Consider the following 101,360-nt stretch of genomic DNA (forward strand, 5'->3'; position numbering starts at 1 on the left):
TTCATCCTTAGATAGTGAGAGGTCAGTTCAAGAGTCTGGTAACTTTGGGCACCAAAGTTATGGTGGTCTTCTTGTAGTAGGTGAGAATCTCAGAATGGAGGAGGGAGAGGTTAATAATGTCCACAAATACACCTGCCAGCCGGTTGCATAGGTTCTGAGGACATGGCGGTAGACTCCAACTAGGCCAGTTGCTTTCAGTGGGTTCACTCTCAGGAAGGTCTCTGACAATGATGTGGGTACAGGTGCTCCTGAGGCTGTTGGAGCAGGTGATGTCATTCCATCAACCCTCTGTTTAATGTGTGCATTGAGCTTATCGGGGAAGGATGCTTTATGTCAGAGATACTGCTCAGCTTCATCTTGTAGCCTGTTATAGCATGCAAGCCTTGCCACAATCAACGGATGTCCATGTGATTATCCTGGGATTCTAGCTTTGTTCAGAATTCTCTCTTAGGATCCTTGATGGTTTTGCCAAGATCATACATCAATGTCTTGTACAAGTCAGGATCATTCTACTTGAACGTCACAGACGGAGTTCACCCGGGAGAGGACGTCATGGTTCATGCATGACTACCGGTTGGAGAATGCTTGCTTTTTCCTCTACACACTTAGTGATGAAATCTATGGCAGTATTGGCACTCATTCAAACATGGCTCAGTCCACTGATACAAAGCAGTAATGTATGGCTGCCTGCTCCATTTCTGGGGTTACGTCCGCGCCTGGGTGATACTAGAGAGGGACTCCGCGCTGTCCACAGGCACCCTGGGCGATTTCCAGAACTGCCGGGCATCTCAGGGGGTGGAATATATCCTCGACAAGGATTGTAACATAGTTGTTTAATATTTGACATTTAAGAATATTTGTTTTACTTTGTACTATGGTGGTGGGTTTGTTGGTATTGTTTTCTATTGCACATATTATCCTTGTAATGATTGATTACATTTATTTTTGGTTTAAAAAAAGCAGTAATGTGAGATCTTAATTGTTTCTTTAGACCAGTAGCAGACAGTTTTCTGTACCGGATTCTCCCATTTCAGTTTCTGCTTGTAAGCTGGGAGTAGATACGTAGACAGGTGGTCAGATTTACCACAAAGCGGTGAGGTGTGGAGCAGTAGGCGTCTTTGATGGATATGCAACAGGGTTTAAGTGTTGGGTTTTTGGTGGGACAGGAGACATGTGGTCAATATACACTTGCATGCTTAGTTTTGGATTGGGGTTTATTAATGATCACCTTGTGGCGGCGCCCGGGGGCTAGGCCACTCCCTTGGTCATTCCACTCGGCACTCAGTGGACGGGAGGGATTAGGTCACTTCCTGGGTCAGTTCCCTTGGGTCAGGTGGTCTGGGACTATAAAAGGTTTTGGGTGTTTCGACTCACGAGTTCTTGAGTGCGGTGTTTGTGTGCCTTAGGAAATAAAGTTACCTACTACTCACCTGGTGTCTGGCCTGATTTCCGCGGTGACCGCACCCACTACAACCTAATCTATATCTCATTGCATACCTTGCCATGTTTATCAGCACCTTCACTGTGTCAGAAGCACTATGTTCTGAACTCTGTTTGCTTTTGCTCTTTGCATAACCTGTTATACTTGTACATGGTTTGATTGTAAGTGTGTTTGGCATGATTTGCCTGGGTTGCAAGTAAATCACTGTATTTTAGGAAATGTGGAGACATTTTGGCAGATGCTCAACATACACTTGCATGCTTAGCTTTACATTTGGGTTTATTATTGTCACGTCCATGATGGCGTAGAAACATTTTTGTTTTGTATGCCATCCATTCAAATCAGATAATACTATACATAAATAGAATTAAGCTAAACTCAAGCACAGTAAGTAGAACAGATGGGAAGATACAGAGTGCAGAATATAGTTCTCAGCATTGTTGTGCACCAGCTCGATAGACAAAGTCCAACGTCCACAATGGGGTAAAGATGAATTGACAGTTGCAGAGCTTATGGAAGGAGCGTTCAGAAACCTGATAACAGAAGGGAAGAGTCTGTTCCTGAGTCGGGTGGTGGGGGCTATCGCATAATATGCCTGCAATTCACAGCTTGCATGATTAACCCAGCCAATGAAACATGCCACGCTACTCGAACGGATTGCACAACATTAATTGACAAACCTCCCTATCTTGTACAGAATATGGTCTTCTACCCTTCTCATTTCAGACAATAAGAATTGCATACAATCCAGGTGGTGCAGGCAGAAGGAAATGGTTAGGTGAAAGATGCAATGTCATTCCATTTCACAATTTCAATCATGCCTACCAATCTCTTTACAGATAGTGCTTGCTTTATATTTATTTAATGGGTGCGGTTTACTTATTACCTACCCCTCATTCTGATTGAAATGAATGGCTTGCTGGAGTTAAGCTTGCTGGAGTCTGGCAGTGAGATGTGTCATGCAATCTGTTTGGGTAATATAGCAGGAGTGGTTGATTAGAGACGCAAGAAACTGCAGATGCTGGAATCCTGAGCATAAAACAGTGCTGGGTGAATTTAGAGGGTCAGGCAGTATCTTTGGAGAGAATGGACAGTGTAGCTGGCAGGATGTATAAGCCATGTGAGGTTGGATAGATGTTAAGTGTGCGAAGGTTTATTGAGCAAATGAATCATATAAATGAGTCCTGATTGATAGCATTTGTCAGTGGCTGTTGTTCACAAGTTTACGTTATAGGAGTAGAATAAGGCCATTCGGCCCATCGAGCCTATTCCATCATTCAATCATGGCTGATCTCTGCCACCTAATCCCATTTTCCTGCCTTATCCCCATTACCCTTGACACCCGTTCTAATCAAGAGCTTGTCTATCTTTGCCTTAAAAATATCCGTTGACGGCCTCCACAGCCCACGTGGCATTGAGATCCACAGATTAACTACACTCTGACTAAAGAAGTTCCTCCTCACCTCCTTTTTAAAAGAGCACCCTTTAATTCTGAGACTATGACCTCTGGTCCTAAACTAACCCACCAGTGGAAACATCCTCTCCACATCCACTCTATCTATGCCTTTCACTATTCTGTAATTTTGAATGAGGTCCTCCTTCAACCTTCTAAACTCCAGTGAGTACAGGCCCAGTGCTGTCAAACGCTCATCATATGCTAACCCACTCATTCCTGGAATCATTCTTGTAAACTTCCTCTGGAACCTCTCCAGAGCCAGCTCATCCTTCCTTGTGTTATGTGATTAATTGAACTAGAATAATGGTTGTAGAGTGACATAGACCAGACCAAATGAAGACAACAATGTAACAGCCTCCCAATTCAACTGTTGGAATGTTTAAGAAAAAAAGTGATACCACATTGATATCGTGTAAATCTTGTACATAAATGTGATGATTTGTTCGGAAGTGAATTGCGATGTATAAATGTCTCTGTATAATATTTGCAAATTATATAAATTAAGTGTATTTGGGGGTAAATAGTCACCATACTTATTTATTTTGATATTTATTTAATTTTTTGAATTTAAGTACCCCAACTGCCTTGATGGGATTTGAACTCATCTATCCAGATTAAGTGTAGACCAGTGATCTGAAAAAATAATAGATTTGTAAAGCATGATTTCCCTTTTATAAATTCATGTTGCTTCTGCCCAAGATTATTACTGTTTTCCAAGCGGCCTGTTATCATTTCCTGAATAACAGATTCTAGCATTTTACTTACCACAAATGTCAGGCTAACTGATTTACAGTTTTCTGTTTTCTCTCTCCCTCCTTTTCTCAATAATATGGGCTGATAATATTAGTTGTCATTCAATATGTGGGATTCCTTGTAGAATGCTTGAAAAATCAGAAATGTGACCTACAACTCCATGGTCAACTCCTTTAGAACCTTTGACGTGCCATATTTCAGTTCCATCTTGTAGAATATCAAAAACCATGTACACCATTTTCAATTTTGCTAAGTGGACTATTCTGGAACTGGGGTAACTGAATAAGCTGGAGTAAGAGAACTAAACAAAAATTTGCTTGGGTCATAGGGAATGCCAAAGGAGTTTCCTCACAAAAGGATCGAGGAATGATGCATTATGTCTGACTGTGCAATATATTGGAGCGTTTGACAGCATTGGGCCTGTACTTGTTGGCGTTTAGAAGGATAAAGGGGGACCTCATTTAAACTTTTCGAATGTTAAAGGCCTGGATGGAGTGGATGTGGAGAGGATGTTTCCACTAGTGGGAGAGTCTAGGACCAGAGGGCACAGCCTCAGATGAAAAGAACGCACTTTTAGAAAGGAGATGAGGAAGAATTTCTTTATTCAGAGGATGGTGAATTTGTGGAATTCATTGCCACAGATGACTGTAGAGGCCGTCAATTAATATTTCTAAGGCAGAGATTGACAGAATCTTGATTAGTAACAATGTCAGGGGTTATGGTGAGAAGTCAGGAGAACGGGGTTGAGAGGGAAAGAAAGATCAGCCATAATTGCATGGCAGAGTAGCCCTGATGGGTCGAATGGCCTAATTCTGCTCCTATAGCTTATGAAATTATATTTATGTTATATTGCAACGAACTGTTTGCACTATAAATATTTTATTGAAAGACATCTCTTTAAACATCTCCATTTTTGTCCTGTTCTTGAATTCCCAAATACTTTGGTCTTTTTTTCAGCATGACGGATCTGTTCCTTTCCGTGTTGTTCTCTGTGAAACATCTCTCAAGCATTTGGCCACCTTATTCAATCTGTGACACCTGGCTTGAGCAATGTGTAACTTTTGATATGTATCATGTACAATGAGCGTCTCTGTTTTCAGAAGCACTGATAAACGATCATGAACTGACAACGATTTCACTTCATCCGTCACTGGTGAGGAACGTCACAAAAAAATCTGAAAACAATACAAGGTATTTGATTAGGCCAAGTAAATGAAAAAGAATCAAACATGAATTGCCGAGGATGAACAAGGGATGAATAACTTTCTGATCATGCTTCGGGGATTTTGCAGACTTGATCGAATGCCAATTATTTTGGGACAGAGAGAGAATCTGGAATGTAAATTATGTTGGATTCTGCTCTACTGTGTCTGCAATACAACCAAATCTGCAATTATATAAGAAAAGGATGCTGCTCATTCTCTTTAAGGTGGGAGGTGTGTAGATTGAGAAAATAATAAATAAATTAAAAAGAACAAGATAGAATACTATTTTTGATCTGGAGTTCCATGTACAATCAGAAAATCTATCCTGGTGAGATATCACCAAGTCCATTGGTGCCTCTTTAACACATTGGGATGCAGGTCATCAGGCTCAGGGATTTATTGCTTTTCGGTCTTGCTAATTTCTCCAGTACTTTTTAAAAATGAATAATAATATCATTGACTCAAAATGCCTTCAACCTTTGATTTTACAAAAAAAAGCCAATGCAATTTTTCCAATCTCTCCTTATAGCTAAGGACCTCTAATCAAGGTAGCATTCCAGGGAACCGTTTCTGCACCCTCTCCAAAGCCTGCACATCCGTATGGCACATAATATTCCAATTGCAGCCCAAGCAAAGTTTTATATTGCTGCAACATGATTTTCTGACATTTAATGCCGACCAATGCAGGCAAGCAGACCTGCATATGCCTTCTTTATCAGTCTATCTACGTGTTGCAACTTTCAGAGAGCTATGGACTTGGACTTCAAGATCCTTCTGTACATCATTGCTGTTAAAGGTTTTGCCATTAACTGTATACTTTCCCCCTTACATTTGACCTTGCATCCACATCTGTTTGGATTAAACTCCATCTGTCATTTTTCCATCTATAACTATAAGACTTAAATTCCTCTGTATATTTTGAATGTCTCCTCACTGTCCATAACTCTACCAATTTTTGTGTCTTCTGCAAATTTACTTATCAACCCACCAATATTTATGTCCAAGTCAAATCAAGTCTATTTCATTTGTCACATTTGTCACATACACATACAAGATGTCCAGGTTGCTTATATATATCATGAAGCATAGAGGTCCTGGCATAGTTCCCTACAGAACACTACTAGTCACATACTTCCAGCCAGAATAACTGTCTTCCAACACTGCCCACAGTTTTCTATAGGTGCCGGTTCTGAATCCAAATTACCAAGTTACCATGGATCCCATGCATTTTAATCTTCTGGATCAGCCGACCATGAGGGACTTTATCAAATGCCTCACAAAAGTCGTATAAGAAGATAACTGCAGGAGATGACGGAGATGAGGAAAAACAAATCGAAGATATTTATTCACAAAATGCTGGAGTAACTCAGCAGGTCAGGCAGCATCTCGGGAGAGGAATGGGTGATGTTTCGGGTCGAGACGTCACCCATTCCTTCTCCCGAGATGCTGCCTGACCTGCTGAGTTACTCCAGCATTTTGTGAATAAAAGCCTCACAAAAGTCCATGTAAACAGCATTCCGCTCTATCCTCATCAATTACTTTTTTCACCTCCTCAAAAAATGTAATCATTAGTAAGACATGACCTCCTGCAGACAAAGCCTTACTGAATGTTGCTAATTATCTTTCAAATGTGACTAAGTCATAACCTGAAGGAGGATCCTCTCCTATTGCTTAGGCTTGGTCTTTGCCTTCTTCACACAGAGGGTGGTAGGTATATGGAATGAGCTGCCAGAGGAGGTAGTTGAGGCAGGTACTATAACAACATTTAAAAGACATTTAGACAGGTCTAGAAAAGATTTAGGAAACTAGACCAAGTGAACCCATTGGGCCCAAACCTCTACTGCATTGGTGCAGCACCCTCTCCTCTCCTCTCCCCCTCCCCCCTTCCCCCTCCCTCTCCCCTCCCCATCCCCCCACTCCATCCCCCTCAACCCCTCTTATCCTCCCTCCTCCCCCCTCCCTCCCCCCCTTCCTCCACCCCCTCCCTCCCTCTCTCTCTCCCTCCCTAGGAGATAGATTTAAACTTTAAAATGTGAATAACTTAAAAAATATAACACTGATTTCAATGAAACTTCTTCCATTAGCACCAAAGGGACGATGGTGAGTAAGGTGGGCCTAAAATTGTCGTGCTATCGTGTACCACTTTGGCTGTAGTTCAGGAACAAACAAACAAACAAACGAGAGTTTTAGTATATAGATGGGTCACATGCAGGCAGGTGGCTTCAATGTAGATGTGACATCTTGGTCAGCATGTGCATGTTGGCCTGTTTCCGTGCTGTATGACTCTATGACTGTGAAAACGGTTGAGGAGAAATCTCACAATGACTCTTCATGTGGCAGGGAACAGGGAGAGTCAGACTAACTGCCTCTTTGGGGGACGGTTACAGTTGTAGCCGATCTGACATCCCCAGATGTCCTTTTCCTTAATGAGACAGGACTGTCTGATACAAGACTCCTAAATGGAGACCATGGTTTTCTGTGTCAGACAGAAATCCATATTTTCAATATCCAGATTTTACAAAATTCTCTGAATGCATTCAAGAGAGAGCTAGATAGAGCTCTTAAGGATAGCAGAGTCAGGGGGTATGGGGAGAAGGCAGGAACGGGGTACTGATTGAGAATGATCAGCCATGATCACATTGAATGGCGGTGCTGGCTCGAAGGGCTGAATGGCCTCCTCCTGCACCTATTGTCTATTGTCTAAAAGCAATCACACTCCGAACCAACTTGGTTGGCGATCATACTCTGTGGCAATGCATAAAACAAGAAAGAGTGCGTTTTTAATTACTTTAGTAATAACTGCTGGCATAAATACAGCACATTCATTACAGTTCAGATTTATACTAAACACAAAGTGGATATTGCAGATCATATGTCAAAAGTGTTAGGAATAAATTTCAAAGGAAAGCTAATAACAAAATGGCATATCTTGAAAAATGTTTAAAAAACAGGTGTTTTCTGCAGTATCTTTCTGACTTGCGCAACCCAAGGTAAGGTGTCAATTATTTTCATGCTGGCTTTAGTTAAATTACTGTGGACAAAAACAATCAATGTTCAAACAATCTTGGGTGGATCTAATTATGGCATTTCTCTCTAGACAGTGGGTGGGGTAGGTTGTCTGCATTTTTTTTTTCAGTTCTCATCAATTTAAAAGGCAGGCACCATCAAACACAGCTTCACTGTTCATAGGATACTTTGCTCAATGAAAATGTCTTCCCCCTATCAAAACACACACTGTACATTGAGTGTTTGAACAGAGCCACTGTTATTTAAAATTTATCCAGAACTGTTTCAGGAAATCAATTAATATATAAGAAAATCAATTATTTTACATTGAAAGGATAAATTATAAATGGTCTTGTGCCCATTACTTACGTAAGGCAGCAGAGAAACATAATAAGGACAACCACAGCAGGAATAGAGTATAGGACCGACCGAGGTACTTTAAATTTGGAATTACCAGAAAACATATTCATTCTGAATTTTCCGACTTTAAAACCTATTTCTCGCTTTGTTCTGTGAAATGCTACAATTGAAGAAATTACAGGGATACACAGCTATTATATCAAGTAAAAATGCCTGTCGCCATATTCAAACCAAACATTTTCTATGTAACAACTGCAGAAATACTTAAACGTCTAGAATTTGAAGATATGCTGATGAGCTTTTCACATACAAGATCTTCTTGATAGATTGTCCTTTTAAAAGTTGGATGGCACGGAAGTTGGTGAATCAGAAAACTGTCTGTGACATCACACATTTTACGTGTAAAATGGAAGTACTTTGAATTGGGCCATCAACAGGAAAGATTTTTTTATCAGTATATTAATGCTTATCTGTCCTTCGTTCAGCAGGTACCAGGTCATGGGTACGACAATAGAACTGTTAAAAGGGATAAAACTCAAAGCCTTGTTGTGACAAGAAAAGAACAGAGGGAAGAAGACGTGTCTGAACCATCGTCACTTTAGGTACCTACTATCAGTGGCTTAATATTCCAATAGCATTGTCAATAACAAGTTAGAAAAGGGGATGTACAACGAGATCTGGGTGTCCTAGTGCATCAGTCACTGAAAGGAAGCATGCAGGTACAGCAGGCAGTGAAGAAAGCCAATGGAATGTTGTCCTTCATAATAAGAGGAGTTGAGTATAGGAGCAAAGAGGTCCTTCTGCAGTTGTATAGGGCCCTAGTGAGCGCACCTGGAGTACTGTGTGCAGTTTTGAGGAAGGATATTCTTGCTATTGAGGGCGTGCAGCGTAGGTTTACTAAGTTAATTCCCGGAATGGCGGGACTGCCATATGTTGAAAGACTGGAGCGGCTAGGTTTGTATACACTGGAATTTAGAAGGATGAGAGGGGATCTTATCGAAACATATAAGATTATTAAGGGGTTGGACATGTTAGAGGTAGGAAACATGTTCCCAATGTTGGGGGAGTCCAGAACAAGGGGCCACAGTTTAGGAATAAGGCGTCGGTCATTTAGAAAGGAGAGGAGGAAAAACTTTTTCAGTCAGAGTGTTGTAAATCTGTGGAATTCACTGCCTCAGAAGGCAGTGGAGGTCAATTCTCTGAATGCATTCAAGAGAGAGCTAGATAGAGCTCTTAAGGATAGTGGAGTCAGGGGGTATGGGGAGAAGGCAGGAATGGGGTACTGATTGAGAATGATCAGCCATGATCACATTGAATGGTGGTGCTGGCTCGAAGGGCCAAATGGCCTACTCCTGCACCTATTGTCTATTGTCTATAATAACCTTCACTGTGTCTTTTAGTTGTTCGGGAAAACGGTTCAAGAGAAGTGAGGGATGGGTAATATGCGCAGAACCATAAATGCATAAGAAAAAAAGATGCAAAATATCTCAGAAATCCTCTGAGTGCTCTGAATACTGCAGCTGGCCTTATTTCCATCCAAGGACCCAAACAGTCTTTCCAGGTGAGGCAGAGGTTCACCTGCACCTCTTCCAACCTCATCTATCGTATCCGCTGTTCCAGATGTCAACCTCTACATCGGCGAGACCAAACGCAGGCTCGGCGATCGTTTCGCTCAACACCTTTGCTTAGTCCGCCTTAACCAACCTGATGTCCCGGTGGCTCAGCATTTTAACTCCCCTTCCTACTCCCAGTCTGACCTTTCTGTCATGGGCCTCCTCCATTGTCATAGTGAGGCCCACTGCAAATTGGAGGAACATCTCATATTTCGCTTGTGCAGCTTACACCCCAGTGGTATGAACATTGATTTCTCTAACTTTAGATCGCTCCTCTGTCCCTCTCTTTCCCCTCTCCCATCCCAGTTCTCCCACTGTCTTCCTGTCTCCAACTACATCCTTTCTTTTTTCCGCCCCCTCCCCTGACATCAGTCTGAAGAAAGGTCTCGACCCAAAACGTCACCCATTCCTTCTCTCCTGAGATGCTGCCTGACCCGCTGAGTTACTCCAGCATTTTGTGACACATTAAGATAGAAAAGGTTAGTTGGGAAATATATCTCTATTGACTATGAAGGAGAAATGAATCAGGATTGAGTATGATAAACTCCAAGGGTCTTAACTCTTTTTCTTTCCTCAGATACTGCTTGTCTTCCAGCATATTCAGATTTTATTGCAAGTCTGGGCTGGAATCAATATTAGGCAGAGTGCTAAAAACCCACTTACCACAGACTTGCAGCCTTAATAAGGATGAACAATGGTGAAACAAAGTGCATTTTAATCAACACTGAAGAGATGAAACTCTGCAAACTCTCCAAATATTCAGATTATACTAGACTGGTGTTCACATGTTTATTTAAAATTGAGTGCAAAAGCTACACCTCATCCAATATTGATTCCGGATCACACTGAAATAAAAATAGAACATGCTGGGGACACTCGGCAGGTCAAGTGATATCAAAGGAAAGAATAGAATAAATGCTTCAGGTCAAAAACTTTTAGGGATTTTCATAGATAGTCACAAAATGCTGGAGTAACTCAGCAGGTCAGGCAGCATCTCTGGGGAAAATTAATGAGACATTTGGGGTCAGGATCCTTCTTCAGATTGAACCTGATTTGTTTCTCCATCATTGCTCTTGGATGTGTATTTCCCAAAAGATCTTTTCTTCCTTAAATCATGGACAGTGAGCGTAGAGTTCAATGCAATCATGAGGTTGCTGAGATAGACCATCCCATCAGAGAACTGGATTAAAAAAAGAATGTTCCCACACAGTTAAATTATTTGTTAAATAACCAAATGAGTGACAAAGTAGATTATCCTCTGCAACAGAAGGTAAGTGGGACAGGCCTGCTTTTTACTTTCCTCATCTAAAGGTTATTCAGTGCATCTCCTTTATAACTTCCCCAAACCAGGAAACCTGTGCTGCAACAAAATAAAAGCACATCTGATCAATCTAGGATAACCTTCAATATCATTCCACAGGGACAATGGGTAATAGAAAACACAATGAATGAACTGAGGTGACATCGGTTATATTCATCAGTTAAACATTCCGATAATAAAGTGAGAGGTGATAGGATTGTTTAAATTGTTTATCTTTCATGGTAGTGTGTCCCTTTGAAAAATGTTCTTTAGAGATGGACAAACTACATCCCTGCAAGAACAAAAAAACTGGCTTTAGGAAATGGCTGTTTTCATCAATCTTGGCGGCTCAATATTCCTCACAAGGACCTTTCAAATATTCGCAGGATTTGTGCTGAATATTACAAATCAAAGTTGCAAAGATAATTATTGTTACTGACTGTATCTTTTAAAACTCCAACATCATATTCAGTTCTGAATAGATGGCAAGTGAGGGTTGGTCTGGTTCTGTTTTGGTTCAAGGAAGAAAGGTTTTGGTTAGGTGTGCATCACTGAAGGGAGATTAGAAGAAAATATGTTACTGATTTGATTATAAATCCCTTACTTCCAAAGCATTCTTTGTAAATGAGAAAGCAAAAATTAAGATGTTACAGATAGTTTGGAATAGGTTAGTTGATTAGAGTAGTTCTGGTTATAATCTAGAGGATTACAGTTTAAAATATTAAGATTAGAGACGATTCCAGGTCAGCTTGCAACGTTTGATTCTAATTACTTCATTTTACAGGGCTTAGTTTGAGTTCAATTTAGGTTTGGGTAAAGCAGACATATTCGGTTTGGCTGCCCGAGTTGAAGTGAATATACCATGCTTCCTTTCTATTATTGGCACGGTTACATAGCTGACTTAAAATATGAAAATATGGTGAAGGACTGTTGGAAGCTTTAGCATTATTTTCATCTCTTTAGCACATACTCTATCACACTTCCAAGGAAAGGATATTTTAATAACTATTTGGATTTGTTCTTTCCAAATATTTTCTTCTTTTCCCTCTTCTACGCTTTAATCATCTACATCCCTGCACTGAGAGAATACATAGCAATCTTCAGAGCCTCTCTCTCTATCTCAAATTACCCGATAATGTTCTCTCAGTTTTTTCTGGGGTTCCTTTCAATACTTCCTGAAATAAATTTAGAAAATGCCTCAGCAGGCCAGGCAACCTTGGTGGCAAGACTATAACAGCTAATATTTCAAATCAAACCCTTGATTAAAACTATTCCACACTAAGTAATAGACCCTAAATACAAGGAACACCAAACACCCTTCTCCCAAGAAGCTGCCTGGGCTCCTGACTATTTGCAGCATTTCTGATTTGCAAGTTATCCTTCACCCTGACGGTGGATTCTGGTTTGATTGAGAAAGTATTAATACCTGGCTAGGTTAGGTTGGAAGAATGTTTTGATTAGCTTAGGATGGGTTAAAATAAGTTTTATTTAAAACAAGTGAGTAGACTTGAATTGAGATATTTAATTATGTGATTATCCGAGACCCAAAGTCATTTAAAACAAATATCTGAGTTTTTGTATATTTTCTTTGCCATTTTGTGGTTGGTGCCTGACCTGTCTGTTTTCAAAAGAGCAATACCAATGTGGATGCCAATGTCAGTCAACAGAAAGCAATTATTCTCCCTACCAACATGCCTTCCTGTTTAGTACAAGGAAGAACTCCAAGTTAATTAAACACTTTGCTTTCATTCCCTGGCTTTGAATATTAGTTTGTTACCTCCCATTGTCACTGCACTGTCAAACCATTTTACTGCTGCAGCTACTCCCTAAACAACCACATCAAATGAATAGGAGCTAACCTGTTATTAGTGGATTCTTTGCAACCTGTGCATATAGTCTCGCTACACCCGAAAAGGTGGTCCTTTCTGCAGGCATTATTTATCAAGGTGACAATAAGCAGCTAATTAGAAGTATTACCATTCTCACATTTGAAAATAGAGAAATAAGAATGTCTTAACTTACTTTTATTTTTTAAATTTATTCCCAAAAGGTTTTGCACTTTTTTTCTCAAGGAAGTTAGGTAATTTGCGGCTGGAAATAAAACATTGAAGAGTTAATTGATGCATAGGTGTAAATAATAGCAATTACATTGGCATTTCTCGGTGGGCAGATCTGCATAATATACTCCTTAATAAATGATCATTTTAAAAGTTGCCATAATTGAGGGTCAGATTTGCCATTACTTCCTACAAACCATGGTGGTTAGAATCAATGGCCGAGTTAGTTAATCTTAGGCATTAGGTGCTAAGAATACCCAGCAATAAAGCTGAGGAAAGGTCCATTGGTGGATGTTGACAAATTTTGGTTCAAAATCAACTGATGGAATTCTCTGTGAGCTTTCACTTGGAAATAAAGCATCGCTATTGATGCCACAGTGTTCTTTAGTTTTTGACAATGTTGCCTTCCTGATGATAAAATCCTTCTATTATGTATAGGATAAGATATTTGGAAACTCAGGGGTTGATTGGAGATATTCAACATAGTTTTGTGCAAGCACTACATAGTTTTGTGCAAGCACTACAATTGGCTAGCCTGCAATAGCCCATCTACAGGAGGGTTGTGTCCCATGAATTTGATTAAGCTTATGAAGAAGTAACCATCCTGATGAAGATAGCATCCTCGATATAATCTATATAGACCAGCAAGGCCTTTGATAAGATTCCATATGGTAGACCTTTCTGGAAGTTTAGGTTGCATGGGATCCAGGGAGAGGTAGCTAACTGGATACCAAATTGGCTTCATGATAGGAAGCAGAGGTGGTGGTGGAAGGTTGCTTTTCAGAATGGAGACTTATTACTCGTGGTGTATTTCAGGAATCAGTGCTGGGCCCATTGCAGTTGTAATCTATATCAATGATTTGGCTAAGAATGTAAAACATGCTTGCAAATGACACTAAAGTAGGTTGTATCTTTTTAGGCAGTGAAGACTGTTATCACGAATTACAGCATGACATTGATCAGCTGGGCAAATTGCTGAGGATTGGCTAATGGAGTTTAATTCAGATAAGTGTGAGGTGTTGCATTTTCGAAAGTCAAACCAGGGCAGGACCATCACAGTGAATGACAGCGACATTTACAGTGAATGGCAGGGACCTGGGGAATATTGTAGAGCAGAGTGAACTAGGAGTACAAGTAGAAAAATAACCGTAGATGCTGGTTCAAATTGAAGGTAGACAAAAAATGCTGGAGTAACTCAGCGGGTTAGGTAGTATCTCTGGAGAGAAGGAATGGGTAACGTTTCCGGTCGAGACCCTTCTTCAGTCTGAAGAAAGGTCGCGACCCGAAACGTCACCCATTCCTTCTCTCCTGAGATGCTGCCTGACCCGCTGAGTTACTCCAGCATTTTGTGTCTACCTTCTAGGAGTACAAGCACATAATTTTCTGAAAGTGGTGTCACAGGTAGATAGGGTATGAAGAAACCTTTTGGTATGTTAGCCTTCATCAGTTAGGGAATTTAGTACAGGTTGGAATGTTATGGTACAGTTGTACAAGACACTGGTGAAGCACACTTGTTCAATTTTGGTTACCATGCTGTAGGAAAGACGCCATTAAGCTGGAAAGAGTGCAGAGAAGATTTATGAGGATGTTGACAGGACTCGAGGGCCTAAGCTACAGGGAGAGGCTGAGCAGGCTAGGACTTTATCCCTCAGAGCGCTGGAGGCTGAGGGGGTGATATTCTAGAGGTGTATTAAATCATGATGGGAATAGAAAGCGTGAATTCACAATCTTTTTCCCAGGGTAAGGGAATCAAGAACTAGAGGGCATAGTTTGAAGGTCAGAGGGAATAAATTTAATAGGAACCTGGGGAACATCTTTTTCTCACAGACTGTGGTAGTTATAAGGAACAAGCTGCCAAAGGTAATAGTTGATGTCAGGGGGGCGGGACAAAGGAAGGATATAGGTGGAGACAGGAAGATACAGGGAGATCTGGGAAGGGGGAGGGGAAGAGAGGGACAGAGGGACTATCTAAAGTATCACCTATATCCTTCCTTTGTCCCGCCCCCCTGACATCAGTCTGAAGAAGGGTCTCGACCCGAAACGTCACCCATTCCTTCTCTCCCCAGATGCTGCCTAACCTGCTGAGTTACTCCAGCATTTTGTGAATAAATCGATTTGTACCAGCATCTGCAGTTATTTTCTTATACTAAAGGTAATAGTTGATGCAGGTGCAAAAGCATTAAAAATATTTGGACAGATACATGGATAGGAAAGATTTAGAGGGATTATGGGCCTAACGCAGGTAAATAGGACTAGTTTAGATGGGGCATCTTGGTCAGCATAGACAAGTTGGGCCAAAGGGCCTTTTTCTGTGTTGTACGACTCTTACTGTAAAGCAAAAGTACCATTAAAATACCATGTGATTTGCACATGAGAAAGAACTTAATGGACCCCTTGATTCTCCTCCATCTCTCAATAAGATCGAGGCTGATCCAATCCTACTTTCTGCCCACTTTGGAAATGTAACAATGTTAAATGATTATCATCAAAACAAAATGTTTGTTAGTTGGTGAAAATAACCGTGGATGATTCATGCACAAATGACTTTTTATAATTACAAGCTTTAGTTCTACAATTTACTTACACCTTACATTTATATTCATTTGCGGGCAAATGTACAACTTGATTTCCAGACAAATTCTTCCTAAAAACACTTGGTGATGAAGGGGAATATTACAAGTCTTGTAATGAGCTGTTTCTGGCTTCTGGTCCACTGCCTGTTTGCACTGTTGCGGCATCTTGAGCACACTCTCTCCCTCAATGGTATCTTGGGTTTATTCACATACTCTGCATTCTTAACAGTGCTTAATGTTTAAATAAGCATAGAAGATAGACACAAAAAGCTGGAGTAACTCAGTGGGACAGGCAACATCTCTGGATAAAAGGAATGGGTGATGTTTCAGGTCGAGACCCTTCTTCAGACTGAGTCAGGGGAGAGGAGGTTACAGAGATAAGGAATTGTAAGAGATCAAAAGAGATGCAGATCAAGGAAAATGTAGAATAAGACCATTGTGTTTTGTGGAACCTCACCAATATGCATTTTACTATAAGCTGGCTACAATTGCATGAAAATAGCTGCCAAACACGTATATTTACTAATATTGTTAACAGTATTTTGCAGATCATGCTAATATAAATATAAATATCTGCAGTCCACTGCAGATTGAAAATGTATGTCATTGTCCACATAAGAGACTACAGATGGTGGTATCTGTAGCCACAAAAAATCTGCTGGAGCAACTCCACAGGTGAGGCAACATCTGTGGATCGAAAGGAATGGTGGCATTTCAGTTGGACCCGCATCAGGACCAAGGTTGGGTTTTGATCTGAAATATCAACCAAGGTTGGGTTTTGATCTGAAATATCAACCATTCCTTTCCATCCTTCGTTTTCTATGTTTCTATCCTCAGCTGCTGCTCATCCCACTGAGTTCCTCCAACAGATAGTTTATTGCTCAATATGTAACTGTTCTTTGCTTCCGTACTTTTTCTTCACTAATATTGACTCATTTGCTTTTATTCCTGCAGGATTTATTGAAACACACTATTTACTCAAAATTATTAACATGTGAATTATCAGCTGGAATGGGTGGAACAAGGTGAATGCTCTGTGATGATGTTATATTTCCAAAATTATTACAACATGTCTTTTCAAAATGAGTACTGTACTGCATGGGATTTATCTGAGGTAGTCAGACCTGGATTATACTCAACCTGATTAATGTCATGTGCATTTCTGCTGTAATTCTGCACTATTATATGAACAAAGAACATTTGTTGTATCAAGAACAGTCAGGAATGGTTAATTGTCATGTGCACTGACAACTGAACAATGAAATTCTTACTTGCAGCAGCGTGGCAGGTCTGTAAAGGCAATACACATAGATAATAAGACATTAACAACTACTATACGTGCAAGAAGCAGCTGGGAAGACATCTGGCCAGCTGGCAGGAGAAGGGGAAATGCGGCCGGGAAGGGAGGCAGGAGAGCAAGGCTGAGAAGCAGAGGGGTGCCGACTGGCTGGCGGGGAGAGAAGAAAAGGAGGAGGAGGGGGAGGAAATAATGGGGTTGAGAGAGCTGGGAGAGGAGCAGCATGGAAGAACCCGAGCCGAGGGGCCTGGAGGTCTGCAAGGGCAGAAGCAGCAAGCGCTGGAGGTCGGCGACCTGCCCGAGGCCGAAGGGCCCAGGCCGTGCTCGACGGCCTTGGAGGAGGAGGCGGGACACTCGGAGCGTCGGGAGGGAGCCGGAGATGCGTTGATGGGAGAGGACGGGTGAAGCCGAGCTGCAGCAAAGTGCAGCCGCAACATTCAACTGCAACACCCTCTCAAATTAGGACTGACAAATTGTTCCACAACAGAAGTCGTTCCAAACATAAAATAGAAGAAAAAGACTAAGCAAAGCACTGAAAGCCAGAGTAAGTGATAGCCTGCAGTACACGGCTTGCCCCCCCCAGAAGGCGTTGCGTGGCAACAGTGCAGGTCAGGGGTCGTGACATCGCCTACCGTGCAATCCCCCTAGAATTTAACCAGTCAATCTGTTCATGTTGACCTGTCAGTATGAACATTTGGATAAAATGGACAAATGGGGCTATGTCCCTGCACTAAACTTAGGGACATGAAATAAAATAAATGCATAGATCCATCTTACTGTATTTAGTGATAATTGAGCATCTGAAATCTAAAATATATTTGGTTTCCATTTATTCAATAATCTTAAGAAACGGAAACAGTGACGTAACATTGCTACAATTTCAAAGTTTCATGTGTACTTATCCTGAATCGGTCAAATTTCAGAGAATCTCTCAGTGTTAATACAGCACATTTCTGTTACATCGGTTGATTTCTTATCAATGTTACCTATGATCCACAGACCCTGTGCGTCAGGAGACATTTCCTTCCCTTGCTGGAGAGTACCAATGTTATTGGCGTTTGGAGGTGCCTGCACCTGACGGTCAACGAGCTGCAAGGTCAGAAGAACCTTCTCACATTTTAAACAGGGTGCGCTTACTGTTGACACTGAAGAAAGTCCAATGATAAAGACCCACATCAAAGGTAGCCGAGCAAATCCGTCAGCTACAATTACTACATGCTGGTGGGTTTGGACAAATGGGCACAGCCACATCAGTTCGCGCAGTTTTTAAACACGCGAAAGAAATGTTTTCCTGTCCCTTTTCAGTTTCAATCGACGGCGGTAATAAAAAAAACGATGTTGTTTTGCCTTATTTAGTGGCGAAGGGTCTGGTCTTTGCTCGCTTCCTTGAAGGAGGTGCTGCTGTGGGTGATACCTCGTTATCGCTACATGGTTACTGTTGCGACCAACTCCAGGCGCGTCACAAAGGGGGCGAAGTGTCCAATCGGGCGGGGACTCCCCACGGAAAGTGTCCAATCGGGCGGAGACCCCCCACGGAAAGTGTCCAATCGGGCGGAGACTCCCCACGAGGGACATTAGTTTAGCTTAGTTTACTTTAGTTTAAAGATACAAGCGCGGAACCCATCGGCCCATCCCACGGTGCTCATCAGGAATATTAAATTATGCATCTGGATGCAGTATGAATCAACACCTATGAGGTTTGAGAAGGAGGAGGGGGATATACGTGGAATGTATGGCTCATCGAGGCTGAAGAAGGCATGATATCATCAGACAGGTTACCCTTGAGAAATAATACTAATAATAATAATAATAATAATTTTATTTGTCATATGTAGGTTGGCACAGGGTCAACGATACAATGAAATGTATTTGACAAGACAACGGGTCACCTCAGCAGTAATATTCCAAGGATAAATAAAATAAAAATGACATTAGTAAGGTAAAAAGACAATATTAAAATAATCAATATATATGATGTGAAATGTGTTTATGAGTTCAGAAGCCTGATGACCTGATGGTAGAAACTGTTCTTAAGCCTGGTGGTACGCGCAGCCATACTCCTGTATCGTCTGCCTGACAGTAACAAGAACAGCCTGCGTGCTGGGTTGCTGTGGTCCTTGATGATGCTGCGTGCCTTCCGCAGGCACTGCCGGTAAAAAAAATCCTGAATGGCCGGGAGACAGTTGCCAGTGATGTGCTGTGCCGTTTTCACCACTCTCTGTAGTGATTTGTGGCTGTGGGCAGAACAGTTCCCGTGCCAGACTGTAATGCAGCCCGTCAGCAGGCTCTCGATGGAGCATCTGTAGAAGTTTGTGAGGATGCTGGCGTTCATGCCAAACTTCCTCAGTCTTCTCAGGAAAAAGAGCCGCTGGTGGGCCTTCTTTGTTATTGTGTCCATGTGCAGTGTCCAGGAAAGGTCCTCAGTGATGTGCACACCGAGGAACTTAAAGCTGCTGACCCTTTCAACCTCAGCATCACCAATGTGGATTGGGAGGTGTCCACTCCCCCGCTGTCTCCTGTAGTCCACGATCATCTCTAGTTTTGCTGACATTGAGAGAGAGGTTATTTTCCTAGCACCAGCTGTTTAGTGTCTTTACCTGCCTGTTTCATTGTTGTCTGATCAGGCCCAAGATGGTCGTGTCGTCAGCAAACTTTAGGATGATGTTTGAGCTGTATGTAGGAGCAGCAACAGTCTCAAATCTCTGGCATACTTTGCTTCTTTGAATAACACACATTTTTATGAAGGAGGGATTTTGCAAAGTCTGTGTATGTGTAGGATTGTTTTATCTCTGCAATTGTTACTTAAGGTTTAACCAGTGCTCCGAATACTCTTTTATATTTACTCTATGGCCAACAATATTCCATAATTATTGGCATCAAAGCGATAGATGAACCTGATCAATACCCAATGGACAAAGTACCACATATAATGATGTGAAGCACAAGAAGCGAGGCAGAATTCAGATGCTTAGTTATTTATTATATTTTATTCAAATCTTTTTAATACATTTATTTTTGTCTTTAAAATCTCTGCTCAGTGTCACATCCCAATATCTCAATACGTAGGGCGATGTTTTTTTGCCAAGCTTGTGGAATAACTCTTAAAAACTGAGCAAATATGGGAGGATCAAAGGTGTTCTGAACTTGGGTATTACTGTCCACGTTTCCTATAAATACCTGAAAATAAACAATTGAGATATAGATCAGCATTTGGCCAAAACAAATATGATCAACATTCAGGAGACATATACAGAAGAATCTTGTCTCACTTTAAAAAGTGCCTCTTTATAGCACCTTCACTTATTTTGCTGTCCTGACTTCTTTCCCTCACTGAAGATAGACACAAAATGCTGGAGTAACTCAGCGGGGCAGGCAGCATCTTTGGATAGAAGTGACGTTTCGGGTCAAGATACAAAATGTCATCCATTCCTTCCATCTAGAGATGCTGCCTGTCCTGATGAGTTACTCCACCATTTTGTGTCTATCTTCGGTGTAAACCAGCATCTGTAGTTCCTTCCTACACATTCTCTTCCTCTCTATTCTGTTCATGTGGTGAAAGGCATATGATTGATATCCAACTTAGTACTACCTTGCACAAGGCTGATTTGTTACAGCAATGCTTTTAAGACAACACAGTTATCCTAGGCTCAGAGAATTCTCTTTGGTAACAAGCAATATTACAGCATCAAGGTTTAGATTGGGATGCTCAGAAAATAGTTTTGTCGAATAGTCAGAAACAGGAACCCATGAGATTAATTTGAGACACTAGACACTACATTTGCTGGAATCTTGAGAAAACAAAACAAAGTGCTTGAGAAATTCAGCAGGCCAGGCCTGCTGAGGGGAAATGGACCGATAACCCTTCTTCAGACTGGTGGATAGTCTATTGAACGGAGTACTTCAAGAGATTGAAGAAATATCCCGACCAGAAACATCATCTGTTTATTGATGTCCATAGATGCTGCCAGGCCTGTTGAGATCCCCCAGCAAAAGATTACATGTCAGAAAAAGAGAGAACAAAAGTAGATGCCACGATGATAACATTGGGATATGCAGTCAGATTAGAGGAGCTGATTCAGATTGAATACTGCCATTTTGTCTCACTCTGTACTCAGTCGCATTCCAAAGTCTCTCAATGAAACATACAGCAGTAAAAGTAATTATGGAAATTTATTTATATTTACCGAAGAAGTGATTAAATGAACAGCAAACAGAGAAATGGCAAAGTGGTTGCAATTTATCTTTGGGATAGCGGTTTATTTCCATGTATTAAGTTGGGCTAATTTCTACCTTTACTGTGTGATGGAGGAGGGGGAATAAATGGAAAAATAACTGATTCAGTTCATAAATTCCTAAGTTTTTGAGAGGAGCAGAATTAGCCCATTCGGCCCATCAAGTCTACTCTGTTATTCAATCATGGCTGATCTAACCCTCCCCCTCAACCCCATTCTCCTGCCTACTCCCCATAATCCCTGACACCTGTACTAATCAAGAATCTGTCTCTGCCTTAAAAATATCCATTGAATTGGGCCTCCACAGCCTTCTGTGGCAATGAATTCACAGATTCACCACCTTCTGACAATACAAATTCCTCCTCATCTCCTTCCCAAAGGAACATCCCTTTATTCTGAGGCTATGACCTGTGGACCTAGACTCTCCCACTAGTGGAAAAACCCTCTCCACATCTACTCAATCCAAGCCTTTCACTATTCATTTGGGTTTGTCAGTGTGCTGATGTAATAAGGCACAATTTTTAATAATAATGGCGATTGTCAATTATACTTGCATTACAGAACCTTTTAATTGCTTGCTTTGAAGTATCTCATTGCAATTTCAAAATATACCTTTTTCTTCAGGCCTTGGCTATCTTTAATTTCAGTCCAGCTGTTACGATTATCACTGTATGTGATGATATACTCCTTCACAAACATTGGTTGTTTCATGTGGCTGGCACCCTGGGTTATAATTCCCGTAATCTTTTTTCTGCGTAGAAAGTTAATCTGGAACCATTCATGTGGATTGTTTCCCTGTGTAGAATATATAGAACTTTAATTTCACAATTTGTCTTATTATTGAAATTCTGAAACTTAACAAAATTAATCAAAACTACATATTAGAAACAGAAATATTATCTTTCTGTGGCGGTTCCCAAGGGTCAAGTCATACCACTACCGACTCCTCGGCACGGGAATGGACCTGTCCAGTGGGGCGGCCCTTAGCTACAGGTATAAAGGATGGGGCTTTAGGCGCAATCGTTCTCTGGCAGACTCGACTGGTCTAGAAAACGTAATAAACACACCCCTCCCGAAATACCCGGCTCCTCGCCTTTATTTCGGGCTTTTACGACGCGCCACACTTCTATACTATACTGGAATCATATGATTCCAGCTTCTTACTATTTTATGAATGAGTAATTCACTTGAGCCAATGCATTTTCATACCTTTGGGACCCATGCATTAGTGAACCCTTTCTGGTTGAGACGAGCCAGTGATGAGGTCCAGGCACCCCAGCTGGCCCAGAATGTGGAGGCACTGAGTTGATGATCTTCGATTATCCTATTCTCCATTCCAAGTGGCAAAGAGCAGCCTGAGGAACATAAATAAAGACTGAAATACAATATTGTGTTGAGGAGAAAACTGGGTAAAATCTGTTGAAACCTGCTACTCAAATGCTCCATTTTAGAAATCCAGGCGCAAAACTAGTCAACTAAATCAAGAAAAAAAGATTATCTGAACATTTTTTTCTATGTTTTTAATTGATTTGAGTTGTCTTTTATGAACTTATCTAAACGAAACAACATAATCATGTGGATAGTCACAAAATGCTGGAGTAACTCAGCGGGTCAGGCAGCATCTCTGGAGACAAGGAGAGGGCGATGCTTTGGGTCTGCACCCTTCTTCAGACCAGAAGTATCACCTATTCCTTTTCTCCAGAGATTCTGCCTGACCCGCTGAGTTACTCCAGCATTTTGTGTCTATTATCGATATAAACCAGCATCTGCAGTTTCTTCCTTAACATAACCCTGTGGACTACAAAGAGATGGTTAACTATCTTGGAGAAATCTTACTCTGACAATTTTTTGTCAAGTAGGAAACCTTGTAGGAAAGGTATTCTGGTCAGTTTATTTTTATTTCCCAGTGCAATTAATATCAACCAGTCACTATTTTAATCATATTAATTTTACTCCTATTTTTTTCTCATCTCCAACTATTCTTCACAACCAATGAAAATATTTGTCAGGCTAGTATTTTAAAGATATCTACGGGAAAGACCGAGTTTCCTATTGAAAATGACTAACTTTGCTGTGCAATTTGGAGAAATAATGTCAGAGGGGCAGAAGTCAATGAATACTATAAACCAATCTTACAACATAGTAAAGAACTAATAACTTCCTATGTTTGCAGACACAAGGAACTGCAGATGATGGTTAAAAAAGAAGACAAAAAGTGCTGGAATAACTCAACGGGTCAGGAAGCATCTTTAGAGATCATGGATAAGTGATGTTTTAGGTCAGAACCCTTCTTCAGTGATTGTAATGGGGGGGGGGGGGGGGGGGATGGAGAAAGCTGGGTGGGGATGGAACAAAGCCTGGCATGTGATAGCTGGATATGGGCAAGGGTTGTTTTTTATCGATAAATGTTTGGACAAAGACTAGAGATGAAAAGACAAAAAGTGTAAGATAAGGATAGAAAATGCATGAAATATAAAGCCAGGTGAAGGAATATAGGTGGGGTGGGGTGAAGATAGAGAGAAGGTAAAGAGAGAAATGAGTGAAGGAGATGGGGAAATCAATAGAACAAAGAACAGATTTATTTCTCTCCCAGCTTTCTCCCCCCTACTACAGCCTGAAGAAGGGTCCTGACCCAAAATGTCACCTATCCAATTTTTCCAGAGATGCTGCCTGACCCACTGAGTTACTCCAGCACTTGTGTAACTTCCTGTTTTTGTGTTCGTAAATAATTTATGCAACTAGTGAAGACGGTTGGTCTATCTTAATGTAACCCGCGCCCTCGTTTGTGTTTAGCACTGTGCTTTATGCCTGTCAATACCATTTTACTAATTCCAGGAGAAGGGTTGAAACAAAAAAAGATTAACGGCCATAACTGTTCCTCAGGTTTACAGATGGTATGACATTTCTCTTCCCTGAATGAGTCAGTTTGAGGTGATCAATTTGAAAACACTAGAATTTACAACATTGCAACACTGCCGCATATGGATCTATTTGAATAGATGTTGCTGCTCTAACACAACATGTTACTACAGCCAAGTATTAAATTTACTAATGATAGCCTGTTCAAAAAAGAAATGCCGCAACACCTGGCCTACAGGCTTAGCTTTGTCGTATGCAAAGCCTTGTCGAAAAGAACCAGTCAGGTCGGAAAAACCACTTGAGTTTCACAATATATACTGCCCTTTATATGCCGAGACATGCTGTCTAGCGTACGATAACTGATACAGGTATTACTGCCTCTCTGACTTTACCCCTCCTTCTTAGACATAGAATATAGAACAGGACAGCACAGGGACATTATTAGACTTTTTGTCTTTGAAATGGCTATTCGTGTTGAAGTAAGTTTAATGCTTGGGTCTAATAATGTAACATGTTGGTGCAGCAACATTTGGCCCACAATGTCTGCGCTGAACATGATGCCATGTTAAACTAATTTCCTCTGCCGGTGATCCATTACCGTCCATTCCCCTCATATCCATGTACCTATCTAAAAGTTTCTCATATCTGCCTTCACCACCACTTCTGATAGCACCTTCCAAGCACTCACCACTCTGTGTAAAAAACAAATAACCTGTAGATCTCCTTTAAACTTTGCCCTTCTCACTCAATCTTTACTACTCTATCTACTTGTGTTTCCACTTTCAGGGAGCAATGGATTTGTACCCTGTGATTCCCCTGTACATTAATGCTGTTAAGTGTCTTGCCAATAACTGTATACTTTCCACCTACATTCAACCTTCCAAAGTGCAACACCTCACACTTGCTCAAATTAAATTCCACTTTTTCTGCCTATTTCTGTAGCTAACCTATATCCCGCTGCATACCTTGACAGTCTTTCTCACTGCCTGCAACTCCATAAATGTTAGTGTTGTTTGCAAACTTACTAACCAACCCAGCAACATTTATGTCCAAGTCAGTTATGATCAATCACAAAAAAACAGAGGTCCCAGCACAGGTCCTTGCAGAATTTCACAGATCTCCAGTCTGTAGTACACCCTTCTACACACAACCCTTTGTCTTCCATGAGTAAGCCAGTTCTGAAACCAAACAACAAGGTTACCATGGATCCCATGCACCTTAATCTGGAACAGCCTACCATGAGAAACTTTATCAAATGCCCTATTAAAATACATGCAGGAATATCCACTGCTCTATTCTCATTGATCACGTTCGTAACCTCAAAAAACTCAATCATGTTCCTAAGATGATCTGCCGTGGATGAAACCATGCTGTTTATCCCAAATCAGCCCATTCTCTTCCAAATGAGAGAAAATCCTATCCCGAAGAATCTTCTCCAATACCTTCCCAACCATTGATGTGGTGCTCGTTTGCTTATAAATTTGTGGATTATCTCTACTTCCCTTCTTAAACATGGGAACAACATTACTCATCTTCAGCCCTCCGGGACCTGTATCTAGAGAAGATGCAATGATCTAGTCATCTCCTCTCTTGTCTTTCGTAAAAACTTGGGATAAATCCCATCAGGCACCTTAATGTTCTTCAAGAACCCCAACACCTCCTTCTTGATCTCAAAATCCTCTGCATATTAGTGTTCCCCACACTGATCTCATTGACTCCATGTGCTTCCCACTCATTCAATACCTCACCTACATCCTCTGACTCCAAGCATAAAATCCCTCCTTTATCTTTGAGCGGTATTACTTTCTCCCTGGTTACCCTCTTGTTTTTAATGTACATATGAAATGTCATTGGATTTTCTTTAATTCCAATCACCAATGACATTTCGTGGCCCCTTTCGACTGTTCTAACTGCCCGCTTGAGTTGTTTTCAGCTTGCTTAAAATCACTCAAAGGGCGTGCCTGATTTCATCTTCCTAAACTTTGCATACGTTTCCGTTATCTTTTTGACCTAATTAACAACCTTTTTGGTCATCCAAGATTCCCTTACTTTGCCATCCATATTTTTCCTCCTTACAGTAACGTGCCAGTCCTGAATCCTGACATGCTGGCCTTCAAATAACTCCCGCATTTCAGATATGGATTTGCCCACTAATAACTGATCTCAATTTACCATCCCTAGCTCCTGCCTGATAATGTAATCTGCCTTACCACAATTTAGTACCTTCTCCAAAGTCCAGACTTTTCCTAATACATAACTATCTTAAAATTTATGGAGTTGTGATCACTGTTCTCAAAATGATCTTCCACATAAACACTGGACACTTGGTCAGGCATAACCTTTAAATGCATGGCCTGACACTAGCCAGACACTTTCCTCATATTTTCAATCATAATGTTTCTTAAGGAACTCACTCTGCAGATCACAACCCAGCAACTCCATTCGTAATGCCAGAAGGCTCATGCCAGGTTTTGGATATACTCTGATATACTGGGCGACAATTGGTGGATTGAAATAATTCTTCATCTGTCCTGTTCCATCAGTGTTTCCATTAAATATCTGAAATTTAAAAAAAAATCAAGATGTTAATATTGCACGTAAGACACATTTAGGATTCTTGCTAGTGGCACAGAGCACAGCCAGTAGAGATACTTTCTCTCAGCTCCAGTGACCTAATTTTGATCCAAACCTCCGGTGCTGCCTGTGTGGAGTTTGCAGGTGATAGCGTGGGTTTCCACTGGGTGCTTTGGTTTCCTCCCATCCCCCAAAAGCGAGCAGGTTGGTATGTTAGATAGACACAAAATGCTGGAGTAACTCAGCAGGATAGGCAGCATCTCTAGAGAGAAGGAATGGGTGATGTTTCAGGTCAAAACCCTTCTTCAGACTTCTCTCCTATCCCACTGAGTCACTCCAGCATTTTGTGTCTATCTTTGGTTTAAACCAGCATCTGCAATAGGTATGTTAACTGGCCACTATATATTGCCTGTAGTGTAAGTGACTGGTAAAATCGATGAGAATGCGGAGAGAATAGGTTACACAAAAAATTAATTGCGGCATAGGATTGGAAAAAGGAGAAAGAATGGAACAGGATCTTTCTATGTCGTAAGGAAATATAATAATGAAATTAAAGAGATTTGCTTATAAAAGATTTAAATTGTTAGATCCAGTCCATTATAGTATTGCCATATTAATAAATCTATTTATTTTTCGTGTATCTTGTGTGTTGTGACTGACAGACCAATTTCCCTCCGGGGATGAATAAAGTTTTATCGTATCGTATCGTAGAACAATATTCTAAAATTATATGAAGTGGAGAAATTGTTAACAACTTCTGTCACCATTTTTTCATTTTCTCCCTTATTTAACTTTTAGTTTTAGATATACAGCATGGAAACAGATGCTTCGGCCCATCGAGTCCATGCTGCCATCGATCATCTGTTCACACTATTTCTTTGTCATAACACTTCCTCATCCACTCCCTAGACATTGCAGCAATGTTACAAAGGCCAATTAACCTACTAACTAGCACATAATTGGGATGTGGGAGGAAACTGGAACACCAGGAGGAAACCCACACAGTCACAGGGAGAATGTACAAACTCTGCAAAGACAGCACCCGAGATCAGGATGAAACTGGGTCTCTGGTGCTTTGAGGCAATAACTCTACCAGCTGTGCTGCTCCATTTCTGGTCCATCAGTATTGAAAGGGTTTTAATTGATACCTTGTTTTCAAGTGAGGAAAGCTCATGGTCAAAGTGTTTTCTGTAACTACTGTATCTAACAAAAACAGTTAGATATTTATTTGGAAAGCACTTGCTGAGGTGCTACATGATTAAAGCAAGGTCAATATTCAATCACTCGCCTCTGTTTGCATGGCATATCCACACACAGAGGCCACTAGGCCTGCAGGATGTGGCAGAAACCATGTTAGCCTCAACTACAAGAGCATTTTCCTTGGCAGGAAGAAGGCTTGTTGTACGAGAACCTGTCCTCATCAGCCCTCCAGAACACCCCATCAATTCTTCATCAATGGATTAGTTTGCCAAGACAAGGTTGGCTTCTTTCACTTTTTGAGGTGTTGTGGTTAGTAGAGGCACCAGTGGGACTAGTTGGACACCTCTGGCCAGGATACCCGATCATCCATTGGAGAGAGTGGGTTGTATACTTTTGCCCCCATCATTCCCCTCCTTCTCTGGGTTTTGGCTTATGGAAGCAGCTGTTCTCAAAGAGAGCCGTTCTTTTAAGGAACCACCCCTTCCCCCAAACATTAATCCCTAAAATGACACCTGGTTTCTCAAGGAAAAGTCAGGCAGTATCCCACCCAAAGATTTTAAGTTCCATTGAAATAATGGGGGAAAAAAAGATCAAGATACTGCATAGTTGAAATTATATCACCCATTTTATAATGTCACCCACATTACCACATAGAATGTAGAATAGTACTGGAAAGGAATTTTTGGCGCACTGTAGCTGCGCTGACTATGATGCCAATCTAACTAATCTATCTGCTGGCACTTGGGCCATATCCTTCTATTCCCCACCTGCTCATGTCTGCTTAAATCATTTTAAACGTTGCTGGTGTGTCTGCTTTTACTAGCTTCCCTGGTAGCATGTGCTTGGCATGTGCCACTCTGTGTAAATAAAATTTCCACACCACATCCATTTTCAAGTGGATTGAGTTCCATGATTATTTGGGAACTGTGAAGTTCTGACTCATTCTGAGCCATTGGTGAGAGCAACACAGTGCATCAGTTCACTCTGCTGTTATCATTACCTACCTTTGTGTCGAGTGTAGTATTGCTTTTATAATTTTTCCAGGTGTAGGTGTCTGGGCTGTAGGAGATATAGAAATAGTTCACAAAGAGGTGTTTTAAGTAACGGCGCACTCCCTGGGTAATTATCCCATGGATTAACATTGTTTTTTTTAAATCAACCTGTAAACACAAAATTAATAGTCATTAAGCAAACACACAATTAATAGTCATAAAGCAAAATGAAAAAATCATCTTGTCCAAAGGTTTGAAATGTAAATACACTATTTACTTGTAAGGCAGCAACAAGTATTCATGATTCATAATAAATTGGAGGAAATTCAAGTTTGGCTTGATTTCTCAGTTTTTTAAATTACTTCTTATGCACTGAGAAAAAGTGCTTTGAAATATCTTTCCAGAACAAGTTAGTCCAGTAATTTGAAGACTGAAAATTAGTTAGTTATAATTGCTTTTCTAAACATGCACCAGATATTCACCCAGAGTTGTGAATCTGTGGAATTCTCTGCACAGAAGGCAGTGGAGGCCAATTCACTGGATGTTTTCAAGTGAGAGTTAGATTTAGTTCTTGGGGCTAAAGGAATCAAGGAATATGGGGAAAAAGCAGGAATGGGGTACTGATTTTGGATGATCAGCCATGATCCTATTGAATGGCGGTGCTGGCTGAAAGGGCTGAATGGCCTACTCCTGCACCTATTTTCTATGTTTCTATGATATGAGCACTGCACTGCACTGATGCTTCAACTTTGTGATGTGTGCACACGCTTTATTTGAATTACTGCATTACTGAGTGTAACATGCCTACAAACTGACTGGTGTATATTTAGCCACCTTAAACTATCAGTATGTGGCAGGAAAATTAGCATTTTGTATGGGCATCCGCAACCAGAAGATGAGGCCAAAGGTGTTGTTTGTTACTGGATCAGTCATACACTGGCCATGACCTTTCTTTTTTGTGCCACCTCATTGGGGAGGGAACAGAGGAAATCTAATAAGTTGGTGCTTAGATCAGAGAAGAGGGAAAACGGAGGAGGAGAAGGAAGGTTGTGGATCTATTGGGTGGGAATCTGGCCAGGATCAGCAAGTTGGTTATTGAGCTGGGCGGCAAGTAAAGGCATTGGAATGAAAGTCAGTTGCTGCGGATTAGTGTGAAAGGTAGTTTCTTGATGGGTGGCTTGGGTCAGGTCAGTTGACTGGCATTTGCAGCGGTAGGAATGGTAGCCAGATAAATATATTACTTAGAGGGAACATTCCTAAGGTGGGCTCCTAATACCAAGATCACAAGCGCTGGAACCTTATGTAGGAGCCTTTTCATTTTCAGTAAAACAGGCCTTTAAAGCACTGAGAAGCTCTGTATAGTGAGAGTGAATGGCAAGGACCATTCCTGTGTGCAGTGAACTCCTCAAGGAGGTGTCCAGGATTTGGATATTATTCTGCATGTTTAGATCCTTCATGAATTTCTGCTTCAGATACATGGAGGAGTTTGAGGAAAATCACAACTTATAGTGAGTTCCCAATTATGTTTTATTGAAAATGAATCGCAAAGTGTGATTTTTTTTGTTGCATATTTCCCTTAATAAACATTTTCTTTCAGTAAATGTTATGTCTCAAGCTACATAATGTGACTTCTATACGGGAACAAAAGGGAGAGAACTCTCTGGTGCAACAGTCCTCACTTCCATTGTTGTTCCTGTAACCAGAAATGTTTGGTGACACCAGCAAATATGTGGTTAAAAGAATCTCAGCCAACAGATTCTCTTAGGCTGGAAAGTGTCCCTATTATTATGTGTTCCTCTACACCTATGAAAAGTTCCTGTGCTGAGAGATAAACTGCTCAAGTGTGCACTGGTCTTTTCAGAAATGTTTTCCTTATTCCACTATTTGATTGTGGGATGGGGAAAACGCTTTGTCTAAATTACTAGTAGGAATGGAGGATATCGGCATGAAGATAGACACAAAAAGCTGGAGTAACTTAACAGGACAGGTAGCATCTCTGGAGAGAAGGAATGGGTGACGTTTTGGGTTGAGACCCTTCAGACCGTCTCGACCCGAAATGTCACCCAGTCCTCTCCAGAGATGCTGCCTGTCCTGCAAATCTATGCATAGTAATAATTATTTGTAATAACAAATTACAGAATAGTCATGAATCATGGGTATTGTTGCAGTTTCTTCACAATAGTTGAAACATTGCTTGCAGTCAAATGAATTCATCACATTCTCCTTTAGCATATCTACCTGAATCCATGGTCGGTTTCCTTGTGCCCACCACCCATTGGTGAATGCGGAGTTGTGCAACCTTGCTAATTGAGGTGTCCATTCCCCTGCAAAATCCAGAAAGAGAAAATCTAAACTTCTTTATCAATCTCAACTTGCCGGTTGGAGAAAAATCATGAAATATGCCTAGTTCACTGATTGTCTTTTAAAGAGATACAGGTGACATATAATTCACAGGTTTGTACCTGACGGAGGAACTGTTATATCATACCCAGCTCTGAGCTGATTACAGGAACATTGCTGTGTCTTGTTTAATCATGGAAATAAATGGACATCCATTATAAATTATCAATGTATTTGCACTTTTAGTGAATTGGTTATTATAAGCTGGTCAACTTTTATCCACATTTGTGAATAGGAAAATAGAAAATAGGTGCAGGAGGAGGCCATTCGGCCCTTCGAGCCAGCACCGCCATTCATTGTGATCATGGCTGATCATCCACAATCAGTAACCTGTGCCCAACTTCTCCTCATATCCCTTGATTCCACCAGCCCCCAGAGCTCTATCTAACTCTCTCTTAAATCCATCCAGTGATTTGGCCTCCACTGCCCTCTGTGGCAGAGAATTCCACAAATTCACAACTCTCTGGGTGAAAAAGTTCCTTCTCACCTCAGTTTTAAATGGCCTCCCATTTATTCTAAGACTGTGGCCCCTGCTTCTGCACCCGCCCAACATTGGGAACATTTTACCTGCATCTAGCTTGTCTAGCCCTTTTATAATTTTATATGTCTATAAGATCCCCTCCCATCCTTCTGAACTCCAGTGAATACAAGCCTAGTCTTTTCAATCTTTCCTCCAAATGGGCATACATATTTGTTTATTGTTATAACCATATAACCATATAACAATTACAGCACGGAAACAGGCCCGTTCGGCCCTACCAGCCCACGCTGACCACTTTCTCTGACCTAGTCTCATCTACCTGCTCTCAGACCATAACCCTCCAATCCTCTCCCATCCATATACCTATCCAATTTACTCTTAAATAATAAAATCGAGCCTGCCTCCACCACTTCCACCGGAAGCTCATTCCACACAGCCACCACCCTCTGAGTAAAGAAGTTACCCCTCATGTTACCCAACTTGTTCAACCTCTCTCTGTAGCTTAAGTGCTGAAACCCAGGCAACATTCTAGTAAATCTCCTCTGTACCCTCTCCATTTTGTCGACATCCTTCCTATAATTTGGCGACCAGAACTGCACACCATACTCCAGATTCGGCCTCACCAATGCCCTGTACAATTTTAACATTACATCCCAACTTCTATACTCGATGCTCTGATTTATAAAGGCAAGCATACCAAACGCCTTCTTCACCACCCTATCCACATGAGATTCCACCTTCAGGGAACAATGCACAGTTATTCCCAGATCCCTCTGTTCCACTGCATTCCTCAATTCCCTACCATTTACCCTGTACGTCCTATTTTGATTTGTCCTACCAAAATGCAACACCTCACACTTATCAGCATTAAACTCCATCTGCCATCTTTCAGCCCACCCTTCCAAAAGGCCCAAGTCTCTCTGTAGACTTTGAAAATCTACCTCACTATCAACTACTCCACCTATCTTAGTATCATCTGCATATTTACTAATCCAATTTGCCACACCATCATCCAGATCATTAATGTAAATGACAAACAACAGTGGACCCAACACAGATCCCTGGGGTACTCCACTAGACACTGGCCTCCAACCTGACATACAATTGTCAACCGTTACCCTCTGGTATCTCCCATTCAGCCATTGTTGAATCCATCTTGCAACCTCACTATTAATACCCAACGATTTAACCTTCTTAATCAACCTTCCATGTGGAACCTTGTCAAATGCCTTACTAAAGTCCATATAGACAACATCCACAGCCTTACCCTTATCAATTTCCCTGGTAACCTCTTCATAAAATTCAAGAAGATTAGTCAAACATGACCTTCCAGGCACAAATCCATGTTGACTGTTTCTAATCAGGCCTTGATTATCCAAATAATTATATATATTGTCCCTAAGTATCTTTTCCATTAATTTTCCCACCACAGACGTCAAACTAATAGGTCTATAATTGCTAGGTTTATTTTTAGAACCTTTTTTAAACAAGGGCACAACATGCGCAATGAGCCAATCTTCCGGCACCATCCCCGTTTCTAATGACGTTTGAAATATTTCCGTCATAGCCCCTGCTATTTCTGCACTAACTTCCCTCAATGTCCTAGGGAATATCCTATCAGGACCTGGAGACTTATCCACTTTTATATTTTTCAAAAGTGTCCGTACCTCCTCTTCTTTAATCCTCCTAATTTCCATCACTACTCTACTTGTTTCGCTTACCTCACATAATTCAATATCCTTCTCCTCGGTAAATACCGAAGAAAAGAAATTGTTTAATATCTCCCCCATTTCTTCCGGCTATATAAGGGGAAATATATACCATGATTCCCCTTAAGGCTGTCTAAAATAATACTGTATAATAATAGTTTTAATCTAATGTTTAGATTTTAAACACTTGAAGTTTATATTAAGTGACAGTTACCAAATGCTGAAGAAGTAACCATATACTTCTGATCTGATTTCTTTTTGATTCTCAGTGTCTGAGATGGGTTTTCGGCATGCAGGTCTTGACAAATTGTAGTCATGTCTTGGAACATTCCACACATCTGTCACCATTGTACCTTTTAGCCTTTGGAATTAGTTCACTGCAATTAGTTTTCTAACCAGAGATACATGAGACGGTTGGTGAATTGCAAGATACTATAAATACCTGTCACAGTTAGATTTGCAATAAAGCTTAACAATCATTAAAAATTATGACAAGGGAACGTTGATGTTGGCACAGATATACTTGCAGTGAATTTGTCTGAATTTTACAGAGACAATGTTGTTGATATTATTCACGTGGCTCGGGATCACTGAGATTTGTGTCAGATCGTAATATTTAAATTTGTTTTTCCCTTACTAAGTTTTCTTATTTAAGGCGAAGTTTTCTTATTTCTGGAGGCTAAGCTGGCACAGTGAAGGTGTTGATGAATCAAGTCTGCCTTTGCTGAGAAGTTACTCCTGAGACATGGGAAGTGGTCTACGTTTTCTAGAGTCATGCCATGAATGGCAGATTTATTGACAGATTTCAGTACAGGGTACTCTCCAGTGGAGGCAGCTTGGGAGAGAATGTTTGTCTTCCAAATGTTGCACAGTGCACGGCCTCTTTTGTCATTTGCTCAGTGAATGAGTCAGCAATGACTTAGAATTTCACCTCTGTTCTGAAAAATAAAAGGTTTCCGCGTAACGCAACTCTGACCGAATTCAGGTAATTCTGTGTCTGATGTGTAGTCACCTTAGGTTAAACCGTTTCTCATTCATCCTGAACCACCCACCTGGTTTCTGTAAACATCACAATTGTCCTGGTTACCTCATGGCTGAGGAATTCAATCTTGTTAAAAATGGAACCTTAAAGTTCACTAACCTACATGACCAGATGCTGTGAGCTGTGAATCTGCTATTCTTCCGTTTGCAAGACCTAGAGGCTCTTTGCAATCTGAAACGTGAATAACATTGTCAGATTAATTACAGTCTGAACACTGCTGCATTGTGCTGCTTTATGTTGTTTTTGGTAATAAGAAGCTTATATTTAGAATCCAATTTAAATTTATTTCACTGACTATAACTGGAAATTTAGGGAGGTTTAAAATCTCTGATGTCTCAATCATTGACATAGCTGGCTTGAAGATTATTGGAAAATCATATAGAGGATTATTAATACAGTAAAGCATTCCATTAAACATTGGCATATTAGATTAAAACATCTGTTCAGCACTATGGACAAAGTTAAAGCCTTAGCTTCAGATAGTCCTAGTCCTGGCTTTGATTCTGGACTGACATCAAACAGGATACCAATGATCAGATCATCACCAAAGTGAGGGTATTAAGAACTGATAAAATTGTGCTGCTGCAATTGCCAATGAAGCCTATTTTGGCAGATAATGCAATTGTAATGTCCATTGGCGGGGAAAGAGCATTCATGATGCAGCCCCATCAGACAATTAAACTGTCTGCAAACCTCTCCACAACTTGACACTATTCTCAAGGGGAACCAACATTGGAAATATTTTGTTTCATCTGAATGAAAGTTTATGATACATTACCACAGCTGAAAGTGGAAAAGAAGATCACCGTATGGCGTCAGTATCTACAGAAGTCTAGTCTGCTTTGGAGTGGAGGTATGCTATCCAGTTAATAAAAAATAAAAATACGTTACTAATGCTACAAATCTGAAATAAAAACATAGATAAACAGAGCCTTAAATGCTCACTGGGTTGCACAGCATTTGTGGAAAGAGAAAAGGTTAACAGATCAGGTCCACATCTTTCTTCAAAACTGCAAGAGACCTGGACTTGAAATTTGTGATTGTTTCTCTTTCCATAGATGCTGCTTAACCTACTGAGTGTTTCCAGCATTTCCTGTACTAAGTTGAATTTGGTTAACAAGCCTCTGGCAATAAAATGACTGACTCAATGAATAATTCTAAGCATAATGGCAATGTTGTTTTGCAATTTTTGTTTATGATACTCTTATTTTTGCTCAGGAAATAATGCTTTTTTTCAGTTAATATGTTAATTATTTTAACATTATCTAATTTAAACTAATTTGTTCCACGGGTCAATGGGTAACAAGAGGAAATAATACCCACAGGGATTGTAGACTAGGAAGACGGCTCGCATCCCTTCCTGCATGTATTCAGCAGTCTCACAGTTCAAAAGCCAGTAGCCCACTTTGCTTGGTAGCATTTCAATGGTTCCATAAGAGCCTGTGATGATGAGCATGTTAACAGTTTTCACTTAATTAACAAATAAGAAGAAGAAAACTAGAAAACAATCAAATTTACTGGCTGAGAAAAAAATAATACTGCTATTTTGCTTCCCCTCAGAAGCACATCCAAGTTGTTTATTGTTGAATGGCAATAGACTAATGCAGCAAATGCTTGATCTTTATCAGCAGATTTAATATTTGTATTTCTTTATCCTGGAATTAAGAATTGTGATCAAAAGTAGGAACCTGGGCCAGTTTACTTTCTCCTCCACACCTCTTGGGCACAGTAAGATTAACTGTAAATTGACACTGTTACTGACATGCAAGGTTTCAAAGTCAAAGGAGTGTTATTAAAAGACAATCCTTCCTTCCCTCCACCCATCCTCCTGAAGTTTCAGTATTAGAAATCTGGAACTATTAATAAAAGAGATAGCTAATGTATCAATTGCTTCCAAATTTCACTATTTGCCCCTCAGCACATTATCTTACTCAGCAGGCTAAATAAGATCTTGGAATAGAGCAGAAAATCTGTTAAATCAGAGAAGTAAACCATTTTCTGTGTTCAGGAGCAGCCATTTGTGTACTTTCCAGTAAAAAGCACTGGGTGTATTGGTGCACAGTAAGTCAGGGGCAAGAGATATCAGAGAGTACAACTGCAAAGGATAGAGGATGCATGAAAGATTGCACTGATTTAAAGATTAGATTATGAAATACCCACCAGGAGGTAATGTGTAAACTCCCATCTTGTGCTCTTTGGTTCTTCTTATTGTAAAAAGTTGGCCATGGAAATGCACACTATAGATATCAGCAGATCCAACAATGTTTATCAGATACCATCGAACTAACTGGTTCTGAGCCATTACCAGGCCTGGTAGTGATTCTGCCACATGCCCATTGATTGCTGTCGGGAAAATCAAGGTAAGAATTAAAGTTCATAAGTCATAGGAGCAGAATTGGACCATTCATACCACTGAGTCTACTCCACCATTTAATCATGGCTGATCTAACTTTACTAACCTTTACACCCTTACTAATCAAGAACCTGTCAATCTCTGCTTTGAAACTACGTAATGACGGCCTCCACAGCTCTCTGTGGCAATGAATTCCACAGATTCACTGCCCTCTGCCAAAAGAGATTCCTCCTGATCTCCTTTCCAAAGAAATGCAAAAGGAATGTTACTGAATGGATCTAAACTACGAATAAGTGATCTTCGTACTTCAGCAAGTTAAGACTTTCAAAGGCTCACAATATTACTCTTCTACATTTAACCACCAAAACATTTACTTATTGTAGTTGAATCATGAAAATTTCTTCCATTCTGGTAGAATGTATTCTTCAAGTTTATTGAAAATGAGGATGATGGGCCTTTGCAATTGGACAAGTGAAAAAAATCAGAGACATAATTGTGCAGACCAGCCATCTGCCCAAGATAATGTGGGGGGTGCTCTAAATGGCATCCCATTGGCAAGTACATACAGAAAAATAGTTAACTGAGTTGATTAGCTTTTTTTGTAAGGGAGTTGAAACCTTCTGTAATAATTGAAAGAACTCTGGCAAGCTCAGGACATAGCTAGATAGAGCTCTTAAGGATAGCGGAGTCTGGGGGTATGGGGAGAAGGCAGGAACGGGGTACTGATTGAGAATGATCAGCCATGATCACATTGAATGGCTGTGCTGGCTCGAAGGGCCGAATGGCTTACTCCTGCACCTATTGTCTATTGACATATTTATCAAAATTCCTGGGGCATTCCACTGTGTCCTTTGATATTGTTTGCCATCAAAGCTCCAAATGCCACCATAACTCTCATTCTACTTGTCTTGATTGGGTGCTCACAAGGCCCCAAGGGCTACTCTGCAAGGACAAGGCTCAACCTTAATTCTCTCACGTTCTTGTGGGTTGTGGAGGAAAATATCTTGAACTTTTGAGTATTACTGGGCTCCTGGTTTCTGTCAATTTATGTCTCGAGAATTTTGCCCTTGCCTGTACTGAATTTTACTCATTGCTTCACAATTCTTTGCCAAGGCTGAGGTTTTGCCAATGACTACCTTAATGGCTATTCACTTATTAGTTTGGAAGTGTGATGAAAATAAAGTAAGAATATTGGGTAAATTAGTTTTAATGTAAACACTTACTTGAATAAAAGGTAATATCAATAGTCCCCACCATGGCAATCATGATACAATTGAATCAGGATGGCAGGGATAGTTTGGGAAATCCTGTGCATTGGTGAATAGCTTCACACTAAGATTTATCCAAAACTATATCTGTCAGAGCCATTTTTTAAACAAAGGGTTTATCATGAACTCTTGTATTAGAAGTTTTGTTCAAAACCCTATGCACTGTGACACGATGGAGACTTGTTGCTTTCAAATTATCTCAGGGTGAAGTAATTCTTTATAAGATTAATTCTATCGTAGACATTGGCTTGTGTGACACTGAAACAGGTCGACTGCATCCTTTTTGCCCCTCCACACCAATCAATTTTTCTTCAATGCTTTATCTGTTTATGTGTATGTCTAAATGCCTCTTAAATGAAGCAATTGTAGCTGATTCCACTGCCTCCTTTGGCAGTATGGTCCAGATATCAACCAGTGGGTCAATGACACTTGATTGCCACATGTACCTAGGTACAGCAAAATTCCTTTTTTTTTGCACACATTCAATAAAAATCTTATGATAGATAAAGAACAATCATAAGAGGCAGTACTCAAGGGTCGTCACATTACCAATGCCATCTTGCATCCTTCAAATTTCAAAGTTCTTAAAAATGTTGAGTCTTAATATGGCCTTAAAGGCTGTTGTCGTGGTGGTGGGAATGAGATTGTGGTTGGCTGCTGAAGGAAAGGGCCATTGGGGATATAGTAGAAAGACATGCAAATGTCTGCTGCGCACTGCATGCATAATTCTCACCACATTAGTTTTTGATACTTATACCATGGAAAAAAGATTTTGCCTATCTATCCTATCCACGCCTGCCCGAATCATATACTTCAACCAGGTCACCTCTCAGGTTCATTTGCTTCAGAATTCTAAAATCCTCAATTAAAACAGACCTTAACCTTCTACATTTCATGGAACATGTCCACTTTCTGTAATTGCTCATTTTAGTTTTAGTTTAGTTTAGTTTAGAGATACAGCGTGGAACCAGGCCCTTCGGCCCAACAAGTCCGCACCGACCAGTGATCCCCGCACATTAACACTATCCTACACACACTAGGGACAATTTACATTTATACCAAGCCAATTTACCTACAAACCTGTACGCCTTTGGAATGTTGGAGGCAACTGAAGATCTCTGAGAAAACCCACGCGGTCACGGGGAGAACGTACAAACTCCGTACAGACAGCACCTGTAGACAGGATCAAACACGGGTGTTGCAAGTGCTGTAAGGCAGCAACTCTACTGCTGCGCCACCATGCCACCATAACTTTACATATGGCAAAATGATGGTGACGCTGGGAAGTCTATGGCCTTGTGCTTATCTGTGGGGTCATGGTCTAAGGATAATGTAATCGATATCTGTTTCTTCAGGGAGATTTTAGAAGTCGGAATTTGCAATTTGTTATTAAACATATTAGATAAGTAAATTAATTATACATTTTGAAGAATGTGATTGAATAATAACTGCCCATGTTCAATGGGATATTCTAACTATGAATTGGGGTCTTGACATCCAATGCTGGAAATTGCCAGCATAATTCCTTGGATAGGATACAGAAGGGATGTCTTGCTAACTGGATTAGAGGGTTTTATTTGGAAGGAGAGGTTGGACAAACATGGATTGTTTTCTCTGCAGCATCGAAAGCTGAGGGGAGACCTGATGGAAGTACATAAAATTATGAGTGGCATAAAAGCCTAAGGACCAGATTTAGGCCATTCAGCCCATCGAGTCTACTTGCTATTAAATCATGGCTGATCTATTTTTCCCTCTCAACCCCATTTCTATGTCTTCTCCTTGTTGAAAGGGTAAACAGCCAGAAACTGTTCCCCAGGTTGGAAATGTGAAAAAATAGATGACAGCTATAAGATGAGAGAGAGAAGGGAGAAGTATGAAACAAATTATTTTTATGCATAGAATGGTAGGCGCCTGGAACGTGCTGCTAGGGGTGTTGGTGAAAGAAGATGCAATATAGCTTTTAAGAAGTTTTTAGATAGGCACATGTATATGCAGGGAACATGTAGACTGTAGACCATGTGCAGTCAGAAACAAATAGTTTAATTTAACATCACGTGCTCTACAGACATCTATGTTCTCTATCACAGCAGTCAATGGCATTGTAAGGAATAAGACAATCACACTTACACAAATGCTGAAATTAATGGGAAAGGACTTACCATGAAACTTCATGCTGTTTTGAAATGCAGTGCTCTCTTGTTTGATATAACATTGATGTTTGCAGAACATACGGATGTTGTCTTCCAAGTACCAGCTTTTGTTTTCATCAAAAGTCATGAAAAGCAAAGAGAATTCCTGAACCTTTAATATCCCTCGAGAGATCTTGTGCAATGTCCCTTTTTTACAGATGATTAAAGGACCAATCAATCCTGTGTGGACATCTCGTTCCTGATCAGAAAAACAGCAAAATGTGACTGATATTGCAGGTTGCTCCAAATAACTTGGCATGTCATTGAGAATTCTGAATTTGAAGCAATTGTAAATTTAGGGAGGTACAGTTAAAGTTAATTCAAGAGACTGATGTTGAAAGTTCTTTGAATTCCCTCATAAAAGCAAGCTGAAAGGCTAACTAGCTAATAATTGACACAACTGAATTGAACAAGAAATATCCTGTAAAGATGGATTGACTTACTGGGTTGACATCTGAGTAATATGACCAAGCTCTGCAGTCAAAGGCCTTTTCAGTGGGTGCTGATCCCTTTGTTACACGCCAGATGTAGTCCTTTGTCTGACCTGGTTGAACTATATCTTCTTCCTTTCTAGGCCAGTCTTTTAACTCTTCTTCCTCATATGTGTATTCAATTGGTATTTCACGTGGCACGCCATGGGTGTGAATAGAGTAAGGTCTAGAGGCCATGTTCTTGAACTTTACCTATGTGAATAAAATTGGTTATACCAATTACTGGGACAACTTTCAAATCTGCTTCTTGCTCGGCTGTTTTCCCTGTGTTAAACTACTTGTGTTTCTTCAATCTAAAAAGAACACTTAACATTCATTGATAGACACAAAATACTGGAGTAACTTAATGGCTCTGCCGAAAAGGAATAGGTGATGTTTTGGGTTGAGGCCTTCCTTCGGACTGAGAGGGGAGAGGGAAACTAAAAGTATGAAAAGTATGAAAAGGTACAGAACAAATTAGAGCCAGCACCAATAGTCAAGGAAAGGTGAAGCCCACAATGGTCCATTGTTGGTTGGGGAAAAGGTGATAATGAAGGGATACGAACAGTGAAACTAGCGGGATGTCTATGGCTGGGGTAGGGACAGAGAGAGAGAGAGAGAGGGAATGCAAGCGTTACTTGAAATTAGAGAAATCAATATTCATATTGCCCAGTCTGCGCTTGGTCTCACCAATATAGAGGAGTCCACACCGAGAAAAATGGGTACAGGAGATGAGGTTGGAAGAGGTGCAAGTGAACCTCTGCCTCACCTGAAAGGACTGTCAGGATCCCTGGATGGACAAGGGAGGAGGTATAGGGACAGGTGTTGAATCTTCTGCGGTTACAGGGGAAAGTACCTGGGGAGGGGTGGTTTGAGTGGGAAGTGATGACTGCAACAGGGAGTTGCGGAGGGAACAGTGGAGATGGAAGATGTGGATCACCCTGTCAGCTGTCGCCTACGGCACGTAATCCTCCGACATTTTTGCCACCTCCAACGGAATCCCAACACGAGTCACATCTTTCTGTCTCCACCCCTTTCTGCTTTCCGCAGAGACCATTCCTTTTCAAATAGTTGACTCACCACAATGATATCATTGATCTCGGCACTGATGATAGGTCCGAGGATGCCCAAGTGTATTTCATTTTCTCCATGGATCATGGGTTGTTTGAACATGCTGTCCTTATATTGTATAAACACTGCCTTCTTGAATTTACTGCCAAGTCTTCGCCTCCGTGTTTGCTGCCTCCAGCTGCATAACATTGTCATGTTAAATATGATTTGGCCCCAGTTGGAGGCATTAATGAATATAAATGCGATTTCCATAAAATATCATGAATATCCTGAAAAGGGCTCTCATACAGTTCCATTCACAACGGGGACCATGAATACCCACCAGAGAAAGCAGGGACTCTGCAGAAGGACTTGGACAGGTTGGGAGAGTGGGCAGAGAAGTAGCAGATGGAATAAAGTGTGGAGTCATGCATTTTGATAGTAGGAATAAAGGCGTAGACTATTTTCTAAATGGGGAGAGAATCCAGAGATCGGAGGTGCAAAGGGATTTGGGAGTGCTGGTGCAAGATTCCCAAAAAGTTAATCTGCAAGTCGAATTGGTAGTAAAGAAGGCAAATGCAATGCTAGCATTTATGTCAAGAGGGCTAGAATACGAAAACCAGCGATGTAATGCTAAGGCTCTGTAAGGCACTGGTCAGGCCGCATTTGGACTATTGTGAGCAATTTTGGGCACCATATCTGAGGATGTGTTGGCCCTGGAGAGGGGCTGGAGGAGGACTACAAGAATGATCCCAGGAATGAGTGGGTTAACTTATGATGAGCTTTTGATGACACTGGGCCTATATTCGCTGGAGATTAGAAGAATGAGGAGGGACCTCATTTAAAACGTACCAAATAGTGAAAAGCTTGGACAGAGTGGATGTGGAGAGGGTTTCCACTAGTAGGAGAGTCTAGGACTAGAGGTCATAGCCTCAGAATTAAACGACATTATTTTAGGAAAGAGTTGCGAAGGAATGTCTTTAGTCAGAGGGTGGTGAATCTGTGGAATTCTTTGCCACAGAAGGCTATGGAGGCCATCAATCGATATTTTTAAAGCAGAGATAGATAGATTCTTGATTAGTACTGGTTTCAGGGATTATGGGGAGAAGGCAGGAGAATGGGGTTAGGAGGGAGAGAGAGATCAGCCATGATTGAATGTCGGAGTAGACTTGATGGGCCGAATGGCCTAACTCTGCACTTGTCACTAATGACCTTATGAGTAGGACTGAATAATTTCCAATAATCAATATTATTACACAATTATTCACATATATATTTAACAAATAAATTGAAAACAGTTGACTTTTTTTATTGACCTTGTTATCATTTTATCCAGTAGTTGATCACTCCCATGAAGGTGGGCGCTTGCTGAGACTTTGTGCCTTGATTAATCATCCACCGAGATACATGTTAAATGGGTTGGGCTCCAGAAATTTGAGCACCCAAGTTACAACTGTACTGAGAAAGTGTTCCTTTGTTAAAAGCACCATCTTTGGGACGGAAGTCTTAACTGAAATGCTTACGAATTTTGAGTTGGACTTTAAGCATCCCATTTTAGAATATGCAGTTATTTACAGGGCCTCGCCAATGCTGATCTCTCATCTGAGATCACCCAGTCAAAAACAAATTACCTGGTCATTTTCAGCTTGTTAGTTGAGAGAATTTGCAAAAAAATATTGTTTTGCCATGTGGTCAACACTGCAATACTGACCACACTACAAATATACTTAAATCGCTGTAGAGATCTTTAAATATATTTAGGTGATGTTATGCATTTACAAGTACAGTAAACCCTTGGTATAATGGAGATTGGGAGGTGGAGGGTGAAATAGTGTCCCTTATAACCGATTGCCTGCTATAACTGGCTAAGGTATTATCATTGTATATAATTTTGCACAGTTCTTGTTTTGTACGTATTTTTTATCCTGAGTTTATTTTGATTTTTAAAAAAAGAAATAACTGCAGTTGCTGGTAACTCAGCAGGTCAAGCAGCATCTCTGGAGAACGGACTGAGGAAGTGTCCCGACCCGAAACGTCACTCATCCTTTTTCTCCAGAGATGCTGCCTGACCCGTTAAGTTACTCCAGCACTTTCTGTCTATCTTTGGTACAAACTTGCATCTGCAGTTCCTTTCTACACAGTTCAGAGGGCTAAATGGCTTACTCCTGCTCCTATTTTTCCATATTTCTAATTGTGCAAAATGAACCTTTTACCTGTGCTCGGAAGCTCTATCGGTTTTATTGCCTTCATAATCCCAAATCACCTCGACTGCTGCAATGTAATAATACTTAGATTGTGAACTGGATGTTCTTACGACGTGTTTTGGTGCCTCCTCGGGGCATGACTCTCTGCTAAAGATTCTTCTGGAATTGGTTTCATCCTGATCTCTGTAGCCGGATTCATCGCCAGCTCCACTATTAGTTTCTTCTTCATCGTCATCATAATCAAGTTGCCTTTCCTCAGCTATCTTAGAATTGAAGTCGGCTTCTGTTGTTGAATTTTTGTCAAATAATGTTTGATTATGTGTTACATCTTCAGATTTCATAAACTCTACTGTTGTCTCATTCTCCCAGAAATTCATTCCTTTTGTTTCATTGCTAAACACATGTTCGGACTTATTTGCTTGAAGAGTGAAGTTATTTATGGTAACCTCATCCACCAGGTTCAGACTTTCATTGGATTGATGAGTCTGATTTGCATGGAGCAAATCTGGTTCTCCATCGATCCCAGCTGAGGTCAGGTTAAATTTCAGAAGATCATGTAATGATATATCTTTCATTCTGTTTGTCAGAATAAGGTAATCTGAGCTAAAATTTGCTTTCAGTAACTCATCTATATTTTCACTTCTACCATCTTTATCAGATCTCCTGACTTTCTTGAATGAAGAGTTACTGTGTAAGTTATCAGAATTTGTTAAGATTTGATTTTTGCTGCTTTCAGGTGTATCATCGAAATCCTTTCTTATTGTTCGGTTCAGATCATTGGCGTGCTTGGAAAATTGTTTGTTAATCCCACCATTTAGAAAGTGAATTTCTTTCTTTTCCCTACTTAATTGTTCCCCTAAGGTTTGAGATTGCCCTTGCCTACAGTGGGACCAGACTGGATCTATCTCAGTCATATTTTGCCCATCATCGGTAGCATTTATTTCTTCCTCCATGTCAATTGCTTCATAAAAGTTTGTTTGATTATCGTTGTGTTTGATTCCACGTGGTGTGAAAAAAAACCTTTCATGTTTAAGAATGCTTCCCACTGCCAGGTCAGGATCATCTTTTTTTGAATCAAGGTCGATGAGAAAGTCATCCATGTTTTCTGGATCATCGTCGCAGTTCCGAACTCTGTACTTTGCCGTCATGCCCTGCATTTGGTAATGACGATTAAGTGGTTCCAGCTGCCACAAACCTAAACGATTGGGAGATTAATGACACGGTAAGATGGTAGAATGATAAATATTAATCTTTACTTACAATTAACTTATCTGAGGGGATTTGAGGAGACATCAGAGACAACAGGTGAACCAATTTCATTTAGAAATACTTCAATTACAGAAGTGTTGTAGCTGAAGATTTACTTCTCTGCATCCAACAGCCCAGAAATAAAATCAGACCTTCATATTTATGCCAGGCACACGGAGTGTTGCAGTGGCAATTGTGACAATCAACATTTTAAATCCAAATACTCTAACGCTAGTCGTAAATCCTTAGCAACAGAAACTCACATATACTTAGCAGTTTCCATATAGAAATACATTGTAAGGCCCTCTCCTGGAAATTAAAATAGACCAGTCTGAGCCAGAAGTATTGGAGAAGGTCATCAAAAAAAAAGATCAGCATGATGAATTTAAAAATGGTCTTAAAGAGAAGAAAAATTGAAAGGTGAGGAGGTTTAAGACAGATAATAGAACATGAGGCAGTAAATATGTTTACAACTGGCTTATTCTGTCTGAAACTTGCCAAAATATTGTTATTGTATGAAGCTCCAATTAAATATATAGTTTAGTATCTGTTGCTTAAGCAAGGTCATCGAACTTTCACTAGGTTCTGGGAAAGCTTGTTTGTAATCTGACATTCTAGTGTAATTTAGCACTAATCATTCTGTACCACCAATAACGTGGAGAACTAACTTCAGCCGCGGAATTAATACAACTAAGTCTGGTTGTTATAAAAAGCTTTGTACAGCAAAAATAGCGTTGCCAAAAAAATTAATCCACAAGAATACCTATTATTTAATGATGTATAAAAGAACTACTATCCAATTTTTTTGTTTTGTGCAGGAATGGTAATGACATAGAAAGAATCGAGAAGAATACTAGTGTGTAAACCAACCTGTCATAACTGGTCAAGAAGATGGCAGAACCCATCAGTTTGGGGGGTCACGGTGGTGCAATGGTAGAGTTGTTGCCTTACCGTGCCAGAGACCTGGGTTCAATGCTGACTACGGGTACAGTTTGTAAGGGGTTTGTAAGTTCTCCCTGTGACTGCATAGGTATTCTCTGGGCGTTCTGGTTTCCTCCCACACTGTAAAGACCTACAGGTTTATAAGTTAATTGACTTTGGTAAAAATTGTAAATTGTCCCTAATGTGTAGGTTAGTGTTAGTGTTAGTGTTGGTTCATTTTCAATATAAGCTGGAATTTGTGATGAAGTTCTGGTGCATGACCCTTCAATGCTGGGTTCTTATGAAACATTAACTCTGGTTCTCTCACCGCAGGTACTTCCTGACCTACAGAATATCCTAGCATTTTCTATTTTTATTATTAAGTTAGCTTGCAAAAGCGCTTATAATTATGTGCTGATTATGTGTTGTGAGGGAGAAGTTTGGGGAATGCCAGCACTGGGCTTTCCCGTGCTAGAATCTGTCTCATAATTAACATGTTGTTTACCAGATAGATCTGTTGGTTAACATGATCTAGCCGCCCTCCAAAGGCCTTTGGACGACTCTTTATATTTTCATGTTTGGTTCACTTATGTGGTCATTACTGAATTTTCTGGCTGTGCATGACAAATGAGTCCTGAAGCTACAACCATAATGATGATTGTGCGTTATAGACCATGGATTTTGTTTTTCCAGCTCTGTGAACTCTAGTGGAGTCAACACCATAGAGTGCTAGAGAATATAATCCCAACATAATGCCTGGATCATATCACAGTGAAACATGGCAGCTCTCTGTCCCCTCTCCTTGCAAAGTAAAACAACCATTTCCATTACTCACCAATGTTATCCATTTCCATATGAATTGTTTCACTGGAAAGTGGAAAGAGTGTTAACACATCTTCGTACACCCCATCGTTTTTAAACGTTTGTCCATGGAAGTAGATTGACAGGAACTTTTCTTGGGCACCAAGTATTACGTGCCAAAAAATCACTTCATTCAAACAGAAATTCAACTTGGGGACATTTTCAAACACAAACCCATTAATACCTACAAAATAGGAAGATGCATACAAATCAATATCTAAAGGATAACAAATAGTACATTTGAATAATACAAGAATACACAAAAATCATAACTCAAAGAGTATGTTTGGTAGCATAAGAAACAGAAAAAGAGGATGCTCATGCCAGCTGCACATTTAGTAAGAAATTTGCTGATCTTTACCTCATTGCCAATTTCCAGTAAAAACCCTACATCCCTTAATTCCCTCAGTATTTAATATTCCATCGATCTTTGTCCTGAATATATACAGTGGCTGAGGCCCTCTTGGGTAAGGAATACCAAAGTGCACCAAATCTCTAGATGAAAAAATAGTTTCTCATCTCTGCCCTGAACAGGTTCCAGATACACCAGCCTGGGTAAACATAATCCCTGCATTAACTGCAGAAATGGTATGTCCAAGTATATTGTCTAACTGTATGATAAAATGTACAACCACACATCAGAGACAAATTAATACAAATTATAATAAAAAATGATGGAGAGCAGTTTGGATTTATACAGAAACATCACTGACATTTTTGATTTTATGAACCATTAATGGCCCGCTACATGAAATCCGTTTCTCCATGGAAGCTGTCTGTCATGCTGAGCATTTGCAGTATTTTTTGTTTTTAGTTCAACTTAATGGCATTTGCAATGTCTTGATTTTCATACCTGCAATAAATAATTCCATACCCAATGCATATAATAAAAAAATGGAAAATAGTGTTTGACCAGGGTTTTGGCTCATGTGTGTTTTCACTATTTGGTTTGGATCAAACAGTTCTGACATTCATTGAGGTGAAATATTCTTCTATCTATTCATGCCAAGTATTTCCTTTAATTTCTGTTTTCATTATAGTCTTCCAATGTTCACAGCATTTTAGATTGCATTAACGGTGTTAAACGGTTGACATAATTTATAAAGGTATGGTCTAGCAACTAAAAAAAGATACTTATAAATCAGTACCTATATATTCTTCTATTGCGATTGTCCTCTGACAGGAAACTTGGAGTATCATGTGTCTCTAGTGTAAGATTTGAGAAGTTTTCCCTCATTCTGAAAGCAACACCAAACCAAAGAGCTGCAGTTTGGACATTTTAAACGGGAGACTGGGGCTGATAGCGGAGAAAGGCTGCGGTCAGTTTACCAAGGGATGTCACAATCTGTGGGTCCTAAAATGGCCGCAGGACCTCGTGACCAGCCACAAGAGCAAAAAACCTTACAGCCCAGTCTCTAGGTTTCTGCAAAGCCACGGCCAGAACAATGGATGGGTATTGGCCATGCAGAAGCCTGCGAAACCAGGTCGAAGTCCAGACACTGGGGCGCTGACATCAGCATAATCACAATGCCCCAAGCCGACCTACACAGTTAATCTCGTTAAGGGGGCACAATAGCCCATAGAAAACTACCTGGTAGGTGATGGGAAACCAGTTAAACCCATCACCTCGCAACGAAATACCAATTAACACCGTCTGGCCATCCCCGGTACCCCCGGACATAAGCGCAGATCAGAGAGAAAACTCATACATATCTTTTAAACAAAGAGATTCCAAGATCTGGCGGGAGATAGGACGGGTCAGAATAGTATAACTGGCCACGACTTTTGGGTTTTAAACGCAAGAAAAACTGGTGCAAGGGAGCAAGTCAAACGGATGCAGGAGGAAGAAAAGACAGGCAAGAAGAAGCAAAGTGCAAGAGAGAGGAACCAGCATGCAACTCAAGAAGAAATACTGCAAGAAAACCTGCAAGGAACGCAAGCCAGGAGGAAGACGAAAAGACAGGCAAGAAAGACACGCTCGCAGCAGGGACAGAAACGCTCGCAACGACTGGCCAGGAACGCAAGAAACGGAAGGAAGAAACTCAGGGGACAAGCATGACCCTCACGGAAAGCAGCGGAGAAGCAGCACGAACAGCCAGTAACCCCAGTAATAGCCCCATGGTGAGCATGTACCCCGATCCTGCACATCCTGGACATAGTTTAGTGTAGAGGGGAGGGTGATTTGAATAAACGTGGGTGTGTAAATGAATATGTGTTGGTAAATTTTGCGATGTGTCACGAAGGGACAGATAATGGCGACCACGAAGGGACACTGGCAGCAGGATGATAGTGTACCAGAAAAAGATTTTAAAAGTAAGGATGTAATGGACGAGCGCATTGCGGACTATGTTTTTAGTAAGGTGAATATCACCGAACAATGGATGTGTGGTTTGTTAGAGGACAAGCGCCCACTGGATGCAGCGATCCGGTGGACGGCCAGTAAAGCCCACAAGAAATCTGTAGAAAAGGCGGTCTGGCTGACCTGGTGGTTGGACCGCGTGGTTGTGGCACAGGCAGCCCAGATTAGGGACCTTCAGGAGGAGGTAGAGGAGAAGGCTGCGGGTGGGAACCAATTGATCGAGGCTCTGGACTCTTTAAACAAGGAGCGCCGGGTCGTGACCAACCGCCACGAAGCCAGGGTAGAGCTGATGGAGTGTCAGATCACTGAGGCTATGCTCAGTGAGGGCAGGCTCCGGGAGCAGTGCGCTTCCCTGAGCCACCAGCTGGAGACCCAGGAAGAGAACCTTAAGGGAGTTAGGGCAGCCTATAAAATGGTTTTGGAGGACAGGTCGGAAGGGGCCGACCACGGGGCCTGCCTGCTGGAGATAGAGGGTCTGCGGGGTGCTTTAAATAAAGCAAGGGGGCTGGTCTGTTTGATGAACCCCCCGCGGGCCAGTCACTAGCGGGTGCGAAGGTCCCGGTTCTGGTCCCCAGAAAGACCGTGATGGCTTCAGCCCCCAGACTCCGCGATCCCCCTAGCTACGAGGCATCCTGGAAAAGGGGTAGTGTAGGGGAGAGAGAGAGAGAGGAGCTCCCGGTCGAGGACTCGGCACCGGCGCCCATGTGCCCGGTCCTGGAAACCAGACGGGGACCCACCGCGCTGAATGGGGACGCCGGACCCATTCAGAGCGAGATCGTGGTGCCCCACAGTTCCCAGCAGTTAAGAGCCATGATCGGGCATGTTGCAAAATTGTCCGAATCAGGGGACCCTTCGCTGCATTTCAGGGAGATAGAGCAAACCGCCGCAATAAACGGTTGCAACGAGGGAGAACGGGCAAAATTGTTGCTGTTCTCCCTGGACAGCTCGATCCTCCAATGCCTCTCAGATGAGAGTAAAAGAGGGACCAGGACCTACGATCTCCTGCGGGACGAGGTCCTGGAAGTCTTGGGGATGGGCAATGAGGGTCCATTTGCCCGATTAGGGAAGACCCTCCAGATGGAGGGAGAACCCCCAAAGGTTTTTGCGGCGCGACTGTGGACAGTGTATCAGAGCAGCTGCCCGCGCGGGATGTCCTGGTCGGGAATGGGAGAGCCCAGTGGCTCCGATGTTTGGTGTCAAACAGCCTGGCGGCCGTCAGGGAGCAGGCGAAAGCCTGGTTTGATCCCACAAATAGTACAGAGGAGGCGGTTTTGGACCGTCTCACGGTAGGGTATAGAAACACCCGGAGTACGTCTACCCGACTAGTAAAAGGGAAGGTGCACGTAGCGGAGGCTACTGCACCGGCCCAAAAGGAGTGGCGACAGGAGGGTAACCCTACCGCACAGTCCAAGTGTTTTAAGTGCGGTAAGGTGGGGCACTGGCGGAAGGATTGCAGGGCCCACACCAAGGAAGATAGGGTTGGCACCACCCTGCGCGCCGATGTCCCAGTTAAGCCCGAGATCATCGAAACGATGATCGAGGTGATGCGGTCCCTCATGGCCGCACAGAGGAAGGTGGCAGTCGCTACCGGCTCCCCGGGTGCGGAGGGGGCACTGGACATTCCCCAATGACATCAGCCCGCGCAGCCCGCCTATCTGTGTCCTCTCCGCTACGATGCGTGGAAGAGGCCGCTTGTGGAGATGGTAGTGGAGAGGCAAAGGGGCAATTATCTGTTGGACACGGGGGCTTCATGCACCGTGGTCCACACAGAGGAACCCTTTGACTCTCCCCTGTCCACAGGGGTCCCTTTTGCACTGGCGGGGTTCACAGGGAAGGAACAGGCTGGCGCGCGTTCCATCCCGCTGTCCGTTCATTTGGGGGCACTCCATACCACATGGGAGTGTATCCTGATGAAGTGGACAGAAGGGGGTGGAAAGGGGATCATTGGATCCGATTTTTTGGTAAGCCATGGGATCCTCATGGACTTACGGAACCACTGCCTTTGGGTGGACAAGGGCGGTAAAGGGGAGATAATAGTGATTAGGGGAAAGGAGGGGAAAGGGACTCTGTGCACCATGAAGCCGCCCGAGGGTTACGACCTCGAGTGCATGGTGGCGGAGGTCCCGGCTGAACTACAAGAGTGTGTGGGGAGCAACCTGAACGCGTTTGCGACCCACAAACACGATTGTGGTAGTTTAGTGGGGTTCGAGGTCAGCATAGACGGGGACCCCATGACCAGACCCCAGAGGCAGTACAATTTCCCCAAGGAGGCGGAACCCGATTTGGAGATAGCCATATCTTCACTGGTGCAGCAGGGCGTGCAGAGGCCGATAGCCACACACGTGAACTCTCCATTGTGGCCGGTTAGGAAACCGGATAACTCATGGAGGGCCACGGTGGACTACCGGGTCCTCAACAGTAATATCCCCGCCTGCGCACCCACGGTGGCAGCAGTTGCCGACCTCATAGGAAGTATCCCAGCATCCGCGACCACGTTCACGGTGCTGGATATTTCAAATGGGTTTTGGTCCATTCCGCTGCGGCGGGAGGACCAGTACAAGTTTGCCTTTACTTTTAAAGGGCAACAGTACACCTGGAACTGCTTACCACAGGGTTTCCACAACAGCCCCAGCATTTTTCACCAGTGCATGGCAGATAGCCTGAGGGAGTTTAGCCAGCGCCACCAGGTCGTGCAGTATGTGGACGACCTCCTCCTGTTCACAGACTCAAAGGAGGAGCACGGTCCACTGCTGGCCGAGCTGCTAGAGCTGCTGGCTAGGAAGGGTTTTAAGATAAACCCGAAGAAGGCACGGATCGGTCTGCCAGAGGTAAAATTCTTGGGTCTGACCATCCTCGCCGGGGAAAGGGCCATAGATCAGGCTAGGAGGGAGTCAGTGCAGGAGTTGCCGATTCCCTATACTGTAACGGGTGTGAGGTCTTTCCTGGGACTGACCGGGTATTGCAGAGACTTCATCGAGGACTACGCGGCCACCGCTGCCCCGCTACTCCGACTCCTACACAAGGGAGTGGAGTGGGCTTGGGATGAGGGTTGCCAGGCCGCGTTTGAGAAGTTGAAAGGGGATCTGCAAACCGCACCAGCCTTAGGAGCCATAGATGGGGAGAAAGGGTTTTCTCTGGAGGTGGCAGCCAGTGGGGACAGCCTGAGTGCCGTGCTGCTGCAGGAACGGCACGGTAGGCTGCGACCAGTGGTGTACTCCTCCAGGGTGCTCACCGATGTGGAGAGGAGTTTCTCCAATTGCGAGAGGCACCTTTTAGCCACGCATTGGGCTGTGAAGAGGGCTTTAATCTTCACAGGAACCTCTCCAATCACTCTCCTCACCCACCACACACCCACCCAGATGCTTCTGGATGGAAGGATCAAGGATGGGACTGTCAACTGCGCTCGCATCGCGCGCTGGACCCTCCTCCTGTCACAGATGAATCTGAAGATTGAAGGTCTGTGCGAGCCCAAGCTTGCGGCAAATTTAGTATATCCCGGAACGGCCCATCGGTGTTCCGTGGAGGGGGTCTGGGACGTCGACATAGGTCTACGGGCTGGGATCCATCCCACAGGCCGGGAGATCTATGTGGACGGCTCCAGTACGGTGTCAGCTGGCGAACGACTCACGGGATGTGGAATTTATGACCCCAAGGCAGGCATTGCCTTGGCAATTAAGCTCCCCAGTCTCATGAGCGCGCTACAGGCCTAGCTGTCCGCAGTGGCGTACGTTGTCACCCACCCAGAGAGGTTCCCAACCCCGTACACGATTTGCTCAGACAGTATGTTTACCTGCAATTCGTGTACCGAGTACCTGGCCATCTGGTCCCGTCACAGATACACTTCCTCAGACGGGAGGCCTTTAACCGTTAAACCCCTGCTAGAGCAGATTTTGGCCGCAGTAGGGGAGAAAGGGGAGGTTTTTATATATAAGGTGAAGGCCCATTCCGCCACAGAGCCCCGGGGGGAGGGCAACAAGCAGGCGGACGCCCTAGCTAAGGAGGGCGCCCGCAGCGGCATCTTCTGGGACCCCTATGGGCACAGGCAGATAGCAGCGATCCAGGGTAAGGAGGGTAACGTCGGGACCCCAAAGGTTACATTGCCTCTGGACCTGAGGACCGTCCAAGCTCAGGATCCTGCTTTAAAAGCCGTCCTCAGAGCTGTTAGTGAGGGCGAGCAGGTAGAGGGTCTCTACGGTAAGGCGACCCTCTTCGTAAAAGAAGGCATGCTCTTCCATGCCGAACAGTGGGTTGTGCCACAGCAGCACAGGAGGGAGTTCCTCCAGCTGGCACATGAGGGTCCAGGGGCAGGGCACCCCGGACCGGAGGTTACGTGGCAGCGGGTAGAGCAGGCGGGATGGTGGCCGGGGCTTAGGGACGAGGTCCGTTAGTTCTGCGCCAGCTGCCTCGTCTGTGCTGCCAATAACCCAGACCCCCAGAAAAGGAAAGCAAGCGCCCATGGGACACGTCAGGAGGGTGGAGGGACCATGGCAGTCGATCCAGATCGACTACATCGAGCCCTTGCCCACCACCCAAGGAGGCTATAAGTACTGCCTCGTCCTCATTGACGTGTTCACAAAGTGGGTGGAGGCTTTCCCCTGTAAGGCAGCTACGGCACTGGGTACTGCTAAGATCCTGGTCCGGGAGGTGTTCTCACGGTGGGGGCTCCCTCGTTTTGTGGAGTCCGACCTAGGGAGTCATTTCACCGGACAGGTAATGCAGAACACCCTCATGCTCCTGGGCATTGAGGGGAAGTGGCACGTAGCCCACAATCCCCAGTCATCAGGGATTGTGGAGCGCATGAACAGGACCCTGAAAGAAAGGTTGAGGAAGGAGGCTATGGGCTCGCCCCAAAAATGGGCGGAGGTCCTGCCCCTAGTCCTCATGGGGATCAGGGCCAGCCAGTCTAAGAGCACGGGATATTCCCCGTACGAGCTGATGACTGGCAGGGTTATGCGCACTCCCACCCATGTTCTGGCCCCGGTGCTCACGGAGGGTCAGCTCGAAGAGGTTAAGAGGGACAGGTTTGTCCAGAACCTCTTCGAGCATCTGAAGCAGGTCCACGGGCAGGCGGCTGGGAACATGGGAAGGCAGCACCTGGGCAACAAGCTGTTGCTGGAGCCGCGCAAGCTGCAGGAGTGGGAGGTAGAACTGGTAATGGTTCGGAACTACGCTAGGGTAGGTAGTTTCGAACCACTCTACACGGGGCCCTACAGCATTGTAGATAAAGCCAGCCCCATGGTCTATGCCATGAAGATGCCCCGGCGGATTAAGTGGTTTCATATCAATCAATGTAAATTGTACAGGCCAGGAGCACAGGGGTCAACCACAGGGGCCAGCCCTGTGAGTGGGGACTCACAGCCAAGGATGAGGCAGGTCACGCAGGCAGGCAAGGTTGCCTGCGTGAAGGGGGAGGACATTCTCCAGGAATGGAGGGTCTCGCGTTTTGGGTGGGATTCAGATGAGGAAGAGCCTGATCAGCTCGATCAGGGGCTGGATCCCATTACGGAGGAAGAGGAGTCGGAGGGGGACGACAGTAACGTCCCCGACTCAAGCACCAGGAAGGCGGGGGTAGCGGGCGAAGGCTCACCACCTGTAGGTACAGGCAGGGTGAGGCCGGATGCTGCGGGTATACCCAGCACCAAGGGGGCAGAGCTGGATGAGGAGGGGCCAGGGTCGGCAGCTGCGGGGGGTACCTCAGCCAGGCTGTCCAGGGGGCAGTGCCTCAGGTGATCCTCCGTAGGTCCAGCAGGGAACCCCAACGTAGAAAGTTTTGGCCAGAGGTCAATCACGCCCCGAGGTACGGGAGGTACGGGAGCCAAGTAAGGTATGTAGGTTAATTGGTTGGGTAAATGTAAAAATTGTCCCTAATGGGTGTAGGATAGTGTTAATGTACGGGGATCACTGGGCGGCACGGACTTGGAGGGCCGAAAAGGCCTGTTTCCGGCTGTATATGATATGATATGATATGATATGATATGATATGATATGATATGATATGATATGATAAGGAGGAGGGAGCTAACGTTTCAGAGGAGGCCTAGCCCCCGACAGGCAGCGACAGGCTGCGGAGGATCAAAGGTGGGAGACAGCGTGGTGCAGCCGCAGGGGACGACCCGCTGCAGCCCTGACAAGGATTAGCTGAGCCGCCCTGGGAGGGCGGCGCTGTATTATATTTTAGATAGATAAGGATTAGGTAATTAGATAAGGATAAGTAATTTAGATAAGTTTTGTGGGGATAGATGTAAATAGAGTTGATGCGTCCAGGATGTGTGGGTGTGGGGTGCAGGCTGGGGGTCAAGAGACCCGCCCGCAGAGGCGTTAACAAAGCCAAGCGCTCCCCAAGAGGCTGGCTATACCATATTTTATCTGTTTTCTGGAGTGGAAGGAGGCACTCGTATGGTGGATCGTTGCCACGGCGATCGGATGTGGGTGGGCCTATTGGGGCCGCACCAAGGACATCATCATTTACAGCTGCTCCGGGGACACGGCTCCCATCGCGACCGATGGGACTGGAAGGAGAGAAGCGGAGGAGACCGCAGTTCACTTCCATGAAGGCCGGTGGCCGGGGTGGCTGGGATCGAACTCTTCAGAGTATTCCAGCGCCTCAGGTTTTGCTTATCGGGACACTTCGTTATTGTGCCCGAGAGTCAAGATCGTCGCCCAAAGAGTAAGCGCCACCGTTGGCAAAAGGATCTGCCTGGTATGCACGGGGAAGGTCCCTGCGAGCAGGCGGTGGTGGCTGAGGAAAACGAGCAGGACAATGGCCAACTCCACTGTTGAGTGGGAGAGACTTAACAACAACACTCACAGAACTATTTCTGGGACTAATGAACAGTTGAGTGTGTGTTGGGACAAATGGTGGGAACCGGATGAGGGGATTTATATGTGTATGTGGGGTTCGAGGTATCGCTGCCCCACGGGCAACAGCATATTTTTCCAGAGACAGTGGCAGGATGACGGAAAGGGGATGAGGTGGGATGTTAGCTCGCGGGCTTGTGGGGTCCCCCTTTTTCCCGATCCCGGTAAACGCCACTGAACTCATCACACGGCCACGCACGACACCTCCCACAGTTCCGCTGGCAGTAGCACAGGAGGGTGAGTGCCCTAAAACCACTAAGGGACCCGGGAATGGCCTGGTACTGATACCGACTGACCAGGTATTGTACCAGGGGGTGCACTACGCGGTAGCCTCGGTGATCTTAAACCTCACCGAGGTGCGGTTGCCGGGGTGGTGCCCCAGGGAAACTGAAAGACTGTACCAGGTGCGACTGACCAACATGTTCCGGCAATTTTACGAGTTCGACCTTGCCAGTGTGGACAAGGAGAGCTTGTATAGCCAAGAGCCGGAGGACTGGGGTCAGACGGGGAGGCATAGGAGGGGTGTAGTGAATGATGTATTTACGGGCTTTAACACCGGGACATCTGTGGTCAACGCTCTAGATACCATGGAGCTGCAGACCCAGATTAACAGGTTAAAGTCGCAGTTAAAAGGCATCCTCACGGATGGGAACAAGGTCGTCGGGTCCGAGCTACATGAGGACCAGGCAATGATACTACACCTGCGCAAGATAATCGCTGAGCTGGAAAGGCATGCCGGCACGGCGAACGCACTGATTAGGGAAGATCGGAACGCGTCCGATCAGGCAGCGCAAAATGAGGTGTGCGTACTGTATGGGGCATGGTTGCTGGGCGAGGGCCGCAGCAACCTCGAGGACCTAAAAGAAGGATTGGTCCCGTCCTGGATCAGTAACAAACACCTACAAGCGCTGCTACCCTTTCAGAACGCGCTCACCCCGTGCCAGCTCAGGTTAGCGTCGGAGGCATACCCTGTTCCCGTAGATTGTGGCCAGTCAAACCACACAGTCATGGGAATAGTGGTGCGGATGCCAGTGTTGGGCAAGACGACAAGGCCCGCACCAGTGTACAGGGTGGAGAACATTGGAGTCATTCAGGGGGGAGCCCATATTCGCTACGCAGCGGTCCCATCGCACGTCATCTGCTGGGAGCAGTCGATGACGGGTACTGACCTCTCGGGGTGTCGGAGCCGGGGAGCACATATCGTATTGTGTCCTCAGCACTTGAATGCCTTTTCGGAACAGCAGTGCGGGTTCAGGACTGTTGGCACGAAGCCTATGAGTTGTACCATGGAGGCAATGGCACAGGGCCATGTGCCCCCACAGGTGGCATACATAGGGGGTGGTACCTATTGTGTTACCACTGCAGCGCAGTACTATCGACACGGACAGCACGGTTCGTGTCCGGTAAGGGACAGCAGCTTCTGTTTTAAACCCAGGGCAGAGGTTCAAGTGGCACAGCAGCGAATTGTCCCCATTCCTGAACCCTCCACGGTTCACCTAACTGTACAGGAAAACTTCACCGACCTGCAGCGATTTGTAGCGCATTTCGGGTACGCCATTCCCCCTCTCCCCAAACATCTCACAACCCTGTTAAAGGCAGTCACCGTATCACAAAGGCACTTTTACACCCTGGAGCAAAAGACAGTAGAGATAGGGTCCGAAATATTAGACATTGTGATTCCACCATGGTGGGACCTGTTCACCAATATCGAGGTCCCGTCTTGGGTTAGGATAGCGTCACACGCATTAGTTGTGGTACAAGCAGGGATAGTATTATATTTATTATGTGTAAAATGTAAAAGAGGGCAGTGCCTCAATAACCGGGTATATCAAGGGGAATGGAGAGACCGTTACGTGTGGGTGGGCGAGCAGGACCCAGCCGCAAGCTGCTAGAAGGACGGGCCCCCTCCGCACCGAGTGAACTGTGTTTTTGTATTGTCCTCTTCGAATTTGTATCAAGAGTGATTGTGAAGGAATGTACAAAATGTATCGTTTTGCTGTTGTGTTGTTTTCATGTCCTACATTAAAGCTGACACCAGTAGGAGGATGGTGGAGGCATCGGCCTGGGACAAGGTGTAGGTGTATATGTCTGACATGAAAATGTACATACTTGTAATATAGTTTTGCCCGGGACACGGGCAGTAAAGGTCAGCCTAAAAGATGGGGACTGTACGTTCGCAATGGAACACTAGTTTAGTTAAAACCTCAGGGGTCTGGATGTGGAGAATCGGGAAAACATTGCTCAACCACATTATTTAATTGATTCGATAAGCTGGGGTTATGCAAATCAACAGGAGGGACTGTAAGATTTAAGAAGTTTTCCCTCATTCTGAAAGCAACACCAAACCAAAGAGCTGCAGTTTGGACATTTTAAACGGGAGACTGGGGCTGATAGCGGAGAAAGGCTGCGGTCAGTTTACCAAGGGATGTCACAATCTGTGGGTCCTAAAATGGCCGCAGGACCTCGTGACCAGCCACAAGAGCAAAAACCTTACAGCCCAGTCTCTAGGTTTCTGCAAAGCCACGGCCAGAACAATGGATGGGTATTGGCCATGCAGAAGCCTGCGAAACCAGGTCGAAGCCCAGACACTGGGGTGCTGACATCAGCATACTCACAATGCCCCAAGCCGACCTACACAGTTAATCTCGTTAAGGGGGCACAATAGCCCATAGAAAACTACCTGGTAGGTGATGGGAAACCAGTTAAACCCATCACCTCGCAACGAAATACCAATTAACACCGTCTGGCCATCCCCGGTACCCCCGGACATAAGCGCAGATCAGAGAGAAAACTCATACATATCTTTTAAATAAAGAGATTCCAAGATCTGGCGGGAGATAGGACGGGTCAGAATAGTATAACTGGCCACGACTTTTGGGTTTTAAACGCAAGAAAAACTGGTGCAAGGGAGCAAGTCAAACGGATGCAGGAGGAAGAAAAGACAGGCAAGAAGAAGCGAAGTGCAAGAGAGAGGAACCGGCACGCAACTCAAGAAGAAATACTGCAAGAAAACCTGCAAGGAACGCAAGCCAGGAGGAAGACGAAAAGACAGGCAAGAAAGACACGCTCGCAGCAGGGACAGAAACGCTCGCAACGACTGGCCAGGAACGCAAGAAACGGAAGGAAGAAACTCAGGGGACAAGCATGACCCTCACGGAAAGCAGCGGAGAAGCAGCACGAACAGCCAGTAACCCCAGTAATAGCCCCATGGTGAGCATGTACCCCGATCCTGCACATCCTGGACATAGTTTAGTGTAGAGGGGAGGGTGGTTTGAATAAACGTGGGTGTGTAAATGAATATGTGTTGGTAAATTTTGCGATGTGTCGTACGTTCCCCATCTTACAGTCAAGAATATGTCTAATAGACCTGTGTCTAAGTATTCGTGTAGTTATGCATATGTCGTTTAGAACTGTGTCTAAGTATTCGTGTAGTTGTGCATATGTCTAATAGAACTGTGTATAAGTATTCATGGACAATAGTCCCAAGTGCTCAATAAAAGCCTTTTCCATTTAAACCCTGGTCTTCAAATCTGGTCTGGTTGAATTTTTCTGCACTATAAACGCTCCTGCATCTAAGTCCAGTGTCTAGAACCGTAGGGGGTGAGTGGGTCGAACCACTCACGGGGAACCAGTGTGCGCGGCCTGGTCAAGGGATCAGAGCAAGGCACGGGGACCTTAGGTCGGGCGAAAGCTCGGCGCAGAAACCCCTTATACTAGTTGCCCCTTTACAGAAAGGATGTGGACACATTGGAAAGGGTGCAGTGGAGGTTTATCAGATTATTGGCTGGATTAGGTGGCATTAGCTACAGGGAGCGATTGGACAGACTTGGATTGTTTTCTTTGGAATGCTGCAGGTTGTGAGGAGACCTACTAGAAATAAATAACATTATGAGAGGCATACATACATACATACATACATACATACATACATACATACATACATACATACAGACATACATACGGTGGACAGTCAGAACCTTTCTGCAGGATGGAAAAATCAAAAATTAGAGGTCATATCTTTAAGTTGAGAGGGGCCAAGTATAAAGGAGATATGGGGTCAAATATTTTACACAAAGGGTAGTTGGTCTGGGGATTATCTTTGGCATAGACCTTGTGAACTGAAGGGCCTGTTCTTGTGTTGTACTAATTAGCACCTTACTAACATGACACTTGAAATAAAATGGTTGTTTTACTCAAAGATAAGCGAAATTACTGCTACATTGAAGTCAAATACAAGTTTTGTGGCGGTACCCGGGGATTAGGCCACTCCCTGGATCATCCCCGTCGGCACGGGTTGGACAGGGTTGGGGGACGGACTAGTGCTACGGGGTTTTTGCCTGAAGGGGCAGGAGAGATAACTCGTGTTTGAGACTGAAGTGAGAGTGGATGTTCTGTTGCTGGATTAAATTACTGTTAACACCTACCTGGCTGGCGTCTTGCCTTATTCCTATTGCGTCCAGACCCACTACACTGGTGACCCTCGTCGTTTCCTCGCAAGTCGCAATGGACCCGAACATTCCTCAACACGCACTACCCGGTCAAATACCCCTGGACCTTGCCGGTCAGCTGCCTCTGGACCCTGCTGGACCCCACCCCTTGGACCCTGCCGACCGCGCCGCTCTCCATGCCATGGCATTGAAGCTGCCTCCCCTTTGGACCGACGACCCTGATTTCTGGTTTGACCAGGCCGAGGCACAGTTTGCACCTGCGGGGAGTGACCGCCAACGCAGCCAAGTACTTTTACGTTATCGGCGCCCTCGACCAGACCACCGCGCGACGGGTCAGACCTTTCCTCCACGCCCCCCAGGCGGGTAATAAGTATGAGGGCCTCAAGGTCTTTCTCCTGTGGAAGTTCATCCTCGGTGAGGCCGAGCGGGCGACCCAAATCCTACGCATGACTGGCCTGGGTGACCGCCGTCCGTCGGTACTGCTGGGCGATATGCTGGCCCTGATGGGCATCCGCAAGCCCTGCTTTTTATTTAAACAAGCTTACCTGCAGCAGCTGCCGTCGGATCTCCGCCATCAAATCTCCAACGACCCGTTTACTGACATGCAGGCAGTGTGCGAGCGTGCCGATGAACTATGGATGGCCCGTCAGCTGGCCCTGGACGCGTTCGACGTTTCTCCAATGACCGACGACAATCTGCAGGTCGGTGCCTCGATCGACCGTGTCTCCGCCGCTCCTAGACGTCCATCGTGGCAGGATCCGGCTGCAACGGCACACCCGGCCGGCAGCGCGTCGTTCCCGCGCAGCTTGCCGTCCATTCCTCCGCATGCCACAAGAGGTCGCTGGTGGTCGGATCAGCCCACCCAGCCGCCCGTTTCCACAGGCGCCAGCAGAAGGGGCTAGTGCTACTTTCATCGCCGCTGGGGACCTTCTGCCCGTCAATGCCGGCAGCCCTGCTCGTTCCCGGGAAACGCAGGGGCCGGCCTTCAGTGATTGCTTCGACGGCCGGCCAGGTTCATCGCGTGTTTGCGTGGGATCGCCGCACCGGGACCTGTTTCCTTGTGGACACGGGCTGAGGTGAGTGTTCTTCCCCCTTCAAGTGATGACATCTGCTATGGTAAACGCAGCCCCTCCTCGCCGTGGCAAACGGGACTCCAATCCACTCGTATGGGGTGCGCACGCTCTCCCTCAACTTCGGCGATGGCCACTTCTCATGGCCATTAGTCTTTATGGATGTGTCCCAGCCGTTGCTGGGCGCAGACTTTCTACGGGCCCATTCCCTGCTCGTGGACGTTAAGCGGCAGCGTTTGGTGCACTCCGTCACTTTGCAGCCTGTTTTCCTCTGAGTGCGCGACCCCGTTGTGTTGCCTGATGGGCCCCTGTCGTCCATGGACGCTACGTTCTCGCGCATTCTGGCCGACTTCTCCGAAATCCTCGACCCCCAGTTCCTCTGCCCCGAAGCATGGGGTGGAGCATCACATTCCCACCACTGGCCCGCCCTTGGACGACTGGGCGTGGCGCCTTCCACCGGACAAGCTCCGTCTCGCTCGGGAGGAGTTCCGCCTTATGGAGTCGCTGGGTATTGTGCCCCGCTCAGACAGCCCGTTGGCGTCAACGCTCCATATGGTCCCCAAGGCAGACGGTGGCTGGCGCCCTTGCGGTGACTACTGTCGGCTTAACGATGCTACCATCGCTGACAGGTATCCAGTCCCCCACATTCAGGACTTTAACGCACACCTGGCTGGGGCCACGGTGTTTTCCAAAGTCGATCTGGTGCGTGGCTACAATCAGATTCCCGTCCACCCGGACGACGTCCCCAAGGTGGCCATCGTGACGCCATTTGGCCTTTTCGAATTCTTCCGTAGGCACTTCGGACTGAAGAACGCGGTGCAAGCCTTTCAGCGGCTTATGGACTGTGTGTGCCGTGGTCTAGGCTTTGTTTACGTGTACCTCGATGACATTTTGGTGGCAGGCCGCTCGAGACAGGAGCATGCTACCCATCTCCGCCAGCTATGCCAGCGCCTCAGCGATCATGGGCTGGCCATCAACATCGCCAAATGCCGTTTCGGGGTGTCGTCCATCAATTTTCTGGGCCACCACGTGACTCAGCACGAGGCACTGCCGCTCCCGGACAAGGTGTACGCGGTGCGCCAGTTTCCATGCCCGACCACCGTGAGGGGCCTCCAGGAGTTTGTTGGGATGGTGGACTTTATACCACCGATTTGTGCCGTCTGCAGCCCGGAACTTGCGCCCGCTGTTCCACCTCATGGCGGGCAAGCGCAGGGAGGTCGAGTGGACTGACGATGCTGTGGCGGCGTTCCAACACGCCAAGGACGCCCTGGCTAAGGCCATGATGCATGTGCACCCACGGGCAGATGCACCAACCAGCCTGACGGTCGACGCTTCGGATGTGGCAGTTGGGGCGGTGCTAGAACAGCAGATTGATGGTTGTTGGAAGCCTCTTGCTTTCTTCAGCAGGCACCTGAGCGGCACACAACGGAACTACAGTGCCTTTGACCGCGAGCTCCTTGCCCTTTACCTCGCAGTCCGCCACTTCTGTTACTTCCTCAAAGGGTGGACCTTCACCGCGTACACTGACCACAAGCCCCTCACCTTTGCGTTCGCCAAGGTGTCCGACCCATGGTCGGCTCGCCAGCAGCGGCAGTTAGCTTTCGTCTCGGAGTACACTACCTCCATCCGTTTCATCCGGGGCAAAGGCAACAGAGTGGCCGACGCCTTGTCTCGGCCCGCGGTCCATGCCGTCCTGCAAGTGGCCGATGGCATCGACTACTCAGCCCTGGCGGCAGCCTAGTTGACAGATGATGAGATGTCCGCCTATCGTACCGCTGTTTCGGGCCTGCGGTTGGAGGACGTTCCCTGCAGCACTGGGGGCGCAACACTGCTTTGCGATGTATCCACCGGGCAACCGCGCCCCGTCGTTCCCGTTGGCTGGCGGCGCAGAGTGTTTGAGGTGCTCCACGGGCTGGCCCACCCTTCCATTCGGCCGACAACGGCCCTCGTGGCTTCCCGTTTCGTGTGGCACGGGTTACGTAAACAGGTTGGGCATTGGGCGCACACCTGCATCCCGGGCCAAACTGCCAAAGTACAGCGGCATGTGCGAGCGCCGTTCCAGGAGTTCATCGTCCCTCGCCAGCGGTTCGACCACATCCACGTGGACATCGTGGGGCCGCTGCCGCCTTCTCGGGGCTTCACCCACCTCCTGACTGTGGTCGACCGTTTCACGCGGTGGCCGGAAGCAGTTCCACTGGCGGACACTTCTGCCGTTACTTGTGCCCATGCTTTGGCGGCACACTGGATTGCCAGGTTTGGAGTGCCGCTCGACAATACATCCGACCAGGGGCCGCAATTCACCTCTGAACTGTGGTCGGCCATGGCTCGCCTACTGGGGGTTAACCTGCACCGCACCACGGCGTACCATCCGCAGGCGAACGGCCTGGTGGAGCGCTTCCACTGCCAGCTCAAGGCTGCCCTGAAGGCCCGGCTCGTTGACCCGGATTGGGTCAACGCGTTGCCGTGGGTTTTACTGGGCGTCCGCACTGCGCCCAAAGAGAACTTGGCCACCTCCTCAGCTGAATTGGTGTACAGGGCCCCGCTGACAGTGCCCGGTGAATTTATTCCATCAGCCCAGGGTCAGGCGGAGCATTCATCGGCCGCCCTACAACGCCTTCAGGAGACGGTGGGTAAGCTTGCACCAGCGCCGACATCTCAACATGGTTCGGTTCAGTCGCATGTCCCTTCCGCTCTGCAGGACTGTCCGTTTGTTTTCCTGCGCTGGGATGCGTACCGGACGTCCCTTCAGTGTCCGTATGAAGGACCATTCAGGGTGCTCGAGCGTGGCTCTGTCACTTTCGTTTTGGACATGGGGGGTCGTCTGAGACGGTCTCCATTGCACGGCTGAAGCCAGCGCACGTGGACATTAGCCAGCCGGTCCTACTGGCATGGCCTCGCCCTCGGGGTCATCCTACGTCCCGGCCCTTACCCCCAGCGTCTTCGCAGCCTTCTGCGCCTGGCAGTGTGGTTCCGGTTCCTGCTACTGTTGTGGTGCGCACACGGGCTGGTCGTCTCATACGTCCCCCTGTCCGTTTCGTGCCTCCGGTTCATGGGGGAGGAGGGGTCCTGTGGCGGTACCCGGGGATTAGGCCACTCCCTGGATCATTCCCCTCGGCACGGGTTGGACAGGGCTGGGGGAAGGACTAGTGCTACGAGGTTTGCCTGAAGGGGCTGGAGAGATAACTCGTGCTTGAGACTGAAGTGAGTGCTGGATGCTTGCTGGATTAAATTACTGTTAACATCTACCTGGCGTCTTTCCTTATTCCTACCGCGTCCAGACCCACTACAGTCTCCTATAATTCCTGTAAGGATATATCATTGGGGGTCTTTTTGGAAGCTGCATGATACTTAAATGTTATAATCACTTACTGTGCATTAGATTGGAAGCATAGAATTCCGGGTCATCTGGGTTCACTTGCAAAGGGTCTTCACAGTATTTCTCAATGTTATCATTTATGTACCAACTCTTATTCTCATCAAACAGGGAGAAGTAAAGATATTTGGCTTTGTCAATCTTCACCTGTGAAGCAAGTGAAAACAATTTTGTCACAGATAAGATATAATACCTTGCTTTACAGGTGAGCTGAAATATGATATTCTAAAGTACAGAGCGAGCCACTTGCATTGTGTAAGACATAGCTCTCAGAGGTGAATTGTATTGCTATTCCATTGATTGCTTAATCATTGCAGTTACTGTAAAGCTACATTACATTGCAATCCAACATCATGTATTTTCTCTTTGCCCCAATGTATGTTCAAATGTGTTTTCTATTGCAAAAACACATCAATATTCAGTTGACATTTATTGGAAAAAATGAGTTGAAGCACAGAAGACCAGAGTAGGTGGTATCCACATTTGGATCGTAAGGTCATAAGTGATAGGAGCAAAATTAGGCCATTCGGCCCATCAAGTCTACTTCACCATTCAATCATGGCGGATTTATCTCTCCCTCCTAATCCCATTCTTCTGCCTCCTATCCATAACCCCTGACACCCGCACTAATCAAGAATCTATCTATCTCTGCCTTAGAAAAGAGTACAATGTAGATTCCCAATTTAAGATTGCGCATTGTGATATTTCAAATCATATCAATATGTAGGACTCTAATCTTTGTTTTTGTTAACTTTCTATTTAGATCCAAAGTTTCTCCATTTTTAAGCCATTTATTATTCATCTGTGCTCCGTAAACAGTTGCATATCAAGGTTGCTTGATGTTGGTCATGACAACCAGTTCTATTTCTGTCTTTGGCTAATCTCCAGAAGGATAAATATCCAGCAGTGCTCAATGGATGGAGATACGGAGTATTTCTCCTCATTATAAATGGATTGTATGTAGATATGGTGTCCCAGCTCTTGGCAGGATCAGGTACCAGCTTTCCTTGGACTGACCTCACCTCCGTGATCAAACATTCTTCTGCCAACACTTACTGCTAATGTCTTTTCTACCCTCTCATTTCTTATCAGTGAAGCTTTAATGCATTTTGTATAGAATGACACAAATAGTCTGTTTCCTAGTATCAACAATGCAAACAGCTTCTCTCCATCGGGTTTCCTTAGTTATTGAAGCTACAACTTGGTAAATATCATCAAAATCTTGCAAACAATTTATTGATAATGGCTATTTATTAATAATGAATTTCTCACCAGTCTTGCAAAGGAATCAAGCATGTTTTTTGCACAGATCAGTAGAGGCCCAATGAGCCCTGAGGCTAAATCACGATCCATGTCCACATTACTGAAGTAAAACCGGGTCAGGCAGCCCAAGTCAGAGCCGGTGGGTCCATCACTCTGGGCCATTGTCCAGAAATAAGTAACTGTTTCATTGGGCTGAACAGCATGGTTCCTTACATCGAGACCTGAAGAGATAATCCAAACAAAGATTATACAGCACCCAGAATATGACTTAGGGCATGCACAAATGTTTTACATTTTACTTTACATTTGGAAAATCCAATAATTATTAACGGTGGTACGATGGAACGAAGAGTTATAATATTCAGCGACACAACAACTGCAAATGCTGGTTTAAACAAAAAGAGTCACAAAATGCTGGAGTAATTCAGTGCGTCAGGCAGCATATCTGGAGAACATCTGGAGGCAGTATATCTAGATGACATTTTGGATCGGCAATCTTCTTCGGAAGTTAAGTTACTCCTGCACTTTGTGCTTTATTAGTTATAATGTTCAACTGTCTCTTCAGGAAAACAAGAACTTGAAGGAGGAATAGGCTGCTCAGCTCCTTCCATTTGCTTCAAAATTCAATATTATTTTTTTCTGCTATTAACCTGTGATTTTTTCCCCTTTTTATTTATAACATATTTTACTGATTTTACTCTCTGTTTCTACTTTCTCCTTCGTCGTCATCATTTTGATTCTCATTTATTTAATTCTCAAATGTTCCCAATCCTAGGGCATTCTCTTCCTCTTGAAAACACTATCAGTTTTTTTCTTTTTAACTATTGCTAACTTTTTTTTGTAACTTTTCCTGTTGAGTTATTCTGCCTCAAAGGGCTATTATATGCCTGAGAGCTAGATGTGTGATTATAACAATCCACAAGTACTATTACTGATATCAGCTTTTTAAATTCATATTGATTTGATTACCAGAACGCAGTATTTCCAATGTGCTAGAACGGTAGAATTCTCCGAATCAATTGCTCAGGTGTGCACATTTCTATTAACTACAAATAAAATATCAGATTTTTTAGCGTTCAAAGCCAGAACTAACCCATGTTTGTAGCCTTGGTTATTCTAGGTTTCAAAACTAAGAGTGACTATAATTGTTCAATCATCTTGTTGTACTTAACAGATAGTTTTGCACGTGTTTACTAAGGTTGAACAAATCAAATTCATTCCTTGGAACCACCATGTAGGGAACAGTTGGAGGGAGAAGCAGGAAATGGAGCTTGTGTATGAATAAAGCAGCAGTAACAGGAGGAGTATGTCCCACATAATCATGAAAAATACATTGCTTTTAAACTTTCAAAGGGCGTCATTTTTTTAATGTAAAATCAGATCCACCATTAAGGTGGCACAATCTTTATTCATTGCCCTTTGACTTGAAAAACAATGCTGAGATTAACTTGCATTTCACAATTATTACGAGGGAGTGTCCAGTTACGTGTGAGCAATAACAAAGGAAATGATTGTCTCTGGGAAGGCTATTTTAATCAACGAGTATAAAGATAGGTTCTTTCCTCACTTAAGCAATGTTTACGAATTAAGGAGTTTTATTCTGATTTGACAGGGTTTTTTTTACAGGCTAAGGAAGAGGGAAGGAAGAAGGAAGAACAAAAATAAAGTGTTTGTCAATTCAATAAGCCTACAAGCTAGAGTATTTCCTTGTTAATAACGTGTGACGATGTGCATGCTCTCTGTAAATGAACATGACCCTCAATAACTGATTCTTTTTCCATTGTGTATGACCATAGAAGGTATTTAATGAAATTACATTTTCATAAATGCTAATAGAGCAGGCCAAATCACAGTTAAAGGGTGGTGAGACCATTCTAAATACATTCGAACCATATAGTTGACTGGGACATTCCAGAAGAGCGTTAAGAATTAATTTACCGATCAGCCAAAACATTATGACCTGATGAGCCAAAACATTACGACCACCTGCCTAATATGCTGTTGGTCCTCCATGTACAGCCCCATACGCAGCAGGGTGCGATGCACTGTGTATTGTGACACATTCCTCCCGTGACAACCATTAACATTTTATGTGAGTTGTGCCACAGTAGACCTTCTGTTGGTTTGGACCAGACGGGATAGTCTTCGTGGCCCTCGCGCATCGATGAACCTTGGGCGCCCAACACCCTGTCGCCGGTTTGTGGTTTGTCCCTCATCGGACCACTGTCAGTAGGTACTCACCACTGCTGACAGGGAGCACCCCACAAGCCTTGCTGTTTCAGAGATGCTCTGACCCAGTCGTCTGGCCATAACAATTTGACCCTTGTCAAAGTCGCTTAGGTCTTTACTCCTGCCCATTTCTCCTGCATCCAACACATCAACTTCAAGAACTGACTGCTCACTTGCTGCCTAATATATCCCACCCCTTGACAGGTGCCATTGTAACAAGATAATCAATGTTATTCACTTTGCCTGTCAGTGGTCATAATGTTTTGGCTGATCGGTGTATATCCCTAGCAACCAGTTTTGCTTCCTGATTTCTTGCCCAATGCATGACTGATCATTTACAGTGAATTTATTTTTAAAAATTGTGACTCTTACCTGACTTATGCTGCTTCTTTAGGTGTTATTTTTGTATGTATTTGAAGGTTTTTATTAATTTTATACACAACTTGACCAAGTTGGACCAAATGTACTTTTTACAGCACTAACAGATTTGCAGAAAATTAGTTTATTACTGATCAAAGGCTGCTGGAACTAGTACAGTATTTTCCGAGGAAGATTATTCTGACTAACACTGCAGTCATTTCCTTCTTACCTCCAGCTCTGTCCATTTTTATTTCTGTCAGTCCATGTGGAATAATATTGTATGGTCTGCTGGCAAGATTCTTAAAGATGATCTGTGTCATACAAGATAGAGGCTCATTTAAGGATGAAAAAAAACATCAGTTATCTCTAACTTACCTGAATTGTCTGTGGGAAATGGGAGGCGTGAGTTCTAGCAACAATCTGCAGCAAAACACTGGAAGCTTCTGAAGATTAGAGCCTGAATTCTTAGTGCCAACATGTAGTTTTGTGAGGACAATGCCGAATTCAGATGTGTGGACGGCCCCAGTAATATTGGAAACTCCACGTTGGAGTTCAAGGGCAAAGTTCATAACTCCAAAGTTTTGACTGTAATAAAAAGGAACTGCAGATGCTGGTTTATACCAAGGGTAGATATAAACTAGCATATTTATCCATTTGCTCCAGAGATGCTGCCTGACTCGCTGAGTTACTCCAGCAGGTCAGCCAGCATCTCTGGAGAAGATGGATAGGTGACGTTTTGGATCGGTACCCTTCTTAGTGGATGTGGATGTAATTTTAGTGGATGTGGAAATTGGAAGCGAGAAAATAACCAGGATAAATTTGGGCCTGCAGCTAATGGCCTTCAATTTGCATGTAATCTCCCAGCCCTTTCTCTCCCCTCCCTCTCCCCTTGTATCTGATATTTTCATGCTGACGGTTATAGAATGAGCAATACATCAGAGGAATAAGTGGGTATGTTTGCAGTGACAGGCTGTATCTCATGGCGATAACAGGGATCAGTGCTAGGGCTTCACTAGTCAGAATATATATAAATGATTTGGATGAGGGAATCAAATGTTTCTAAGTTTGTCAATAGCACAAAACTGAATGCAATTGTGAGTTTGAGGAGGCTGCATGATCTTCAAAGCGATTTAAACATGTTGAATGAGTGGGAAAATACATGGTAGATGCAGTATCACATGGATAAATGTAAATTTATTCACTTTTGTAGCCAAAATAGAAAGGCAAAGTATTATTTTAAATGGTCAAATATCCTTTGATGTACAGAAGGATCGAGTGTCCTTGTGCACCAGTCACTGAAAGCAAACTTGAAGATGAAGCAACAGTTAGGAAGGCAACTAACACGTTGGCCTTCATTGTAAGAGGTTTTGCGTACAGGAACTTGCGTACTACAAATATAAAGACCTTTTGTAAGACCACAGCCGGAGTATTTGGCACAAATAGAATGAAAAGGTTTACTGGAATAATTCCTGAGATGCCAGGAATCTGCAGGAGAGTGGTGCAGGGAGAGATTGGTGCAGGAGAGATTGAGTTGATTGGACGAGAGCTTAGAAAACTGGTAGGATCTGGGGTGGACATTTTCTCCTGGCAAGGAAATGGTGGACAATGGCTTGCCCCAAGATACAGAGTAAGGTTCTGAGATGAGGTGACATTTCTTCAGTTAGAGTGTGGTGAACTCGTGAAGATCTTTCCCACAAAAGGTTGTGGAGGCCAAGTCATTGTATGTATTGAATGAGACAGGTAGATACCTAGATAGAAGGGTCATGAAGGAGTACGGGAAGAGAACAGGAATATACTATTGAGATAGATGTTAGTCATGAATGTATTGAATGATGGAGGGTGAAGTGGCCTATTGCAGTACCCCTGTATTTCTGTGTTTCTACCAAGAGGAAAACCCAGTAACACTGTTCCGTAGCCTTTTTATACTCCTTCCCAATACTGTTCCGTAACCTTGTAACCAGAGTTCTAATTTGTCAAGGAACTTTCACAAACAGCATTCTGCTGACCCAGAATGCTGTTTCAATGTCAAGAAAGCAACAGAGCATTCACTTTGCATGTGGCCTCACGCTGGCAGTAGAGGAGGTCCAGGACAGAAAGGTCAGTATGGGAATGGGAAGGGGAGTTAAAATGGTTAGCAACCGCGAGATCCCGAATGCCTTATGAACAGGGCACAAGTGTTCAGCGTGACATGTTCAGCTAGTCTACGCAGTCTCGCCAAATTAGAGGAGGCTTCTTTAGGAGCACCAAATGTAATGACGAGGTTGGAAGTTACTGAGACAGCAGATCCCCTGTATTGGAGATGTTGAGGCTGGAGGCTATGTGCATCGGTATTTGGACATTATTTCTTCCTTTCCTTTTTGCACGAATAGTTTTATATCTACACAAACTTACACTTATTCCACAGGGAGATCTTGGTCTGCATGTGCTGCCCGGCACTGCATTTTCTGTCGTTATCTGCTATCACTTAACCCTCTCTGGACTCTCTGACTTTTGTCCAGGTCCTTCAAGGATTAAGGGTTGTGCACAAAATGAATCAGAAAATAAATCAGCAGCTCCTTAAAAACTAAGTTTGCATTTCGTTTCACAGAAAATATTTGAAATAAAAGACTTAATTTGAAAAATACTAACAATTCCTTCAACTGTGGCATTAATTAGACTTCAAATGGACCCTTCTACCAAATGCAAATCTAAAATAATTCCATTTTCATTCATAGTTGCTGGGCACCCAGGTTGGGCACGCCAATGACTTTCCCATTCCACTACCATTAAAATTTTCCCAAATGTATTAGAACATTGTACCTTAAAACGATCTCCAACTTCTCCACGTAGAACTGGGCCTAGAATCCCTTTTGACAATGTTGATTCTGATTTATGTTTTACAACTGTGAAGGTATGGTCAGTATACTCGACATAAATAGCCTTTTTATACTCCTTCCCAATACGGTGTGGACCCTTTTCCAGATACTTTGCTCTTAGCTTGCTGAAAGTTTTAAAAAAACATGGGAATATAAAGAAGTAAGTTTCAGCTCCTGTAGTACGCATTAACTCTGATCTTTAGATTTTATTACATTTAATTTCATTTTGTTTGATCGTTTGCTGTGGTATTCTTTGTTCAATACCATTCCTCACTCACTGGCAGAGATAAAATGTGAGTGACTGTTCCTTTTCTCTGTTAACTTGCTCAATGTCAAACTCCTGAGACAGAGACAAAGGTGACCAATGAGACTGAGGGGTTAAAATGTGTAGGAAAGAACTGCAGATGCTGGTTTAAATCGAAGGTAGACACAAAGTGCTGCAGTATCTCAGCGGGACAGGCAGCATCTCTGGGAAGAAGGAATGGGTGACTTTTCGGGTCGAGACCCTTCTTCAGACAGTCTGAAGAAGGGTCTCGATCCGAAACGTCACCCATTCCTTCTCTCCAGAGATGCTGCCTGTTCCGCTGAGTTACTCCAACATTTTGTGTCTACCCAGACTAAGGGGTGATATTGATTTTATCCCCTATATTTTTTCTTAATATATCTTTCCTCGTCACCCAGATATTTAATTAACAGAATAACAATGACAATCATTATTATATTACAATGCTTTACTATTGAATAAACCATCAGGAAGCTTCAGTTGCTTCTCATTTCCTCACTGCGGAGATATTTATTTGATTCCCTGTATCCTGATGCTCCATGCTCTGCAGCTGGACTGCCTGTATGTCTGATCTACAAGCACCAACACACTCTTAGTGATACCATACTGGAGACCTCCTGCAAAACAATGTAATACGGAGGGTAACGTGTAGGAAAGAACTGCAGATGCTGGTTTACACCGAAGATAAACACAATATGCTGCAGTAACTCAGCGGCATAGGCAGCATCTGTGGAGAGACGAAATGGGTGATGTTTTGGGTCGAGACCCTTCTTCAGAGGAGAGGGCGACCAGAGAATTGGAGAGATATTCCATATCTCTAGTCTCCCTCGGTTCCAGAAGATGTGTCCGTTGGCTAGCTCCAATAGTCATATCCCCTCAAAAACTGATACATCAGCATGCACCTTAGACACAGCAATGAACACATAAAAACAAGAAGGACTTTACCTGCTGACATCATCGGGAATGGTTGGAGCATAATCCCAATCACACTCCTCAGCGGCAATGTAATAAGTCCATTCCATTGACCTAGTTTTGGTAACGATTGTCCGTAGCATGAATTTAATGTTTTTCTTAAAGTCCTGGTCATCTTCCTCGTCGTTCTCAAATGTTTCATTTTCATCAGTATCCTCCATGCCTGCTGTTTCACTCCAAGCAAGTGCACTGTCATCCACGCACATTCCCTTTATATTAAAGTAGGCTTTCATCCCAGCTGTTGTAACAGAGGAGAAGCAAAAATGGAATGTGAATTCTTTATCTCTTATTTGGCAAGCAAAACATTCTCTTCACCTGTACATCCCTGTAAAGTAAACATCATTTAATGCATATTTAGAACACACTGGTCTGTCCATATGAATGCCCAAGAATAATCATTCGCCTCTGCTGGGTTATGTAAAGAACAATTAGCAAAAACACAAAGTAGTTGACTAACTCAGCGGGCCAGGCAGCAGCTGTGGAGCGAATGGATAGTTGATAGGGAAGGAGGAAACAGGAAAAGAGGTGGAATAAAGCTTCTCTTCCAAGTGATGTGATCACTTGCCAGGCCTTGTCCCGCTCTTCCTCAACCTCTCTCACCTGCACGCACCTATCACCTTCTTGAATTGGTGTGATTTTTCTAGTGAAGGTACTCCCAAAGCATGTTTGGGCAGGCAGATCTGGGACTTAGATCCAATGATGATGGAGTAACAGCATTTCCAGGTCATGATGATATGCAGATTATCAATCAAGCAAGGTGCTTTGTCCTGGATGGTGTGGAGTTTCTTGTAGGTTGTTGGAGCTGCAATCATTCAGGCAAGTGGAGAATATTCCACCCTATTCCTGACGTGCCTTGTAGATTGTGAAAAGGCCATGGATGTGTCATTCTCCTTAGGATTTAGAGTGCTGTAAATGAACTTAAAGATAACCCATTTTGTGTTACAAGATTCAATGGCGGTACCATGGCCAAGATTTATTCAGATTTTACCACGAATAGCAACACCAAACAATGAAGGTTTGAGGATGGGATTCTGTCTCCATGTATCAAATACTCCCATGTATAGATAGATGCATTTTCTATAAATAGATTAGGGTGGACAAGTTCCAATTGGTTTGACCTTCATGTTGCTTCACTCAGCCCCTGTCATATCCTCAGTCTGATGGCTTTGACTTTCAGAATTTAGCCACATCAGTACCAAATTGCTACCAAACCATATTTGATGGTGAACATTGAAATCTCTCCATATAGAGAATGGGGCCTGTTACTTTCAATACATTTTTTTCCAAGCATTGTTCAACTTCCAGCAGAACTGATTCATCAGCTTAATGACAAGTGGTAAGTGGCTAACCAGAATGAGGTTCCTTGCTATGTTTGACCTCATGCCATGAGACTTAATAGAGACTGGAGTCATTTCTGTGGACTTTCAGAGCTACGTCCTTCTGTTTACAAACTATTTTGCTAATGGGTGTTGAAGATAAAACCTTAAAATCATAGTCATAGAGTAATACAGCTTGGAAACAATCCCTTCGGCCCAACTTGTCCACACCGGCCACTAAGTCCCAGCTACACTAGACCCACCTGCCCACGTTTGGTCCATATCCATCCAAACCTGTCCTATCCATGTACTTGCCTAACTTTCTTAAACGTTCGGATAGTCCCAGCCTCAACTACCTCCTCTGGCAGCTTGGTCCATACACCCACCACCCTCTATGTGAAAAAGTTACCCCTCAGATTATTATTAAATCTTTTCTCTTTCACCTTAAACCTGTGTCCTCTGGTCCTCGAGTCACCTACTCTGGGCAAGGGACTTTGTGCATCTACCTGATCTATTCCTCTCATGATTTTAAACACCTCAATAAGATCACCCCTCATCCTCCTGCGCTCCAAGGAAAGGAGTCCCAGCCTATTCAAACTCTCCCTATGGTCCTGGCAACATCCTCGTAAATCTTCTCTGTACCCTTTCCAGCTTGACAACATCTTTCCTATAACATGGTGCCCAGAACTGAACACAATAGATCTTTATTCGATTTTTTTAGATGCCATTCGACTTGCTCCATACCTAGATGAACAATGAGCAATTACACAGTCAAACGACTTTTTCATGAAGGAAGGTTTTCATCCTTACACATGTTAAAAGAGGTTCTAATGACGAGATTCCTGATTTTTCACACCGGACATTACACAAATCATATGCCATGCTGTGATCCTTACCTTGTTCATGGTTTGGATTTTGACAAGTCAATAACCACTTATTCTCATAACTGGGAAGCATCTTAGCTGTTGCAAATGCAGTTGGAGCTAGTTCAACCGAAACAACCCTGTGGTCACGCAGTAGAAGGCTGTATCCACCAAAGTAAATGGAGTACTGGTCTCGAGTGGAGCCCATTGCTATTAAATGCCAACTGACTGGTTTGTTTTTGCAAATTTCCAGATCTGAAAAGTAGTGATAACATTTGAAATCATGAATTGGACAAATTATAATGGATTCAAGATTTAACATCAGAATTGCCAAAGATTGCAAGATGCCATGCTGAAGATTTGAAGGTGATTAAGATCCATATGAAGCTGAGCCAAATTGCACTAAACGTGGGATTAAATTACAAAGGTTACCAAACAGTAACCATACCACAAAACTAAACAATAGCCCATTGCTATTAAATGCCAACTGACTGGTTTGTTTTTGCAAATTTCCAGATCTGAAAAGTAGTGATAACATTTGAAATCATGAATTGGACAAATTATAATGGATTCAAGATTTAACATCAGAATTGCCAAAGATTGCAAGATGCCATGCTGAAGATTTGAAGGTGATTAAGATCCATATGAAGCTGAGCCAAATTGCACTAAACGTGGGATTAAATTACAAAGGTTACCAAACAGTAACCATACCACAAAACTAAACTTTTACCAAATACTCCACATCATTCCCAGTTTAAAATTCCTGCTTTTTTTAACTTATTTCAGAAATGCTGAACAATGACACTAAAGATGAGTAAATATGTCAATAATATTTGCTTTTCTGGATGTAATTGGTTCCAGAGTCTGCAAACAAGCAGGGTTTTGGTTGGAGAAAACCATATCCATCCAGCATTTTCAGGGAGCAATTCTCTGAATGAATTTCAGTAACAACATATATCTTAGAGATTTGCCCTTCTGTCTATGTACACAAGTTGTTGCAACCAAAACCTTAGCTTCAGAGAAGGGCAAGAAGTGCCTGTTGATAATATTTGTAACATTTTGCAATTTTTTCATCCATGAGAGAGGCTGTCCTTTGCAATGCACACTTAGCAGGCCTTCTGCTTTTCACCCTTCATAAGCATAAGCTCATCCCAAACTCTGCCGCTGATATTTTAACTTGCATCAAGTTCTGGCCATCTATTCATCCACCCTCTGTATTGGATCTATGAAAAACAAGGCTTTAAATTTCAAATTCTCTTCCTTGCTAAAACCCTTCATAGCCTGATTCTTCTTCAACTAGTGATCTCACCTAATGCTACCGTTCAGCAAGATCTCTGTGCTTTTCCATTTTGCCCCTTTGAACATCCCTGATTTCCACTATTAACAACTGTGAACTTTATATACTCTTGAATCTCTCTGACTCACCACCATCTCATCATAATTTGAATATCCAAACCACAGTTATGAATAGAACATAGAACATACCACAACACTGCACAGGAACAGGCCCTTTGACCCACAATGTTTGTGCCAATCATGATGCCAAGTCAAATGGATCTCATTCGCCTGTACATGATCCATATCCCTGTATTTTCTGCACTTCCATGTACTTATCTAAAAACCAATTAAAAGCAACTATCGTATCTGCCTCCACCACCACTACCCCAGGCAATGCGTTCCAAGCCCCCACAACTCTGTAAAAAAACTCACCCCACACATCTCCATTAAACTTTCCCCCTCTCATCTTATAGATATGCCCTCTAGTGGTGGACTTTTCCTCCCTGAAAAAATGGTCTTCTCTATCCATAACTCTTATCATTTTATATACTACAATTAAGTAATGTGTATGGCACACTCCTGCCCAGATCAATATCCTTTTCCAAAGTGTAATGTTCAAGTGGCAGTGTACTGGAAATGGTCTGGCTAAAAATCGAAACAAATCACTGATCACATTTTTACTTCAGCATCCTTGAGATAAGAGGCTTCATTCCATCGAACTTTGTTTACTTTTTGTTTTTGATTAATAAAATCAAAAACAAATTAATAAAAACCTGTCACCATAACTGGCTATAGCATGTGTTTGTACCCACCAGGTAAGGAGCCATTAATGTAGCCATTGATGGAATACATCAGCCCTTTAGTCGTCTGAATGCCAGGAATCTTATATTTAATTCTATCTGTTTCAAGGTACATGCTTTTACTTTCATCAATTGCCGAGAACAAAAGCACCAACTCTTGACGATCAATCTGCATTCCAAATTGGTTTAGAGTTCCTGGGGAGACAATAACATGGAAATCGTTATTTTCAAATTTAAAATATTTTAAATTTTAAAGAAAGGCCTGGCTATAGAGTGGATGTGGAGGATGTTTCCAGTAGTGGGAGACTCGAGGACCAGAGGGCACAGCCTCAGAATAAAAGGATATACCTTTAGAAAGGAGATAAGAAGGAATTTCTTTAGTCAGAGGGTGGTGAATCTGTGAAATTGATTGCCACTGATGGCTGTGGAGTCCAAGTGATTGGGCATTTTTAAAGCAGAGATTCATAGGTTCTTGATTAGTAAGGGTGTCAAAGGTTATGGGGTGAAGGCAGGAGAATGGAGTTAAAGGGAAAGATAGATCAGCCATGATGGAATGGCGGAGTAGACATGATGGGTTGAATGGCCTAATTCTGCGCCTATAACTTATGAACTTACAAAATAATTTACCCATGTGAGATATATTTATCTATGGTTTATTTTAAGCAGCAGCTAAATATACTTGAATATCTCTAGATTATAAGTCCTGAAATAACTTCAGTATTGTCATTCAGCAAAGTAGTGAATCTAAAGCTGTCACAACCTGAGAAAAAGATAAGTGATCTTTGCTTGAGAAATTTTATCTGCTAATAAGGCAGCACTGACCTACGATGTAAGGAATGACTTAGAATAGTGCAAGATAACAGCAAACCAATTTATCATTCGAATATTGTCCGTCCTTATTACTCACACTCACCTCGTTTACACACAAGCACTGCTCCGATTAAACCCGAATTGAAATCCCTCACAGGATCCACATGTGAAGAGTAGGCATAGGTGAGACATCTGGAATCACCATTCATCGGGCCGATGTCCCAAGTGATGTCCCACACATAGGTGTATTCACCTTTGGGTGCCACATAGTCATCTTTCTTTTCATATGTGGAAGTGTGGTCATTGTACGAGGCTCCTTCATTCAGAATGTTTCTCATTAGTAACAACATAAAGAACATTTTGGGGGAAATGAAAAGCAAAGAAATTGCAATAATCTGCGCTGATACACAGCAAGTTATCCAAACCATCATTTTGAATATCATTTTAAATTTCAAAATAATTGCACCTTGAACAATGGGGTGAAAAATAATCCTGAAAATTTCAAACTGTATTAAATGCATAAATATAACCATCGAGCCATAGCATTATCAGCTCAGAATTGGCCCATTATGCTCATGCCAACCAGCAAGCATCTTTCTATACAAATTTCAATATCAGCACATTGGTCTATAACCTTCTATATCATGACCATTTAAATGCTTGTTTGGATGCTTCTTAAATATTGAAAGAATCCAACTAACCTCTGGATGAAAAAGGTCTTCCTCAATCTCCTCTAAACCTATTATTCCAGACCCTAATCCTAGCTTAACACACCTCGACAATGTGGAAACGTTTCCTACTATCTTCTATCTTTGTGGGATAAATCTTTTTTGTCTCTATCAGGTTCCTCCTCAGCCTTTACTCCAAGGAGAATAAACCTAGCCTATACTGTCTGTCATAATTCAAATGCATCGCATTTAATCACAGATAATATCCTGGTGAATCTCCTCTGCATCATCTCTAGTGTAATCACAGCCTTCCTATAGTATGGTGACCAGAACTTTACACACAGTACTTCTGCTGTGATTAAACTAATGTTTAATAAAATGATACCGTAACATCGCTGCTCTTATTATCTAGATTCCAGAGATTTGAAGTTAGGTGCCTTGTGTGCCTTCTCCACTTTCTTATTTCCCTGTGCTGTATGTAGTCTTGTATACTAACGTCCTTCTGGTTCTTTATCCTTGCAAGGGCCCGACCATTCATTGTACATAAACTTTGTGAATTAATCTTCATTCAGCTCTATTTGGTTTTAATCTTGATCCTCACAGTTGCAATGAATAAATATTGAATTTCACTGCGATGGGAATTTATTCCCATAGTAATGGGGAGAGAAATATATTTAGCTCCATTATTGTATCAGTAGCATTATAGTGCAATAATTATTTTATTTTTGGTGGCCTGGAATGATTCATGTACCGATGTTCCCTAAATGTTTATTCCCATAGTAATGGGGAGAGAAAAATATTTAGCTCCAGTATTGCATCAGTGTAGCATTATGGTGCAATAATTATTTTATTTTTGCTGGCCTGGAATGATTCATGTACCGATGTTCCCTAAATGTTGAATGGATTGTGTTAGTCTGTATTCTTTGATACTGTAATGAGAAGGGAAGTGATTTATGCATAGGTCCAGGCAGTGTGATGATGAATTATTATGCATTGTCTCTCAACTACAGTGACAGCTGCTCAGTCCCTGGGATATTCATTTGTTCCAATCAGTCCAGCAATATGTTTTCAGGCTACAAAATATGTATAACATTGATCCCTTTTCATCCTCACATTCGTGTGCCTTTACTCCATTGAGCTGTATATGGACAAACAGCAGCACTTGGGTTTAACTCCGTTTAAGGATTAAGGTATAGTGGCTGAAGGTATTATTCCAGAGAATAAAGGTTTCTCCATGCCTGATTGTTCACATACAGAATCATTGGATCATTTAGCATGGAAACAGATTATTTGGCCATCCCTGTTCATGCCAGCCATATCTACACGAGTTCCTTTCCCAGCACTCGGCCCATGGCCTTCAATACCCTGTCATTTCAAGTGCTCATTAAATGCTTCTTGAATTTGTGACAGTCTCTGCCTTCATTGTGTCCTCAGACTGTGCATTCCAGAGTTCAATCAGCCCCTGATTGAAAACATCCTCATCTGCCTTCTAAATCCCCTTCTCCTTACCTTAAACGAATGACCTCTTATTATTGATACGTGTATTATGGGGGAAAAAAACCTCATTAACTATCCCATCTATGCTCCTCATGGCCTAATCTGGAGAAATAACAGGCAGTAATAACTCAAAAACTCATAACCACATGATTACAAAATATAGCGAGGCTTGTGCTTGTCATCATTTATATACTGCATGATCAACCCAACCCTTGTTGGGTAGAAGATGGAAATGAAGTATCAAGATGTTTCCTTGTTTCCTTGTGGAAAGATTATGTACAGTTTCAGAAGTGTATATTTTTATGGTCAAGATATTTTAAATTGTTTATGTGGTCATCACATCGTAAAGCACTTCTCCTCAATGTAAACTGGGTGCAATTTCTAAAATTGTGCTCTCAAAACCCACTCCAGAACTTGAACACATTCGCTGCAACACAATGCTTGGTTTGCTTTGCTGAATGGAACCTTAAACTGCAATCTCCATGACTGCTCCAATAGTTAATGGTCGTGAAAGATGTCATGCCGCAATTTACTCATTGTGAATAGGTTTCCCCTTTCAAACAGCAGCACCAAACATGATTAGGTGGTCATGAGAGTTTAGTTATTTTCAAAATGGCTACTTTCCTTCAGGAACAGTGAAAGGCATGTCAGTTCTTTCTTCCGCAGACTCCGGAATGAAACATAAATTATTCCACCAATCTCCTTTTCGTGCCTCTGTTTACTACCATTTAGGGTTAGCCTAGTGCAATGGTGCACTGCCAGAATCAAAACGTCCTGGCTGGATTTCACAAGAAGAATAAATTGGCCGCAGCCTTGACTGGAAAACATCTGGATTTATGTTAAGCCTAACAGATGAAGTTCATCTTAGGCTGAAGTTCAAATGATACAGTGCATTCTTTACAACGTAGCTCAGGAGGACAGGCAAGTCGATAATTTAATTAACTATGTAAAAGGTTCTTTCTTCATCTGTTTCTCCAGATAAGAAATATGGTGAAAGAATATGTCTGCGATAAGGCATAATATCAATAACATGTCACAAAATAGAATGTAGTAAAACCACTTAATGTTGTAAAAATCAAGCATAAAGCCTTATGTGAACTCATGCAGACTATTGATACTCTGGATCAGGTTGATTGGTCATATTTATAAGCAGTCCGTGAATTGGCAGCGCCGGGTTTTTGCGGCGGGCTGTTTGTACCTCTATCACATTTGGTACTTCTGAAAACCGACTATCTCAAAGTATAAAATATAATTAAAATTGGGGTTCACCTTCTGACATCTTCCAATAGGATATCCCAAATGGATGAATACTGTATGGCCGTGATGCTAGATTCTTAAAGTGGATTATAACTTTGTCGTTAACTTCTGCTCGAATTGTGGGACCAAGAATCCCTAGAAAAGATAATAATATGTGAACCACTTGCCTGTAGTATAGTATAACAGAATAGTACAAAGTACAATAAGTAGCAGTAAGAATTTGATCAAGCTCTACACAATTACGGAAAGTCAAAGAGAATCCCTGCACTGCTTTGATTTAGTTCCCCTAGTCAGGTGCCTAAATGACATCCAATATCCCTTATGAACCTAGACAGAAATGAGCCAGGTAGTAGCCTGTTTTACCACCTAATCCCTCTAAATAAAACCTTTAATATGCCAAATACTTATCTGAGCTTCAATAAAATAAACGTATCTCTTAGATATACTCTTGGTATTGTGAGGATTGTCTAAGAAAGGAGCCATCACTGACCTCAGGGGATCAAAATATATTTAAAAAATAGAAATACAATGAAAAATTAGAAATGGCACGTGAAGCACATTCCAAATACCTGAGTTGAATGACTTTGTTTCATGACTCAGATCTTTTGCAGTAGAACTTGCTGGATATTCGCATTGATTTTTCGGCCTGCAAACCTTGCTGAGTTCTTCGGATCATGAGCTGTCCTTTGACTTGGGCTATAAGTTCAGAGCAATAGATTTGCTTCCAAATCCAAGGCAAAGGGGAGCGTTTCTCAAAAGTGAAAGGGATACAGTCCATTTGACTTAAACCTGTTGGTCACCAGTCCCCTGGGCTAAGTGATACGACAAGGCACTTGCTACCTGCATCCTTTTGTCTAACTTGTGACTTTGGCTCATGAAGATGATCGCATGTAATTTAAGGGTGAGGTGAATATCATTGACATATAGTTTTCATTAGAGTGGTGATGGGACAATTGCTATAAAAGTGAAGTCACTTTGGTCAGAAAAGGGTCAAAATCTGATGGAAATAAAAGAGTCAGACATAAATTCTAGACAGCAATCTATGGAGGTTAACAAAAACTCAGTTTTCAATATGATCTCGTGTGACAATATTCAACAAAGACCAATAAAAGTATTTAATTTGTTTGTCATATTTGTTTATTCTGGTTGCTCTGAGAGGAAACAATGCCAACTGACAGATTGACATATTTAACTAAGTTTGAGGCTTGTCTATTTTACTTGGCAGTAGTTTCTATGAAAACCTGGAAGCTAAATTAAACTAAATATATGAGAAACATTGCAAGGATATATTGGGGTCAACTTTTGTGGAGATTTCTAAGTGTGAGTAATAGATCAGGACTATATGGCTTTCCATACTGAAATGTTAACTCTGTTCTTTTCACCAAAGCTGTCTGACCTGCTGAATATCTCCAGAGTGTATTCTGTTTTTAATACACATTTAACATATAACATATAACATATAACAACTACAGCATGGAAACAGGCCTGTCCGGCCCTACCAGTCCACGCCGACCATTCTCCCTGACCTAGTCTCATCTACCTGCACTCAGACCATAACCCTCTAATCCCCTCTTATCCATATACCTATCCAATTTACTCTTAAATAATAAAATCGAGCCAGCCTCCACCACTTCCACCGGAAGCCCATTCCATACAGCCACAACCCTCTGAGTAAAGAAGTTCCCCCTCATGTTACCCCTAAACCTTTGTCCCTCAATTCTGAAGCTATGTCCCCTTGTTGGAATCTTCCCCACTCTCAAAGGGAAAAGCCTACCCACGTCAACTCTGTCCGTCCCTCTCAAAATTTTAAAAACCTCTATCAAGTCCCCCCTCAACCTTCTACGCTCCAAAGAATAAAGACCCAACCTGTTCAACCTCTCTCTGTAGCCTAAGTGCTGAAACCCAGGCAACATTCTAGTAAATCTCCTCTGTACCCTCTCCATTTTGTCGACATCCTTCCTATAATTTGGCGAGCAGAACTGCACACCATACTCCAGATTCGGCCTCACCAATGCCCTGTACAATTTTAACATTACATCCCAACTTCTATACTCGATGCTCTGATTTATAAAGGCAAGCATACCAAACGCCTTCTTCACCACCCTATCCACATGAGATTCCACCTTCAGGGAACAATGCACAGTTATTCCCAGATCCCTCTGTTCCACTGCATTCCTCAATTCCCTACCATTTACCCTGTACGTCCTATTTTGATTTGTCCTACCAAAATGCAGCACCTCACACTTATCAGCATTAAACTCCATCTGCCATCTTTCAGCCCACCCTTCCAAAAGGCCCAAGTCTCTCTGTAGACTTTGAAAATCTACCTCACTATCAACTACTCCACCTATCTTAGTATCATCTGCATATTTACTAATCCAATTTGCCACACCATCATCCAGATCATTAATGTAAATGACAAACAACAGTGGACCCAACACAGATCCTTGGGGTACTCCACTAGACACTGGCCTCCAACCTGACATACAATTGTCAACCGTTACCCTCTGGTATCTCCCATTCAGCCATTGTTGAATCCATCTTGCAACCTCACTATTAATACCCAATGATTTAACCTTCTTAATCAACCTTCCATGTGGAACCTTGTCAAATGCCTTACTGAAGTCCATATAGACAACATCCACAGCCTTGCCCTTATCAATTTCCCTGGTAACCTCTTCAAAAAATTCAAGAAGATTAGTCAAACATGACCTTCCAGGCACAAATCTGTGCACTGTGAAAACAATTTTTTCACTGTGTGCAGGAAAATACACACGCATACACACATGCACATACACACGCTCACACACACTTGGACACAAAAGACATTTGGACAGACATTGGGATAGGAAGGGTTTGATAAATATGGGCCAAATGCAGACAAATGGGACTAGGTGAGAATGGCAATTTGGACAAGTAGGGCCAAGGGATCCTGAGGAACTTGTTTCTCTGCTGTACAGCTCTATGGCTCTATCATGCACACAGGCACATGCAAACACACACAAAACACACACACACACACCCACACACAAGCATGCACACACACATGCACACACACACACACACACACACACACACACACACACACACATATATACATACACACACACACACACACACACACACACACACACACACACACACATATATACATACACACACACTTACACACATACACACATCTGGTTGTAAAGCAAACTCTGTAATCAAACTGAAAACCAATGCATCGTTAAAGTGACTACTCAAAGAACCCAACTAATGGCAGAAATCTGGCTGGTGTCTTGGACGACAGAACAGCAATATCTGTTTGGAATTCTAACTTCTGTGACTTAGCTATTTATTACAGTCATGCCACTGAATGAAGACACAGATATTTTGGTGAGGCACAAATATTTTCCCATGGGTGGGAGAGCTCATGAGGAAACACTGGAAAGTCATGCTCTCTGACAGGACAGTTTTAGTATGGACTTGTCCAGACTGTTTAGTCCCTAGTTTTGTCCAGAGTGGACAAAACTAGGATAAACTTCAATTACAATGTGTACATGACCGTGATCAGGTTTGGTGGGGAGGTAGGGGAGAGGGAAACAAGCACACAAAATCAAAAAAGTAAAATTGTAAAGAGAATTCTGTTATAAAAAATCAAACTTTATGATTTTATAGAATCAAACTTTATGTTTTATGGTGATTTTGTATCATCAGTTGTAATTATTGAGAATGATCTTTTCTAATTCAGAATAAAGGGATTTTCTTCAATTTCTACATTTTAGTTAAACGGGTATATATAATTCAAATGAAATAGATCTAAAATATTGAGCTGTTTAATGTGTGCAGCCAAACTGCATTTATACATTTAATCTCAATTCCGTGAGTGGAGAGGCTCTGCTTGGATTATCCCTCTCCTGCAGCAGTGGTAAATGTCCCACACCAAAGCTCTTGAAAGTCCATGGAAGAATTGGTCGATCGATTGATCCAAGAATGTGTGGATCAATAGTGAAGAAGGAAATCGCCACTCTAGTAACACCATGCTGATTCTCCCCAAGTGAAAACATATTTCTTACCCATCCACGTAGGCTTTGTTTCTGGTATGAGAAATGAAGAATCTTTGAACTCCATAAAAACTGCCTTCCTGTACAGAGGGAAGGTTCTGGGAGTAAATGGTTGCCTGCAGAAAAACAAAATGTAGGCATTTATTTATTTTCAGCTTTGTTGGGTAATCCTGCATTCTTCATTACTTCTGATTATCCAATAACTCTAAAAACAGTCCTCAAAGACAAACAGCAGGGATAGAGGATTTAGTCAGACTCACACTCCTGGTCTGTCTCTCACCCCAGATAGTTGACTATAATGTGGCTCTCCTCTTGTTCCATGCCTTTCAGGAAAGCGATACTTAAATACAGCAAACAATTAATTACTGTGTCAAAAAAAGGTAATGTCTGTGCTGGAATTCAATATTTCAACTATTCATTTATTTCCCTGCCTTATCAAGTACTCACTGGATGGCAAAAACAGAAATTAAAGCACATGTCTCAATATGTTATCAGTTTATAAATTGAACCATCCTTGCTCCATCCCAAAATACAATGACAATTGTCATCTATCCTAGCAGGTCTGTGACACTGGGGAGTATTGAAACACATACGCCATACTTAAATTGCCTCAGAAAAAACTTTATCACTTACCTTGTGTTTCCAGTTCCATGCCATGACAGGAGATTGCTGCTCCTGTAATCCCAGTTAAGTTCCACAGCTGCAATGTGGTGCTTCCTAATTATCATTGAGGAGTCCTTGAACAGGCAAGAGACCAAAAGCACATAGAAAGCCAGTGCCCTCATTCTGTGTTTGGCAATTAATGCCTGCAAAATGGTCCCGTGAGTACCGCAGTTTCCCAGCCGTTTGCAAATCACGATAATCACAGTTGATTGAATTTAGGAAGGATTGTGGAAAGTTAATCTACTTAAATGAAGAAAGCAAAACAACATCAGGAAGGAAAGTTAATGACAGGAACTCTGAAGGAACATTGGGTCAGCATCTTGGCATCGGTTCAAAATATTTATATCTTGTAATTAACAAGGAAGTGTTGAGGAATTGACTGAAACCATCAGGACGTAACTAGTGCTTCACTCGAAATATGTGGTCTGGACTTCTTCCATGGAAATGTATGAGAAATAAACAGGGGTGTTGTCAAATATTACTTGATAGTGAAATATGTAAGAAGATTTTGGAGCACAAATACTTGTTCCAAGAGGTTCGTTTTAAGAAAAATAGACTGGTATTGTTTTGCTTTTGTTGAAGAAAGAGTTTAACTTTTCAACTAACATTATGAATGTTTCCAGGGTCTGTTGTGTCTTTGTCGTCTCTTTACAACAACTTTATCTTTTAGTTTCCATTATCGGTTAAACCACTGAAGGATGATTCTTGAACTTGAAATGGCAAGTTGGCTATTTGCCAATCAATATTTTCTGTGCAAATGTCATGCTGCAGAACAATAAAAGGAAGAGCAAATGCTGAAACTCTAAAATGAAACAGAAAATCCTGGAAATACTCAATAGGTCAAGACGTGTTAACCCTGTTTCTCTTCCTGTGGAGCGAGAAATAATTTTAATGCACCAGTGAAATTATTTTTGTAATGATCCAAGTGCCAAATGTATTGAACTGGTCTCTGAACTGTGCAACAGTTCTTGTTTACAGTCATAAGATAGTGTGGTAATGCTATTGGTTCAATGCCCCATAGATGCCAAATTGGATTTTGAGTTGTCGGTGAATGACAACAACAACAGTTCAACAACAGTTCAACAGAGCTTTATTTGTACCTAAACCTTAAGCCTTAAGCCTTTATTGTACCTAAACATTCCAACACATAAGACTGATTTCAAATGTTACTTCAGAGTGAAAAATAGAAGGCGATTTTGGAGTCGATGCCCAAATGGTTGGTCAGAAAGTTTGGTTTCAAGAAAATTAGTCAGATGGGGAGATTTGAGATGTATTGCAGGAGAATTCCAGACATTAGCTCCATGGCAGCTGGAACCACAGTTGCACTTGGAGAATGATGTGAAGTTCTAGTCATCCAGCTACAGGAACGATTTGATAAAGCTGGAAAGAGTGCAGAAAAGACAGAAGGATGTTACTGAGGGGACAATTCCAAAGATACTGATCGGAATTTGTGATAGAGACCAATGGCAGTGGAACCTGTTTTCTAAATACTTGATATTGTCTTATGGTGATAATGAGGTAAAGCTAGAAGCTGATGTTTGCAGAAAAGAAGAAAACTGTGGTTAGGAAATACCTCTGTGCATGACTCCCTTGTTTGTGTTTTGTACACGGCTGTGAAACACCTGTGATACAGTAGCAAATTTGCATTGGACTTTGTTTTCAAAATCTGCATCCACTGAAGACATAAGGCTAATGGTAGACACAAAATGCTGGAGTAACTCAGCGGGACAGGCAGCATATCTGGAGAGAAGAAATTGGTGACGTTTCGGGTCTAGACCCTTGGGCTTCTCTCCAGAGATGCTGCCTGTCCCGTTGAGTTACTCCAGCATTTTGTATCTACCTTTGGTGCAAACCAGCATCTGCAGTTTGGACTTGCTTTCTAAATTGAAAAGTATTGACACTTATGTAAAATGCATTTTAGTCACCTACATAATAATTGGGATCAATATAGTTGGGTATAAATTGTCAGTAAAGGAGACAATTTGCATCTTGTGGGAAATTACTGTCGATATGTTTTTTTTCTGTGAACCATGTAAAGAGTGTATTGGGGTAAATAAATCAATCTTATCCATTAATTGTTTGAGTCAGAAGACAAGAAAATATAAAACCTTAATATATATGAGAATTGACAATGAGACAAATGAAGAAACTGAATAAATTATATTAATTAAATCCAACCACAGCATTGTCCAAAAATTTAGGAAATGTAATTTAGCAATTCTAGATTTTGAGATGTTACATAATCCAGACTATGGGCTGAATTTCCTTGTCAGTGATGAAAGGAAAGGTTTCCCTGTAACAGGGATTACAAGGTTCAACACGGGCATGGGATGGCACCTGCTTTGGAATTTTGGTTTACATCATCTATGAATCCAATAGGCGTAACATGATTTTGCCTGGAATTGCAAAAGTAGTCTGTGAGTTTATTACCCAAATGCTGATCAGGTGCAGTCTTTGTGGAGCACTGTGTGTGAGGAAAATCTGCTGTTTCCACTGAAGGTGTGCAGTGGCCTGGCTGACATTCAGTGGTTGGTTGCAGGAAAGTACAAACGATTCTGAGGTACTTGCAGGATACCTGCTATCTCAGAGGATTCTAATGAATAGAAGGTGTAGGAGATCTCACACATGCAGGGGAAGGTATTTTTCACCATTTTGCCCTCTTGTCCCTTTCTCCTGCAGTGGCTGATGCTGCACTATCTAGCTTGATGACTTTATCCCATTCTTTCAACAGATTAAGAAACTCATGACACCCCTCGTCCTCCTATGCTCCAGGGAATAAAGTCCTAGCCTGACCAATCTCTCCCAACAGCTCAGGCCCTCAAATCATGGCAACATTGTTGTAAGTCTTCTCTGCACTCTTTCCAGTTTAACAACCCTTCCTATATCCCGACTGACCAAAATTGAACACAATACTCCATATGTGGCCTCACTGATGTCTTAAACAACTGTAACTTAACATCTCAACTCCTTTTCAATTGGAGATTCCAATTAACAGATTAGCACAACACTCGTTCATTTTTAGGTGGCCCTGAAAGCACTTCCAAAATAAATATTGATAGAGCTCGAGTCAAATCTTGTCAAACTATCTTGAAATGTTCCAGAATTCGTTTTTAAAACACTAACAGCCGCAGAACAATAAACAATCTGTTGTCTCATTGTATTACTTGAAGTTATCAGAAATAGTTTGTTCCTAACCAGATGGTGACTGGTAGTGAAGGATTCAGATCAGAAACAGCTTTTTCCTCTCGGTTATCATGCTTTTAAACTGTCTTTCCATCATCTAGGGTACTGTCTGGAACTGCCCGATTCATCTGTACCTCCTTGCAGTCATTGGGCTTTTTCTCTGGAACTGGCACGCTACAATGCAGAGAACTATATTCTGCACTCAGTAGCTCTCTTTTTGCTTTACCCATTTTACTTGACATCAGCTTGATTGTATTTATGTATAGTATTATCCGATTTGATTGTATAGCCTGCAATACAAACCTTTTCACCATATCTCAGTACATGTGACAGTTATAGATCTAAACCTAAATCTAAATCTAAATGTAAAGTTAATGATTCGACTTCTTCATATCGTCTGTCCAAATTCAGCTCTAACTCATCTATACGTTTACAGATGACACCATTGTCAGATCCCGAGCAATGATGAGACAGAGTACAGGAAGGTGATAGCAAACAATAACATGGACAACCCCTCCCTCAATGTCAGCAAGATGAAAGAGATAGCTATTGACTTCAGGAAGCATGAGGGATACATGTACCAAGCAGCATCAATGGTGTCAGGTTGGAAATGGTTGAAAGCTTCAAGTTCCTTGGCATAAATATTACCAACAATCTGTCATGGACCAACCACATGGAAGCGACAGCCACGAAGGAACCTCTAAGCCTCCACTTCCTGAGGAGACTGAGGAAATTTGGCCAATCTCCAAAGGTCTGACAAACTTCTACAGTTGTACCATAGGCAACATACTGTCGAGTTGCATCATAACCTAGTTTGGGAACTGCTCTGCCCAAGACCGCAAGAAATTGCAGACCAAGCTCCCACTATTGACTTTATCTACACTATACGCTGCCTTGGAAAATCAGCTAATAACAAACAAAGTCTTGCCCCACACTGCTTTAGGGCAGAAGCTATAGAGGCTTGAAAGCAGCACTACCAGACTCAGGAACAGCTTATCTCTGATAATAATCATGTTTCTGAATGGTCCTTCCATAAGCTAGAGTATTATCCAATTCATCTCCAACCCGTTGCAGACATTGGACTTTCTCTAGAACTTGTGCTTTACAATGCTGAGAACTATATTTCTGCACTCTGTACCTTTCCTTTTGCTCTCCCTATCGTACTTGAGTTTGACTTGACTGTACTCATGTATAGTGTTATCTGATTTGATTAGATAGCAAGGAAAATGCAGCATTTCGCTATATCTCCATACATGTGACAATAATAAATCTAAACCAAAACCTAAATCTAAATCTAAAGTTAACGTTGCGACTACTTTATGTCGTCTGTCCAAATTCAGCTCTACCTCCATCTATACATTTGCAGATAACACCTCTATGCTGGTTTGGATCACGAGCAATGATGAGACAGAGTACAGGAAGGAGATAGCAAACTTAGTAACATGTTGTCAGGACGACAACCCCTCCCTCAACGTCAGCAAGATGAAAGAGCTAGTTATTAACATTGGGATACATTCCCCAAACAGCATCAATGGTGCAATAGTGGAAATGGTTGAGAGCATCATGTTCCTTAGAGTAAATATTACCTATGATCTGGACTACCACATTGAAGCGACAGCTATGAAGGCACATCTTAGCCTCTACTTCCTGGGTAGACTCAGGAAATTTGGCATGTCGTATTTGATTGGATAGCATGCAAAACAATGCTTTTCACCATATCTCAGTACATGTAACAATTATAAATCAAAACCTAAATCTAAATCTAAAGTTAACGTTTCGATTTCTTTATGCCGTCTGTCCAAATTCAGCTCTAACTCCATGTACAGGTTTGCAGGTGACAGCACTTTGGTGGGTTGGGTCCTGAACAATGCTGGGGCAGAGTACTGGAAGGAGATCGAGAACTTAGTAGCATGGTGTCAGGTCAACAACCTCTCGCCCAATGTCACAAAATGAAGGAACTAGTTATTGACTTCGGGAAGCATATAGGATACATGCCCCAATCAGCATCTATGTTGCCAAAGTAGAAATAGTTGAGAGCTTTAAGTTCCTTAACATAAATATTACAAATAATCTGTCATGGACCAACCACATTGAAGCGATGCACATCTAAGCCTCTACTTCCTGAGTAGGTTGAGGAATTTGACATGTCGCCAAAAACTCATAAACTTCAACAGATACCCCATAGAAAGCATACTGTCGGATTGCATCGCAGCTCGGTTTGGGAACAGCTCTGCCCAACACTGCAAGAAATTGCAGAGAGTTGTGGGTGTAGCTCAGTCCATCAAGCAGACCAAATTCCCACTATTGATTCCATCAACATTTCCCGCTGCCAGGAAAGCAGCCAACATAATCAAAGATTTGTCTCACCCCAGTCATTCCTTCTTCAGCCTGCTCACGCAGGGCAATAGATGCAGAACCTTGACAGTGTATACCGGCAGTCTGAGAAACAGCTTTGTCCCCTCTGTAATCAGGTTTCTGTATGGTCCTTCCATAAGCTGGGATACTGTCTCATTCATCTTACCCCTTTGCAGACATTCGACTTTTTCTCTGGAGCTGGTGCACTACAATGTTGTGAACTATATTCTGCACTCTGTATTTGACCATTTGCTCTGCTCATTGTACTTGAGTTTGGGTTGATTGTGTGTATTTTATTATCTGATTTGATTGGACAGCATGAAAAACAAAGCTTTTCACTGTACCTCTGTACATGTGACATTAATAAACCTAAACATAAATCTCAAGTTAGCATTTTGGGTTGTGATGCTTCTTTACGTCGTCTATTCATATCATTCCACAGATGCTGCCTGACCCGGTGAGTTTCTCCAACAGTTTGTTTTTTGCTCAAGATACAAGCTTCTGCTGTCTCTTGTTTCTCAGACTAAAAACATGGAAGAATTTATGGAGCTTCTCAAAGGAGGAAGATGTAAAACTACAGAGTGGATTGTACTTGGGGTGGGGGCTGCAGGGGTGTGGAATTCCAGAACTTTAGACTTTGCAACTGATGGCATACATAAAATCTAGAAGCTGACTGGAGAGATAGGGTTGAATGATGGAGAGTAAGGCTACGGAAGAATTTGAAAATTCTTGAGAATTTTAAGTTTGAACAATGACTAGATCTGGGTTGGGGAAGGTGAGGAAGGGGTGCGGTGAAGCTAGTGCCACATATTCAATGGCTGTGGGGGAAATAGGGAATTGATGAGAAAGCTGGACATGTCTAGCAAAGCTTTTAAAGCACTCATGTTTTACAAAACCTCCTGGAGCCTAGCCAGCACTATACTCAATGTTAAGAAACTAACAGCCACCGAATGCACTTTACAATCAGTGATGTGCTGGGAGATGTGAATGGGATTCCAAGCGTCATTCCTTTCTTGGCCAACCTCAACAATTTCAGAACAAACGGAATTCAAACTTCCAAGTTATTCAAGGCAAAATCACCCCTGTAAATAACCCTGGTGCAGCAATTCTTTGATTTTCTTTGTAGCCTTATGGTAAATGTCCAATGACAAGAACATTTCACGGCCACAATGTAACAATGCACGCACTGTGAAGAGAACTGAGAACAGGATGTTGCTTGCATTGGCAAAACGTGGGCGAGGTTCACGTCAGAGATTGGCGTAATTTTATTTCCAGTCATTGTTAAATGATTTGTTGTAAGAAAAAACATTTGATGGAATGACATCCGAATAAGATAGGCATCCTATCTAAGGGAGGACTGATGGTGATATGTATTATACATAAATCAGATGCTATTGCCTTGTCCTTTTCAGTCTGGTTTCAAGTTTCCAGCAAGTCCAAAAGGTTGCAGTTGCAGTTACTGTGGGAAAGCACATGTGTATGTTTACAATATTTCTTGTATTGGTGAGGCATAACCTTTCCTGGTCTGTCTGCCTCTAGCTTCAAAATGATTCACCAAAAAAAACAATGCAAATTAGGTACATTTGCTTTAAAGAAAATGGATAGCTTTGACATTTGAAAACTCTTTGAACTTTCCCACCAGTGAGGTCAGTGTTTCTAAAAATACCTACACACCTATCACACAGCTTGTGTGTAAGAAACCCCCTTCCTCTCCCCTGCTCGTGACTCACCTGGTTCTAGAATTGTGAAATTCCACTGACTTACAAGAACCACTTAACAACAGTTAAATACACTTGATTTTGCAGAAGAGGCAATGAGTACAGGTTACGAGCTTGGGCTTTGCAGACTTTCTATTCTTGCCAGGGTTTCAGGTTCCTGATATGCAACTCAAGCATGACTTTGTGGTAACTGTGTGACAGCCACAACTCATTACAACCTTGCCCGCTACTACCTACTTTCATTCCAGTCGCTGTGAGTAAGCTTGAATGTTCAGTATTGAACTACCAGGAAACACTGACAGGATTATGACTCCAGTAATCTTTCCAAATTCGTGGCTTTATCTTCCAAATTATAGAGAAGCCCCTTACCTCAGAAATGCTTGTAATAATAAAATGCAAGTAAGTTTGCATCTGCAAAAAGCATTTCTAGCAAACAGCAAGTTAATGAAATATGCACAAAATGAATGGGCCCGTTTGTAATTGTTATGATTCCATATTCATCCAAAGTAAATGGATGTCATTATTTAAATGTATTTTCCATGCATGATTTCATAGTTTTTGAAGATAACATACTTATTAAAGGGAATCTTTTAAAAACATTCATTCTTTTCATTATCAGAGGGAATCAAATGATCTGGTGCAGCATGAATTTGTGGCAGGTTAGAATTTCCACTATATTGGAATAAATGCAGGAATAATATCCTTGGCAGTTCTTCACTAAGTCACTCCAGACATTAGGTGGTGCAGCACATGATTTCAAAGGGCAAAATCATTTGAAAAATCCAAAAGGAACACTGGGAATGGGAAGCAGAAGTGTCCGTGTATGACCAATGCTGGTACAGAGACCACAATGCAAGGCAGCGATGTCAATCAGCCTCCAATGTTGCTGCTGTGAGATGCTGGAGCAGCCATGCTGGCTTCAACTCTAAGACGCGGATAAAAACCTGATTGAGTGCAGGTTAAAGGGCCCATCCTTCTCTGACTGCTATCAGGAAGTTTGCTCTATAATCAGTCATGCATCAATTCTCTCCAGTTCAGGGTATGCTTTTGTTTGGGAGACAGGGGAAATCCCACCACTGTGATGTTTAGGTGATATGTGCCACTGAGCTGAAGGTCTGTAATTACACAACATATGAACCAAAATAATCCCTCCTTCCTGAGAAGAAGGAGATGTGCGGGGCAAGTTTTTTTTACACGGGGGGTGGCAGGTGCCTGGAATGCATTGCCAAGGTGGTGGTGCAGGCTGATACGATGTGGCGTTTAAGAGGCTTTTAGATAGGCACATGGCTATGCAGGGGTTGGAGGGATATCAATCATGAGCAGGCAGATGAGATTAGTTTATCTTGGCATCATGTTCAGTCTCGACAAGGTGGACCAAAGAGCCTGTTCCTGTGCTGTACCTTTTGATATTCGATGTCCTTTGCACAGTGCTATTTTAGCACGTGTTTCCATGCAGCATTCACTTTCTACTTCATCATCACTCCAGATCATTCAAATCTGTTTTTTTCCCCTTTTCTGCTTTTGTCTTGTTGGAAAGATAAAGTGATTTAAATTTTTCTACCCAGCTGGTTGTTACTTATTCTTGAAACCCCTCATTCTATCCTGTTTCAGATTTTGTGCAGTTTTTGCTATTCTCTCCTTGTTATTTGCTTTTCCTTTCTCAACCAATCTTTCTACCACTTCAATGGTTCCTTAGATGCCTCTCATAAGATAACTCATTCTTACTCCTCATCTCTTCCCTCTCTCTCACACTCTTCATCACTGCTGAGGAATATGGATCAGTGACAAGAAGTTAATGTGAAGTCACTTCTACTTTGGAACAACCCATGGAAAATACTAAATTCAACCAACAAATTTGTTGTCCTGAAAGAGAAGGTGCCATAAAAACTTTCATCTGAGACTGCAAGAGCTGCTCCACAAGTCTTTCTCAAATATATACAGTAGACCCTTGTTTTAATGGACCTCTTTATAACCAATTTCAGTTTTAGCAGATGTACCTGCCGATGCCACCCCTGGTTCACACCACCTACAGCCCTGTCTTCCAATGCCACCCCCTGCTCACAAGGTGCACCAGCGAGCTCTTCTTCACCCACCGCAGATCCAGTTGACATGGCTGTTGTTATGGCTCATGTTGTAGCCCTGGGGTACAGCGCTTTCTTCAGGCCAACACCACTGACAGGACACATGGTCACCGTGGGGCTCCCTCCCCTCTCACCAACTGCCACTTCTTCCTGTTAGTCATCATTTTGTTCTCTCCCTTCTCCACCATCACGTTTTCCTCCTGTTGCTCTGTCCACTCGGCCTCTCCCATATTCCACCACGTTGGAAAGTTACAGCAAATTGGCAAACTGGATCCAAAATTGGCTTTGCAATGGGAGACAGAGGGAGATGGTAGAGCTTGCCCATGATGCCCACCCACACTAGTCCCACCTGTCTGCATTTGGCTGATATCCCTCCAAACATTTCCAATCGAAGTACCTGTCCAAATGTCTTTTAAATATTGTTGTAGTACCTAACCCAACTACCTCCTCCAGCAGATCATTCCATATATGCATCACCGCCTGTGTGAAAAAGTTGCTCCTTGGGTTCTTATTAAATCTTTCCACTCTCACCGTAAATCTATGTCATCTGGTTCTTGATTCCCCCACTCTGAGTAAAGGGCCTGTCCCACTTAGGTGATTTTTTAGGCGACTGCCGGCGACTGTCAAAGTCGTAGCAGATCGCCAAAATTTTCTTTTACCCTACGACAATGACCACGACAATGCCGAGTCAGGTCGATAGAAGTTACTTTTTTTGAGAAACTAGCACCTGGCTAAGAGATTACACCGTCTTCGGAAACATCGCAAAATTCCCACACTTATCAATGCTTCTCCGGCGTCCTAATTTTCGCTGAAATCACTGACAAGTCTGTAATTACTTGAGAGTTTTGAAATATAACATCTTGCCCAGGTTACTTGAAAACCAAACTAATAGCAGTATTAAGAAATTTAATTTTAAACGTGGTTAAATGGATTTTTGTGCGCAGTGTGGGCATTCTTTGAAAATGTACGGGAGATGCATATCTGGTTTCTGGGTTGCATATCTGGGTTGGGAGTGTACTTTAAAAGTAATCGCTGAATGCCATAAACATCGCGAAATTCCCACGCTTACCTGACCGTCAAACTGTCGCCTCCAATCTACCTGCCAAATGTCTTGACAGTAAATAAATTGGTTAAACACAAGTATTTTATGGTATCTTCAAATTACTTTACTTAATTTAATATTACGTGCTTCTAAATGCATCTGCGACAACCTAGCAAACCTGGGGACAGCATGCGACAGCGCCCGTAATAAGGTACGATACCTGGCGAAAAGCCAGATGTCGCCGAGAAATTTCTATCTGGAAAATTTCTCAGCCACACGCCGAGATCCGTTACGATTCTTTGAAGACTCCTCACGATCATGCCCGCGACACCTCGGCGAACATTTGGCGACAACCTAGTCGCCGGCAGTCGCCTTAAAATCGCTTAAGTGGGACAGGCCCTTAAAAGATTCATTTATCGTATCAATTTGCCCCCTGATCTTAAACATTGCTGCAAGATCACCCCTCAGTCTCCTGCTCACCAAGGAATAGACTCCTAGCTTGTCTAACCTCTCTTTATAGCTCAGGCCCTCAAGTCCTGCCAACATCCTCGTGAATCCTCACTGCACTCCTTCCAGGTTAATGATATAATTCCTACAGCAAGGTGACCAAAACTGAGCGTAATACTAAAAACACAGCCTCACCAATGTGAGGTGATGCATTTTAGGAGTTCTAATGAGGTTAGGAACTGTGGGGTATTAGGGAATTTTGAGGAATAGAGAGACCTTGGAGTCCACAAATCCTTAAAGGTGTCAGCACAAGTATATAATGTGGTTAGAAAAGCATATAGGATACTAGCGTTTATTAGACGGGGATCGAATGCAGAAGGAGGGAGGTTTTGCTCCAACTTTATAAAACCTTGATCAGAGCTCATCTGGAATACTGCAGGCAGCTCTCGTGATCATGCTCATGGAAGGATATGAATGCACTGGGGAGGGCGCAGTGAAGATCCAACAGGATGTTGCTTGGAATGGAGAGGTTCAGTTATGGAGGAGAGACTGGTGGATTGTTCTTAGAGCAGACGAGATTAAAATGAGACATGATTGAGTATATTAAATTATGAGGGGCATAGATGGGGTTGACTACAGGAAACATTTCTCCGTATCAGAGGTAAATAAAACTAAAAGACACAGATTTGGGGTGAGGAAAGAGATTGAGAGGAGATTGGAGGGATAGGAGTGGTTTCTTTATACAGAAAATGGTAAGTACCAGAAATGCACTACCTGAGAGAGTGGTTGAAGTGGCTGGAATACTGAAAACATTTAAGTGTCTAGATAGGCACTTGAATTGCCTAAGCATATAATGCAATGGACCAAGTGCTGAGAGATGGGATTTATAATGGAGAGTGCCGACTAGTCGCTGTGGACGAGTTGGGCTGAATGGTCTGTTTCCATATTGTTTCATTCCATAACTCTATGACTATAAACACACCCTTTAGCTAGGATGTGGTGTTAAGGCAAGCAACAGGAGATGAGTTATAGATCAGCCACATTAATTCACCATCCCACTCACATTCTGACTTATCTGCCTGTTCCTACAGCTCCTCCCTCAAATCCATCCAGAAACCACAGCAATGTGAGATATAGGTTCACGTGCACCTCCTGAAATCTTATCTACTACATCCAACATTCCCAATGTGAGCTTCTGTACATTGGTGAGATCAAGAGTAGACTCAGCAACCATTTTGCCAAACGCTCGTGCTCGGTCCACCAAGGCCTACTGGATCTCCCGGTTGCTAAGAATTTTAACTCTCCTTCCCATTCCCATACTGACCTTTCTATTCTGGGCCTTCTCCATTGCCAGAGTGAGGCCACTCACAAACTGGAGGAACACCAGCTCATATTCCATTTGGGTAGCTTACAACTCAACAGTATGAACAATGAATTCTCCAGTTTTAGATATCCTCGAATAGATTATTGCTGGCCTAGGTAATCTTTGGCTTCACAATTTGCAACTCTAATCCTTCTGTCTCACATCTTCTGTTTTTTCGTCTCTGGCCTTTGTCCAGGCATCTGCCTATCAAATCCCTCCCCTCACCTACCCCTTTTGTCCTGCTCCTCCTCTCTTCCAGCTTTCTTACAACCTCCCCCCCTCCCCCCCCCCCCCCCCAACAATCAGTCTGAAGGAGGGTCCCAACCCAAAACGTCATCTATGTTCTCCAGGGATGCTGCCTGACATAGAAACATAGAAAATTGGTACAGGAGTAGGCCATTCGGCCCTTCGAGCCAGCACTGCCATTCAATATGATCATGGCTGATCTTCCAAAATCAGTACCCCATTCATGCTTTTTCCCCGTATTTCCTTGATTCGGTTAGCCCTGAGCTAAATCTAACTCTTTCTTTCTGACCTGCTGAGTTCCTTCAACAACTTGTATGTTTTTTTTGGTTTTCTATCTTTCCTAGTTCTTAAGAAGGATTTTGGACCAAAATCTCCGTTTCTTTTTTCACCGATGCTGCCTGGCTTGCTGAGTATTTCCAGCATCTGTTTATCTTATAGTTGAATAGTAGGATAGCTTCAATTGTCCAATCCATCTTTTTTTCTGCTTATGTATTTCCTGCGTTGATCAAATGGTGAATGAGTTAGGGGTGTAAAGAAGACAGATCAGATGATCACTTCATATAGCAATCAGTAAGGAACCTACCTGGGTAACACTAATAAAATGTCATCGTTTCCAGAATATTCATCCGACTGAATGATCTAATGTTTCCTTTATTAACTAAGCAACAAAATTGTAACTCTACCATACTGCTTTTCTGAAGTTGCTGGTACTTCACTGCCAGTTTTTTTTATCAAGTCTGCTATTACAATTTAAAAGGGAGCACAGTTTGTGGCAGATATTATTACATCAAGCAATAATTAACCAGGTAAGCCTTACACAGTGGCAGTTCAAATCTTAGCTGATAATCACTTGGAAATGGTCAATCACATTAAAGTCACAGTACGGAGACAGGCCCTCTGGCCTGTCGTCTCTGGACAACCATTAAGCACATCTACACTGACCCCACGCTAATCCTATTATATTCCCCCCACATTCTCAACTATCTCCCCCAGATACAACCACCTACCAAAGTGCTAGAGCCAATTTACATTGGCCAACGAGCATAAACCCAAACATCGTTTTTGACATGTTAAAAGTCATAAAATACATCGATAAGTAGACAGGACTATATCAGAAAGGGTAGAAGCAAGGAACAACAGATGTTGGTTTACACAATAGGACACAAAATACTGGAGTATTCCAGCAGGTCAGGCAACATCACTGGTGAACATGGATAAGTGACGTTTCAGGTAAGGACCCTTCTGCTCTAAGCAAAAATAGAACAATTCCTTTTGTTAATGCACCAATAACACACAACATACACACTTTTGAATGATTTAACTTTGTTAGTAGGCAATTTAGTTAAAGAGGAAAAAACTCCTATCCACTCCCAATGTACAGTCGCTAATATCTCTTTCATTTCTCTATTTAGAAGTGCATAACCTCTGTTTGTATCTCTGCTACTCCGAAGTCCTGATTTTAAATTCACGGAATTAATAAGAAATTGTAATTGGGAAGGTATTCATTCAAACACAAAGCAGAGATGGCATTAGTAACCTTATCTATTGAGATCGCTATTGGGCAACCCATTCCTATTAATCAGGTGCAAGTATTGCTTTGAAATGTCAAATAACAACAGAAAATGCTGGAGTTACTAATAGGACAAACAGTATCTGAGGAAAGAGAAACAAGGTTAATGTTGTAGCTTATAAACTCCTCATCAGACCCTTAATAAGTTCTTGGCAAGTTGTCTTCAACTTGAAACATTAAGCTTTTTCCTCTCTCTGCAGATGCAGACATTTTCCATTTTCATTTCAATTTTCCAGTATCTACTGATTTTTAAAATTTTTCAATGAATTTAAATGTCAAACTGATTTTGGAGATTTTTAATGTTCATTCGACTGAGCATCTTAAAAGGATTACAACTTTCAAATAGATTTTTTTTTTAAATTCTAAACCATCTTTCTTAAAAAAAAAACCCCACAGAACTTTCCCCTGGTGGTGACGTATATGTCATGCAAACGAGAAGCTGAATCAGCTGATGAAATGAGATCTGGAACTTTATCTGACGTAAACCACTGTCAGAAAATTGCACGTCAGCCTCTACATTTCCTCTGCTCACTCGCCACACGTTTATGTTTAAGTTTATATTTTACATTTAAAGAAACTCTTACATAGGGCAGCCTGAACAGTAAACAAAGAGTGACAGGTATTTCTCAGTGAATCCACCAGTGATGACAGGTATTCCATCATGATAGGGGCATGGGGAAATGGAAAAGGGAGTTTTAGGAAAGATAGGATTACAAAGGGAATGGGAATGGAGAGTTGGGCATGGAAGTTGCCATAGATAGACACAAAATTCTGGTGTAACTCAGTGGGACAGGTAGCATCTCTGGAGAGAAGGAATGGATGACGTTTCAGGTCGAGACCCTGAAGAAGGGTCTCGACCAGAAACCCTCGACCCAAAACGTCGGTCTGAAGAAGGGTCTCGACCCGAAAAATCACCCATTCCTTCTCTCCAGAGGTGCTGCCTGTCCTGCTGAGTTACACCAGCATTTTGTGT

At 42.8% G+C, this 101,360-nt stretch overlaps 1 protein-coding gene across 1 annotated transcript; it reads right to left on the reverse strand.

Annotated features, from left to right (window-relative positions):
- Positions 1-20,034: 20,034 nt before the first annotated feature.
- LOC144600374 (coagulation factor V-like) lies at positions 20,035-86,544 on the reverse strand. The gene is made up of 25 exons (XM_078411949.1): positions 86,353-86,544; positions 85,732-85,835; positions 81,686-81,808; positions 78,355-78,567; positions 77,454-77,636; positions 75,397-75,618; positions 73,158-73,422; positions 71,874-72,054; positions 69,304-69,385; positions 66,495-66,706; positions 65,219-65,369; positions 47,089-47,298; positions 44,094-45,279; positions 41,911-42,079; positions 40,804-41,043; positions 40,331-40,559; positions 36,711-36,893; positions 35,874-35,990; positions 34,650-34,721; positions 31,157-31,242; positions 28,931-29,086; positions 26,567-26,711; positions 22,503-22,648; positions 21,906-22,088; positions 20,035-20,238 (listed from the first exon to the last, which is right to left on the reverse strand). Exons 1-25 carry the CDS (start codon positions 86,502-86,504, stop codon positions 20,083-20,085), a joined length of 5,166 nt encoding a protein of 1,721 aa, XP_078268075.1. The 5' UTR covers positions 86,505-86,544; the 3' UTR covers positions 20,035-20,082.
- Positions 86,545-101,360: the final 14,816 nt, after the last annotated feature.

This window comes from Rhinoraja longicauda, chromosome 15 (genome assembly GCF_053455715.1).
Source record: "Rhinoraja longicauda isolate Sanriku21f chromosome 15, sRhiLon1.1, whole genome shotgun sequence".
NCBI classification, from domain to species: Eukaryota; Metazoa; Chordata; class Chondrichthyes; order Rajiformes; family Arhynchobatidae; genus Rhinoraja; species Rhinoraja longicauda.

Bases quoted from the DNA above. Each gene is read 5' to 3' on its own strand.
- LOC144600374 (XM_078411949.1), bottom strand. From the start codon at position 86,504: ATGAGGGCACTGGCTTTCTATGTGCTTTTGGTCTCTTGCCTGTTCAAG. The intron at 29,087-31,156 runs GTAGATATGCTA...TTGTGTTTACAG, and splicing joins GAAACCGACCATGGATTCAG to GTTGATTTAAAAAAAACAAT. The intron at 20,239-21,905 runs GTATATTTTGAA...GTTTATTTTCAG, and splicing joins GCCAAGGCCTGAAGAAAAAG to GTATTTATAGGAAACGTGGA.